The 144,179-nt window shown below is 46.4% G+C and overlaps 2 protein-coding genes across 5 annotated transcripts; both read left to right on the top strand.

Annotated features, from left to right (window-relative positions):
• Positions 1–25,398: 25,398 nt before the first annotated feature.
• noc (zinc finger protein no ocelli) lies at positions 25,399–42,686 on the top strand. Its single transcript, XM_037435872.2, has 2 exons — positions 25,399–25,743; positions 38,125–42,686. Exons 1-2 carry the CDS (start codon positions 25,684–25,686, stop codon positions 39,532–39,534), a joined length of 1,470 nt encoding a protein of 489 aa, XP_037291769.1. The 5' UTR covers positions 25,399–25,683; the 3' UTR covers positions 39,535–42,686.
• Positions 42,687–64,579: 21,893 nt separating this feature from the next.
• Positions 64,580–125,912, top strand: LOC142776025 (uncharacterized). Of its 4 annotated transcripts, XR_012887241.1 has the most exons (5): positions 64,581–66,089; positions 87,605–87,776; positions 101,115–101,206; positions 124,326–124,390; positions 125,291–125,912. XR_012887241.1 is itself a non-coding variant. In XM_075878843.1 (4 exons), exons 1-3 carry the CDS (start codon positions 66,004–66,006, stop codon positions 101,157–101,159), a joined length of 303 nt encoding a protein of 100 aa, XP_075734958.1. In that variant the 5' UTR covers positions 64,580–66,003; the 3' UTR covers positions 101,160–101,206; positions 115,303–120,987. The 4 variants fall into 4 exon arrangements, 2 of the variants coding, with proteins under 2 accessions (XP_075734958.1, XP_075734956.1); XM_075878843.1 differs by lacking the exons at positions 124,326–124,390; positions 125,291–125,912 and adding an exon at positions 115,303–120,987 and having other exon boundaries at positions 64,580–66,089; XM_075878841.1 differs by lacking the exon at positions 101,115–101,206 and having other exon boundaries at positions 64,586–66,089; positions 125,291–125,468.
• Positions 125,913–144,179: the final 18,267 nt, after the last annotated feature.

Here is a 144,179-nt window from a genome sequence, read left to right as displayed (position 1 = left end):
CCGTTGGAAACACCCACCTTTTCGTGCAAGCGTTGCATGGTCAGCGCAGCATGATAAACACTACGGTCTTTAGAATTATTTATGTATGCCTTTTCTTGTAAAAGACGCACATACAGAATATAAACGTGTTCTTATCGTGCCTCAGATATGCCCAATAATTGCTGTTAAAGACGATAGTCTTTCTTAGGGACCTTCGACCCAAAAATTTTGGTCTATCTGTACATTCGTCTGATTGTTCACTCTTAACGGCATCGGGTACTTCAAACGGCCGACCTCAGCCGCTATGCCCGCCAATGTTGCGGAAGATTGAGCATTCATGCTTGTGCAATTGTCAATTGAAAAGCAGTTATTGGGCATGTCTGGAGCACCATAACAACACGTATATATTCTGCATGTACGTCTTTTACTAGAAAAGGCATACATAGGTAATTTTAAGCACCGTAACGCTTATCACGCTGCGCTGACCATGCAACGCTTGCACAGAACGGGGAGTGCTTCCAACGCTTTGCTAAGACGAGACGGTGGTGGCACCTACCCGTCCCCTTGCGTTCTACACCTTATCGCCTTTGAGATGGGTGCGCACACCCGTCTCAGAGCCACGCGCTTTGTTTTCTAAGAGAACTGCCAGATAGCGCTCATGTCTCACGTGTGACGTCACTCGATGCGCTCGTTCATTTCCGCTGCACGCTCGAGGCACTCTAACGCAGCGCCTCCACAATACCACTCACCCATTTTCTTGCGCAGTACATCAAATAAATGTCTTCTTCACTCTCTCCACACACAAGACTATCATCTTTCGACGACATTTGCAGAAGCATGCAGGTACGGCGCCAATTTTTAAATTGACAATCACACAATTATGAACGCTAAATCTTGAGCAACATTGGTGGGCGCTGCGGATGGGGTCAGCCGTTTGGAATATCGGCTGGTGCCGTTCAGAGTACCCAGTACCGTTAAGAGTGGACAAACAGACAAATGTACTGACAAAGCAAAATTTTTGCGTCGAAGGTCCCCCCAAAAAGACTATCATCTTTAAAAAAACATGATCACGCTGGGATCTCGTGCTCTCTGCTGCAGCCATTGTCTCAGACGTGGCCGGAACCCTTACTCAATGCGCCCTCTCGCGGTAGCCAGGCGCGCGAGCCGATACTCGTTGGTTTTGCTGCGAAGCACGGTGATTAGAACGGCCGGAGAGAAACACCCCGCGCACCCGCCCTCTCGAAGGCTATGCGTGAAGACGCAAAGGATACGTTTGTGTCATCTGCATATATGAGATACTTAGCTATATTTTATATTAGGGGAACGTCATTATATATAAATAAATAGCAGGGGACTTACAATACTACCTTGTGGAACACCTCTTTTGTATTCCCAGCTGATGATTTAAAGTGATGTATTTATACATAATGACTTCTTTGCAGTAAATATGACCTAATCAACTGTAATGAAATGCCCCTGATGCCATAGGTATCAAGCTTTCCTAATAATATATCATGAGTGATATGATCAAATTCCTGAGTATAATCGACAAAATATACTTATTTTCAACAGCTTCTTTTCCATGTTGCTGAGTATGTGATATTTATAATCTAAAAGTGCAAATTATGCGGACTTGTTTTTTTTAGTCTGTATTGAGTTATCGTGATGATATGATGCTTTTTCACAAAAGGATGAAATTTTAGCTCAAATGACTTTTTCAAGACCCTTCGAGACCGCTTTCAACATCATCTCTCCAGCAGCCCTCCATTTGCCTGCTGAATGCACCCGTGGCACTATTAGCCGAGCGCGCCAAGCACTAAATGGTATCCGTAAGTGCCTTTTAGCATCGGAAGACTACCGGAGGCAGCGTCACGACGCACCTCATCACGACGTTTCCTCACCCCGGATTCTCTTGTGCAATTATTTTGTACCCCGAGTCGGCGTGTTGGACTCTCTGAAAAACTGCTTTGCCGGTACTCAGGGCCCTACCGAGTATTGCGCCACGTGACTGACGTCACCTAAGAGATCACCCCGCTGCAGTCTTCATTTCCCTATTTTTCAATGTTTACAGACATTGTTCGTGCCTCCCGCTTTAAACTTTACCGCTATGCAACATGAAACACAGAGACGGTGCTTGAGCATCTTGGGGTCATGTTATAAGACTACTAACGCGATAGTGGGAAATAGCTCGTTTCAGAGAAATTCCGGCGTCGGCATTGGTGTCGGCGTTGTTGATTGTGAGCAAAAAATCATCTTATGCGTGACCAAAGAGTCGTGAACGATGCGAATGAAATAAGTGAATGAAAAATTTTAGAGCAGAATGTGACCTAAACAAGAGAGTTTGAGTTTAAGTGGGGATCGAACCCGGGTCGTTCGCATAGCAAGCTCTTGTTCTACTACATGGCCACGTATCTGTTTGTGAAAACAGTGAAAAGAACTTCCTGTGCTTGGAAATGCAGTGAAAGTAGCTTTCATGCTTCACAAACACACACGTCCTGTATACATGCTTCACAATTCAACACGAAATATAGCTGTAACATTGCGTGAAGCAAGCGTTCATTGTTAATGGGCGTCAGAGTATGTGATTATCATAATAGCTTCGTGGTTCAAAGCCGGTATGCCACTATAAAAGGCACACACTCTACTGCACCCATTCGCTTAAGGTAGCGTAGTAGGTGCATAGTAAATTCAAAAAGGTTTCGTGCACTAAGTGTTTGAAGTATACGCTCTATGAACAGGATGTAGCTTTTGCGTTGAACTCCTAAAGGCGAAGCTTTATGGTACCCTAATTTTTTTCATGCTGAAAAAGCAAGAGAGGCGCCAAGGAAGACGACGTGAATTCAGTGTGGGTTCTCTTTCCTCCATCTTGGCTTACGTTTGGGCGTAGAGTCAATATACTGCAAAATTGCCTTGCGTCTACGTGTCCCTTCACATAACTGTGTTCTTCACACTTAGGCCTTGGAATCGAATCCGCACTTTACTCTTCCTATCTGATTCCTTTAAGATGCAGTTATATTGTTTCTTCGAAAGTGGCGTCTCGAAATATTGCATAACTCAAATGTGTCTGGTATTTTTAGAGTAATGCTAAGAGAAACATCAACACGCAGAGAAGCCATAGCCAGTGAATTTTACCGGAGCAGTAGTCGTGGCTATCCATAGCCTTGAAGTCAGGGTACAGCTTCTATCAAGAAGACACGTCTACATTTTCAGTATTGCCTATACCCTTCAAGCGACTATATGACAGCTATATAGGGAGCCCATTGAAGACGCAATATTAACCGCTCAATAATATTGTACTCACACATTGTCAACGAGGCGAAGCGTGCTGCACTACTGGTTTGCAGATCCACAAAATATGAGTGTGGCCAGTAATGGATATTATCCGTTCACTTTTAACCAACCTGCACGCACGACTGCAAGAAACGCTACGTAAGTTTACCGCATGAATTAATGAGTGCAATGCTGGTGGCATTTCTTCGAAGTGTATATATATCAACGAATGCTGCGCAAACGGTCTTCATTTCATGGGAAGAAAACTTTGGAGAACCACTTATACGAACGACTACATACTTTAGCTAGTCTTTGACTTCTCTCAAATGCTTTTTGTAGACTTTTGGAGGTCTTGTTTACTCATTTTCTCCCACTTCGTTCTTTATCCTCCCTTGCTATCTCTCAATGCAGGATATCGAGCCAAGTTCAGCCTATCTCTCTGCATTTACAGCCTTGCATCTACAACTATTCCAGGAAACATTGCTTCTAATGTTGTTATGCGCAACACTTATGTGCGACAAAGCTGTATAAGCCGGATGGCTTACTCTTTTGTTTTTCAATTTAATGTGTGAGCCCAAATAAATCGTATCGCCTGCTTTTACCTTCTAAACACATTCTGTGGCTCACATAATACTTGTTTACGTTCCAGTTATGCCTAAAAAACACAAACTTTCGTGCCCTCATGACACGTTCATGCTGCATATTCTTCAAGGCTTGCATACAGTTTAACTGCTTTTGCGGACATTCGAGAGGAACGAGTAACCAAAATCCTTGGATAACAAAATTTCTAAAGTGGATATTTGTATCGCAATTAGGGTAGATTTTTGAAAAGAATATTTCAGACGTCAAGAACAATCATAAAGACAGCTTTGCTTTGATTCTTCTGCAGTGATTCTGCTTCTAGAGATGCATCCTCTGGCAAGCACTGAGTCTGTCCAATTGACATTCAAAAGCATGAATATGGATACAGCTTCAGTCGGGGAATAACGTCCACTAGAGGTCAATGGGAAAAAAGGTCATTGTTGTTTATTTCTACGAGCTGGTATATCAAGATCGCCGCTATTATCAGCTCCGCCCCGCATGGGAGAAGATGTGTCATTCACGTCAAGTAACGTAGTTTCTACGTCATAACAAAAGCGTTAAAAGAGCTGCATGCTCGGTGCATATTCGTAACAACGTTTCCGCGCAAACAATATGATACGGGCCAGATGTTTTTCTTGTGTCGTCATGTTAGGACCCAAAAACAATCATCCAGAAACTACGTCACAAGAGGGATTAACTTACATGCCAAGATCCATGCTCCTGCATATAAAATTGTGGCTGAACAAAAAAGAAAAAGTCAAATCTCATGAGTCAAATCTCTCGGAACAGAAACACTGCGTAAAAGAGCAAAAGTGAAGTAAGGATAATGAACTGGGCGCGTTTTATAGACTATGGGAGTGGCAGCTCCGAGCACGCCGATGGTACAAGAGACCGATAGACAAGAAACCGCTCGCGGCTCTCGCTCAGCAGTCACTCGCTGCAGGAGTCAGTATCGAGAGCTCGAAAGTTGGATTGATAAAGACGTATGTTGCTCGGTGCCTCGGGCTCGTCTCTGAAGGGTTCTCAGTGGTGGTTGGCCCAGGCCTCTATACAAGGTATAGGGAGATGTAGAACTTAATATTTTCAAGTTATATGTCTATTCTCATCTTTTTTTAAAGAATGGGCAGGCATTGTACTCGTATCACTGGTCCTTGCCCACCTTTTACGTATACACTTCCCATTCTGTCCATTGTATATACCCAATTTATACGCTTGCAGTGCGACTACGAATGTAGCGCATAGGAGAACTAAACAACAACAACAACCAAAAGAAATAACCCAAGAATTATGTCATTTGGGAGTGGTACAATTAATGCTCAAGCGTAGATTTTTTCCCGTTGCAATGTCTATAGCAGCGGGAAACTTTCTTGGAACACCGTTTATCAGTAGGAATCGGCATAGCGCCTTTCTTGTTTCGTTGTCTTAGCGTCTGAATTGGCCAGATGAAAAGCCCATCCCTAGGTTTAAAATCCAACACCACCGAAAAAGTTGATTTGCTTTTATACATCTATTTCTTATTACTAGTTTTGTTTACTGCCGCTGCTGAATATTATTATTATTATTATTATTATTATTATTATTATTATTATTATTATTATTCACAGTCATTGTTTTTCCCACTTATTTCATAATTATCGTGTCGCATTTTTATTCTTCCCCATTTGCGTTGATTTCTTTTTGTATGTGCGTTCTGCCTGTTATTTTTTTTTCTGAAGACCGTGTGCATTGTATAGTGATTTTTTTTCTAATTTTGCGTGCGCCTGCACAAAGACTTTGTTGCTCCTGGGTATATTTCATAAATGATTTATTTATTTATTTATTTATTTATTTATTTATTTATTTATTTATTTATTTATTTATTATGCACTCGTGAATTGCACACTGGAATAAAAAATTAAGGTTTCACTCAGTTGTGCTCCCTAAATCTCTCATTGCTAGGGCTCTTTACCAAACAACATAGAGTTTAATATCGTTACCCATGTATTACACCATTTGCGATGTAACTTGTGTGAGTGGCGGCCACAATGATGAGTAATATAGTCATGTGAAATTTGCCTCATAAATATGTCGAGTAATTGATTGATATGTGAGGTTTAACGTCCCAAAACCACCATTTGATTATGAGAGACGCCGTAGTGGAGGGCTCCGGAAATTTTGACCACCTGGGGTTCTTTACCGTGCACCCAAATCTGAGCAAACGGGCCTACAACATTTCCGCCTCCATCGGAAATGCAGCCGCCGCAGCTGGGATTCAATCCCGTGACCTGTGGGTCAGCAGCCGAGTACCTTAGCCACTAGACCACCACGGCGGGGCAAATATGTCAAGCAGGCATGCTCGTCTAGGAATTCTAGAACTCCAAGCTTCTTCTGTACTTTTCCACAAACTCCAGTGTAATTCAATCAGCAGGATATTCAGAAAAAAAAGAGAAATGCTACAGATAATCCAAATTTTCGTGACGTCGAAATTTCTCCAGTGTAGTGCTGTCGTACAGACAAAAACATTGATATAATTGAAGGAGCTTCTCAACATTTTTTTAACATGGTCAGAAAATGCCGTTGATTGGTAGTCGAGGCTCTTTAGATTTAGCACAGCATTCAGCCTGGAATTTACAGTTAATTTTCCAATTCGGGTAGAACTCGGTCACTCTTCTCTAAACAAACGATGCCATGAACGCAAATGTACGTCCTGTCATAAAGACAAAGTCCGCGGCCGTTGGCTGGTTTGAGCATCGTGAGCTTAATAGTTACGGCGGCCGCCACGAGGATAGATAGATAGATAGATAGATAGATAGATAGATAGATAGATAGATAGATAGATAGATAGATAGATAGATAGATAGATAGATAGATAGATAGATAGATAGATAGATAGATAGATAGATAGATAGATAGATAGATAGATAGATAGATAGATAGATAGATAGATAGATAGATAGATGCCCCAGGTAACTGGCAGTTATGTATGCAACATACCAAAGAAAGGTGATAACAGATATTTACGATTTTAACGCGAGTGTACGTTGAAGCTGACGACTATAGTATTAAAGCTTATAGTATTAAGCTATTTGAGCTTCTAGGCAGTTAATTTTGTTCGGTTCCAATTCATTGTTAAATGTTGTGTGTGTGTGTTTGTGTGTGTGTGTGTGTGTGTGTGTGTGTGTGTGTGTGTGTGTGTGTGTGTGTGTGTGTGTGTGTGTGTGTGTGTGTGTGTGTGTGTGTGTGTGTGTGTGTGTGTGTGTGTGTGTGTGTGTGTGTGTGTGTGTGTGTGTGTGTGTGTGTGTGTGTGTGTGTGTGTGTGTGTGTGTGTGTGTGTGTGTGTGTGTGTGTGTGTGTGTGTGTGTGTGTGTGTGTGTGTGTGTGTGTGTGTGTGTGTGTGTGTGTGTGTGTGTGTGTGTGTGTGTGTGTGTGTGTGTGTGTGTGTGTGTGTGTGTGTGTGTGTGTGTGTGTGTGTGTGTGTGTGTGTGTGTGTGTGTGTGTGTGTGTGTGTGTGTGTGTGTGTGTGTGTGTGTGTGTGTGTGTGTGTGTGTGTGTGTGTGTGTGTGTGTGTGTGTGTGTGTGTGTGTGTGTGTGTGTGTGTGTGTGTGTGTGTGTGTGTGTGTGTGTGTGTGTGTGTGTGTGTGTGTGTGTGTGTGTGTGTGTGTGTGTGTGTGTGTGTGTGTGTGTGTGTGTGTGTGTGTGTGTGTGTGTGTGTGTGTGTGTGTGTGTGTGTGTGTGTGTGTGTGTGTGTCATCCACAAATTTACCAGTGACGGGCACCGCGGACGGACAAATCTCGGCCCAGAAGAGCTTAACCCCTAAATGTATGAAAAAGTTCAGCCCAAAGGAGCTTCACCCTTAAAAGGATGAAAGCGCTTTAATTCATGACGTGCACCGACGAGCGAACTTAGCTTCTTGCCCTTCTGTCATCACCTCCATCTCCTGCGTCTTTCAGTGCGCTTGGATAGGGAGATAAAGATCGCTTGAGTGGGTGACAAATCCAGGTAGGTAGCCAAAGGTCTGCATAGCCCGCCCCCTCCTAAAGTTCTTAAGGAGGTGCCGAAAATATATAATAAAAATAGAACAATTTCGAAAATAGCCAAGGCCATTAGAAAGTGGGCACGCCCCGAAAAGAAAAATACTGGCTACGGGCCTGAACAACAGAATCCCCACTACTTAGCTTGTATTTCCCGGATTTATTATTTTTCTCTGGCAGTCCATTCGCAGTGTTGTGGTGCCCCTTTAAGAAATAGTTTTATGGCAAAGTATGGTAAAAGTGCATTTTGTGGAAAAGGAGTGCCTGTTACCAATTGTGTAGAAGACGAGCAGTGACGTTATCATCATCGGGGAATTAGATCACTCTTAACAATTAAGCAAATATTTTGAGGTACAGCACTAACAAACTCTACCGAATATCGCCATTTATTATATCACTGGCGAAGAGACTTTTGCCGCACTCGTAAAGAAGAAGTATATAGCTATACCAAGGCTGCGTTGCCGGGAACCAAATCTAAATTTATATAAACGCAGGTCTGCTCAGGCACCTTCGCCACTGTGCGCGTTCTGTGATGAACTTGAAACAATAGATCATTTCTTTTTGACCTGCAGGCGGTTTAACACATTACGAAAAACCTTTTTAGAAATACCGTTACGTGGTATTGGTATGGATTTATCTGTGCCTGTAATTTTGTTTTTTGGAGCTTCCATTTCTGTGTTCTCTAATGCGACAGTATGCGTGGCCATCCTGGACTATATTGATGAAACTAATAGGTTGACTAATTATTCTCTTCTATTATCCTAATGTGTCTACAAAATAATATACGTATAAAAATCAGATTATTGGTCTATATTCTAAAAATAAATTCGTTTCTTTATTTAAATAACTATATGCATTAGATCAAGCACCACAATTTCCTTGGTCATCAGTAATCTTTCTAATATATCTTCATTATTCTAAATCTTAATAGTAATTTTTAAAACCACTATGTTCTTGGCCAATTTTCCATAGTGGGTATAGGCCATAGACAATAGGTAAACAAGAACAAGGACTAGAACAATAAAGACGTCGACGGGTAAACACCGCGATGGGGACGGTGGCTTGTCCTTTCTTCAACATTTTGGTGTCGTGAAACCCGGGAAAAAAAGGCCTTCAAAGGTGAAATAGAGCGGGTTTCACGACTTTTCGACCGCATATGCAGCCTGGACGATTTTGTGAAGCCGGCATCACATGAAGCTTGCGAACGAGGCCTAACCACCGCCACGACCCGGGAGCACGACTCCAGCTGGAACTAAGACCACTAGGAGCACCCATAGACTAACGTGATCACAGGCATCGTCTGGAGGCTCGGGAGACGGGAGTCCTCATGTCTACTTCGGCTCCGTCCTGACTAGTCCATGATGATGGCCGGAGGTTCGCCAGGTGTCATGGGTCCCGTTAATTAGGGAGGCGATCGCCGGGCTAATTCCAAGGGTCGAAGTATCGGCCCCCCGAACCGCACCACGAAAGCGTGGACAATTTAGAAGTGGTCCTTTTTGGCGCGCCAGCGGACGCAGGCTGTGGCCCAAAGAACAAGTCAGAGCCGAGAGTTGATAAACAACACAAAATTATATTCTCAATAATGGCAGATCACAAAACAATACACAAGTATGCACACTCCACAATAGTTGCATACAATATGTCACCAATCAAACAACGTACTACCCAGTACAATTAGCCACACTCGAAACAACGGACACAGACAACAATACGCACTACATTGCAGTCGCATGCATTGAACAACCAAGACACTTAAAGACTAAAGAGATATAAAACCTATTCAGTCCAAAATTCTTGGAACAAAAGTCTGGATGATACTCTTCCGAGAATCACTCACTCAAAGTCCAGCGTTGTTGTCGTTCCGCTGCCCCCGAAGTTTCTCTTCCAGGAAACCTCGCCGAAGTTTCTCTTCCAGGAAACCTCGCGTCTTCAATTGGCCACTCCCCAAGCTTCAAACTTCTTCGCCGGAAACACGCCGGCTTCACACACGCAGCTGTCGCCACGCGTCTTCGCTCAATAGCGGTAAACACACACTCTTGCCTGTAGCTCGAGTCGTCACCCCTCAGGTAGAAATCATCTTCTTCTCCTGCTTTGTCTCCACGGACAAAACCTTCGCCGACTACACGGCGAAATCCCTACGCGCTCTGGCGCTAACTTCCGTCTTCTCCTGATCTCTCATCTCGGCTGCTCGATTAAATACCTTCCGCGCAAGATTCCAGAAAGTTCTCTTCATTTCATCGGCGCGATGCGCAGCGAAGGCTTGGGAAGGGTGAGACGGCTCGAAGGCCGTCCGCGACGGATGACTCAACCCGGCATCACCACGCCCCTTTCCATGTAGAAATTTCCAGTGTTTGCTCGGTCGCCGATGTGGGGTGAGGAGGTTCGTCGGTGAACCTGCGCTTCCGAGAGGGGAGGGACGCACGCCCGAAGAGTCTTTGCATGCTTGTTTTCTTTTTCTTTTTTCCGTTGACCTCGCGGCGTCTCTCCCGCGCGTTATCGCGAGAATTTGGCGGCGCGCCCTTTTTGAGCGCTCGTTTTGTGACACTGCCCCCTACTTTAAGAATATTATCTCATAATATTCAAAACCACACAAACGAGCGCGAACAATCCCCACACTCTAAGAGACTGTAACATAGTCCGTCGCTCATGACACGTCACATTCACAATAGATCACTCGATACAATTGTACATTGCAATTCAATCTCACAACACATGAAATATAACCACAGGTGCTTGAGTACAACACTCTATCACATATTCCAGACAATACGAATGTACAGAGTTCTCTCATTACAACAATTGTACGATACTATACATCATGTCACGGCACAAACACTTCGACACTTGTGACACAGGATAACACAATAACAACACAGCCAAACCCATTCCGATTTGACCTCAGCACCTATCCTAAGTACTTCGAGCTGCGCTTGCGCCCTTTCTTGCGGTGCTCGCTCGATCTTTTCTTGTTTTTCCTCGTTTTGTTCCGGCGAGCCCTTTCCAACGACGGTATCTGAGGCGGCGTCTCAGCCAACGTTGTCACTTCCGACACCATTAACGGGTGATAACGTTCAACCGATCCTGTTCGGTCATTCACCCGCTTGTTCATGTCACGAAATTTGGCCTGGCTGGCCGACTCCGTCACCTTTACACTGTCGGTCGGTTGAGGTCGAGCCGACGTAAGTCCGGCTGCCCAGCACGTAAACTCATTCAATACGATCATGTTCTCATTCACGGTCTCTTGCACCGCGGCTTCACCTTGGGCTCGAGTGAGATCCGTCACGACATTTTTCTCCGCTGTATCTCGCGGTCCCTGTGTCGGCGGGGGCTCCATCTTCAAGTCTTCACCCAAATGTTCTGGTTTGTTGGGCCCTCACGCCCCGTCGTTGTTTCCGATGACGAGGTCGTACAGGGGGGTCATCATGCATAAAGCGGTAACCTTCCCGCTGAAGTACGGGGTTTCAACCTCAATCTCTGCTTCGGGAAGCATCCGGACCGTACTGTCAATTAGGCAAACTGGTTTCGTTTTGCCTGTTAACTCACTTTCTCGTACCAAATTTCTCCTCACGATAACAGTGGAGCTGCCGGTATCTCTTAACACCGTAACCTTCTTGCCCGCAACTTTTCCAGGCAGCGTTGGCATTCCCTTCGTAACACCGGTTGGCTGTTTTGTCAATAGAGCACCCACAATAGGAAGTTTCTCCCCATTTTCAACTCTAGAAATCCGTCGGTGATGGCTTCACCATCGGATTTCGGTGCTGCTAGCACACAGGATACCTGGCGAGTTTGACTCGCTCCGTTACGACATGCATCTGCTTTGTGCCCAGTCTGACCACATTTGAAACATTTTACAACCGTAGCGCTCGTGAAGTTAGTTCGACAGTCGTTAGCGCGGTGACACTGAAAACATCGCGGAATGCTCTCCGGTGCACGCTTCTTTTCTTCGGGAGCCGATTTCTTCGAATCTTCGGGACACTCCTTCTTGACCTTGGCCAAATTAGTGCCACCTTGCGCTTCCAAGAATCGATCAGCTAATTCAAGCATGTCTTCAAGTGACTTAGCTCTCCTGTCTTTCAAGTACAGCGACAGGCTTGGGTGGCAACTAGTAAGAAATTGTTCTCTAATTAGGAGCTCTCTAAGCTCATCGTACTCCTGCGCTGTCCTTGAAAGTTCAATCCATCTGTCGAAATAATGGCGAAGTCGGGCGACATACTGCGTAGCCGTCTCACCATCAGCTGGCTTCCCTGTCTGAAATCTGTCCCGGAATCCTTCCACAGTAAATCTGAATTGCTCCAGCAAAGCAGTTTTCACCTTTGCATAGTTGGCTGCATCGGTGGCGTCAGCCTACCGTACACACTGAGCGCTTCACCACTCAAGCAAGTACTAAAGCAGTTGCCCATTGATGTTCCGGCCAATTCTGGCTACATGCAATCGTTTCAAATCTTGAAGGTACGCGTCAAGGTCGTCCTTCTTTTCATCAAACGCTACGAGCAGCTTGCTTGGGTTCAAGTGGAAGCCGTGGTCCTCCCGTTCGCTGCTTTCGACTCTAGCTTGGACCGGAGTTTCACTTCGCTGTTGCAAACGGAGCCGCTCGAGTTCCATCTCGTGCTGTCGCTGCCATTCCCTTTCCTCTCTTTTTTCTTTCGCCCTCTCGGCTGCCAGTCTTTCTCTCTCCAGCTCCAACTTCAATTGCTGCTCCCTTTCTTCTTTCGCTCTCTCAGCTGCCAACCTCTCTCTCTCCAACTCAGCTTCTTTTCCCGCTTTGGCTCTTTCGACCGCCAACCTTTCTTTTTCCAGCCCAGCTGCCTTTTCTTCTTTGGCCCTCTCAGCTGCCAACCTCTCGTTCCAACTCAGCTGCCTTTTCTTCCTTGGCTCTCTCAGCTGCCAACCTCTCTCTCTCCACTACCTCTTTCTCCTTCTGGCTTACGCACTTCCGTAGTTCGGTGCCAGAAAGACCCATTTTCTCACCAAGAGCGACTAACTTTTCGAGATCCATTGTGTCTCGCAAATAAAACCTTGCCATCGCTGCAAAAAATATCTGCCTAAATCAGTAAATCGGAACACTCCCCTACACTCGTTAACAAGAACACTGAGCAACACACAAAATCGTTCCGATAGCAGTATCAACAACTCGAGGCTCTTTCTCACTACTTTGGACACACTGTGCACCAAAAGGTCCTGTCGCGGACGCCAGATTAATTGTCACGTGTCCCATTAAATAGGGAGGCAATCGCCTGGCTAATTCCAAGGGTCGAAGTATCGGCCCCCGAACCGCACCACGAAAGCGTGGACAATTTAGAAGTGGTCCTTTTTGGCGCGCCAGCGGACGCCGGCTGTGGCCCAAAGAACAAGTCAGAGCCGAGAGTTGATAAACAACACAAAATTATATTCTCAATAATGGCAGATCAAAAAACAATACACGAGTACGCACACTCCACAATAGTTGCATACAATATGTCACCAATCAAACAACGTACTACCCAGTACAATCAGCCACACTCGAAACAACGGACACAGACAACAATACGCACTACAATGCAGTCGCATGCATTGAACAACCAAGACACTTAAAGACTAAAGAGATATAAAACCTATTCAGTCCAAAGTTCTTGGAACAAAAGTCTGGATGATACTCTTCCGAGAATCACTCACTCAAAGTCCAGCGTTGTTGTGGTTCCGCTGCCCCCGAAGTTTCTCTTCCAGGAAACCTCGCCGAAGTTTCTCTTCCAGGAAACCTCGCGTCTTCAATTGGCCACTCCCCAAGCTTCAAACTTCTTCGCTGGAAACACGCCGGCTTCACACACGCAGCTGTTGCCACGCATCTTCGCTCGATAGCGGTAAACACACACTCTTGCCTGTAGCTCGAGTCGTCACCTCTCAGGTGGAAATCATCTTCTTCTCCTGCTTTGTCTCCACGGACAAAACCTTCGCCGACTACACGGCGGAATCCCTACGCGCTCTGGCGCTAACTTCCGTCTTCTCCTGATCTCTCATCTCAGCTTCTCGATTAAATACCTTCCGCGCGAGATTTCAGAAAGTTCTCTTCATTTCGTCGGTGCGATGCGCAGCGAAGGCTGGGGAGAGGGCGAGATGGCTCGAAGGCCGTCCGCGACGGATGACTCAACCCGGCATCACCACGCCCCTTTCCATCTAGAAATTTCCAGTGCTTGCTCGGTCGCCGATGTGGGGTGAGGAGGTTCGTCGGTGAACCTACACTTTCGAGAGGGGAGGGACGCGCGCCCGAAGAGTCTTTGCATGCTTGTTTTCTTTTTCTTTTTTCCGTTGACCTCGCGGCGTCTCTCTGGCGCGTTATCGCGAGAATTTGGTGGCACGCCCTTTTTGAGCGCTCGTTTTGTGACACCAAGCAAAGCAGTCCATGGAGGTCGTATGAACATATTGAAGGTGTAGCCACGTCATTGAAGGCATCGTCTGGAGGCTCGCGAGAAGGGAGTCTTCACGATTACTTCGGCTCCGTCCTGACTCACCCTTCATAATGATGGCCTGAAGTTCGCAAAGCAAGGCAGTCCATGGAGGTCGAGTACGTACATCTCGAAGGCGCAACCACGTGATTGCAGGCATCGTCTGGAGGCTCGCGAGAGGGTGGCCTTCACGATCACGTCGGCTCTGTCCTGACTTGCCCTTCGTGATGATGGCCTGAAGTTCGCAAAGTGAGACAGTCCATGAAGGTAGAGTACGTGCGTCTTGAAGGCGCAGCCACGTGATTACATGCATCGTCTGGAGGCTCGCGAGACGGAAGCCCTAACGATTACTTCGGCTTCTTCCTGACTCGCCCTTCGCCACGACGGCCCGATATTCGCAAGTCAAGGCCGTTTATCGAGGTACACATTGCACGGACGTGCATGTAGACAAGAAAACACCCAAAGCCCACCGACTATAGCCAACTGTATATGTCCACCCATCGCAACATTTGTTCGTCAATGACACCTTAGGGACTCGTAAGGCCAGCGGTACAAATTTTGGTTCCAACACCAGTCCTGTAGACCCAGCCCTTCGAAGGAGCAAGAGCATTAAGCGCAGGTGTTATCTACGCTACCGAAGACGGCTTCGAATATGCTGAACCCAGATCATCCAACCTATATGCCCTCAAGACCACGAGCTGTGTACTTACCTGCCTGAGGTAACTTAGTTATGAAGTTTTATAGAAAATTTGCGAGGCCAAGTTGAAACGTTTAGTTCGTAGTGTTTGCGTCGCTGGAAGATCAAGTGCAAGAAAAGATGGGGATGACACTATACTAGGACTGATATGGAACTCTTACTAATAATGAAGAAGATTTCGTACTCGAAACTCATAAGATGATGATGATGACGATGCCTCCACTATGGCTCTTGTCCACTCAGGGGGATAGGACAAGAATTCAGGATATGAAATTTAAAGTCTTTCGAATGAAACCTAATCCGAATAGGAGGAGATAAAGCATACGTAAATACAGAAAGAGTGCAATATTTTTTTTGCCATTTCGACCAGACAGAATAATATATATCTCGAATTGAAATTGCAGTAATTTCGAACACGTTTAGAATTGATGTTTAGAATTTGCTTAATAATATTATAATAACAATTATGCAAATTGAAATTTAGAGGCGCATTCGTTTTGTTTCACGTAGATAGCTGCAAACGGCAATAAAGGCAATGCTGTGGCTGTAGCCCAGAACCGAAGCACCAAAGGAGAGTATATTCTCAATGGTGAAGGGCAGCCCAAGGTTAGCAAATGGGATGGCAATGTCGGGAGAGCAAGGTTTCGCGGAGAATCTTGTTCTTTTACGGCTTACAAACGGAGCAGTCAAGGTCGCCCCCGTTCGGGATTAGAAGGGGAAAGCCTACTCGGAAAAGCGTCTAGCAAGAGGCAGGTCCGGCGCCACCGTCTGAGTCTAAGCCATTGTTAACAGGCACGCGTGTCATTGAGAATGACATGGGGACGCGACCACTTAGCCTGACCGAGACATAGTGGTGGCAGGTAAACGACCATATTCTCCCGCGCGGTTGTTAGGATGTCGAGGCGCCTCGCTGTCGCATGTACACCTGGTAAGCAATGGTGTACCCATCGCTCTTAAGGACGCTTCTAGGAAGCAACAGTTAATGAAAGAACTGACGGGGCCCGAGCGTGGGAACAGCCGCCGACGGTAGTCGGCCGAAGGAGGCAGCACGAGTAATGTCGGGTAGCACGGCCTGGTATGGGAGAGAGTGTCCCGTGCGGAGAACCTATCCCTTTGCGTGTTTCATTTGGTAGGGAGGTTTTTACAAATGTAGTGCCTTTTATGAAAGTGTTTCTGTGATTGGTTGTGATGCTGCGAGTCCCAACATGTGATTGGTTTTTGTGAAGATCTTTGTTCGACCAAGGGTTAAAAAGAGGATGTTAGAACTTGAAAAGTGAGCGGAGTCGGGGTCAACAGCGGATCTCACCACCGGAGACCAGCTATGCAGGCCGAGGGGTATGCCACCATTTTCTATGTTTTGTCTTTGTGACCCAGTTCATTTTGTGAATTGAAGTTGTGTTAGTAAATAAACCCCCAATGAGTGCTCCCCGAAATCATCGTGTTGACGTCTCTTCGATTGCCTCCGCGGAGTTTCACCTACACTTATTCGTCTCCCTGGTCGTCCGATGCGCCTAACTTGAACAACCCCGACGTTTCGCTACAGCAAGGAGACGTTTCTGAATAGACTGTAATGGCGACATGACAAAAAATAATGGTCTACTGATTCCAGATCTGTACAAAAGCTGCATAGGGGAGATATTCCCAGACCAGCCCTATGTGAATATAGATTCAAAGGTGGCACACGACATCGCAGTCTTGTTGGCATGACTTCCAGTTATCTAGTGTGACACCAGCCGGATTTTCATCGATATTTCAAATGTCTACATTAAGTGCATGGTGTTAATGATTCTATGGCATCAGCCCTGAGTGCAAATTTTCGATATATTATAGCCGTTAAACTGGGCAGTACCGGAAGCACAGAAAGTATTGGGCCATTTCATACCATTCGAGCTGAGCGTTCAGTTTTCTTTGTCGTCAGGTGCCACTGTGGGGGCGCGGAGGATATTACAAAAACGATGTCATCATCGGGAAATTAGATCACTGTTAGCAATAAAGAAGAGGTTTACGGGTGGGATTCGCCATGGGTACAGTGGCTTCTCCTTTCCTCAACAGTGCCCTTGCGACATTACTAATTCGTTCATAACCCGTTGGTTACCTAATTTATGAATGAAATATATTTTCTTAGGGCGCAGTAAACGTTTCAGAAAGGAGAGAGAAGTGTGCTATCTGTCTTCTTTATTATACACTCTAAGCCGAAATTCGGCAAAGTTGGACTAACTGCAGTCGTTAAACCAATGGACGAACGGTTCGTCCAATAGGGACTAAATGTGTGACAATGCGTGTCTTGCGCAAACGCCCGGCAATGAAGGGACCAACGGGGAGGGCAACTGCGCCGCGATCGCCTCCTGTCGATGCTGCACTGCAATGCTCGGCGTGGTCGGCGATCATGAAAACAAGTTAAATAGACTATACTCCACTGTGAAAGTGAAGCACTATGAAACGAATAGATGTTATTAGAGGAAAGTAGTACAATACGCTGTCAGTGCACACAGCAAGCGCCCTCGCGTTTCCACCATGCCGGCACGGGCGAGCCGAAGCCAAGTGAAAGTCTTCGCAAACATGGGCAATGCCGAGAACTCACTTTAATGTGCTGAATAAGTTCGAACTACGGTGAACACTGACCATGCTAATAAAGGTAAGCTGTTCATCAGCGGTCGTGTACCCACACAGTGACCACAAGTTCAAAGCGATATATAGGAAAAGTAGGCTTCGTACGTCATCGGTATCAAGTGGGCTGCCGGTGTGAGTGCACTGCCGGCACAAGCGAAGGAAACGTCGCGTACAAGTTCACAAAAATAATAGCTCAGGCAAACTTATGTCTTTTTATCCATGCGACAATCGTTATCAAAAATCCAACGTGTAGGCGATCGCGGATACGACTAATCGTGCGACCAGCGGTACACAGGTTGCGCCTTACCAGCACGATGAAAGAACCGTGCCTGCGAACGGTCTCGTCGCTGTAAATATACAGATGTCTACATCACTCCGTAAGACACAGCGAACATGGGGCACTTACCTATTGTTCATTTGTCACTATAAAATAACGACGACGAAAATTTCACGCGAGCCGCATGTTGCGATTGCCGGCAGTCGTTTAGCCGTACTCTTCGTAAGCCTAGCGACGCCGTCGGCAAGCCGACACGGTATGGCATCGGCGGGGCGCCTGCGGCTGCTTCGCCGGCTTTCCCGCACAAGCGCCGCTGCTATGTTTGTGTTTGCGGACTCGTGCGCCAGCACTGCAAAAGCTGGTTCGGCCGACATGATCGAATACCAGCTGATAATTCTATAGTCTCGGGCTGGAAGCATGTTGAATATTAGATGGATCCATATTAAAAGATCGGTGCGCATCGGTGCTACGAATTAGCCGATGTAAATTTTCGCGTTACGGTATCAATGTTTATTGTTTTTTTAAGCCGAGTAAAACTCTCCCACTGGCACTAGATGGGAGGTCAAAATACTGTGCTATATATACCCGAGAGTCTGTTCACTGTAGTACAGCGCGGGCAGTCAGTGTTTGCGGTGTTTTACTTTGAAATAATAGTGCATATGTATGTGTGTGTGTGTGCGTGTGTTGCATGAATAACATACTATGATCTTCAGTGCTGATTAAATTGGAATAAACAAAATATACTGCACAAACGCAGTGTCGCCATTTTTTTGCCATTGGTCCAGACGGTTCAACTGTTAGTCCAGCTGGAGCATTCTACTGGGGCCAACATTTAAACCAAGTGGAGCAAGTGCTTGGGGTAACAGTTGAGCCCTTGCAGTTACTCCCGCAGTTAGTCCAAAATTGGTTCAAAATCTGTGGCAGCGCATTTAGACCCCTAAAGGACCAATGGCATACCCCACTTTAGTCTTTTTCGGCTTAGAGTGTATGTTCTCTGCGCACTAAGAAAGTATATTTCTTTCAAAAGTGCAGTACCAACCAGCCCAAGTAGCCACTCTTTTGGTAACTTAACTCTTGTAAATTCAATTTCAGACGGTGAAATGGTATACTGTATGGGGAAGTAGCGCAATTAGGAAGGGGACAAAGACGACAAGGACCCGACGCTCACTTCATGCCCCCTTTGCTCCCGTGCAAAGTGCACTACTCAACCTTACGGTATAATGATCAATCACCAACTAGCCCAGCTCTCAACCTCATTGGCAGAAACATGGTCAGACACTTCGTTTTTCTGGAAATTCCATTTCTACTATGTGGTTGCCTGGCCACATTTCTTTCTCTCTAGGCCTTCGAAGCCTCTCCCGCCATTCTCAAATGCCATTGCACGCGTAAGTTCGTTATAACTTGGTCTCCACCTACGGAACACTGTCAAGTCTGTCAATTACTTCAAAATATCTTGAGCTTATTATCCTGAGCTTGTAATATGTCATCTTCGCAACAAGAAATAAAACATTCTCGACGTTTTGACCAAGCCCTTATAAAGAAAAAAACTCAGTGGTGGCAGTTGAGCTGTCGCGGTAGTCCAGTGCAAGACGTTTTCTAATAGAATGGAGGCTCAAAGTGGGCGCATTTTATTACAGAAGTAAATGTAACACGCTGGCGTGTCAAGCTTTTCAAATTCCGCCTACAACTAAACATTTGCAAGATAGGAAAATCGTCTGGCAATTCTGCGATAAAAATCTCAGAAATGCAGCCTTTGACAAATGTGGCAGAGTGAGTTCCACGAGTGCGGCCGTACACCGGCATATGTTCTGCGACTTGGCTTATACGGTGTCGTATAACGTTCGTTAAATATCGTCAAAGCGTTTTAACAATCGTTTTGCGCTTGTTAAATTTGACCTCCAAGTTTATTGGCCATCTCTTTCAAGGACTTGAGGGTTTGTTGACAGTTGTAGAGAGCGCGCCAGAAATTTTACAACCTCTGCAATCTACCACACATGCAGGGACAAAAATAATAAGAAGAACATAACGGTGGCAAGGTGCGCCGTAAACGAACGTATCCGGCCCTCGTTCGTACACCGGAAAGGCACGAGAGACAGCATTCGAGAGGAGGGGGGAAGCAAAAAGGCGTAAGCAAGGGAAATAAACCCATCCGATTTGCGAGAGCTCCTCTCACATTTCGAAGTCTGTTCATATCCGAGAGCCGCACCGGAGGGAAAAAAAAAACAACAAAAGAGTAAAAGGACGAAAAAGAGAGCGTGGCCCCACTCGAGCACCAAGAAGACCTTTACGGGGCCATTATTTTGGACGCCATAATTCCTTATCCGACAAATGTTTAAAACAGGGCCTTCTCCGCGACCGGCTCGACGCGCGTTAAAAAAACGCGCGCCGAGTGGGACGACGCGCCTTTAGTATTATGCGGCGAACGCGCGAGCCTTGAATCGCAGACAGTTCGCCGGCCGGGAGCAGACGACAACACGTCCCGGTGGAGCGCCATAACGACGGCACTTTTACGACCCGGGTTATAAAATGTCCCTCCCACCTCAGCGTATATATATCCGAGCGCACATATATATTTCATCCGCCGGTATCTATCGGCCGCAGCAGCACACGGTGCATATGTTTCCGAGTTATAAACAGGGCCGTTTGCCAAAACTCACGCTACAACCTCGGACAAACCAGTAGGCAACGCTCTCGCCGCGCACCTGGCACCGAGAGAGAAAGAGCGCCACTGTCGTTTCTAGCGGCCACCCGTAGATGGCGCGACGCGTCCTGCGCCGCGCGTGAAACGACACTCGGCGGCGCCATTACGAGCGCTCGCGGCGGCGCTGCAACAACTATACGTACTCTCCTGAGCGGCGGCGTGCGGACTCTTAATTCGAGATTTATAACCGTGTTCTCACCAATCGCGGCGGCTTTGATGCCCGCTCTGCTCCGGCAGTGCGCCCTTACTCTCTCCTCGCTCTTCATGGCGCCATAAATTACGGCATTCCCGGGCTGCAGATATGACTTACATCGAAACCCCTAAGTTGTATATATCGCTGATAATAATCCCTGCCTCGGTGCGGCAATAAAGCGCCAGATTTATGTCTCCATTATATTTCACTCTCGTTTCCTTTTCTCGCGCGCCCGTATGTGTTCCATAAAAGGGAGGAGGGCCGGCCGTGTCTGGCTTGTTTTTGAGCATCGCTGCCTGTGTGTGTCTCGGGGCGACGGACGGTGCGAGCAGCCCAAGACGTTATGTGGACGTGCCCTCTGGGTCCCCGCGGACATACGCCGTTTTCGCGCGCTCTCTCCCCTTTACGGCCGGCATAAACTGCGCCGGCAACGGGCAAGCACGCATTTACATAACAGTCGGCGGGCAAGGCATAGTGGACGAGTTTATGCTACGGCGTCGCCTTTCCGGCGAGAAAAACAGCCGCGCTCGCTGTCAGTGAGGTGGTCGTTAAAGTCTGCGCCGCCACTGCTCCTGCTATCTATCGTCGCGTTGTTGTAGCCCGTCCTTCAAATCCCGGCGCAATGTCAATAGTTTCGCCAGCGCTGCTCTCGTGATTACGCCATTGGTGCCGTATAACATTGCGCTGGACTGACACGCCTATTCAAGCAGAGAAACAGAGTGGACACGAAGATACAAAGGAACTAGTCACACAGTATTTGTAAATATACATAAGGTACACGCCTTTGTAGTGACGCAATGCGTGCTCCATAAATAATAAAGAAGAAAAGAACAAGAATGCGCCTGCCTGAGACCTTACTAGAGCCCTGCTCCCGGGAGTTGCGAAGTGTTGAAAAAAGAAAAAAACTAAACTTTTATGACAGAGGGTAGAATGCCGCGCCTGTCCCACCTGTCGTTACATAATGCATAGCTAAAAAATAAAATAAAATTTAATACTTCGGTATGGTATACCTGCACATACCGGTTCAGTTCTTGCTTACCATTCCTTTGTCGATTAAGTTTGTGTGATTAAAAATAAAACTGGTACTAAGTGTGCACATAGTTTCATAACAGCAAGAAAAATTGCAGCGCTATTTCTACGCACCAATTAACTCGGGTTGCATGAATGGTTAGCTTGATTTAAAAGGTGCACGTCAGCCACACACGTAGAACGGACTAGCCTGATTTATATTCTTCAGGCTTGCTGGGCTATCCCGTCTTTACAAATCCCGTGTACTTGTCAATATGATTGATACACTCATTCATATAGCGTATTGCAACCAGTTTGTTACTGCCGTCATTTTCAACGGTATTCGGCATGGCTTTAACTGCGACATAGATGCACGTTCAGCGAGTTTCAAACAAGAAACACAAAAACAGTTTTACATGCACGTACGTAAGCAGGATAGGAATGCGTAGACTTCAGTTTAAAAAAAGGGGAAAAGAAGCTTAGCCGCTTGACTCAGTTCTATGGAAAAAGATCTACGCATTTTAGCAGCTGACGTGCATAGTCTGACGACTCATATCGTGTGTACTATGAGCTCGCACTGCGCACCCGTGCCACGAAAACTGTGCACACTTTCCCGGTATTTCCGTGCGAAAGCGGACGCCTCAACGAATCACATAAAGCGAAATGGCACAAGGCAACCTATTCTTTGCAGCACCGCATGAGTGAATGTTTACTCGTCCTGTTATGTCTCTTAAATCTTGTGAATTCCTAATCAGCTTCGCACACTTGTCTTCATTCGCTGCCACGAATATTTTTTTTTCTTTTTTTGCTAGCACACAGTGGTGTTGAAGCAATAGTAATGTTGCTAAGCTCATTCGGAGTTGCTTCTGAGAGCACCGCCACTTAAGTATTTAACATATCCTTTTTTTTTCCCTCGGTGAATAAATCGGCTGGCACATTCGGCTGTCTTGTATTGCGACCATTGTGCTGAAGCTACTCATTCTTTTTGAATTTGTCCTGCTCACAGTTGTCTTTGTAAAGAGCCGTCGAATATACCTGTACTTCGGCATGCATACAGTGGAGATGTGGAAAGACGTGTTGAAGTACGAAATATTTCCAGAAATTACCACAAATTATTCTAGCTGCTGATTGTGTCATGCGTGATGAAGCCGATAACTGAGAAACTGCATTTCAAGCCAACAGACGTAGCATTGCCATTGCGAAAAGTGTGTGCGTGTGTGTGTGTGTGTGTGTGTGTGTGTGTGTGTGTGTGTGTGTGTGTGTTTTGCGGAATGGGGAGAGAGGGGCTACAATGAATACAAGAGGGGGAGGAAAGATATGATCGCAACGGATCTGGAAAAAAATTCAGTCATACACTAGCAGATACACGTTCGCAAAATGTCTTTTGGCGCCATCGGGCCAAAAAATCATATTATTGTTGTTATCTTATAACGCGGCCTCATGCCTTGTGTACCTCGATTAAAGACCATCGTTATGCATCTTATCGCAAAATGACCTTCGTTTTCACAATATTTTTTTTTCAACTACATTTTTCCCCTCGACCAATCCTCCAACCGTCTTTTACATATTTCTATCCTGGACCTGTTCACCTTTCCGGGGCTGTCATTATACCAGACATCATGTATAGCTAGTCCCGAAACATACACCCGGATCCAGGTGCATATATACACATTCCGTTGAAACATGCCCCGTCCTTTCCTTACCTTTCCTACAGCAAGTGCATTTCGTCTTTACTGAATTTCACTTTCTAGCTACGCGTTCTATTTTTTAACCCCACCTCGCCTCAGAGAGCAAAGCACGTCTCTTTTAGTTATCATAAGTGCTCCCGACCTTACTTTGTCTTAACCCTTTCAGTGGTTTCTCAAAGAATTTATTTTTCTCGTCTCTGTTATCGAATAAATCAATAAACCTGCTCTGCTTCTGCTCCTTTTTGTTCAGTGGTCTTTGTTGCCAGATGGCTCACACTGTTCCCTGTACTTACTGGTGAGTCTCCAAGTTCTCCCCCTTTGAGTTCATGCTCTTCCTTTACAAATACCGGGACGTTCACTCAGCCCATATCTCTCTCATATTCTTTAGTTTCTCTTCCAACGTAATTTTTCTCTCTACTGAACTCTCTCAACGCGGGGACTCGCACAACCTTTTGATTTACGTCCATACACCATTGCAGGTTTGAGTTCAGGTACACCACCGCGTTCCCAACTGTTCAAGTACTGCTAGCCTCAAGGTCGTCAAAAGTGTGGCCTCCGAAAATTTTCAGCTTTCCATTTACACGCACACATAGAAGAACATTCAAAAAGTATAGTTGATCCCCCCATCCTAAAAAAACATGTCTGCATGGCTACGCTACTGGCTCGAAGGCGGTGATGAACAATGTTCACCCCTCTTTACCACGACAAACTAAGTGCCTCTTAATAACTTGGTGCGAGAGAAAGTGCCGTAGTACATAAGAAACGTCTTCGTACTGGCATGGTATCACACAATGACTTCTTCACTGAAGCTCATATTTCGTCATAAACAATGTTTATCCCTGTCCATTGGATGTCCCCACCAAAGAAATAAATAAAAACAACTACAAAGGGCACATTTGTGTCATAGCGCCAGAAGGTGTTTCTTGTATTCAGATAAATGCTTACGATGACTCAGTGAACTTCCACAAATAATCCGCAACGTTTTAAAGTCAAGATTGAATAGTACCAGCAACTATTCTATTGTAAAGGTAGGCCTTAAACTGCACACATACTGCAACTTCATAGGGCGAAACTGCCTGGGATCGGACGCTGATCTGAACTTAAGTGCCAGTTGGGCGCGGCGGGGTGCTCGCCGACTATCCGTCACTAGGACAACGATCACACGCACCGAGGGTGATCCCCCGGATCATCAGACCGACGCAGGAAGTTCTGCTTATCCCGCTAATCCGCGACTAACCACCGCGTCCGGCGGGGCCGGAGAAGCGCGCGGTCATTAGGCGCGCGCACAAAGGACACTTTTGCCGGCGCGCGCGAGACAGCGCCGCGTGCTCAAAGGAGACGGGTGGATCGTCTCCGGTGGTCCGGCGCGTCGCGCCCAGCCAGCGAGGGTCACCCTTCGCTTCGGAGCAGCGGTACGCCTTTTCCTCCGGCCACTCGATCGTCGCCATGACAGTCGCGTCTGGTTCTTTCTTCTCCGGCGCGAATGATGCGATTCTGAAAGATTAGCGTGACCGAAGAGGAATACCCGGAGAGCGGACAACTCTCTTTCTCAATTCGACGCATTCATCCGCGAAAGAGAGGAGCAGCCGGCTGTAGACACCCTCCTTCTCGCCTACGGGGAAAGAGAGAAAGAAAAGCTCTCCCCTCCTCTGCCACAACTCGCCAAAGAAAGACCGCCCCGGCTCTGACAACAAAAGCTGACATAAATCATGCCTGATTGGCAGCTCTGACAACGGGCTGATGGATAGCGTTGTAAAAGTTGACAGCTGGCCCGACGCCAGATCATTAGCTCGACCGGGCTTCCATTGGCCGCGCCGACCGCGGAGAACCATGAAGGGAAAGGAGAAACCGGAAATTGATGGGCGTGACGTCACGCGTTGGCTCCTCCTTCGGCACACCGGATGTTGGGGCTCCGCGCGCACGTGACGTCCCCGCCCGGAGAGGCGCGATCGGCGAACGCGTCGCACGCGCAGAACTCGTCGCGACTTGCTGGTGTACGGAGCGCAGTCGACGTCGCTGTGCTGCTCCGCGATCTCGTAGCGCTCGCGCCGTCTTTTTTTTTTTTTGCTCAGCTGAGGCGGATCGTAGAGCTCGTATCTTCTGACTGAAGCACCGCTCGCCAGGACACTCACCTCTGCGGAGGCTGGATTACTTGACATTACCCCCGCGGATTACACTGTCGGCAACCGCTCATCGCGTTTGGACCGAGTTGATCATCACCTTCGTCAGGGTTCCATGACCCATCACCATGCTGACCTCAAGTAATCAGTACCTCAGGCCAGAGTTCCTGTCTCCGCTTCCGACTACGGTGAGTGACATTAAAAAATCATCAAGTTCCTTTAGTTCATATAGGGTCTTTTACGGACCTTCTTCAGTGTGGCAACATGATCGGGTCCCCCGACCCGATGACGTTGACACAATCAGTCTTGCTTGCATTGCCAATGTCAGTCAGCTAATTTTAAGCAACAAACACAGTGGCGCTTTCTCATTGTATTATCACGTTGCTTGTTATGTGTCTTAATTCGAGTTTTCCTAACGATCGCTCGAATTATGACCGTACAAATCACGACCCCAACAGGTTTCGTTCGTCGCGCTGTGCCTTCGCGTTGTTCTCTTTGATAGGCATGTGATTGTTTGTCCCTACTGCTATTACCGTTGCTGATGTCAATTCCACATTTAACGATCATAGCGTGCACATCCTTACTAAATTAGCACGGGTAAAGTGATGGCACGCCGGCATTTCTGAAGACCGCGCCGTGTCCGTCTGGTGGCGCCGTCGTGCGGTGGAAAATCGTACTAACCAACTTTATTTCGCTGCGTTCGCGTCCCTTCTGCATTTGGCTTATTTAAATGCCTGCAGTATCGCAATGCAGTTAGGTAAAGACGTGGACGGCTCTCTGCTCTGCACTGTGTGGTGATATTGTTCAGGAGTGTTTTCTACGCAGAGAGTGACAACAAATAATGTCGAACCACGAGGCAAACAATTTTCCTGCTCCATGGGACGCACTGATATTAAATGTAACAGCGACACAGTATTCTCTAGACAGTTCTGAGAATAGGATGAATGATGTCCTTTGAGGTTGTAGCCGACAAGGAAATAAAGTATGCTGGTTATGTAGTGAATCGCGATACTTGTGTAGGGAAATAACGAAGAAAAAATACATGAAGGTTGGTCCGTGCCGGACACGTTCGCCTAGTGCCTTCGAAAGTGCATTAAATATAAGGGCTGGAACTTAAAAAAACGTGGCTCATCACCCCCCCCCCCTTTTTTTTTTGTTTAAGGGAGGCCCCCGTCTGAGTTTTTTAGTTGCGCCAGCAATATGATCGCGATTATTTTCGTTAACCATCATTTAATAATGTTGTGCAACAAGAGTTGGCGCCTTGGACAGTATATTTTGCATAGTATTTCTAATGGAGATGGCATCTTGTTACACTTTTACGAGAGCTTGTGCGGCATTTGTACTTACACACTTCGGTGTGCGAATGAAGGATGTGAAAGTTCGTGTACGGTTCGGTTGCAGTCGTACGATCGTATTGTATGTAGCAGCGTGGTTATTACGCTTCCCATCAGTATAGCCATGAAGCTGAGCGTTACACGGGGTCGTTCGTACGACGTTCTAAAGTGACGGCGCAGGAATAAGACTACGCGCCATGAGCTATGCACCAGGAGCACGCTGCGGCTTGCACATCACATTCCTTTTTATTCCTACTGTTTGCGTACAGCGTAAACTATTGGGACGTTCTCGCGAGGCTCCGTGCGGCTCGCGTCGATTACTTGATCCCTAATCACGTTTTCGCTAACCGTCAGTTTGGCTAGACTAGCCACAGCTAATGCGGGTAATGTTCGTTATGCTTGAAAAACATTGCCCGTTGAGTTCGGGACTCTGCAACAGCCAAATAGAAGTACACTGTCCCGTTTACGACCGGGACTGTGGGACACAACTAAGACACTGGAGGTGTCCTATGGAGCGCAACTTCTAAAGCGTTCGAATGGCATCTCGAGCGAACCCGTTGATGGAGGTCGGGTATTTTTGATCTGTCGACGTCCGATTATGCCGCGCTCAGTCGTGGCGCACAAACCTGTCGGAGGTGAATTACTGCCGGCTGCGGCGCAGCAGGCGTGCAAGGGTGCGCAGCGCCTTTTTATGGCGCCTGTTGTGCCCCATCTCTTGCGTATGAGTGTGGGCGACGTTGTGTGGATAGCGGCCACCAGTCCACGGATTTACACACTCCATCCACGTGCGACAAAGAACTTGAAACACTAGACGGAGGGAACACTCGATCGGTTGTCAGCCACACCTCGTATTGACTCGCCCAAACGCGCTGGGAGACACATTCTGTAGACGTTCGTCGAGCACACTCAGGGTGAGCGTAAATGTCTCCCAAAAGAGCACGTGTATCTGTAAGTGTATGAGTAGAAATTTTCGCACACGCTTCAACTTTAGAGCAACCAACAACCGATATCATCGCTGGTGTGAGACAGAGTACGCTGCTGGTTTAGGAAGGAAGTGGGGTGGATCAGTAGAGACTACGTACGTACACCATCGTGATAGGTATGAATAGTGAAGCGTTCCCAAATATGCCAATTTCGTAGCTAAACGTATGCCATATTGAGCAGTCATCTACTATGTGTATGATGTTTGGAAACTCACTCCTACTTACCGCATGTAAATATGCGACAACAGTAAGTGAAGTCCCAACATCAAAGTTGCAACTATACGAGATATGAACTAAATACCATCCAATAATACTCGGGTATGTATATCCCTGCTAAGTAGGCATCTTACGTGTTGACATAGATAGCTGAACGACTACAAATGCTCCTTAAGGCATATCGCCCTTTTCGTACCGACGATGTCAGTGATGCCTGTAGTATTGAAATGATAGCTTTGTGTGGGTCACAAGCTATTTGCGTTCAATTTTTTTTGAGCGCATGTGAACTGTCAATTTACACATGCTAAATAATGTGAAAGTGGCAGCTGCTACCATGTCCGTCGGTGTCACATTTAGATTTATCCGTTCTTGGAAGTCTAAATAGCGCTTACAAATGCGCACTTCATCGAACCACATCCATCTGTATTGCTGCTCGCGTCTCGCGCAAAGCAGCTTCGTTAATGAGACTCACGGGAACACCAAATGCAGACGTTTTTGGGTGCGGCAGTCAAATCCATGGCTTCTACAAGAACGACTTTCTAAATCGATTACCTACTGTCTAAATTATAAGGATGTAATAATCTCAAGAGCACGTCACGCCGTTTTGTGAGAGAGTGGGCTAAAATGAGGCATTCATAGTTATGCAGTTTAGAAAAGTAAAACGCGACATGCTGCTCTCTGTGTTTGTGAGTATGAGGCATGTATCATATTATGCTCAGAAAGGCGAGCAGCGGTACTTCGGGCATTCCGACCGTATAGTCTATGCTGTTGTGTATTACTACTTGTTTTACTCGCTTACCTGAATTGTTTCTTCGAGTTTTTCGTGTATTAGTAGAGCACAATTTCACAATGCCGAAAACACCGTTTTTAGTGCGACACCACGTTTGGTATAAGCGGGAAAACGCGCGAAATTCCTACACAAAACACCGTGACGTCATATATTTTTAAGGAGTCTACTGCATCTTGCGCAGCTTCTAATCGACAAATGTGAAGTACATTGTCATCTGCGGGTGCCATAGACCTAGCATGTGAAGATTCAGAAAATTTCATCGAGCCAATGTTGCGGAAATAGGAAAAATACTATTTAAAAATTCTCGCTTCACGCACGGAAATTTCTGCGTGAAATTTAAAAATGAAAATTGAAGATAGTTATAGCGCGAGAACAAAACAACGACACAAAGAGAAGAAGGACACGAAAGACACGAGCGCTCGTGTCTTTGGTGACCTTCTTGTCTCTGTGTCGTCGTTTTGTTCTCGCGCTATAACTATCGTCATGCCATACCAACTACCCAAAGCTGCCACACTTCCAAATGAAACTTGAACCTTTGACTTTCTGCGCTATAATAATGAACTTATGATCGTGAAATGTATGGCATTAGAGTTCTCTCAGAGTGCAGTTTGTCAATCGAAACCGGGTCATCGTCTCTCTTTAACGCACTGTATGGGGGGGGGGGGGGGGGGGGGGCTCGTTTCCTTCATGTGTCTATCGAAAATGTGTCATTAAGCTACCTTGAACGAATACGTTGCGTAAACTGTCGCGCAAAATTATTCGACGTGCGACATAGCGAACCGCAGGAAGCCTTCTTGGTATGTATGTACAAGTGCAGGCGCGCACACTAAACTACCCTCATTTTGAGGATTGCCCAACGCGTGCTCTGGCTTGTCGGTAACCGCGAGATGCGTAACACGCAAAAACGTACATGTTCGGGGTATTCGGCAATTTGCGCGTGCGTACATGCGTTCTAGAGATCCGACGGAATTCACGTGTCTATGACGAAGTCAGTCCTGGAACTACGAGCATTGAATCGCACATTTTCCGCACGTTGGCCCGCACAACACGCACCGCAGCCCCCTATATCGGCTGATACATCACTGAGCGCTCAAGAGTTTCCATATTGGCCAATGGTCGTAGTTTCCGCTGTCCACCAAGTTTTTACTACGTGTGTTAAGAAAGCATGAAGCCTACGAGGCGTATCCCCACTTCTTATGTTGCTGGCCAATTTGCGTCGTCGCAAAAAATAGAAGGAAGGCGTTTCAGCCCAGTTTCTTTCGTGGTGGGCTCAGCCCTTATTTATTTTTATTTTTTTTTCAAATATATGCCGCGTTATTTGCATGTTATACACCGGTGATTTGGCGCCGCTTCATACGGACTCCTTCGCTCGTATATAAGTGGTTGACCGGACATCGGACGCCTTTAACGTATAGTGAACTCAGCGACGTGGACATAGAAGGGGCAGGAGAAAAGGAAGGGCGACTTGTGGTATAAAAAAAGCGAACGCATCGTCGAGCGCTCAACGATTAAGGCGCGGGGGCGTCGCGCAAATTAATCGGCGGCCCCCTCTTATTCCTGTTCTTCCCGCTGTCCGCGCTTTGAATAAATTGCCGCTGCTTGGCGCCACTCGATTTTTCTTGTCGACGCGCGGTCCGAGGAAGCCCACCGCCCGACCGCGCTCGGAGTGCCTCAGGCCGCCGCCGCTTGGTCGGGGGGCAAAAGAAAGAGGGCAAACCGCGTGTTACCAGGCCACTCAATGGGGACATCCGTGCGTGTTAATTCTTTTAGCGTAGAAGCTCCCCTCTTCGGAGTTGACGCCCAGATACTCCGGGACTACCTCATTCCTGATGGAGTTGCTGTGCGTCCGATCTCCGAGCATTCAAGGCACCGGTGTTCTATTTGTTCCTTGGTTCATTTCCTTTTCTCCGTTTATACTCGCCTCTGGCTGTTTCAAAAACTGCGTTTTTTTTTTTCGTACTGAAACAGTATAAAGAACGCCGTTCCGCGTTTCTTCAGTACAGATGTCCGTAAAATATCGAAAGGGACAACGGCGACGCATTCGGCTTTGCTTACAAAAAACACCAGCTAAAAGAGCATTGATGCCTGTTGCCGAACCACCCTCGTGAGCACGGCGTTTGCAGAGAGTTTATAGTGTACGCTAGTGAGCATAGGGTGCATGGGCCAAAAGATCGCTGACAATGGCTGAACCTATTCGTAATTATGGCGCGCGAACCGAAATCATCCCTTGCAATGAAAAGTTGGCGTTGCAAATATTGGCTGTCAGTACTAAGCGTTCTTAGACGAACTGTAAAATCTTCTTTGATCGTCGAATACCTCTTCCGTAGACTCGGGTGAGTTGGTGCCTTGTAAAATAATAATGAGCTAGAACTTCACTATGTAGCAGCGCAACTATACATTTTTGGTAAGAGGACCGCGCGTGCCTCTGAAAGGGGAGACTTCACCGCAGTGCGGCTCCTTCGCCGTTGCCCGCAGAGCCACGTCCTTCCTATGTAAACGCGCGCTTCCGGAATGCGGTTGTTTTCTTTCACTCTCTCCTTCCGCTCTTCGAAGATCAGTTCGAAGCCTGCCATAACTCCGAAATCGGTTTCCCGTCATTGCGACGATCGACGCAAAAGTGGCGGTCCCGTTTCCGGTAGGCCTTGAATGGACGCTACCTACGAGGGGTTTGTATGCTCGCCCATTTACAGCTACATTTGGTCACTGTGTAAGATACCATTATAAATATCTTCAACCGCACGTCATGTGCTCGAAATCGCATTGTCGTTGAGGCACCGGTATTAGTGAGCGTGGACGAGACGTGTAGCGGCAATACGAGTACTGTGTGGCGAAGCTGTCTGTCGAATGGCTCAAAATCATTCACAAATAGCATCCCGGTACTGCGAATCAGCAAATTGTCGCAAGTCACCGTTGAGCGCCCACGCACCGCTCGTGCCATCTCAACGCCTGCCTAGAGATGGCGCTCGCGCCCCAAGGTGAGCGAAGCCGTCTGCTCTTGGCGGGACCAAGTCGCTCACACTGCTAGCCTTAATTGTACGCCGTTTCGATGCTAACTATCGATGGGACACTTCGCACGTGGTTCATGGCGTTCCTCTTGAACTTACGGATCAAGTTTTCTTTTCTTTCAGTTTTAACAAGTATTTCATGCGCGTGTGCTGCATGCGTCTTTCGCGTAAAGTTTTGTTGTTGTAATCCCGTATACTTTGTTTATTCTATTTCAACTAAAATAATCATTTAGTCAATGACAAAGGCCCGTGAGCCCATAATTTCATGTTGTCGTATGTGACAGCGTCGGCTGAAAAAAGTAGAGCAAGGGAAATTATTACGTGCGTTCTCTCTCAGTTGACTGAAATGCTCACGCGCTGTCATCGCATGTTGTCTCTACTTACGAAAGATCTCACCGGTCACCCTTTTGTTTTATTACGCTCGCTGTGCACTACTGATTTCCTGCAGCCCGGGAAAATATATTGGGCCCTCTTCTTTCCTTTTTGAACTCTTCGAGCCGCTGAAGCTTCGGCGACAGCCCGTCATTACACACGAAGCTTGCGAACAGAAGCTGTATTCAGCGCACGCAGAAATATATCCGCTATTTCAATTCCTTTCTTTTTTTTTTTCGCTAGTATCGCTAAATATGTGCGTTAGAAGCTTGCACCTGGTGCTTTGTTCCCGATAAAAATGGAAGAGACGTCACGCATGTCACCTTCTCCCACTACACAACCGACGTGTGAGCGATCGAGCGAAACTAAAAAAAAGTTGAGAGAGAGAGAGAAAACAGCAGGGCATATTTTTTTTTTTATGCAGCTCATGGAATCCGCTGGTGTTCTGTCGCGGTCACCTGTCGGCGTGAACTAATTATGCTCATTTGGTTTTGCTATAGTGTTAAATTCATCATAGAGCGATGTGGCGGTATCTCGCCGGGAAGATGGCGGCACTCGAACCCCTCTGGGCGCTGAAAAGTTGTATTGGGACAGAATTCAATAATGTTCACGTGATATCTCTTCAGGTGGGAAGGGAATAACTTCGGACCGAGCATAACTATTTCTTTTGTATTCTGCAATATGTCACACTGGTGGCAGCTATTGAAATCCGTCCCAAAACTATTTTTCGAAATGTATTTGTGCTGAGTTATAGCGAATAAACGTGAAACGCAACTGACGCGTTCTCGCGAAACACGCGATGATAAATGACGGACTCATTATCCTTTGTTGTATGATGAAAGGGGTTGTCATGGAACGTCACACCGTACGAAAAATATACCTCGAGCTGCCGCTTCGTTGTCAAGTTTCGATGTGTTATGCGGTAAATATAGCGTATTATAGCCTCTTTCACCCGATGAGATGCTTTATTCAATCGCATTTCGTGTTCTTTCTTTTGCGGGTGCGTTTCCATTCATTATCACGCTTAACATACTTTTAGATCTTTCGTTGTACGGAAGAAGATGATTAACTGTCCCGTCTACGCTTTGTCGTTGTAACTAGCTCGTGGTTTTGACAAGCTTTATTTCTTCCGAAATCTCTCTGGGCGCGTTCGGCAGGATTTCGAAGATTGCTGCAATAACGCGCAGAGAGGCGTGGATACAACAATGATCGCGTGCGTTACCATGCGACCAGAAAGGCGCACAACCATATTTTTCTATTCAGTCTGTGTGCTCATACATACATACATACATACATACATACATACATACACACACACACACACACACACACACATACATACATACATACATACATACATACATACATACATACATACATACATACATACATACATACATACATACATACATACATACATACATACATAGCTTATGAGCCTATCAGTACGCGCGCCCACGTATTGATAGACTCGGCATAGACTTCCGGTGCTACTTCTCGAGAGCGTTCACGTGTTTGATACGTCATGGATTTGATAGCACTGCTGCAGACAAATCGCGATATCAGACCTAAATACCACATATGCGTGGCAACCGAGTGGTCTGCTGCCGATTCATATGGTTGTGAAAGTAAGGTATGCAGCTAGATGTTCTTGCGGCGCTTGCTCTCGTCCCATTCTCTCTCTCTCTCTCTCTCTCTCTATATATATATATATATATATATATATATATATATATATATATATATATATATATATATATATATATATATATATATATATATATATATATATATAATAGAACTGGTGACGTCATTTGTACTGATCAATGTCTATACAAGTACGCTCTGAAGGGCGGTGACAGTTTCGCGTTCTTTTCTGCGAATTCCGTTATCCGTAATCAATTGCGTCGCATTCAGTTAGCGCTTCATATAGTAGTGAACCCTTTCCAGCAAGGAGATATTATAACCCTCTTTTTTTTTTTATTTCCAATCATAGCAAGCCACTATATGTATGATTCTGTTTTTTTATTGAGCCGTTGCCTCAGCATACGCAAATAGTGCGTAACGCATCGGTGCAATATAAGGGTACACTCCCAGGGCCATCAGACGGTGCCGCCATCTAGTGCCTGCGCCATAAGCTTTAAATGCCTGTACATTTACGGACTCCGGAGAAAAAGTCAACAACTTTGTTTGTTGTTGTTTTTTTCGACAACTCCGCTGAGGAATGGTTCCCTCTGCTGAAATAGGTCCTTGAAGCGACTGAAGCTGGGAAGCATATGTTGGCGCTCGTGCTGTCGCGCTCTTAGTTCTCCCATCCCCTGTGAGATGATGAGGAGGCATGCGAACAGAGCGTATTCAGAGATGCACCATTACGTATCGAGGTAAGCTGCTATTGGTTCGCATCCATAATATCAAACACCTTTCGTATCACTGGCAGATTGTCTCCCCGCTTTATGTGGCGCTTGTCGAGAAGCTGGGTCCAGGTAGCTGTTACTTACGAGGCTGGAGAATCCGATCGGGCAAAGCCCACGGTCCCTTTTCATGCGGGATCGCCACGATGCATTCAACAATGAAACAGTTCAACATAGCGTGCTTAATAACTGGACCAGAACATGCTTGAGGGAAATACAGAGTAGGTGCGTTCTTTCTGCGGTCGGATATTGTAATCGAGCCTTATTCTAGATTCATGAGCAAAATAATAAAAATACATCAAGATCAAGCGAGGAAACCGGTGATGACACCGATAAATTAGCTTCTCGGCTGTCGTGAACAAGAACACTGCTCCATAGGGGTAATATATATGCGCAGTAATATGCATAGGGCGCAAGGGTGCGAATTTACAGTGTGTATGAAAAATTAACGCATAAAGAATGGGCTGCGTAATGTGATGTGTCAACGCTACCCTGTTCCTCGACATTATACTAGGTGATCTTCGTAGTCTGTGTTTTATTATTAGTAATATATCATCTATTCCAACCGCATAAGATGCATTTCGCTTTGGAAATTGTTCCGCTTTGACAGACGTTCAAGGCATTCGGTGTGGTGGTTGAAGTGCGGGCACTAAAATTTATCGACGGTATTCGCGCAGTTATGACCTCAACTGTGCACTTTTGCTGTCTGTTTATGTTGTATCCGTTTCCAACGGCCGACCAGCTGTCATGTCTTTAAACAGACGGGGTGATCGCATTTCTAAGCATCGCCTCTCATTAAACGACAGGAATATCGCTTAAATCACTTCGCTTATAGTTCGTTGTATCTTTTGTGGCTGCACAGTCGCTTGCAGCCGTTAAGTGCACCTCTGTGGCCATATGCGCTGTGCAGACTGCATCGTTATACGTGGCGCGTGCATTGTGCGATGAAGTAGCACGCTGACTGCTCGACGGAGGCGCGCGCGGTGTTATATTGTTCTCCATATATCACGACCATGCGTCATGAATCGCGAGCGCTGTCTATTCAGGTCTATTTTGCGATCTAAAATTCCAAGAACTGAAGCTGCGCGCCACTTCGCGCAATGGAAATCGTGCGTCTTTTGTGGGCGGCGGAGCGGGTCTTTTTTGTCGCATTGCGCGCTGTAATTCGGAACTGCGAATGGCGCCGCGCCGTTAACAGTTTAATGATCTGTCCGTTGCTGTCGCGTGCAAGGTTGAAGGGACAAAAGCGGCGCAGTATGACGGATGGCTTCCGAGAATCGAACCCAGGCTACTTGTTCGCGCTTCGGGTGATGGAGTGTCTTTTCTGTTTTCTCTTGCCCTTCGAGACCGTGGTGCGCATCTTGCGCGATTGCTGCTTGTTGCAATCGAAAAAAAAAATGCTCGAATTTCTTACTGCGTTCTCTGATTGCCTCATCTCCCGGTCAGTCCGTAACAAGGCGCCAAATACAGTGCTGCGCTACTTGTGGGTGGGTTCTCATTGAAGCTGCCCCCTGCGTGGGCTGTCTCATCCGAGCTTTCTTCGCTGTGTGACTGCCCATTATTTTCTTCTCTGCCATAAATTGACGTTCCGATGTCTGCGCCTTTTTTTTTTGTCTGACGTCCCTTCCTGGTGTAGTTGTAATCACTCGTTGATAGTCGCAGGCACAGTGTCCTAGGCATGCATGAGGTACTCTCCTTACGTCTCACGGGCTTTCAGTTGACGTACGCCTACTAGAATTCATGGGGACGAACAAATGGGGAAAAAGAGCAACAGAAAAGCAATAGTCATTGTTAATCGGGTAATATGATTATTGTTGCATTCTAATTCCTCATCGTCCACCGTTCAATGCGTGCTGCTCCGTAGGATAATATACCCGGAGCGTCGCGCTGGCACCACAGACCAATTACGAAAACAAAGAGGTTAGCATAATCGCTAGATAATCTCGGCCCATACATCCGGCTTGCGAGCCGCCACGTAATCACAAAATGGCTTTGACTCTAACCAAGCCCGGTAACATGTCGTCGTAGTCGACGGAACATTCAGCCTGGGCTGTGCGGCTTGTTTCATCTACCGATGTAAGGCTTATTTATTGCCTTCCTTCTTAGTAATTTGTGAAGCTTACATGATCAAGATTTAGCTAGGCAGCCAGCTTACATCAATGTATGCGCAGTTAGTCAGTCTCTTTTAAAATTACATTCTGCGGATGGAGGTGAGTGTCTTTTGCCAGACAAATATTCTGTGAGATGACGGTGCTTCGCCCAAGTCTATGAAGCTATTGGCCTTGTAATATCATTGAGCGAACAGTTAATGGGGGTAAGTTTGCATGAAGTTTCCACCGCACCCACTATAAAACAGCCACTGCTTTCGATCTGAGTCTGCTAACGTGTACGTAAGTGCAAATGACATTGGAAAGGCAAATAACCAAGGATTCATGGCTGAAAACTGTAAAGTATCTTTTCCCATATTTTGACAACGGGCATGCGCGCCATTGTCTCGAGCACTATTTTTCGCGCCGTTCGAACGCAGCGACCGAACAGGCCTGACTTTTAAAGGGTGTCTCGGTGGATACGCAGTAAGGCTCCCGACGTGTCGACTGACAGGAGTGGAACATTTATGCGACATATACGCAAAACGTTCTGCCCCAAGGCGGCGCTCGTGTATTACAAAGTGGGCGAAAATATTCGCCGCTTCCGAGAAGCCAATGATAGTCCGGAATAGTTCGCGCTTTTCTTATTCGCGCCTTGAAAAGGGCAAGCCTGTGGAGGCACTAAACGCCTCCACATTTGCGCCCCTTGCTGACGCTCAGATGATTGCAACACACTGTATTATCGTTTGTCGCTCGCCGCCTCTACTCATAGCAGTTTCTTCCTAGGCCTGAAGCGCCTTCGTGTGGCTTTCGCAGTACTTTGAAGGCAGGACTATGTGAAGCTTATTAGCGTTCAAGGGAAGGAGAAACTGATTCACTCATCTGGAAAGCCGTGTCGCATTTTGGTATTCTGCTTCATTGTCTGGCGCGCTCGTACGTGTTCGTCGGTTCTGACTGGCTATCTTTATTAAACATGTCGAGGCGAGCGTGCCAACTACTCAGCATGACTTTTATCTCGTTCAACCATAGAAGCAGTCGTTTTTATTCCACAGTTATAGAATCTTTGGCTCCTCGTCGCTCTATAATATCCGTTCGTGGCCTAGCAACAAAGCAAGAAATTGGGAGGATATTTAGCGGGAACGGAAGCTGTGCCGCAAGACTTGTTGTTTTGTCCACCTTGCTTAGACACGTTGCAGCTAATTTGATGCTAACACCACATGTCCGATTTATATCTCGTTATCCTGTGTGAGGCGCCGACTAAGTAGCGTTGGTTAGTTTTATTATGCTGCATCTGTGAGACATGGGCGAGGCATTGGCGTCATTATTTATGTTTTCTTTTCTTTTTTTTCTTTTCCTTTCACCTTCTCGCAGCTCGACGCCAAGAAGAGCCCTCTGGCATTGCTGGCGCAGACATGCAGCAACATTGGTGCCGACAACCCCAACATCAAGCCTATAATTCCGCCGCTGGAGAAGCCCAAGGACCAAGACAAGAGCAAGGGCAAGTCATCGTCGCTCTCTTCTTCTTCGACGTCCTCATCGAGCCAGCTGGACGACAAGCCGTCCTTCAAGCCCTACGAGTCGGCGAAGAAGGAGGACTCCACATCCAATGGTGACGTGGGCGGCGGCAAGAAGTCCCCTTCCTCATCGTCTAAATCCCCGCCGCGGGTTGCAAGCTCGTCTCCCGCGGCGTCCATTGCATCCAGCGGCAAGGCATCGCCCGCGGCTTCCGAAGGCGGTCACTCCAAGTCAGACACTTCATCGGGCTCGGCGACGGCCATAACGACTACCACGTCCTCCTCCTCTTCATCCTCGACGCCGTCGTCGCAGAACACTCTGAGCGGCCTTGGCTACGGTGGTGCAGCGGCTCTCGGCTTGGACCTGGCGCGCGACAAGGACGCGCTGTCGCAGTTGACCTCTCTGAGTGCGGCCTACAAGGGTCTGAACCCGCTGGCCAACTGCTGCTCGCCGCTACTGGCTGGCCATCTACCGGGATCTATGGATGGCGCGTTCCCCGGCGCGGCGCTAGCGAGCCAAGCACTCAAACTGGGTGGCTACCCCGTGGGCTCGCCCTTGTCGCCATACGTGGGTTACGCTCGTGTGAAGACAGCCGGCGGTGGCACTTCGCTGGTGCCCGTTTGCCGAGACCCGTTCTGCACCAACTGTCAGATGAGCATGCAGAGTGCGCAGCTAGGTGTCTGTCCTAGCGGCTGCACACAATGCTCACACGACCGGCTGGGACAGGGACTGGGCCTGAATCCGGCACTGATGCCTCCTGGGCTGGGTTCAGCAGCTGGCGGTCTCGGTTCCCCTCTGTACCCAGGTGCGGCTGCCGCGCACTCAATGCTGACGCGGCCGAACGTCTGTAGCTGGATGGTGGGTGACACATACTGCGGCAAGCGGTTTTCCACTTCTGAGGAGCTGCTACAGCACTTGCGTACCCACACCAATCTCTCGGTGACGGACTCTAGTGCGCTTCCACTGTTGTCGCCCAGTCTGTCGGTGCCATCGGCGGCGCCCAGCGGCCTCAGTGCAGCAGCCGCTGCCTGCCACCTGCACTACAGCACGGCGCCATCGCTGACTACGCCGGCGGGACTGCGCAGGACCTATCCAACAAGCCTGAGCCCCGTCGGCTCGCTCTCGGCGCGGTACCACCCATACAAGCCGCCAATACCGACCTTTCCTGGTACGCCATTCGCTCCGCTACCTCATCCTTCACTCGGCATGTACTACTCGCCTTACGGACTCTATGGACAGAGGCTAGGCCCCCCTGTGCACCCCTGAACGAACTGTCTTACCTTTGCGTGGCCTGTGGACACTCGCTAGTGCAGTGCCATTGTCTCTCCCACCTACCCTCTCTCTCTACGGCTGCTCACTTGTAAGAAAGTTCTTCACGTGGACTCTTGTGTGCGCGCATGCGTTGAAGCTCACTTGGACTCTGAGTGGCTATCCTCTCATCCCGAGCGTAGTTTGTAACTATATTTGCCGAGCCTTTCATGGCTTTGTGCACCGCGTTGCTCGGCAGTGTTTGTCTTTCGTTGGTCTCCCTGTTCATTATTACTTTTTTAACGTGTTGTTTAGGCCCCAATAGAAGTATCTTCGAAACACATCGCAACGGAAATACTTACCAGTAGGCCTTGTTGTGCCGGAAACATATGCAAGCAGTATGCAGTTCTTCCTCTTTGGTGAATTTGCTGCGCTAGAGTGAACCGGAAAAGCACGGGCATGCATCTGACGGGCTGTTTTGGCTCTATTTAAAGCACGGTCGTTCGCAATAACGTAATGCCTGTAGGCATTTATGCACTCAAAAGCGTCGTGTGATTTTCGAATGTATTCCGCGTCACTTGCACGTTGTCACAGTTTCTGACCTTTGTTTTCTTTCGAGGCTGTACTTTGCGCACATTTACAACTCCACACGCGTCACTTGTGTGGCTGGACTTCACCGCAATGGCTCAACTAAAGAATTAACTGATGTGTGAAGCACCTCATGTCTTTGGCGTGCGCCTGTCAGTGCGTCAGTGGACGTTCATTTTATTGGATATTGTTTGCACATGCTGTCTCCGCTTGCCGTTTTCTCCCTTGTCAACATTTCTTTGTCGGTGGCGTGCTTTCACTGCATGATGGCCCACCGGTTCTCTCTCACTCGGTGATGTGTTTGTGGGGTGGGGGATACCAGGTCAATTTGAATGAATGTTCTGAATTCGCCCTATTTGGGTTTACTTCGGTGGGGCAATCAGGACGGGAGTGGTCAAAGAGCACCACTTACTGTTTGAAAGCTACGTCACAAAATGATCGCCAAGATTATTCTCAAGAAAGGCTCGAACTATACTCACCTGTACGTCGTCCACGGCTTATTTCCACCTCGGTCGGGTACCGATTTTCACACATCGGCTCTAGCTTATTGAAGTTCGCGCTACGCCTTCCGCTTGCGTTTTATTTTCTCCATTTTTTTTTCAACGTATTCGTTTTCACAATGAGGCTCTTGTAATTTCTCCGTAGCTGGGTGTTTTGCCTGTCGGGCTTCACTTTCGTACGTGTTCCGTTGAATTGCGGACAAACATCGTGATTCGCGTTGGGAGCCGCTGCCACAACGCATCTTCAATTTTAAACAGGCTGCACAAAATTTCTACAAATTTATGTCGACGCTAAGTAAAATATTTCAGCCGCTCAATTTATGTGCGCACTTTTCCACTGCCATCGATGGCGTCCCTTCTAAACGTGTCGCGTTTTGTCTCGTATTGCCAGCGCTACAATGTTATACTCCGGTCACCAACTCAGCCCAACGTGGCGGAGATTTCGTGCACGTTCCGAACGGTGCGTATGTAGGACTGTGGAATACAAACTTCAGAGGGAGTACGTGTTGTGGAAGATAAAGGTAAAAAAAAAATGAAACAGAAGCAATGCTTTCAGTTTGCCACATGTCTCGGCAAAGAAAACAAAGAAAGAAGCAGCGAGGGGCATCTTCGTGATTGCCCCATCGATCAGGGTGACGAATGGTGCCTAGCTCGGCGCGACGCCACGGCCTTGCTAATCTAAATGTAGCGTTTCTTTGGAAGGGAGGAGAGGGGGATTAGCATTCGCGAGGGGATCGCGTGATCCGAATGGCAGATTGTGGGCCAACCGAGTGCTGCAGGCGCGCGATTTATAAATATTCGTCGCGCCGCCGCGTTTTACCACTCGCTGGGAGTTCGGCCTCTTTTCTCCGTGTTACCGCTCTCGATGCTTATCTTGAGCAATGAGCCCGCGGCTGTGACGGCGCGCCCCCTTGCGGCGCTCACCGTTACGACAAAACAGCGAGGATCCTACATTGGTTGACCGGTCCTTGATCCGGTGTGTTTAGTTCGGTGAAAAAAAATCTAAAGATATTTCTGGTGGTAGTACAGCCTTACTGATGAGCTCTTATTCAGGACGAAGTCGAAGCGCAACTTTTGTGACATGCAAAGAAAGAGAAAAAAAAAACAGTCACTGCTTATGTTTGTTAAATATCGAAACTTTCGAATGGCCCACAAGGTTCCTCTGCTCTTGCAATGCGTAATAGTCGAGCGGAGGATATTTCCGACTTGGCATCTTGAAAGAATAGGTACATATTCACCGAAAAATATGGTGACCTAATCTAATAAGGTGACATAAAAGTATGGAGTGAGTACACCGTGAAACCCACAAGAAACTTGAGTAGAGCGTTTTTATAACTGAGCAGTTGCCTTAGTAGTTTTCCCGGATCACGAGCCTTTTGCTTCTGTTTCGGCTACGCTTGTGACCAAAACCGCGCCTATAGACTCCTACCGGGATAGATGTCCGCCTGTTCGAGAGGAAAACTTTGAAAGCTGTAGTAGCGTGCAACCGCGACCGGTGTACAATGCCGTACATCATACAAGCACACGAAAATATACCTGTTAGTTCTTGTTACTTGAGAGTGTCGTAATTGGAGCGTAATCTTTCACCTTCCATCTGGGGCTTAAACGGGGAAGCGTTTTCCAAGGGAGAATACTTGCTCGACGTGCACTAAAGCATCTCAAAACGCGGTGTGATCTCTCCTGGCGTCAAATGCTAAGTCAAGGGTGTCCAAAGCGTGTTGCCAAAATGACACTCAGCTTTCTTTATATATATATTAATTTTTTCGTTTGAGACGTGTTTCAATTGAGCTGTCTCTTGTCTTTATTCTTGTGGGAGGATTGTAACATAAAGCACTGTACAGAAATATGTCTGTTCGCGTTTTTCGTCTTGTGTGTTGCGTAATTTCTTGGAAAGTTCGTGGTTACATTTCATTGTTTTCGCTTGCGTGTGATGATCGAGTCGTGTACATTAATAATATATTTGAAGTCGGCGCGTGTGAAATGCGCACGCGATAGTCTCTGTTTGTATTATTTTGTTTATTGTTGTACATACTACTTGATGCCGATGATCATGCAAATACATGACACTGATGAAATCTGGAATATTGTCGTCTCTCTCTCTTCTCGGCCGTAAGCGAGAAATGAACGGTGCACCACTCGCACGCGCCTGCACGTGGCGACGTGGAGCATCGATCACCTCAGACCTTTTCGATGCTCACAATAACAGGTCCCGGACGGCTTCCGGTTTTGTGCTCCCACACAGAATCGGCGGGGACGAGAAGCCTTAGTGAGTAGCCCGCTCATGTTCAACAGTTTTCTCACGGTGACTGGCCAAATATTTCTAATATATTTTCTTCTAGGCTGCACACATTATGGTAAGACATAGCCCTTCCCTTCAGGTGCTTTATTTTACCTGAAAGTGGTAAAAAAAGGTTTTCCTTACTCTACCACAACATCAAAAACAAGCTTTCTTCTTCGGTGTTGGTAGTAATTGAAGTTACCAGAAGTTTCTGTGAAAGCAGCGCGTGTTCCTGCTATTGCAATTTCGAAACCAAGCGAAAAGCCGAGTCGTTTTTACAAAACATAAGATTTCTTCGAAGGGATGCTATAGGCGAATATTAAGTCGATGTTGATTGCTGAAATAGCAGTCCAGAAACATTGTAGTGCTACTTTGGTACCAAGAAAGCTTATTTTGTAAATAACATCACGTTTTAGTCGTCGGCATTGCGCTAACACACTTCAGATTACCCAAATCAAAGTGGGCACTTTCATGTTACTATTGTCATCTACAACGTTGCCCGGCTTTACTGCATGGCCGCCGACACTAGTAGCAGCAGAGCGACAGTAGCGGGAGCCACATTAGCAACAACGGCCATTGAACAATTTTCCGCCGTGACCTCCGAAATCACAGGCGTGTTTGGTTCCACTGGGCCCCGGTAAATGGCACAAACTTTCCAGTTTAGCCAGGCAAAAATGGATCTATTCAACTACTCACGCCATTCATCATAGTAACGTCCGGCTGTTTTTTTTTTTTTCGATGAATGAAACAGAAACAGACAAGGAGGTTTTTATTACGTCTTTTCATGCACGGAAAATTCTTTTTTATTGCAGCTAGTTTGATTACTAGTGAATTATTGTAGTTGGTTGCCCTGACGTCATCGGAATAATTTCTAAACTATTCTACTCATGGAACCGTCGGTATATTTAGCTTTGTTTCTTGGTAAGTAGGGCACTGCTGCTGATAATATTGCCGTTTTAGACGTTGTCATATATTGAGCTTTCACTCTGACATAAATTGTTATTTGCCTTTAGTGCCCCTTTAATGGAAGGGCTTACAACAAGAGGTCCGGCACCAATCTACAACATTGCTGGAACCAAAGACCTTTACAGCAAAGGCCCAAGTACAAGCAGCTAATGACCACGAACCGTGTCTTTCGCCTTACTCTTCATCTACGGATCATGAAATAAAGCCACAGTGGCTCACAAAACGACAGCATTTCCCTTTGAAAGGAACTCTCTTAGTCTGCTAAAGGAAATAAAGTGTCTTATAGCTTGATGAGGTAGTCAGGCTCAGTATAAGTCGGAAGTCATTAGCCGGGGCGACGGCTAGTTCCAGGACAACGGGATGGAAAGTTATGCACGCCTTCAACCCATGCCGTTACATTTTAGACTGATTGACATTGCTCAGCTCGTATTTGACACGGAAAGAGTTGTTCTAAACGTGCAACGCTGAAGCATGATCATCATCATCATCATCAGCCTGACTACGTCCACTGCAGGACAAAGGCTTCTCCCATGTTCCGCCAGTTAACCCGGTCTTGTGCGTGCTGCTGCCAATTTATACCCGCAAACTTCTTAATCTCATCTGGTCACCTAACCTTCTGTCTCCTCCTGACTCGCTTGCCTTCTCTGGGAATCCAGTTAGTTACCCTTATTGATCAGCGGTTATCCTGTCTATGCGCCACATGACCGGCCCATGTCCATTTTCTCTTCTTGATTTCAACTGTGATATCCTTAACCCCTGTTTGTTCGCTAATCCACTCTGCTCTCTTTTTGTCTCTTAAGGTTACACCTATCACTTTTCTTTCCATTACTCGCTGCGTCGTCCTCAATTTAGGTGGAACTCTCTTTGTAAGTCTCCAGGTTTCTGCTCCGTAGCTAAGTACCGGCAAGATACAGCTGTTATATACCTTCCTCTTGAGGGATATTGGCAATCTACCAGTCATAATTTGAGAGGGCTTGCCAAACGTTCTCCACCCCATTCTTATTCTTCTAGTTACTTCAATGTCGTGGTTCGGCTCCGCGGTTATTACCTGCCCTAAGTAGACATAGTCTTTTACAAGTTGAAGTGCGGTATTACCTATCTCGAAGCGCTGCTCTCTTCCGAGGTTGTTGTACATTACTTTCGTTTTCTGCAGATTAATTTTAAAACCCACCTTTCTGCTCTCCCTGTCTAACTCCGTAATCATGAGTTGCAATTCGTCCCCTGAGTTACTCAGCATTGCAATGTCATGATTGCAGTGTTAATGCAATGAAGCATGATACAGCTCTCAAATCTCGTGGCTTTACGCGCCTTCGGCGTGGCGCCCCTTGCGATGACTAATAACGTGACCTGCCAGCACTGCTGCACCGTACGATGCGGCCTTGTTAACGCGGCGCATCAACTGTCACTGACTGAGGCAATTTCGATACGCACGAAAAGTAAGTCACTGTTATTTAATGAAATATAATATGCTTACACCGTACCAAAATCAAGAACAGTCAAGCAACAGTTAGACTATGGTTTGAACACGCATACTTTGTGTTTTTAGTAAATGAAAATACTTTCCTACAGTTGAAAGCGGCGATCGAGGGATGCAATAAAGGCAAATAGAAGGAAGAAAACTGTACAGCTTTTTCCAGTCGATCGTCTGAACATGAGGTGGAAGTGGGAAAAAAATGGATGCGATCATGAGAACTTACATTTTTATTGCCCAAGAAAAAAATACGTAGACTTAATTAAAAGGCTGAACACGGCTGCATGATTAATGGTAGCGCATGACATTCTAGGTGCTAATAGCATACGCTGCTATCACTTGCTGCGGATGTGCTGAGGTGGCTTGTGGGCTATATATGGTGGGCAGTTGGTGGAAGGGGGGAGGGTCATCTTCACAAAAATATAGCCTCGGCGAATTGCTGACCGCAGCGTCTGATCAAGACACACCGAAGAGCCTCGCATCGTTCGCTGGATTTCAAATGGCAGCCTATGGGGCGTTCCGAGGTGTTTTCGCATCTGTATTGAGCGCACGTAGGAACGAGCCATTCCAAAGCAATAGTATGAATCCATCGGTGGAGGCAATATGACCCACATCACTATGGCGTCATACTGAGAAAGATTAGAGTTTGCAGTTTTAATCGTAAAGATTGATCGAGGATGTGTAAGTGCCAGTATAATGGATATTCCAGCGAGCCGACGCCATAAAAAACCGTCATGGCTAATCTCTATTCTGCAGCGCACTCAGTGCACGTCAGCGCTTGGACGCGAGCGAATCAGCCGGCGTTATCGGCTAAGCGGTTAATATCGATGCTGCAGTGACTTTGCAGAGATAGTGCAAGTGAATAAAGAAAAAAAACTTCGATGTTACCTGGCCTCAATGCAATGAATCAAGTGGTCTAAGTGAATAAAAAAAAGGTGATACGAGAAAGATAGCAAAAAAGCAACTACTTAAGGAAAACGTGGTTAATCTCCCTTTTTAGGAATCGGTATAACACGAAACTGAAACGTGTCCTCACAGAGATTGTTGAGCATTCATTGTGCATTGTTTCACCGCAAGGGTGAAGGAATAAATGCTGCAGTAACAAATCGCAAAGTCACGTTAGGAACACCAAGCAACTCGAAACTTGCCGCGTACACCTCAAGCAGAAACACGCAGGAAATCAGCATACATAGGATGAACGCGGTCTAGCAACTGTCACAGCTCGATACTTTAAGCGTGCTGCTCAAACAGAAAGACGTACGAAACGAACGCACAAGTATACACCTCGAGGAGAGCGAACAGCGGTCACAATTCTTCCTTCATCGTGTGGGAGCAGCGCGCTCCTTTCGTAAACTCAGCCGTGGCAGCGAGTGAAACGACGCTCGTGCTTTCCTTAACTACTGTAAGTTCAAAGCAAACTAGCGGTGCAAGCACAGGGGGTACATTGTGCCCAAATTCCGAGACAAGCGCGCGCGCGAGCGAGCCACCATGCTAGATAACATCTATGCGCACTTTGACCACGCCATGTGGAGGTACACGAGCACATCAACGCGCGGAGTGCGCGGCACGACGAGCGTCTAGAACCTGGTCGTCACAACGACCTTTAGAACGCTCGTCGTGCCATCTAGCTACTGATGACAAAGCTGCGCTGAAGTGCCCAGCTCGGAGGGCCGCCAGCAGAACATTTTGTATATAAATGGCTTGCCGTTACCATACTGAAGAAGGATCGTTTGGTTGCTTGGTGGTTAGCGTCGAGTGCTGAGGAGCGCGAGGTCGCTGGTACGACGCCGCGATGTGCAACTTTTCCTTCTCGTGTTTTTTTTTTCTTTGCGGTCTGTTAGTAAGTCTGTAATTGTTAGACCTGTCGTGGTGGACCCCGGCATAATACACTTTCGTGTTAAAAGAAGCCATGCAAATGTGAGATATGGTGCACGACAATTCTCAAACGCCGAGAGTGAACCTTTCGACGGATTGTACCATGGAGTAAGAAATAAACTGAGGAGAGGCCGTTACGTCCCATATTGCGAAGTCGGACGTAGGAAAGAGTAGAGGACTCTTCGTGATGTTGGGCTCGCTATGGCAGCTCGCGTATGTGCAATGGGCGCCACCAAGAGGGAGGTGAGCCCCGTGAGCCGATTTCGGATGCGTCGGGTGGCACCGCCGCCGCTATCTGATAGTCTAGCGGGAAAAGGGAAACTTTTTTGCGGATTATTAGCAAACGTGCTGCAATACTCGCTTTCGGGGTGCCAGTGTGCCATTCGCAGCCGCATTACGGCTCATTTTGTGAATCTACAATAAACTTGCAGCTTTACAGTTCGTGAATGCCAGAAAGCACAGTCTCGAACCGTGCGAATAAATGATACGGTAGGCTGCTTTATTCTGAAGGTAGGGTAAGTTCGGGGTACGGAACATGATGTAACAGTGAACTGTTATTTAATTTGTTTTGCTATTTAGCCAGATGAAGAACTTACGAATCATTATTTGCCATTTGTGTCACGTGACGATACGTGTGAACGAATATCATTCGCAGCAGCGCGTGAATCGGCTGACTGTGACCATATAGAAAAAAATGGCCAAAGAGGAGGGTGCCGTGGCCAAAAAGTAAACAGGAGGCGATAATTCAAACAATAAATCACCTTAATGTGTCAGGCATGTCTGATGTTGGACTCGGCAAGCTCCGGTGAGAACAGTGGACCACGTAGTGCTTTCTGATAGTTGTGACCGTCGTACACGAGAACAGCCACCTCTCACACCAAGAGCCGTAGATGCTCCCGTCCTCGTCCTGAAGTTATATATGCTTCCTTCGCTCAGGCACGCGATAGCACAGTGCAGAAGGGAAACAGCGAAGCTGTGGCGCCAAACATTTACGGAGAACTGGTCACGAGCTTCGACCGCTTTCGACGTCAAGCGACATAAAATAAACTCGCAACCGCGAAGACCAATGCTCACTGTATACTTCTGACACATTGCATCATCTTCGAAGGGCAACCGCTGCATAAAAATGCACACTACACACACCAGCCAGCTATTAACAATGCGGTCATGCGAGTGGTCATGCGGCGTGCACTCCTCATGCCACAACTCCCTGCAAAAGTACGTGACTTCCGCCACACGTTTCGCTCTGCAGCTCGTATTGCGATCGCCTGTCCTCAGCTTTTCTTCCGCCATGGATTGTGCAATCACCCTTTATCAGAGGACAATCCCCATCGAATGATCTAGACCACACTCAGCGGAAATGTGCGTTCTTGCGCTTTTTGAGACATGCTGAGTGGCGTTGCAGCATTTGGAAAATTATAGCCTTCATCATCATGTTCACATTAGCAATTCCATATGCGTATATGTATACGTGATTACAAGCACGTTGCTTTGGGAAGCGTGAACTCGTCAATGGTGTACGACCACGCAGGCTTGGTGGTATGCTGGACACCAACACGTTTGTTGGAATCTTGGCAGGGGCATGCACAACATCCATTTCGCACAAGAGTGCAGCTGTTTTTACAACAGAGAAAGAAGGGGGCTGGGGGCATTATTCCTTCCCGCATTCTAAGTTTTTAAACTTTGCATGTATAATATACACGCACACATATAAACACAGACGTAAACATATATACATAAAGTATGGCCAGATTTGCCCCCTACGAAAATTGGGCTAAAATTTTTATGACACTCTCAAGTGCACGTTTTCCGACGTGCACTTCGTCTGTACACAGAGCGCTGGACCAACCGAGGTGCCCTGCGCATACACCATGCATCAGCAACATATATTAAAAGTAATATTTTCATTACTTATTTTTACTACTTGGTGCTGATACGCCAACTCGAAACTCTATAGAACGCTACGTGTGCTGGCAACACAGGCCGAAAAACAAAGATGGCTACGCTCAACAGAGTCAACGTGGCACTTTCGCTTGGCGCTGTGCTGAAGTTTCTTGATTGTGGTGTCCATTGCTTCGTTGAAGGCGAAAGGGTGTTAGCCGTGGACCACCTCATTCGCATCGGCACGAAGGATGTCACTGGCGAAACAGCGGAAATAGTTGCGCTGTGCGCGCAAACATCTCACCTCTTCGGTGAACCGCATCAGATTCACTTCAAGTTGAAGAACATCGAGCCCGATGTTGAAGAAGGTAACTGCTCATGCGTAGCGGGCCTCTCCGAATGGTGCTAGCACTTTTGCGCTGCGTTTCTACACTGCTACAGACAAAACCTTAGCAGTTTTCGAGGTAACTATACGCGGTGACTCGTGCTGCCGATTGCATGTATCCCGTCTATATACCTCCGTTGTCGCCTAAAGCCGAATACGCATGCCACTCACTTGATTACAGAATGCAGCTATGCCTGCGCTAGTGTATCTTGAGATAAGGCAAATCGTAGTTTCTATTGTAATAGGAGTGCTCCTTTATTTTCGTTCGCCGATTCACTGTTCTTAGGTTTCTAATGATAAGGTCGTGTGGTTCTGAATTCTCGCTTGCGCGTGTTGGCAGTAGTTGATATTCAAAGCAGATATATGCATGTACGCTACTAATGTACAGACGTGATATATATACGCACAAATATACACACAAAAATGCTACGCATTAAAACACGCGCGCGACCTCGGCGCGCGCTTGTGTGCGTGTGTATACACACATGCGAAATCAAAAATGTTCGGGGAAAGGATACAAAAGCTTAATTTGCAAATGGGTGGAACTACGACATGCGCAGAAAAGAAGCATATGCGAAAAATATTCACACACGTAACGCAGCAAACTTCCTAAAGCGCTCGCCTAAATAAACGAAACTATACTCCTCTCTTAGAGAAGCCCCAACATTGTTAAGAATGCACACACGCTAAATAATGGAGTACTCAGCGAGGAGATTCAAGTCGCCGCTAGCGAATGGATTAGAACAAACTACCGTCGTGTTCGTCACCTCCTTTCCAATGCATAAGATTCTAATTTGCTGCTTTCTCCGTCGCGCGTCGTCTGCATCCGTCAGGAAGTGATAGGACGAATACGTTCCCATCTATCCATCGCGATGCCACTCATTGTGGCACACTCCAATGGTCTTTGGACATCGCTTTCTTTCATTACGCGCAACGTGATAACGCATCTTTTTTCGAGGTTGACCCGGTTAGCGCCGGTTTCAGGCGCAGCCGATAGGCGGTGAGTGCTCAATAGGAGGGGAGAATAATTTTGCCTTGAAAAAGGTTATATGAATATTTAACAATTCGATTACGTGCGATCGTCGTTATTGCTGCGATTCGTACACTCGAAACCAGAAGCTTTTTTTTTTCTTTTTGCTTCGACTGCACCGTAGCCCAAGCCGTCTTGCTATCTTTTTGTCGGGCTTCTTTGTCGTTACAGTCGTTTTCCACCCAAAGTCGGTGGACGTTAAAACCACCACAGTGTTGCATTGTCATTTAGCTTTAGTTCTTCGCGCTTTTTTGTTCCGCATAATTTCCTTCATTTTGCCGATGGAGTAAATTGTCCCATCTTTTTAAGCTCTCGTATCTACTCAGTGTGTGGCCATAAAGTGCAACGTCCGCGACCCCATACCATTCTCACCGAGAGCTTACTCCGTGTTTGTCAAGAGCTTACTGCCGCACCAAACGTCAGCACAAATATGCACCACGGGCGGTGAAATACGACCGCCGTCGCTGTCTGTAGGGCACCGAGCCGGCGACAATGGTGAGGACAGTGATGCGGCGCTCCGAGTGGCTGCGGCAAGATGAGCGGCAAAACAGCGGTACAGCCACTGGCGGCGCCTACAGACTCCCCGGCACAAGAGAAGCAGAACATAGCTGGAGAGACACGCCTGTCAAAGCGTGGACGGGCTCAAACGGGGGAAAAATGACACCGGGAAGCGATCAGCGGACGCGCGCGCGCGCTCAGCCAGGGGACATACGGTCGCCGGAGGAGACCTGACAGCCGGGGCCAGGACTCCCGCGAACATCTCTCGGTCGTCGCCGTAACGACAGGGCTCGCCGCGACCAGACAATGGGCCTTTTGCGCCGCGTGACTGACAGGCCCGGGTCTGCTGGCCGACGCAGCGCTTCCAGGTGCCTTTTGTTTGACCCGGAGACGAGAGCGATAGAGAGAGAGAAAAAGAGCGGGTGCCCGACAGACAGCGACGGGCGGTACAAGAGAGGAAGAAAATAAGAAGTGGAATACACGACGCGCACAGTTTGCCGTCGAACACAGGAGCAATGTGCGCGCAGCGATCCTCGTCGCATGGTCGGCACTGCGCGAGTGCGCGCGCGCGGTTCTCGTTGTTACACTCGCTGGATGTCCTTCCTCCTCTTGTTGCTGTCTTCCCGTCGCCTACCCGCCGCCGCTCTTGTGTGTATACGCCGCCGAGCAAAAGCCGTGTTTGCGAATGACAACAAGCGGAAAGTAATTCCGCCCTGAATGGCCGCGGCCATATTGAGAGCGCTTCCGCCGCGTTCGCGTTCTTCCTTTTTTTTCTCTCTCTCTCTCTCTCGTGAAGGGATGGCCGTCGCTTTCCAATTCCAGCTTGTCTCGCTTTTTTTTCTGCCCCCCTTCATGTTCCTTTTTTTTACCAACAGTGGCAGTAGGGAGAGCGGCTTGTCTATGGCTCACCGCCGTCGCAACAGGGCGACTTGCGCGCACGATACGGTCACGCAATGTGGACTTAACGAGGCTGACGTGGGAGCGACTCCTTGGCCGCTCTTTCTCTGCCTTGTCTGCGGTCCTCTTCGCACCAGTGTGCGTGCACTGCCGGCGCGGGAAAAACTCCGTTGTTCGGCCCGACGAGACCAGCGCCGCGAGCCAGATTGACAAGTGGCGCCCACAGTTCTTTCTCCACCCCCCCAACCCCTCCCTTGACGCTTTGTAGCGTCATTTTCGGCAGCGCGCGGGCGTTTTTCGTTCCGCCAACTGGCCTTGATTGTCAGCTGAAGAGCCGCTCGACTGCGACCGCGACGTGCTGTACGCGTACAAAGATCACTCGTCGAACCATCCAAACCCTGGTGCCCCTCTGCCGCTTCCCATTCCTCGCTATCCGGAACCAGGAGGCGACGACAGCGGTACGACTTTGACGTGTTTCTGAAACGAGCATCACCGCCAACTGCCTCCGAGTGACAATCGCCTGTCTGGAGTGAATTTCCTGCCCGTCACGTTATCAACGTTCTCGAGTGACTCGCTCCACCGGGAACGGGCCTGGAGCGGTCGAAAAGCAGCAGGGTCTATCACAAAAAAAACTAGGTTTGAGACATTGTCTGTGGTGTACGCACGGCTCAGAACAAGCGGAGCTTATGAAATGCGGTGCTACAGATGTTCCAAGTGAGCTTGAAGAGTTCTGTAGTACAGAGGAGCATAATGGTACTGGCAGTCGAAGTGCCACAGCATGCAGCACATTTTTTTAAAAAGGTTTTTCGGTTCACTTTTCCCTGAGATCAAATTTACTACCTTAATTATGTTTCCGCGTTTCTTTCTTCGCCCGCTGTTGAGAAGGCATGCCACTTCGGACTAAAGGTGCACGTTTTAGTGTGCGTTTCTTTCTTGCAAGTATTTTTTTATAATTTGCTCAGTTACTACATACCTTCGCACATAATTATACCCTTTGATGTGATGAGAAGGTAAAGTGATCCCGAACATTTCTCCACCTAAGAGTCGCCCGTAAAGGAATGTCCTTACTATTGTTCTAACTTTCAAGCGTGCGTTGCCTCTTCACAAATTACTCCTTCGAGTTATTTGTGCTTTTCTGAAACGAAATTTACCGTATAAATCTCGAGCGATCTTACAGGTGTGTAATGGCTAACGTGAGCTGTGCGACGTTCAGCAGTGTTCAGGGGTTTCGTATAACGTTTATAATTTTCTAACGAAGCATATCTCGCTGGTAAGTGATCTTTATCATTCAGTACCTGTATTCGCTAAGTTATGTCTGATATCAACGTTAGCTAAAATTTTCTAAAAAAGATTTTAGCGTAATCATTTCTTCCTAGGGCTCATGTAAGTTGATATCGACGTACGATCGACGAAGTAGGCGCGTTTAACTCTGTGTGAGGTAGCCCATACACTAAATGTGATCTTGTTTAGGCTTAAGGTAACTGCTTCTTAAAGCAAGAATGCCCCAGCCGGATTTTACCATATACCGCCAGTGAATCCTTAATCACGACTTTCCGGAGCCCTCCACTACGGCGTCTCTCATAATCACATGGTGGTTTTGGGACGTTAAACCCCACATATCAATCAATCCTTAATCACGATTTCAGAAGATAGTGTAGGAGCGATGATGTCCGCATCTGCATTGTCGCATAGTATTGTCAAGTCGAACGATGGTACCAGCAGGTCATATAAATCTAAATAGTGCTTCCTAGTTGACAGTTTGCGCATCCACACAGATCAGCTGACTGCGAGTGCTTCGGTGCTATAGTTTCCAGCATCCACTGGTTCCACATGGTTCCAGCATCCACATGGTTCCAGCATCCACTGTCCCGGCTGCTACTACACGTTCAGCTACCAGAACCGTGATGTTTCGTATGAAGAAAGTTTGTGAAATCGAAATACCCACGTGGACCTCGCCGCGGTGGTCTAGTGGCTAAGGTACTCGGCTGCTGACCCACAGGTTGCGGGATCGAATCCCGGCTGTGGCGGCTGCATTTCCGATGGAGCCGGAAATATTGTAGGCGCGTGTGCTCAAATTTGGGTGCACGTTAAAGAACCCCAGGTGGTCAAAATTTCCGGAGCCCTCCACTACGGCGTCTCTCATAATCATATGGTGGTTTTGGGACGTTAAACCCTACACATCAATCAATCAATCAGTCACTCAATCAAACTGCCCGTGTCTTCAATGTATGATACGAAACACCCGCTTTTGAAAGTTGATTGAACATATCTACGTGCTACAATCATGGTTCTCAGTTTCATTAGTGATACCTGTCCGACTGTGAGAGCACTGAGAGCCCTGAACTTAGCTCACTGTGCCTATTTTTTGCACTGAAGTAATCACAACATCCTTTCAAGTGGCCGTCATGATATCATTATCAGACTGACTGATTCGTAGCCTCATCCTTTCGTAGCCATATGGTAAGCCGCAAGAAATCAGCCCAACTACCTCGTAGGATATTGAACTCATGTTGATGCGGCAGTGTATTGTATTACAGAGCTGGGGGGGGGGGGGGGGGAGGAGGTAGCCAAGATATTATCTCAAGGCCGGGAGTTGGGCAATACGTCGTGATATATATATATATATATATATATATATATATATATATATATATATATATATATATATATATATATATATATATATATATATATATATATATATATATATATATATGTTCTCTAACCCTCTATTTTACATCACGTGACAATACCATAATAACCCGCCCGCTTCCGGAGGCTTTCTGTCTTTGAACATCATCATCAAACCAAATGTCGCTGTCACTTCCTTCGTTTGTACTTTCTCTCTGATCTTCCTTTCATTTTATTTTTCTCCATTTTATGTGTTTCTGTGGCTTTAAAACTAGGTGGACGGCCGTCTGCAATAGGCTCTGCCATATCACTTACTTTACCTCTGAAGAAGGCTAGACCGCCAGCCGGCACTATTAAGTTAAAATAAATATTTGTTTTGTTTCCTATATGCACGAATAAAAAATGTGCGCTGTGTTTTTTTGTTGCTGTTTCCCAGTGGCTCTTTCCCCTTGAAAACTGTCGCTGAGAAACAGCAAAGCAGCACGAAATAGAGACCTGAAAACACATTCAAAGAAGGATAGCAAAGAGGACAGACGCGTTCAAACGTTCACGCCCATCTCTGTGAGTCGGAAGTTGTGTGTCATGTCAAATATCCTGCCATAGAGCGTTCAATGACCGGGACAAAAATGCTGCTCAATTATTCATGCTGAGTTGGGACCGTTTCTGCGACCCTTGCGCTCCAGCATATGTGAACGGAAAGAGAAATGAAAAATTGTTCATGTTGCAGATGGGTTGCGCTTGTGGAGTACCTTACTTTGGCTTTTCGGAAGACAAGCACCTATATATGTGCGTGTCAGGATCTGGCTAGCGATGATATTTTTTTTTTTTCAAATCTTTCTCACAATTGCGGTCTTCATCGAACGCTTCTTGCTTTCATGCATAGTTGCATAGTTTACTTGCGGCAGTTCAGAAGACAGACCACCAAACGTACTCAAGCTAACTACTGCCTTCTTTCTCAATGTATATATAACCTTCAACCACAACAGTCTTTTTCGACGTGCTGCGTGACGAAAATGCCTCTGATGTTAGTTAACTATCACAGCGGGCTTCTCCACACAGTTGTGGGAACATTACCATAAAGCACATTTCTTAGATTCCCTCAAAGGATTTCTACAGGGGGATCTGACAGTGTGTGCGTTGTTAACAAACGTTGAATGAATTGGTACGAGAGGTAAGTTATTCCACTCGTTATACCACTACGTTTGCTTGCCCGTGAGCGGTGAAAAGAAGCGCGTACTTGCTACTGCATGTACAGAAATGAGGTAGTATTCAGATTTACTACCTCAGAATACTACCTCAGAAATGAGGTAGTATTCAGATTAAAAAAAAAAGCGGTGTTGCCTGTGCCCCAGTGGTACAAATTTTGTCACATGACCACACGATAGCGTGACATGATGCAACGTTATGATGCCATCATGTCGTCGTCATAAATTACGTAACATTATGACAGCATCTGATGAAGTCGTCGTTTTATCAAAGGTGAGTCGATAGCAGTGGTATAGGGCAAGGCTGTATGAAGTGCAGAAAGCTTGATAGATGGGGGCGACTCTGAACAACAATAAAGTTTAATAAGCAGCTCGTTTTCGCCTTTGTCCCCGAAGCGTTAAAGGGGGACTGTCACTTTTGCCTTTTTCTTAGCACATGTTTCAATCGGTCCATCGTAATATACTACGTGAATTTTGTGCCAAACAGCCTTCAATATCATTGGTATTGAGCTGTCAGCAGCACGTTTACAAACCATTGCCACTAAATAAGGCAGTTCAGAGTGACAGGCTGGTGTGGTGGAATAAGGCCTGTTTTATAGAACCACGTCAGATTTTTGTTCTGTGTAATCAAACAAGTGACAAATTCAACAAGTGGTTCGTAGGTGAGGATAATTGTTGTTGTCACGGGAGAAAGTATCTGTTTCATTTGCACTAGATTACTAGAGCACTAGAACATACATTTTGTGCCCCGCCTTCTCTGTTTTTGAAAGGGTGGTTCAAGTCTATGGTAAATTTTGTGTAACGAAGTAAACTTTTTAGAATATCCGTCGTCTTTGTAATTTGCGCTACCCAACATCGAACAAACGAGACCATCAATCTGAACAGTCAACATTAGAAATAATTGCCTTTGAGGTTCGCCGCAGCTTAGCACACTGCAGCAAATGACACCAGCAGGAACGGCCAAGTCCTTCAGAATCACCAACTTATATGCTTAATATTTTCCGGCATTTTTTAGCAGCTAACGATGCTTCATATAACCTAATGCCGTGACTGGTTTTCTGCAGATAAGCGGGGGTCGCTGTCTCGATTATTTTTCACTTACTCGCATTTAGGTGCTCATCAAAGAAACGAGGTTCACGAAATTAATTTCGATTTGTCTGCTATAGCTCATGGCCAAAGTTTTTCTTTGGTACAACTTCATGAATTCATTCTATGATACCTCACCATTTTATGCTACCTATTTTAGCTACGCCACGTACATACATTCAGGACTGCACCTGCTCCTAAACTCGCAGCCTATCGCCGAGGGGGGGTTCTGCGTGACTCTCATTGCTACAGCGAGAGGATTGCACGCACCTCGCTAGCTATAGCGCTTGCCACAGACCATCGTCACGAGGAGACCACAGTTACACGTTCCGCTAAATGGGAAAGCAGCAGCAGCGCTGCTGGCGAAAACTCGGTTAACGTTAAATAAACAGAGAGAGTACAGAGGGGCTACAAGAGCGTGCATGCGCTATAGAAAGAACATAACGATTGGGAGAACAGCCACCATGACTATGGCTTTCAGACGTAGAACGAATAATGCCCGATGCGTGACATGTGTGTGCCATATAGGCCGGTGCGGGCTTCCGTTTCGGTCGGACACTCTCGGGCTCTGTGGTCGACTGCGCGAGTATACGCTCGATGGGAGGGCGGAGGAGGAGGAGGAGGAGGGGGGGGGGTTGAAGAACTGTGCGCCCTCACGCTCTCATCGAGCTTGAGTCGTCGACAGGCGGCTGACAAGGGAACGACAGGGGCTGGCCGAGTTCCGCTTCACGTGCGGCCCGCCGGACACCGGCGGCGACAAGCGCTTCGAATCGCTTTGTTCCGGGGCTCCGCCGACAGGCCACCGATGGCGGAGCTACGCTGACGGCCGGCGGTACGGTACGGGTAGCGCAGATTTGTGGCGACCCGTTCACCATGAAGCAGACCGCACGTGCAGTTTTTCGTGAGATGCAGTTTGGCCTATTAGTTGAACCACAAGTGGCTGGTCGTTTAACACCATACTTGTAGGCCTAGTGCTGTCCATGAACGGGACAAAACTGATATAATGAACTTTCAGCCGACGTGCTGCGTTAAAGCTACACATATTTGTACTTTCAGACGACATGCAGAGCGCGCGTTGGTGCAGTGGACGCAGTGACATAATAGAGGGCTGTAATGTTTCCAACTTCCCACAAAGAAGGCTACAAGTGTTCTTGAAGATTTGGCGAAACACTAAAGCTGTTAAAGCATCTAAAAAATATATTCGGCAGATTCCACGGACCTTGGGAATGAACGTTATGCGAAACATCCGGACGAGAGATGACCATGTCGCAATTCTTTTAATGAGCGATACGCTATGAAATGACGCTAAATATATGTATTTTTCACGCACAGACATGTGTATAAGAGTTGCAGATGGTTATATAACCAGTTGTGTGCACTTGCGTAATGATTCCACACAGAGATATGAGTATTAGCAGAAGCTATAAGCTGATATGAAGCACTGGCGTTCGCCAGAATGGTCGTCCTGGACACTGCTACATAAATGTGCTTCAGTCCATGACATGTAACTACAATTGACGATAAGCCGGCATGGCGGCTGTATCACAGGAGTACAAAAGTAGTGCTTATAAAATTCGACAGCCTACAATACGACCACAGTTGACGTTTCACGATCATTAGAATCTGTTTGAAAGGTAGTTCTGAGGTCTGAGGTCTGGTGGGGTCCTGTGGTAGAATGCTTGATTGCCACGCAGAATACTTGGGTTCGATTCCTGCTGGAACCCTGACATGTATTCTTTGCATTCGTTGCGTCAACGCTGCCGATGTCAGGCTTTTTTCTTAACGCTCATGCGTTAGAAATTGTCCACATGTGTTCTCGTCAATATTGATTGATTGATTGATTGACATGTGGGGTTTAACGTCCCGAAACCACCATATGATTATGAGAGACGCCGTAGTGGAGGGCTCCAAAAATTTCGACCACCTGGAGTTCTTTAACGTGCACCCAAATCTGAGCACACGGGCCTACAGCACTTCCGCTTCCATCGAAAATGCAGCCACCGCACTTGGGATTCGACCCCGCGACCTGCGGGTCAGCAGCCGAGTACCTTAGCCACTAGACCACCAAGGCGGGGCGCTATCGTCAATATTGAATAGATACTAAGTGTCAGTCACCTGCGGCACATACCCGAATACAAGTGGCACATACCTGCCCGTGGGTATGTGCCACTGTTTGCCGGAAAGTGTTAGACGACGTGCTTGACGGGATTACGACATAATTGATCTCTTAATGACCAGCACGTCATATTCGTCAAACTATCTTACCCGCCCTACTAATTTTGGCTCAAACCAAGTTAAGCGTGTGATCACGAGGGCACTCAAACGTAAGCGGCTAGATTGATATATACGCAAATAGACGGCCAAAGGTATTACAGTACGCAAAAAAAAAAAACGCTTCGCATTTGAAAAGCATTTGATTATACACTATGAAGCACCGCTGCTAACGAAAGGACTTGCGAAGCAGGCGCCAGCGCATGTATAGTCTCTTGAACGTGCATAAGCTACGCCAACAGGCAATGAAACAAGGAAAGCATTATTGGTAGTACTTAACCGTGGAGTAATAATTATGACTTCGATGGAAGGGAATAAAAATTGAATGAAGACAGCATCACGTCGGTGGAGGCTGCAAGTCGTTTCTTCGTCCACTTCACTTACTTTCCGATTATTTTGCAATTTCCATTTATGTTGCCATTTACGCAGTCATCAAAGATTTCTTGCACGCGAGAATTTTGCGACGTTGTGTCGCGACACTGTCTCGCATTTCTTCGCCACTTGGTGTAACGGTTGAAGGTTGCACTCATCGCAGTAGTCCACTCTTCGGCTCTTGTCGAGATGAGCCGTTTCATCTTTCTCTTGGATAACTTTAAATTGTCGAAGGAGAACATCCATGGTCTCTGGAGTAAACGCGCGGAAAGGTAAGCGCACAGTTGTCGTATCACTACGGCAACTCATATAGAAGCGGTAACTCATATAGAATACCGATCTTCACATACGTTAAAGCTACACTCGTAATCGAGCCCCGCCTAAAGTGCTTGATGCAGACCAGCTACCGGAAATTTGCCATATGGTTTTCTTAATATAACCAGCAGAACGCGATTAAGTGTCTCTATAAAGCATCTGATCTAGCATAGGCGCCGATCGCGGTGGTTTGATAGATATCCATGGGGTATAAGTTGCTTGTAGCATACTAGAAAAATTACTGAGCTTCTACTTGAGATTATATGTCGAGTCACGCTTCCCTCCTTTCTTATATGACTTCTAGCTGTCCCATCAACTTGAGCTGACTTCGATCCAAATAGAGTAGTCTCATGCGATATGGAATCAAACATCCAGGCTCAAATGGGCTGATATTTGATTAACGACGTAGTATACCGTCTCCTGGTGTTATTTGGCATTAGCTGTGAGATCGCTACTTCACGTGTCTGTGGCGATAATAGGCTACATTGCTTTCTCGCTTATTACACTGCAGCTAACACTCATCATGAGATGGGATTCGCGGAATTCTTTTTCATTCTGTGAGAAACTGAGGCCCTGGATTCCTCGAGACATACGAGGTAGCCTGGAGATCGGCCCATATAATCGTTCACATTAAAGTGTGACTGTAAGTCATGGAATAACTTTATCTACATATTCAAGCGTGGAATATACTTGGAGAGAAAGAAAAGTCGCCAGCCCGACAATGAGCACTCCACTCATCAAGGCTGCGCTGACACTTGTATGCATACAAAAAAAGGTGACGACGCATGCGTGTTCCAGGGCTGACATGCTTTCTTGAAGCCACAAGATTGAAGGCAAATGTAATTCGATGACCTTTCTTGTCAAATACCAATTTCTGTACGCTCATCACTTCTCAGTTGCCTCTGTTACCTCTTGATGGATGATTTCTAGGGCAATGCACGGCAGATAATGATTACTTTAAAGACATTGTTATGCCCTGAAAACAAAGAAATTTCAACGGTGAGCGAAAGGCGTGCACAATCAGAGCAGAGTGCTGGAAAGATTTCTTACGTGTACACGGCAGTTAGATGTTGTAGGAATATGCTGCGTTGCCGAACTACAGACGGTGTTGTAGGAACGTGCGCTGCGAGATAACGATATTCATTACGAATTAAACGTACACGGGTATTTATTTGTTGGTATTATTACAGCGTCAATAAGCTATTGTATTAGGAGATTGCAATGATTGCTCACAAATGTCTCTACTGGCTTGTGATAGATATGTGGGGTTTAACGTCTCAAAACCACCATATTATTATGAGAGACGCCGTATAGTGGGGGCTCAGGAAATTTTGAACATCTGGGGTTCTTTAACGTTCACCCATATCTGAGCACACGGGCCAACAACATTTCCGTCTCCATCAAAAATGGAGCCGTCGCGCGAATAAATACAAAAGAAATATCATAGCTACATATGCCTCACATTCTGAAAAAAAAAAATCCGGCATCGGTATTGTTTCTGAAACCTTCAATTGTTCATTCTCATTAAGACTTTCCGATTGCTTATCAGTTTATTCAGCGGAATGGCATTAGGAAAGCTCAGCCCATCAGCCTCAAGGGTGGCCGCACTTTCAGATACATTAGTTGTGTGTACGGCACTCGCTAAAAACGGCGGTTCTCAATTATCACGTGGCTTTGGGACGTAAAACTCTACACATTGTTATTAATATTATTCTCAACTATATCACGAACTGTTAATTTCCTTTTAATTTTAATTTTCTCCACCTCGCCCGTGCATGGCTACATGTGCTTCACCCGCTGTTGTGGTGACCATAGTCTAACATTAGTAGTATTGGCTGTTGGCCATCCACGTATAATGTAATAAACATTATGAGCACTCCTCTGACTGAGCAAGCTATACTTGTAGTAAATCGTTGGTTTTCCCGACAGGGATACGCCGTGGAGCGCTGCTTACGATATACACATCAGTGCACCGCGGCGTGCGCTTCGTTTCGATAAAAGTGGCGTCTGCGCTGCAACGTGAGTATAACGATGTTACAAGCTCCCTTTGAGGCGCCACTAAAGTCGTCGTTCCTGGTGAGCCCACAAGATACACACAAATATACTCAGTTTACACAATTACGTAGGATCGATGCAGCTCGTAACGCTTGGCTCAAACCATTAAATAAAGCGTCATAGACAGAGCAACTCGTTAACTTCTTCACGTGAAATCGATTTCCACAATGCGCAGGATCTGCTGGAATTGGTTGAGTAAAAATGATGATTGATTTGTGGGGTTTAACGTCCCAAAACCACCATTTGATTATGAGAGACACCATAGTGAAGGGTCACGGAAATTTCGACCAGCTCGGGTTCTTTACATGCGCCCAAATCTCAGCACACGGGCCTACAACATTTTAGCCTCCATCGAAAATGCAGTCGTTGAGTAAAAATGAAGATCATTACCTGTATAAACGTAATAAACAGCAGTGGGGGGGGGGGGGGGCACCTTGCTTGTACTGGCTTCTGGGCGTTTACCCTTTCACCGGTCTCTTTTCCACACCCTCCTACACGATACCATATATACTGCTAGGCTTGCTCTCGTGTCTTTTTTGTCCCTTTTTGCATGTATATATCTCTCTTTCTGTGTGTCTTTTTTTTCTCCCTTCTTTATCTCTATTTCTCTCTTTATTTCTGTGCTACGATCTTTCACATCCACCCTTCCCTCCTTCGCACCTTCACATCCCCTTCCCACCCGCTTGCTGTACTATAGTGCACAAGGCTACGTTATACTCTGCTGGCGTGTCTGGTGTAGCCCAGTGGTTATGATGCTTGCCTTCGGATTGTGGGTACGTGGGTTGGAACCTCACCTAGCTAAGAAATTTTTTCGCCAAAAATGTCTCCCATTTTCTTCGTTTCTCATTATCTCTCTCTCTCTTTCTGTTTGTGTTCGTCCTTTCGCCCATCAAAGTTATTGCATCCCACGCCGGACAAATTGGCGCATGGCTCTCAGAGGGAAGAGAAAGATGAATAGAGCACGTGCTGGCAAAGGGTTATAAATTTCTATCAACGACACGCACCAAACCTCTATCGTAATAGGTCGGCCCTAAAACACGGTACACATTCTATAGTGGCGTCTAGAAAACCTTTGGAAAAGGGCCTCAAAGGCGTGCAATATTTGCAAGCCGTAGTTTGTGCAACTTGCAAATATTATTTAGGCAGGGAGAAATACCTAGCGATATAATAACATACGTGGTTTCACGTTTCAAACTTATCATATGATCATGAGGGACACCGTAGTGGAGGGCTCCGGAAGTTTTGATCACCTGGTGTTTTTAAACGTACGCTCACATTGCACAGTACCCGGGGCTCCGTACCATTTCGCCTCCATTGAAATGCGATCGCCGCGGCCGAGATTGATCCAAGGGCCTTTGGGTGGGCAGCCGAGCACCGTATAACCATTGTTGAACCGAGGCGGACAATCCACACCTAGCGATGATTGATAGGTAACGGGGAAGGTAACTCGTTCTATTGTCTTGTGGCAAACGGGGAAAAAATAATTGAAAGAATTAACTTGAAAAATACGTTATTTTATAGCATATGAACCTTTCAGTTGAGTTATTCTTCTACCTGTATTGCCAGTCGAGTTATAACTACCAGTGACATTTAAATAAAGTTGATTATTGTAGTAAACATACCATGAGTTTGGACGGCAATTATTCCGGCTGGTCGCAACGATGAAAGAGCTTGGGTAGTCTGTTAGTCGATGTTTGTTCAAGTTAGATCTTATCGTTTTTCTTTGCAGTGCTTTTGAATATTAATGACTGATCTGAGGAGTGCATTGTAATTGATTAATTTAGTTTCGCTAGACTCTTGACGTAGGCGTCACTTGTATAATCAAATGGTTGATTCAAGGACTTTGAAATAATATCTTTAACGTAGCAGTCCCATTTGATAGATATCGTTAATGTTAGGGTAAGTAACCTGCACATTATTACACTGTTATGGGGTGATAATTTATGACGTTAGTGAGTACCTGTACATGACGTTTTTTTTAGTATAGAAAAAACCATGCTATTGCTTATCCATAATAAGGGCCATTTCACAGTTCTGGTATTTTTTACATTCTACAGTTCCGGCTCTGGTATTTACCATGCACCTAAATGTGTGTGCACGGGCTTCAAGCATTCTCGCCTCCATCAAAATTGCAGCTGACACGGCCGGGATTCGATCCCACGACCTTCGGTTTATCTGTCGAGCAAAATAACTGCTAGACTTCCGTAGCCGTTATCAATGAAAATAAGGGCTGTTTGGTTTCGGTTGTTGATGGGTTTGTGAGTGGTATACAAGTCATCTCCCGATGTCTTTCCGCTGCACAGCAGGCAGTGTACTGCAGTGCGTTCTCTGTGCAGTATGTTCGAGCCTGATGTCACAGTGGAAGAATAACAAGACTAAATTGACGAAGTCGGTTAGATTTTCAAATTAAGCAACAACTATCTCTAACAAAACACAAAAATCGACCCTGTCTGTCAATATGAATGATGTTTGGCATATCTGCAGTATTTGTGAACATAAGCGTTCAGGGGTCAACAGTTCCGCAAAGCTTACTTTTACTTCTCTTTATTTACATACCTATTTCTTTAAGAAAACCACTACCACCACCAACTATATATACAAGCTTTCCTACCGAGCCTTTCAGCGCACTTTGGTAGAAAAATTGATCCGCAGGCTCCGCGCAATCTCATTGAATGCACGATGCATGCAGCATTTTTCAGCTAAAGCTTCCACGTCATCGAGCTCTTCAACGGCGATAACTTCACATTGTGCATTCGTTTTGGCGACACGCATGTGTGGCTTCGATGCATGCGCACATTTGAGAGCTAGTAACTGGAAATACTCTGACACGTAAATAAATCCGTTATTACCAGTCCGTCATTTGCTTCATGCTCCATTTCATCAGCACTCGTCGCCGCCGATCATGCATGTTGTATAAGACTGTAGGAATCTCAGGCTCGGAGCAACTTATGGACGTTTAGCACGAAGTTTTGGGTTGCATATCGTGATGAGAAACTATGACGCTGGCGTTGCAAACAAGAATAATTAGCCTTGGGAGATCAAGCTAGGGCTGCAGTAACAAAATACGTACGCTTTTTGTGAAAACGGGTCGTCGTCGTCACCTGAAACTTGACAAAAGTGACAGGTGCTGCGCGTTTCACACGAGCAATTCATCACGTGCCCCCCTGTCAGTAGCTGTTGCGGATACACATTGGAAAGCTTCCTTCAACAGTGTAGCACAAAGGTGGACCAAAATTAGCCCAGCTAAACAAGTCCCGACACATGCGCACTTCCTACTGTCGTTGTGCAAGCCTCAGAAAAACCACCACAGCAACAACAACACGCACAAAAAAAAAAAACGTAGATGCGTCACGTGAACGCAATCGACCTTCTGTGGAAAACAACAAATAATGAAGGAAAAGCTGAAACCAAGGATGACTTCAACGCCACATTCTTTTTGTTGACTATGTATACCTTTTTTCTTTGTAAGTTTGCTGAGGGAGAGAAAACCAAGTGAGAGAAAGGGAAGTTGACAAGAGCAGAAAGTTGCCATGCTAAATTACATTATATCTATAGGAGGAGTGCATGATGTTGTGCCTCGCCCAAGTTCCACGTGGTCTTCGCGGCCTGCTGGCACCTGGCAGCTGTTGATGAGTCAACCCTGCACCGGGACGGCGACGGACGCGGACAATCGGGAAAAACCACGTCGCCGGCTCCTCTTGACACAAAAGTCGTTGGCCAAGCTTTTGTCAGCCGCCGAGAGCAACACTCCGAAGCAGCGTCGACCCAGCAGCTGTACGGGGTATTCTGCCTTGCTTGAGTCAACCTGGCTGCATCAGGGAGCGACTTTGCGCATGGGATTCCACGTCATCTCACTGTGGTGCCACGCTGGCGCGTGGGGTCTCCCTCACCAAACAGCGAACTGGGCATGCCTTGCCCCCTTTCCTAGGTTCAGAGGGAGGCGGTGTTTGGCTTTCCCTCTTCGGGGCCGGAGAGGAAGACGACGATCTCATTGGAGTATCCTGCGCATAAATTATCTTTGCAAGGGATCTTGGGAAGACGGACGATGTATAAAAACGCTAGCGCAGAGGCGCTCGTGGGTGATTCTCTTTTCATGTTGTACCACGCTACCATGTAAATACTGTATATAAACATTTTTTTTCTCCTTCTCCGGCTTCTCTACTCGTCCTCTCCGGGGACTCGGATGGCCCGAGTCCGCACCACGCTACCCAAAGGCGCAACAGTGGCTGGCAGCTTATGGGATTCGCCTGCGTCGGCTGCATCGAAGTGGTGAGTGCCGCGTGTTTGCTCTTCTTTTCGCCAGACTCGTTAGCGCAGATGGTCGGTAACGTGGTAGGGTGATTGTGGTAAATTTTGATTCGCAGTCCAAGAATTGGGTCGCTCGTGGGCAAAATTACCTTAAAAGAGAAACGGTGTGCATATCTGAGATGGAGAAGTTTAAGGTCCAAGAACTCCTCGAAATTTGTCAGGAGCTGAATATTTCGGTCGGCTCGGTTAAAAGAAAACAACAAATTTTGGAGCACTTGGGAAAAGAGGAAGTGAGTTTAGAAGAGGCCATTGAGGCCAGAGAAACCATTTTGGCAAAGAAAGAGGAGCGTGAGCGCTTAGCCCGTGAACAGAGAGAGGAGGAAATAAGGAGGGATCGCGAGGATAAAGAACATGAAATCCGTCTGAAAGAACTGGAGCTTCGTATGTCCGTGGGAAATCGAAATTCAGGGGGTGGAGAATCAAAGATAAAGGATCTAATCCACACCTTCAAGGCGGGTGACGACATTGCATTATACCTCGTGCATTTTGAGCGAGCATGCGAAAATGCAGGGTTTAGTAGGGAGACTTGGCCACAAAAACTGATATGCGTACTACCAGGCGAAGTGTCCGATGTTATCGCAAGAATGAATAAAGAGGACTCCGAGGTGTATGACAGGGTAAAGGCTGCATTGCTACGAAAATGTCGCCTATCGACAGAGGCTTTCCGCCTGCGGTTCAGGCACTCTAAGAGGGGCAATGAATCTCAAGCTTCGAACTTCCCGTTTTTAATTTGCATTTTATTTTCATTCGTACATTTTTTAATATCTACAGCACACATAGAAAACGAAAGTAAGGGCGCTGGGGTTCTAGCGCTGCTACTGCAATTATTTTGACACTGCAGAGCCAACTGTTGAGACTTTTCCTACGTAACCAATGGTGGAATGTACGGCTCAGTGGTATTACACGTGCACTGTTGCTACTTAGCGGTTCATTATACACACATCAAAGGGTTCAAAGCATAGGGGGTCTGTCAAAAATGGTGGACAGTAAAATTAAGCAGTGTAGTTGAGACATGTAAATCTGGCTCAGAAGGTTTGGTTATGCCAACATGCCTGTTTTAGTTTGGCTAAAAGGAACCGTTTATGTGGATGTTTCTTGACTGTCACAATGGATTTGTTAGATTACACGGCTATGCATTACAAAGTAGTTGCACGTGATGGGCATTTCGTAAGCAGGCTTATTCCTTATTTTTAGGGCGGTTCTCCAATGTCACCTAACTTACGTCAACTTGAAGCCATGTCTTGAGCACACCAGCATTATTCACCGCACCGTGCGCCACAAGTCACTACCACAAGCATCACAATGTTTTCGAGTCACCACGCCAGGTGCATGTGCCCTGTAACACCTCACGACTTTGCGTTAATACCTGCATGGATGCCAAATTTTGCAAAGCACTTTGAGTATAATACAAGAGCTGCTTGTACTGTATGCCACTGTCACGGACACCATCCTCCACGAAGTGAATTTGATCGCTCGCTGATGTGTTGCTACCATAATTGGAAGTAGTTATGCTGTAGTAAAGCAGATGCCAGAAAAAAAAAAAGGCGTCACCGTCATTAGATGCGATGAGTGATTCGCAACTGCTTGGCAGTTTTTATACCTTTCATTATTGTGTGCTCCGATGTGATATTTTAGTATGTTTCCTTTTAATACGAAGCGCACCACTCTTGCTTGAAAATGTGGGCAATGTTGCTGTATTTTAGTAACAATGCACTGCAAGTAGGGAAAAAGAGTACAAGCAAGACCGCGCAGCAGCGTACGGGAAATATGAAAATGGAGTACAAGTCTCACGAGAATGTAAGGCCATTGTCTGACAGCCTGTCCTCATTCAGAGCGCCGTGTGTGACAAAAAGTTTTTTAAGCCAGTGGTGATGTTTCCGTCTAACTGCAGCTTTCGATGCCTAGATGTGCTGCACAAAGCAACAGAAGTCGTGACTTCTCTGACCCCAAAATTTCAGTGCAGGCACAACATTTAGTGCAGCTGTTTTTGTGCGGCTGATGGTCGCATCAGGCATCATTCTTTAAAGAATGAAGTCTATGTCCAAGTCGCAGTGGTGCTGGAGTTAGTTTTTGTAGTGTGCGGAGAGGAACTTGAAGTTGGGCTTGTGGTTTACAGGGCAGTGCTGTGACAAGCAGGTTATGGTTGCAGTCTAGCATGAGTGGTTTCCGCAACACTTTTCTTGGCATTGACGTGCAGTGTGTTGAATTCATGGCAGCGATGAGCTGGCGCTTGTGTCTAGAGGTCTAGAGCTGTGTTGTATATCTGTCGAAAGCATTTAACTAATGCATATTGCAATGGAAAGCGGGTGCTTGGGAGAAGCACACATGCTCACCTATAGTTGATACATTTTTTTTGTAGACACAGGGAACACCCTAAGTAAGGCTCAAGAGGAAGATTTAGAGCTTTTAGTACAGGAATTCGCTACCGTTTTCTCCGAGAAGCCAGGCAAAACGGATGTGATTAAGCACGACATTGAGCTGACGGTTAACAAGCCGATCAGCTGTAAGCCGTATCGGGTGTCACCTAGACAGAGAGAGATACTAGAGGCCGAAATTCGCCGCATGATCGACCTAGGTGTTATCATCGAAGCAGACAGTGATTTCACCTCGCCTTTGATTTTGGTTGAGATTCCGGGCCGTGATCCAAGGCCATGCGTGGACTATCGCCGCCTGAACTCTGTAACAATCGACCAGACTTACCCTATTCCTAACATTGAAGAGAGGGTAGAGACAGTGTCTAAGGCGAAATACATTTCTACGCTAGACCTTGTTAGGGGGTATTGGCAGGTCCCTTTGACAGAGCGCGCGAGTCGATACGCTGCTTTTATCTCACCCCTGGGCACTTTTCGTCCTTTGATGATGAGCTTTGGGCTCAAGAACGCGCCGTATTGTTTCAGCCGCCTGATGGATAAGGTTCTCCACGGGCTCGAGAAATTTGCGCTGCCTTACCTAGACGATGTGGCGATATTTTCGGACAAATGGGAAGACCATGTTGAACACCTTCGGATGGTTTTGGAACGGATCAAAAATGCAGGTCTTACGGTAAAGAGAGAGAAATGTCATTTGGGCTGTGCTGAAGTAAGCTATTTAGGGCACATTGTAGGAAATGGGCGTCGTCGACCGTCCGAACTCAAGGTAGCCGCGGTGGTCGGTTATCGTCGTCCCAGCACTAAGACCGAGATGAGAGCATTCCTCGGCCTCACAGGTTACTATCAGCATTACGTCCCGAATTACTCCGAGATTGCCAGCCCTTTGACAGATAGTTTACGCAAGACCGAACCTGTGAACATTCAATGGGACTCTAAAAAGGAAGACGCTTTTCAGAAGCTGAAGCACGCATTGAGTGAGAAACCCGTCTTGAGGGCACCGGATTTTGCAAAACCTTTCACTATTCAGTGTGATGCAAGCGAACGCGGTTTAGGAGCAGTGCTATGTCAGACGGACCAGAGTGGAGAGGAGCGGCCGGTTTTGTATTTGAGTCGCAAATTGAGCAGCAGGGAAGAGGCTTATAGCACTTCGGAAAAAGAATGTGCTTGCATTGTTTGGGCCGTACAAAAACTAGGCTGCTATGTTGCTGGCTCTAAGTTTATTATAGAAACTGATCACTCTCCACTAACCTGGTTACACCAAATGTCACCTAAGAATGGTCGTTTGCTCAGATGGAGCATAGCACTGCAGCAGCACAATTTCGAGGTGCGCTACAAGAGAGGTGGCCTTCATACAAATGCAGACGCCCTAAGTCGAGCGTTTTGACTCGTCAAAAGACGCGGAAGGTTTGTTTGATTTTTTTGTTTACCTTTACCTAGTTTATGTGTACTTTTTTTTTTTCAATGTGTTACAGTGAGGGCATAGAGAAATTTTTTACTGACTCCCTCGTTGTCCCGAGCTCTACAGTTTGCTTGTTTAGCTTGATTATAATGTTATCTCGATTCCAAATGGAATTACGTATGAAAGAGTTACTGGACACTTGTCCCGATTGGTATGCACATTGTTTCCTTGAGCTTAAGTTATTAAGATAAGATGTTTGCTTTGTAAAATCTGAGGCCTGGCGATGAGAGTGGCGTGCACGCGGTGCTTGTCGCATTGTGTGTGGCTGACAAAGGTCGTTTCTTGGAGCTTGTCACCCACTTTTCACCGAAGCGGGGCGCAGAGGCCAGCTCTTGGAGCATTCCAGTTTGACCAGGCCCTTCGAGAAAGCAAGAGCCTTGCCGGAACGTCGCCGACATCGACCCGGCCGAGCTGCATGGAACAACTCGACCTCCCGATGTATCATCTGGCGGCGGGGGTGCTGTTGTGCCTCGCCCAAGTTCCACGTGGTCTTCGCGGCCTGCTGGCACCTGGCAGCTGTTGATGAGTCAACCCTGCACCGGGACGGCGACGGACGCGGACAATCGGGAAAAACCACGTCGCCGGCTCCTCTTGACACAAAAGTCGTTGGCCAAGCTTTTGTCAGCCGCCGAGAGCAACACTCCGAAGCAGCGTCGACCCAGCAGCTGTACGGGGTATTCTGCCTTGCTTGAGTCAACCTGGCTGCATCAGGGAGCGACTTTGCGCATGGGATTCCACGTCATCTCACTGTGGTGCCACGCTGGCGCGTGGGGTCTCCCTCACCGAACAGCGAACTGGGCATGCCTTGCCCCCTTTCCTAGGTTCAGAGGGAGGCGGTGTTTGGCTTTCCCTCTTCGGGGCCGGAGAGGAAGACGACGATCTCATTGGAGTATCCTGCGCATAAATTATCTTTGCAAGGGATCTTGGGAAGACGGACGATGTATAAAAACGCTAGCGCAGAGGCGCTCGTGGGTGATTCTCTTTTCATGTTGTACCACGCTACCATGTAAATACTGTATATAAACATTTTTTTTCTCCTTCTCCGGCTTCTCTACTCGTCCTCTCCGGGGACTCGGATGGCCCGAGTCCGCACCACGCTACCCAAAGGCGCAACAATGATGAAGGTGTGCAATAGATCGTCCCGCTCTCACCAATGGATGAGCAGTGAAGCTAACTGCGCTTGCAAACGACGCCTTATTTCCTCATGGAAAACAAATATCGGCTGCACGCGACTCTACCCAAAGTCTTCGTATTTTATCTGGACGTTTTCCTTACTCAAGACACCTACGTTTTATTGACTGTGGTTTGGTGTTGGCCTCACGAAATCTCACGCATTTCACATCGGAAGCCTTTGAGCACAGTTAAAACCGAAGTGAGTGGACAGTTAGTAAATGCTTGCATTTACAGTAGTCTTGGGCGTATTTTTGTGCCTTCGTAGCACATTTTTATTAAAACTAAAGTGTTTTATACTGGGGTTCACCGAGATTTCTGTGACGCATTTTCGTCACGGAAATGACGCCGAAAAAGTGCACACAATGTGATCGCCAAAAAAAAAAAGTTTCATCATTGTGAGTCGAACCCACGACCTCTCGGTGCGTGACAGTACTTATAGCGTGCACGCTAACCACTGCGACACAGTCGCATTTCGGGGGAGGGCGTTGAAAATGCGCCATTTATATCTCAAACCTTCTTCTCCCCGTGCTTTTGGTCGACGGTAAAATAATTAATCAAGACCGGGGCCACTACCATTCCTACAGCGCGGCGTTGCTACGCGTCCGTCCATTTCGGCACGTTTTCAATAGAAAACTGCGATTTTGTGAACGCCGACTGAGGCAGCGTCTGCTAGCTTGCGTTCGCTCCCCCTCCCTCTCATCTAGACAACCCCCCCCCCTCCCCTGGTGGCGTTCGCACCCACATTGGGCCAGCGTGTCTCCTCCCACACTTTCTCTTATCCTACACTTCCCCTCTCTCGCCTCGCAACGACGACGCAGGCATCACCTGTTAGCAAGTTCCTTGATTGAAAAACATTGGCCCCGTATCTGCATGTTTCAGTGCAAATATCGTCGAATGACCATATTTGCAGTCTGGAGAGAGTGAATAAAACATTAATTTAGTGTTCTGCATGAGAAAGTCGGCGAATGGGATTTTGGAGGCGCTGCGTTAATGTGCCTCGATGCGCGCAAGGTGCCACCACCATATCATCTTATTGATATGTGGGGTTTAGCGTCCCAAAACCACCATATGATTATGAGAGACGCCATAGTGGAGGAATCCGGAAATTTCGACCACCTGGGTTTTTTAACGTGTACCCAAATCTGAGTACACGGGCCTACAGCATCTTCGCCTCCATCGAAAATGCAGCCACCGCAGCCGGGAATCGAACCCGCGACCTGCGGGTCAGCAGCCGAGTACGTACCTTAGCCACTAGACCACCGCGGCGGGGCTCCATCTCTGCTTGCTTTGATTGATTGATTGATTTGTGGGGTTTAACGTCCCAAAACCACCATATGATTATGAGAGACGCCGTAGTGGAGGGCTCCGGAAATTTCGACCACCTGGGGTTCTTTAACGTGCACCCAAATCTGAGCACACGGGCCTACAGCATCTTCGCCTCCATCGAAAATGCAGCCACCGCAGCCGGGAATCGAACCCGCGACCTGCGGGTCAGCAGCCGAGTACGTACCTTAGCCACTAGACCACCGCGGCGGGGCTCCATCTCTGCTTGCTTTGATTGATTGATTGATTTGTGGGGTTTAACGTCCCAAAACCACCATATGATTATGAGAGACGCCGTAGTGGAGGGCTCCGGAAATTTTGACCACCTGGGGTTCTTTAACGTGCACCCAAATCTGAGCACACGGGCCTCGACATTTCCGCCTCCATCGGAAATGCAGCCGCCGCAGCCGGGATTTGAACCCGCGACCTGCGGGTCAGCAGCCGAGTACCTTAGCCACTAGACCACCGCGGCGGGGCACTCTGCTTGCTTTGCGCCTCCCCAGGTTTGTCTCTTGAGCAACGCCGCGCCGGTGTAAGTGTCGCGGCCACTGCTTCGCATCTACACATGGTACCCTTTAGTAGAAAATGGTGCAGTTTTTTTTCTTTTTTATTTCATTTTACAAGTCATCAGATATAAGTGCTAATAAATTTGACTGTTACTATGCAGGGAGGCTGCTTTAGTGTTTTCAACTAGGTAACTACTAAGTTTCCTATGTTACCAGATCCTTCGTAGACACCTTGGTGTATTACGCCATAATTATAACAGTCCTATAAAAATAGAAAAAACTTCATTATCTTGAACATGTTGGAATAGCTGTTTCGTGCTACGTGATGGTAGATATACATGCAAACAGTAGGGCACAAAATACACACTGGAAAATATACGCCACTAAAGTATATGCCTGCTAACCGGTATACTGTGTACGTTCTCAAAGTAGGAGCATATATAGCACTTAAGCTCTTGTTAATATAATATTCGAGCATGTAGATACTTTGATATACTCTGTGCGTGCGTGTCCTCGTTTTTAGTCCGTATGTGCTTCTATGTACGCTGTTGGGATGCGTACTTACCATGGTAATTGGCAAGTACGCATCACAACGGCGTAATTGATGGTTATTAGTGTCTGTAAAAGGGCAATGCCGTTTCATTTCATGATTTCGTCATGCTTTTTCATAAGAACGAATTTGATATGGCAATAAAGTTGGCATACATATACCGAAATAGGCGTATACCTCAAATTATATAATTGCAGTTTATCAGTGTTAGTGTGGTTAATAGGTTACTTGGGCCGTTACTAACAGCTTAGTAATAAATTTGCAGTTTAGTAGGTTTGATTCATCACCTCGTGAGGTAGTCAGTTTTATTAACCTTGATTTTACGATGCAAACTTACTAAGAGGTTTGTGCTTCGTGTGACTAGAAAATAATTTGTACATAGTATTCCGACGTTTTCTTCTTTTCTTTCGTCCTTTTTTTTTTTAATAGTGAACTGCTTCCGATCTCTTCAGCAATAAAAAAGCTATCGATCACGTTCTTTGCTGCTCGTCGCTGCATCGCTCTGGCTGCTTCTAGCTGTGGTGTTCACCCGTATTGACGACAGGGTATTTTTCGTTTTCCGAGCACACACTTGACGAATGCCGTCCTGAACAGTATAGTCGCACAAGAAGCCGTCAAATGCATTAAGCAAACTTTTACGTGGTAGTGACCAATCAGGAAGGCAATAATTCTCCTGTTTCTCACCCCTCTTAATATATATATATATTTCAGCAGGCCTGCTATTTGCTTCTTCTTACCTTTTCGTTATGTTGGCGCCAGCTACTAAATACTGATAGCAGTAACACGAGGCCAAAATAACCTATTTTCGTGTTTAACCTTTTAAATGTTTATCACTTGTTTTCGTTATCAAAGTTACCCTTATTATTACTATAAAGTATTGATGGCAACCTCGGACATTGACAACGGCGCTGTAGCTGCAGGATCAAAGAGCGCCGTGTACTTCCTGTTCTCCCAGAGCACCAGTCCTGCCGCATGAATTGCGGCGCGCTTTTGCACGACGCGGAAGACGAAAGAGACAAGCGTATCGACATATACGTACACGTCTTCGAACATTTGCGCTCGACAGTGTTCTTCCGACTCAAGGCTCGCTTGTAGCGGATAACGGAACCACACGGCCCGTTTCGCCTCCTCCGTCGGCGTATCACAGGCCGGCGAGGCCGTGGACATGTCGTGGGCCGCTAAGTGACGGCGGCGCGTGATTCTCTTGATTCTCTATCCTCGGGGACCTCGCGTTCGCTCTGTCAAGAACGACAGCTACAGGCGTTGATATCGTTGGCCGAGTCGCTCGGTATCGCGTTGTATCTCGCTGCCTGTCGCGCTTCGGACGCGCGAATGGATGGTTCCCCCAGAGCGGAGGAAGGTCTGTGCCACAGGGAGCGAGGCCTGGCGCCGATAAAGCGTCGTCGCCAGTCGACATAGCCACGCGGCCGAACGGAGTCGCCTTTCGACGGTCGTCGGCGCGATAAAAAAGTATCAAGCGCAAGTGAGAATCGCCCCAGGCTGGCTTATGTTTCGGGCCGCTCTGAGGGACGGAGAAGGGGGGCAGCTATCGCCGCGCGGACCGCAGCCTGCAGCAGCGTGACAGCGGGCGAACACTGTCCAGAGCTGCGCCCAAACGGGGTCGACTGGTGAGCAACAGTCCTTTCGGCGGCTTGTCACAGCCGGCCATCTCTCAGCGAGTGACGCCAGGGCCCCGCGAGAAATAAGGCGCCTTCGTCCGGGTGGTGGGTGCCGACGCTTTGCGGGCGAAGAAGAGGCGTGACCGCTAGCGCGGAGAGAAGCGCGTTCGTATAGGAAGCGCGTTTCTCGGCGACGATAGCGGCGCCTTTTTCATCATGTGGCAATATTTGGTTACACCTTACACCCGCCATTGGATCCGTGTCGCCTGGCCAAGTACCGCGAGGAAAAATCTGACGACGAGTCGGCCTTGCAGAAGCGATTATGCGAATCCGGAAAGAGGAGAGAGAGAGGAGAACATTGCGTGGCTACTACAGCGAGATCTTGCGCACGCAGTAGGAATTCAAGCGTTGCCGTTTTTCACTCCAGAAGAAGACGATAACAAGAGAAAATAAAGCAGATATATTTAACAGTACCATCTCTTACCGAATTTACCGGTGAACGTGCTCATCTGACCCGTGATGAAGTTAACTGCAGGCTGCACCGCAATATCTGCATGTGACTCAATGAACACACACGCTTCTAGAACTAACTATAATGTAGTTTTTCAAAGCGCTACATAAAAAGGGCCAATGTTCTCGATGGGAATGTGATATGAAATTTAATTAGGACCTGAAAGACGACTGAATATGCAATTTTTCAATTTTGTGGCACAATAGTCAAGAATAACTGACAAGTGCTTCCACGAAGTGGCAAGTCTTTGAGCGCAGTGGAAAGAGTTTAAAAATGGGCCCAAACGCTCCCGATCCTTTGTCTGCATTGCGGCAATTGGAACTTCAAATGATATTTTCTCCGAACACGACGTTTTGTCAAGGAAGGAACATTTTCTCTGTAATCACTGCAGCTGTCAAATGCAAACTTTTATGACCTTTTTGTTATTACCAGGTGCTGTTTCTGTCGCAAAAAAGCATTGTTGCCACCAGAATTGAATTTTCACAGATTTTTACTAAGGTTCTGCTTCAAGAAAACAGCCCGAAAACTCTGGTCATAAAACATTTATATGTTTAACTAAAAATTGTCATCTCTACATTTGTTATTTTGGTTCAGAAGGATACCTTCGGCACACCTTATAACTGGACTGGATTTCACCATTTTACACGCAATATAATTTTCACAAGTGTTTCTTCAAAAATAAGAACAAACAAACAATTCGATTTTTATTATATTTAGAACGAATTTACATTTTCTTGCCAAATTCACAAAAATATAGAAAAAGCCCCAATCAATCGACTTGTAAAGTTTTGTAAAGTTTGCTTTTAAAGGTAAGAGAGCAAGGGGCAATATATAGTAGTTGCACACCTGTCTGTGCAATCCATCCCCCCTTAATTTATTATAAGCTCCATGAAAGCAATGAATTTCCATTACGTCAGACGTTTCCGGGTAGTGTCTTTCGTGCTTACGTTTCCACTGCATAACTGAAGGTGTGACTCACTCACGTATCGAACCTTCATTAAAATCGCCCACGAATAAAACCGCCCCGACAGACAAACCGAGGCATTTTTACAGTCCTGACTCCTTAGATCACGACTAGTGTTTTCTTACGTAGTTTTTTTTTCAGCCGTATCAACTTCTTGCGATGGCTACAATGAAGATACGCAGCAAGTGGATAATGTTATTACTTACACAGAATTGGCCTTTTACTTCTAAAATAACTCCCCGACGGAATGGTCTAGCGGGTAAGGTACTCGTCCTCTGGGTGAGGAAAGTAAAATAAAATTATAGCCGTAATTTAGTGTGGGTGTCTAGTGCATTACGCTTTTGCAAGTGCAAAACGCTTTTTAAGAACGAGTAAAATGCACCTCCCGCATCACCATTGCTTTCTATAATTTCTACAATGCCAGCTACCACTTTTAGTGTAAATGTAATTTGTGCTGTAATGAACAAAATGAAGTGTTCATCTTTCTCAGGTATAGACAAAATTTACGCAAAATCTTGAAAAACACAAAGTGCATAATCGCAACCTATTTATCTTTGTTGTTCACCCGGTCTCCTTCTTTACGCCTCATTCTACATGACTGGAGAGTTTGGGAAGTAGTTCCAGTCCACAAAACTAGTAACAAAACATTTTCGCGAAACTAAAATTTGATTTCATTAACAAGCATTCCTTGGAAAAATCATGGCGCACCGCGGTGGTCTTGTGACTAAGGCACTCCGCTGCTGACTCGCAGATCACGGTATTAAATCCCGGTTGCGGCGGCTGCATTTCCGATGGAGGCGGAAATGTTGTAGGCCCGTGTGCTCAGATTTGGGCGCACGTTAAATATCCTCAGGTGGTCGAAATTTCCGGAGCCCTGCACTACGGCATCTCATAATCACATGGTAATCAAATGCTGTGCATTGCGCAGCATGTGCAATGGTTGGGAACACTGTCGCAGGGATGCCTACATCAGAGCGAGAGAGGGGCGAGCGGGTGTAGGTTAGCAGACGCTGCCTGCGTCGGCGTTGCGAGGCGAGAGAGAGCAAGGGAGCCTAGGAGAGGAGAGAGGCAAAGGGGCACGCTGGCACGGTAGGAGTGGTCACGCCTCACACCGGATCGAGCTCGACCGAAAGACGCTTGGCTCCTAAAAGGATTGAGAATGACTAGCGCGCTTCCGAATGTCGTTTATTACGAAGGATCACAAATACAAACTTCCGCACACGCGACCACAACCGTACATACCTGTGCAAGTTAACGAAACAAACCCAGATGTTAAAGAAAAACAAAGGGAGATTGAAGGGACACTGATACCAAATTTTCAGTGCTTTTTCTCTTTTTTAGGTTAAGTGAAATACCAAGAGCTCAAGAGCCTAAAAAATGTACTGGTTCTGATGCAAAATTTCCAGTATATTTCTTTTTATTTTGATGCGTTTATTTTCTTTTGTGTTATATTTTGGGCTTATCTACTCTCTTGCGCTCTTTGGTGTTGTTCTCGTATGACTATGTCACATTCACTATTATTGCCTGTTGTTTTCTGGTGATTACCCTTTTTGTTTTGCGATTATCTATTTTCTGTTCCATAGTCTATTTTCTACTGTTTTCTGCTATTCGCTACTATACTACAGCGCGGTGCGTCTGACACATGACATTTCCTTTTTGCCTCCGTCCCTTTCTTTCGTAGATTTGTGTCTAACTCACTGACGCTGGCGTTTCTCTGTCGCTGTCGCTGACTGGAACAGATGTCTTAGCCTTTCGGCGACTCTGGCGTTCCAAACATACAAGCTGCTAGGTTGCGTGACGCCATCAAAAGACTTGAGACGATGAGAGGAGTCCGTTCAACCGCCTCACAGCTAGAAACTAGCTTCGGCGCGCCATCGTACAGCGCATGGTTACGGTGCTCAGCTCCTGACCCGATGGTTGCGAGTTCGATTCCTGTGGTGGGGGCCGCATTTTGATGTAAGCAAAATGGTAGATATCTGTGTGGTTATACTTTGTGGGAACGTTAAAAAACCCCAGGTGGTCTAAATTTCCGGAAACCTCCACTACGCTGTGCCTCTCAAACATGTTGTGGTTTTGGCACGTAAAATACGAGAAGCAACTAGAAGCTAATTTCTGCTCCAACTGTACCCTGACGTCGCCACCCTGAATAAGCTTCTGGTCACTTGCTCGTGCGAGATATTATGACGTTTCCATGGCCGCTCAGCAGTCTTTCGCACTCCGTGGTGGTGGCAAGCAAGTGTGCAGCTAACAATGGACGAAATTTAGTCTAGCGGCTACGACTAGCAAGTTAGGCAGAGAGCAAGGTGTCTAAATTGCCGACCCTGCGGAGAGTTACGCATCCGACACCGTCACAAGTGGGTTAGAAGGTGGCTCACGTGGCTGCGACAACGCCATGCAAGAGGGCTTGCGCATCGGATACGTTGACTGTGTGTTCACTTGCATGTACGACGATTGAGCGCAAGTGCGACTTCGCTCGTTCGCTCACGGGTCAGCTGAACTGCGGGGACCGCAAAAGACGGGCACAGGATTGAGTAAGTAACGCGCGAGTGGTCATTTTAGGGGTGAAGCTCCTTAGGGCGTGGCTTGTGCGTCGCGTTGTCGTATGCAACCACTGGTGGCACATACATGAGAGAGTAATGAATACACGATGAAAAGATGTGAGGTAGCGGTACTTGGAGTGTTCACTAGATAGACGGATGGACAGACAGACAGAGGGGAGGGCGGACGGACAGATAGACAGACGAACGAACGGATGGACGGATGGACGCACCGACGGTCACACGGATGGACTGACATATAGACGGATGCACGGATGGAAGCAAGAACGAATGGATGGATGGAAGCACGGACGGACAGTGGAACGCTTCGCCCCACCAATCATCATTCACTCCATGGATATGCTGGGATTTTTTTGTGCTTCTCTACCTGACATCATCACAACTAGCCATAATGCTGCGTGAAGTCCCCAGAATTATCGTACTGTAGCGCAACGTCACGCTGGTGTCGATATCAGTAGGTAAGCCATGGGAAAATTGACTTTAACACTGAGGCAAAATATCTTGGGAGTTGATGAGTTTTCGACTTAGTCAGAGTCGTCTCTTTGTACGGGTGAATATTTACCGCATGGTAAACTCAGCTTTGTAATTTTTGTCAGTGCCCTTTCTAGGATGGTGCTACAGATGAAGATGTTTTGCGTTTCTGGCGCTGGTTCCGTCAAAAAGAAACACCTAAGCCTGCTCTCACGCCATACTTCAGACTGCGTTGAGTTTTGCAGAGCGTGTATATTTTAGCTGCCCTCTTTGTAATCTGTTCCATCAGCCACAGAGTCTTGTCAGCATCATTACATTAATGAGGAGAACAAATTCGTTAAAAGACGACACAAAGGTCGGCCTGAAGTGGATTCCTCAGACCATCGACTTAGCATTGATGAAATCGGGATAACGGAAACAATTGGCATTGAACAAAGAGAGGGAAGTGCCGGATGACATGACGGCTGAGTCTAGCGGCAAATGCGAAGTACTTGGTTAGAAGCCTTTCTGAGAAGTCTGGCAACCTTAAAAAATGTCTGTTGTAGTCGTATCGGCAGCATTTTGATTAGTGACTTTCCTTTGTTTCCACATATCACCGCGTTGAACAGCTTTTACACAACAGGTCAGAGCTGGGGTGCCATGATAGCAATCGAAGCAATAGCGATACAATCCCTGTGCCCACTCGTTGACGACACATATATAAAAGCATCTTTTTGAGTGCGGCCACTGACGCCCGACTACGTTGACCTTCCTGAGAATAGGATATTACTCTGCGTAAATCTCTAGAGAACTACTGCAGCAACATTGATTTATGGGGTGTTGGTACTAACCGACATCCTCAGTGAATAGCCTCGTTCTTATAATTATATGTGGCTTAACCTTCGGCCCGTAGCTAAAGTCAATTCGCAGTTCTCCACTGTGACGTTACCAGATTTCATCCTCACAAGGCACATCAAAGCTGAATATGTCTGATTTTGCCTGTTAGCTCAGTAATTGGAAAATTTGATAAATTTCTTGCGTGTATAGGGCTAGTTCTTCCAGTTTTATTTCCAAACGCGACTTGTGTTTTTTTTTTGGGAGGGGGGGGTGGAATCGTTCCACAAGAAGGGGTCCCAAGCCGATAAATTGGAAGCCCCTAGAAGATATTGATATGAGACTAAACACGGCAACAGGACAGAAAATTTTGAGGGTTGCCTTCATCCAGGTTTTAGGCATTATAACCGAAGCCGATTGACACAACGGTCGCACAATCAACTGATTCATGTCGCATGTGGAGAGGGTGCTCAGACTAATCTCCAGGGTACCCAACAATAGAAGATGTCTTGAAGACGACAACCTCCTCAGCGTTTATCACGTGTTCCTAATGATTGATCTAAACTACGTCGCACCTATGCACAAAAGGAAAGTTTATGAGAGAACCAAATTAAACAAGCTCATTCGAAGGAGTATGAAGCGGATCCTTGGGCCCCGATGCGTATTAGCACTGAGATCCTCGCGAGCCTAAGTGTTCACAACACCGACGAAAACATAGAAGCGCCGCAGACCGCGCAGCTTGCAGGACTCTCGTCCATCATCGTGAGGATGGCTTCTTCGGGACCTCAATAAAGTTTAGTACCTACCTACCTATCTTGCATTTTCCCTCTCTCTTTTCCAAAGCACCAAGCGCTTCAGAGAGGCGTTAAGGTTTTTATTCATAAACGTGGATCTGATTCAAATCCCATGCAAGGCGTACAAAAATTTATTTTACTGTTGTTCGTGGGAAAACACCGGATGCGCCAGAAAACCTGGTCACTAGAAGGAAGCTTTTTGTTAAACTATATAAACGAAAGCAAAAATTCATTTTCTTTTTCTGTAAATGATGAAGTCTGTGGGTACCTTGTCGGAAGTTGTACGAACTATGCACTGCTTGAGATTTTGGGCTATGTTCTCGCTAACGTCAAGTTGTCTTGACACTGTGTGAACGAGAACGGCTTATTGGGGTGCATCTTATCGAGCCTTTTCATTAAACTTCATTAACCATAAGCAGATGTTGACTCTTTAAATACGACCATATTATATGCATGTTTCGCTGGCTACAATACTCAGGTTAGGGGCTCTCAGCTTATAACAAATAATACAGTCCTACCCAATTTCGCAGAGTGTAAAACTAGGATATCATACGGGCCCACGCCTTTCCCGTGCCTCTAATATACCAGCATGCACGCTTATGTAAGATACCCCTGGGAAGTCGCGGTGATACACAGGCGTCGCGCTATGGAATCCGAAAGCGACGACTTGCTGCAGTGCGCCGAGAGCTCCCGGCGCAGCCCCAGGGAATGGCGCGAGCCCTTGAAGTCGTTAGTGCCAGTTGACGAAGCGTGCATGTATGTAGAGCGCGGCAAGCGCATCCAGGCGAAGCCTCGTCTCGGAACAGTGGCAGGATGTTTTGGTAACCTCTGCGTGTGTTTTCGAACACTCGTGTAAGTAAATCCTATGGGTCGTGATTGGTAATAGAAGCATAAAAACAACAACAAAGGTAGTCTTCCCCTCGTCACATGTTGGCAACGCAGTGCTGTCACCGGTGGTTGGAAATGCACTCGTGACAAGAACACCGGGGCCAGGACGACACGGCACGGACCACGGAACTTTGCAGCGCCAGCTGTTGGCACGAGATAGAAGGTGTTGAGGAAGAAAAAAGTCTTACTGCGTATACCACACGCCTCATGGTGCATTTATGTCAGTCGTGCATTTAGTATACAGTCTGAAGCATCTGTTCATAGAGCCTATTACGAACAAAAATTGGAGTGCATTATAAGTGAGTGCTAAACGGATGTATACCGAACCTTGTCTGGACGTCGTTGCTCTACAATTCTAAACTGGCGCTGCTGCAAATCTTACGTACGCAAGCGAGGAGAGCCATAATGCACACTCTAACCACGCTGAACTGCATGCAGCAATAAAAGAACACTGATGCCAGAGCCCTGATTGTGCACGCTGACATAAGACCTCACAACATTCTTGAAGAAAAATATGAAAGAAAGGGAATAAAGAGAGCGTTGCAACCTCACTATCCGGTGACGTATACTGCATGCAGCCTTCCATATTCACCCATACTGGATTCGTATGTGAGTGCGATATGCGATGTCTATGTTGTTTCATGCATGGCTGGTGGTGCGATGGCTCGTTGGCGTGTTTTCGACATAACTTCCCATATAGGATAGCCAGCATGCTAATACGATGCCTGCCTTTCTTCTCACGTATACCCACGCTGTTTTTACTATGGAATCACCAGTATGATTTATCCACCGGGCAGCTAAGCTTTGAAAACAAAATTCGTTATTAGAAACGTTTAAAAACTGCTATTCATGTGAACGTACCGAACACAATCAATCGTTGATATTTGGGACTTGTGTACATCCAGCGTATACTACACAGTCACGCATCACTCAAGACGGAACGCACGCAAGCAACATTAGCCAAAGTGTGCTAACTAAGTTTTGCATATTGGCTGCCAAAATCCGCTAAAATCAGTCTAGCAACTGTAGCTGTAACTATGTAGTATTCGATTTCACAGCAGTCAAACTCTGGAGTTAAGACATTTGACCTAAAAGGTTTTTGCAGCCGTGGGGTTTTGGAAGTATAGGGCCATGGCGTTTTATTGCCTCTCAGGGAAAGCTCGCGCAGAGTACGCGTAGAACCTTGCTTTGAGAATGGGGCTTGACGATTGCTAATAGCAGAGATTAAGGACAGACACCACATTAGCAGGTGTCTGGTTTGCGATGTCACCGTTTCTGACATAATTCGGGGCCTTTCATTATTATATGGAGATTTCAATTTGTCTTCACTAATTTTGTCCACAAAAAATTCGCCAATAGAATTTTCGCCATCTACGTGATAAAGTTCGCGCCAAGTGGTCTGAGCCGTATTTTATAAGTGGCTACTTGTTCGATGAATGGCTTTAGCGTATGGACGATTTAAAGGTCACGTTTGCGGCGGGTATATCCATACTTACCGCCTGCGTTTGCGCATTATTTTATAACAGAAAAAACTCTGGCTATGTCTGCAAAAAGCGTTCAGAAACGTAATCATACCGGTTTTCATAAAGAGAAACGCCTTTAAAAACAGCATACAGAAGCACTAGCGGTGTAAACGAATTCGAATATAGCCGCGACATCAACAAAGGCTTTCTTGCATGCTGAAGACTGCGCAGCACACGTTGCAAACCTGCACCGTTATAAGAGCCCTGCAACACTTTCTCAAGTAATCATCGAATGGCTTCATTAAAGGAGTACATTGCCTGACGAATCAATTGCCGGAAAAACTTTTAGAATGCGTCTAGTCCGAGCGGAGTTGCATGGTTTTGTCGCACGCCCTAAGTGCTTTATTTCCCCTTTCTTACCAGCGAGTGTGCTGAAACTTACGCAGGGGGGGGGGGTGACAAGGGGGTAATAAAGGACAGTCTTGGTCAAAACTTTGCAGGCTATACTTCCATTGAAGTACATGGAAAAGTAACGTGGAAAATTTTGACACCCCCCCCCCCTTCCTTGTACGTTCGTTCGGCAGCGCGCATCATGACCTTGGGCCCTTTCTTTGCCTTTTTTTTTTCCCTTCAAACTCGCGGCTGGCCGTCAGCATCAAATAGGCCCGGGGCGGCATCCCGTGGTGACCGCAGTAAATATGCAGCTCACGTTTCTCAAATAAGCCAATGGCCGTAAATTTGTGTAAGTCTATATGGTGTGGTAATTTGGATATACGACATTTATAACAAGAAAATGATTTGAAGCTGAATTTCATAAGTATAAGTTCCAGGCCACGTGCGGCGCTATATTGTTCGACCCACGCGTTCTCCGGAACTTCGACGACCAATCGGTGGCGTTTTCGGGCCATGCTGAAGGAGTGTTGCGGGGTTTAATATAATCGCCTTCTATAGAAAATAGCCGAGAACTTCCGCCTCCACGTTCGTAAGTGCTTGCAATGTTTTATGGAAATGGGCTACGTCTGGAAACAGGTAAATTCTTTAGCGAAGCGAAATCGTACGTTTGGTAGGGACTTTAACAGCGGAGCTGTTGAAGCCTTAATTCAGTCTGCAAATGGCAGCTGCTCAAAAATCAGCGTTGCTGCGCGAATCATAGTGGAAGCGTACCGTATCTATGTTTTAGTACGATTTAGCAAGATGTAGCAAATGGAAGCGAGCATGAAGAGCATTCAGGCGATAGTGAAAAGAAGGGAAAGGCCACCAGTTCCAGGTTCTCGGAGGGTTTCAAATTCAACGGTTTTGCTGCCCGCGATCTCCGGTGCCAGCGTAGCTCTCGCCGACTGGTTCGCCCTTCGTGATCTTCTGATGCCGTGCAGCTCTCGCCGTTTGGTGCCCCGTCCTCGGACTTCTTGAATCGGCTCTCATCTTTCTTTTTCTGTCGCTTACCTTTTCTTATTTCGTGATCTGTATCTTTCCACCATGCGTTGTTTCCCTCTTCCCATACAAGGCACTGCGCCGTCTCGCCCAAGAGGCATACAGAAATTAGGTGCCTTCGTTCTCTTTTCAAGAATCACTCAATCAATCTTGTTTCCGTGCCGTACGAACGTAGCAGCCTCACTTTTTTGTATCACTTTTGCGTGTACGATAAATCTTCGCATTTTAATAATCAATAAGAACGTTCACATTTGGAAGTCTTGATTGGAGTCGTTTAGTTTAAATCACAGTCGTTCCTGTCTTTTCACTCACGTTACGTAAAAAAACAAAGAAAAGAACGTTGCGAAGTCATCACTGCAATTCCAGTAGTGACGCCGGCAGTATGACCAAACCAGTTGCCCCCGGGTGGAGCGCATTGCAAGAAGCACCATCGGTAAGTCGAGAAGACGTGACTCGTGCTCATCTCGGAGAGTGCTGCATGCGGAGCTCTCTAACGCCGCGCGACAGCCCACATGTGTTCCGACGACGTAGCGCCTCACGCAAATGCTGGCTGGTAACATTCGTGCAAGTGCCGTGTGGCGGTAACGAGCGAAGCCTGCTACTAGCGGGAGCTGCAGCGATGCCTCCAGCGGCTGAACGCGATGCGCGCACTGGTCAGGCGGCCAGTTGTCCACGGGGCGCGGTTGACAAATGCGACACCCCGCCACTTACGCGAGAAAGAACCTGGCGCTCGGACACTGGCGAAGAAAGGAGGGAGACGGCGATCATTTAAATTTCATCGCTCAGGTCCCGGGCAATTAGGGCCGGCGCGTTGGCGCCAGCGCCATTTATCATCCGCGCTCGGCTGCAGCCTCGGGGCGTCGGCTGCCGCCGTCGGGCCGACAACCAGCGCGGCCTTCAGCTCCGTCATCCGTCTTGGCCGCGGGCGTCATTACGGCGCTCATCAGGGGCCCCCGCGCTGGGGCCGGAAGCGCGACTCCCCTTCCTCCGGGAGCAAGGGTTATTTTGGAAGGCGCCTCCTCCGAGACCCCCGCCACGAGGAGACAACGCCAGCGCCTTCTCTTTCCCTGCCGGACAAGCCGGCTCACTTTCAAAGTCTTTGGGCGACTGCATGCGCCCAAATCATGGACGAAACAAGGGCGCTTGAGCTCCCTCGTCCCACTACACATCGTAGAGTGGGAACAGCACGTTCATCAGGCGATGATAGGCCCTATCCACAACCCCAGAAACGTGGAAGCGAACTGGGTCCCAAACCCGAGGTGCAGTGTAGAAAGACAGAAATGCAACAAGTACCACTAGGCTCGCCCAGGAGTTACAAGCGTCGTTGAGAACGTGCCCATGTCATTCAGGTCGGGGAAGGCAGGGTACAAGCGTGTTCAAGGCGTTCATCACACACACACACACACACACACACACACACACACACACACACACACACACACACACACACACACACACACACACACACACACACACACACACACACACACACACACACACACACACATCAGGGCACATTTGCACTGCTGGTGCCAAGCGCGAAGGAAGTGCGGGGTTGGGCGGACCTGTTCGTTACCATTTCTTTGTTCCTTTCTACCAGATATGGGATGGGGCTGCCGAAGCAACCACAGTATCCCACGAATGCATGAAAAAAGGGGGCAAGTAACTCTAGAAGACGAGTTGGGGTGTTGCTAACGTTGGTAAACCCTGAGGACCAGTTCCGGCTGGTGGAAAGGGCTAGGGCATCGGCAGCTAGCCATGGTTATACCTGGAATGAGGAAGTCACCCATCTCTGGGCGAACAGAATCCGCGCCCAGTCGCAAAATAAAGTTTATTAGCTTATTTCTCTCTCTTCAGCTGTTTCATTCTTTGTCTCTCCTCTTGCTTTCTATGTCCTGTTTCTTTCATGCTCTTTCTGGTTTTCCTCGCTTTCTATGTAATTCTTTACTCTCCCCTCACGCCCTCTCCTCCTCACTTCACTTTGCCATATATATATATATATATATATATATATATATATATATATATATATATATATATATATATATATATATATATATATATATATATATTGTGATTTCTTCTTAGCTTGCGTGCCTGCATAGCCGAGGGGCTACGATGCTCGCCTTTTCAGATAATGTTTTATCGAGAACTTTTTTTTTCCAAGAAGATCTCTTTTTCTCCTTCTTTTCATCTTCGTTTCTGCACTCGTTCTTTCACCCATGATAGTTATTGCAGGCCACGCTGGGCAAATCGCTACACGTGTTCCGGGACAGAAGAGGACGATGATGACAGCACATGACTGTTCATGATGGGCAATTATGATCGTGCGTCATGGACCAATGCTCGGCCTAAATAGGTCCACTGTTAACGAAAATCGAGCTGCAACCGCACATCGCTATACGGAGATTGTATTGTGCGTGCTGCTGAGGGTGTCAATGCTCTAGGTACTTAAATTACGTAACGGAATAAATAAGTTGCATTTAACTCTTCACGCCCTAGAAATCTTATATGCTTTACTTGTGGTGCACTTAGTGAACTTCGATGGCCTAATCTTTAAGTATTTGTCGCTTCCTATGTGCAGGACAACCTTGCTGGAAAGGACTTTGGTGAACTGGCCGCATAAGCTTTGGTCGGTATGCTACAGTTTCCATGCCATTGCTGGAGCCTTCCTGCTGAGCATGGAGGTGTCTAACCGTGGAAGCGTGCAACAGTTGTACACTCGTATGGACTGCATGCTGGTGATGAACACAGGTGTTAGTATGATGGATTCTATAGCTAAAATGACTGTTTAAGCCCTTTTAGACATGACAGATACCGTAGGCACAGGCACACGTACTGTAAAGCTATATTGGCGCCATGACTTGAGCTGGACCCTCCATGATGTTGTAGATGGTGCTCAGCCGCTGACCTGCAGATCATGGGATCAAATCCTGGCCGCCGCGACAACATTTTCGATGGAGGCTAAAACGCTTGAGGCCCACGTACTTATATTGAGGCGCATGTTAGAAGGCCCCAGATTGTCGAGATTTCCGGAGCCCTCCCCTACTGCGTCTTTCCATATGACGTCGTGCTTTTGGGACGTTAACCTCCACCAATTCTTATTATTATTATGAATAAAGCGCGTTTTTAACGAACAAACAGTGCTACAACATGACGGAGACCGAAGGACGCAAACACAGTGCTGTCGAGCCGCGCCTATATCTCAATGCTGAGCGGGAGAATAAATATGGCGGCGTTTGCTTGTTTGGCATGAATATGGAGCCGTTTGCGCGCGCAATCCACGCATGATCAAGCACCGAGTTTGTCTATTTAGATGTGAAAGACGCATCTTAGTAATTCGCTTTCAACTCATCACAATTATTGCCGCTTTTATTGCTAAATGAAGCGCTAAGCAAAGAGTCATTCAACATGACGTTATGGTTGAACCAATATCAAAAATGACTTACACACACACACACACACACACACACACACACACACACATATATATATATATATATATATATATATATATATATATATATATATATATATATATATATATATATATATATATATATATATATATAGGTAATAACAATCGAAAGTGCATTGTTGTCGCCTCGGGGCAGCGCATTAGTAGTCAAAGAGAGGCTGCTCGCCTCGCCAAGGAAATCCCTGATGTATTGCGTATGGTCATATACATGTAATTTGCAACGCAGGGTGGCTCCTTAAGTAGCCTATAAGGACGAGTGGTAACAGTTAAAAAACAGTGCGCTTATATGGCCCAAGCTCTCACTTTCTTTTCTTTATTGCGAATATGAGGCGCATAATCAAACATCTATGTCGGTGCGAAAGTTCTCCCATGCAGCATGACCAGTGTTGGAAGAGAGCAGCCTTTGCCAGACACGACCATCACGTCGGGGGGGGGGGGGATGTCGGACACAGCCTCCACCCGCGAGTGGTGCAGTGCTCGCACTGCGTTCTCTTCTGCTATGGGCGTCGCGGTGATTGGAGGCAAGATCGTAACTTTTCATTGCCTCGACAGCTTTTGCCAGAGACGCCGAGATTGACACAATGATACGTCGAAACGGATAACCTCTCATCGCGACTGAGGAAGGATATAGGCACCATCAAAGCTACAGCTCTCCGCGTGGCTGGCCTTAGCCGACGGAGCCCTAGAAAACTTTGGATCTGAGAGCTGCGCTAGCCGCCGTTGGGAAAGCGGCAGCAACCCAGGCATTATACAATCGATCATCCCGCAAGTCGAGCTTTCGCTTCGAGCGGGCGAAAATGACTCAGTTCAGTCACCACATCCAGCAGAGGCGGCGGGAGCGCACAGCAGTGGCGTGTAGTGTGCCGCTGAGGGAACTCCCGCGTTTATGGCTGCAGCTATGGCAAGAAGTGAGCTTCGCGCCCCCCTCTCTCTCGCTGGGAGTAGGCGAGTGGGCGAAAGCCGTCGCGCCGTCGTCACGGCACGGACAGACCAAGAAGAAAGGAGAGAAGGTGGCGAAGACGACTTCCAAGCTGAGCGCGAGGACGAAACCAAGAGAATGAAATGGTGGTGGGAAGAGGGCGAGTAAAATGCGAGAAAGCAAAGTCCGCGAAGAAGCATATAAAAGGGACGGGGACTAATCTAGAAGAATGATTTCGTGACAGCATCTCCCGGAGCTCATTAAACTGACCATCCGTCTCTGTCAGCGGCAGATTCAGACGATAGCGATATATCATCGAATGTGTCGCCGCTGCCCCTCTCAAGTCGGCGCGGCCGCTCTCTCCCCACCCTGCGAGCAGCGCCCACTCGGCCGAAGCTGCGTTGCTCCAGTCGCGACTCGCCGAGATGCTTCAGCTCCCGCAACCACGCTGCGGCCATCGCCGTGTATATAACGACGTGCGAGAAACTGTCGCATCGAAGACAGGAAAGCGAAAAAGCAAGCGAATATTTTCGGGAAAGAAAGCGAGGATAGCGACGGAAAGCGAAGTCGCTGTGGGCGAAGAAGGCCCTGTCAATTTCCAGTCTTTCGCGTGATCAACGATGGATGACTGAAGGGGCCGCGCGAGCTTGAAGCCATCAAGGGCGCGCATCACTGAGTGACATGCGGAAGACTTGAAAACTGGAAGATGAAAGATGAGCGAAGTAGGCAGCCAAGAAATGAAGTATGGCGTTACATACAGGCCAAGATGTAAAAGCGGAAATCACTCTCTCGCTCTGTCTTCAGCTTGACTTGCTCTCACTCCTTTCATCGAACTGGCCTTCGCTGCAAAGAAGACCGATCACCCGAGGCTTCACATATTAGAGCATTATTTTTGTCCACACATTACTGATGCCGGTACCCTTAAGGAGACAGCAAAACTAAGTGACGCCCTGCGTTGCCGCCCGATGCGCCTTCTAAGGAACAGGCGCAGAGGGACACGAACAGTACGACAGGCGAAAGCTAACGGAAAAGCTTTTCATCGAATGCAATTGTGCCTAATATTTCCTTCACGTGCGCAGCTTCTATACATAATCTTTGTGCTTCTGGTTGTGACATGCATTAATTTATATGTTTTCTCATTCATGTGTTTATTTCATCTAAACAAGCTTATTCTTTGGTAGCATGTATATGTGTTGTAGGCCATACTACTCCTAAAAATGAAAGCCACAACGATAGTTTAGAAACAGAAGAGTGAAGAGAATTGAAAACAGGGCGCTTAAGCCACGAAGGTATCATTAAAAGAACTGTCCACCACTCGGATATCCTTTTTTTTTATTGGTAATCTGTTGGAAATAGGAAGATTCTTTGTCACATCGGCGGTATCGAGAATACTTTTGTCTAATTAAAAAGGAACCATATTTTAAAATGGCTCTAAAAGTCGTCAAAGTATGACAACTAGCGCCGCCTCACGGTCATGTGGGTCAAGCTATTATTGACAGGGAACAAATACCCCACGTAGGGGCTTATTTTGCTTGAAAAAGAAATGTGTAGCTAAAAATTTCATGTTACACCCTTTCGGTGGTTTTCCTTGGCGTGAAAAAGTAATTTTGCGGTTTTTCTTTTTTTTTTTTCTCGTGCGTTGAAAGAGGTATACCCGGTGGCGCTGCCGGGGCCACTCTCACCAGCCTGCCTACGGCACAGCATACAGAAAGGCGAGCATGGCGTTTGACGTCGCTCAGGAAAAAAAGTGTAACACATCTAAAAACAACTGAAAAACAGCAAGGATATTCTATTCGGTGAAGCACGTCTCATTTTCGTTTTTATTCGCGCATTTAGCATCAGTGGAACCATTAGTTTGTTTCACAACGCCGGCTACTAATGTTCCTGGAGCGCACCAACTTTGCCTCTCGATTGCTGTGCTTTTTCAGGCTAACGAAACAAAACATGGAAGAACGCGGTAATCATACTTCATTTGAAGATTCACGAGATCTAAACTATCAATACGGCAATCGCTTCATTACTAAACAAAACCAAATTTGGCGCGCGATTGCTACGTGCGTCTGGTTACCCTGTCTGCCTTTCCGTTGTTCCAGCTCTCTGTCATTTAAGAACAGTCTGAGCTTAGAACATGCGCCCGGTGCCTTCACGAGCACCTGTCTATACACTCTAAAAAATATCGAGTAAAAAGGGTGTCTTTTTGTCCCACAACAATAATCGTCATCAGGCTTGCGTGCGCTTCCTTTCTTGAAAACTCGGCGCTGGCCACTTTCCTATCGAGAATGCAATGTAACCCTGATAATGGGCATGTCGATCGTGACCGGATTGTACCGGGTGCGGGGCGATAGCGCAAGGATGAAACGCAATATAGATGACGATTATTGTTGTGGGACAAAAAGACAACCTTTTCACTCGGTCTCTTTTTAGAGTGTAGGGGAAGTGCAAACAGAAAGTGAGGCGCACGTTTTCACATCTGAAAAAAAACCACAAGAAAACTATTGCGTGTACTACTACACTTACTTGCACCGACTGAGAAGTGCGCCATGACGCTTAATACCCGAAGCAGCAAATGTCACATCAATTTCTCTTAATTGTTGGTATGCGCAACAGAGATATTGGAATTTATTACAAACGTGATTCGTTATTGTTGTCACTATTGAAAAAGTCTGCCGCAATCATAAATGTGAGTAGAGTGAACCCTTCAATATTAGCGACAATTTAATACAAATTATGATCCTTCAACTGTTGTGTTAAAGAAAAAAACGAAATGTGCGCTGCCCTATAAACGGATCTTGTCGAGCGCAACAACATAGTGGTTACGGCGTACTGTTTGTTCAGCTTTTCTTCTTGTGATCATGATTGCAGATTTAGACGCGACGCTCGTCAGTCTGCTCGACCAGCGTCGGCAGAAAAATGTCAAGCAACGACACTACCTTGAGAATGCCGAGACCAAGGAAAACAAATGACGAAATCCCCTGAATGTGTTTATTATAGGAGGTTCGGAAATGACATGACTCTTGACAAATACGGGGTTATCCATTAGAGCTTATGTTTAGCTAAAGGAGACATTAACAGATTCTGTCATTCACCGCCGAACGCGTCCGCGGAGACAGAAACGAATGCACTGGATAGAATAAACAGAAATAATGAAATAAAGTCCCGTGAAAACGAGCAGGCACAAATCGCCACTCTGTCACTGTCAAGAGGCGCTCGCAGCGTCAAATATACAAAAACATTGATGACACTTCTTGAAAACATGTAAGAATGCTCATCGTCTATGCAAGTGGCAGACCTCCGGCGCTAAATGCGCAGCAAGATGTGCGCAGCATTCTCGGCGTATCGCACCTTTAGTATAAGGTGACATGCCTGCATGACTTGCTGAAACGTTTCACTATTTGTTCTCAGGTTGAGCCATTGCTTGCATTCTATAGAACCATTTATTACTCGTAAAATAACGATTAAAAAATCAAGCCAGCTTCGCATTAGGTAGTACGGAACTGGACGGTTTTTGTTGTTTCTTTTTTTCTACTTTCTTTTTTCTTCATCTTTTGGATGAAAGCCGCTCTTCGACTCACACGTGTAACGCCGTGTGCACGTTCGTCTGTTCGAACGCTCCGCAACACGTTCCCCTCGCCGGAGGTGTTGGAGCGATGCCAAGTAGGTCACGCCGCAGCTGGGCGCTGATGTCATGCTCCCCTCGCACGCTTCCCTCACAGGTGCACGCTGACGTCACTCTCTCACTTACCCACAGCACGCTCACCTCAGCGCTTGCAGCTGCCAGCTCCTCCAACCGCTGGCAACACACTTCTCTCTCTCTTCACCCTCTCCACCACCAGCAACGCTCGACCGCACGTCGAGTGGAAACGCTCTTTCGTCTCGTTTATCGGCGATGAAACTTATACGAAACCCAACCCACCTACCACGTCTTTGCGTTGCGAACAATCGTTTACTCAATTAAACGCTACACCAAGTACAAACCGTTTTTCTAGCATTCGCGTCGCCACTCGTTTTGACCGGGTCAACGCTGTGCGTAGGCTGCTGCTAGCATGCCATCAGGGCTTCCTTCGGGGAGATGGTTCATAATTTATATTTATATTCATTTCATTCTCTCTAGTATTTAAATTCATTTTTATCTATGGTTATTCCTCTTTCTGTCTTTGTTTCTTTCTTCTATTTTGTGTACTTGTTCTCCTGTTCGTGAGAATCATTGCATCTCAATCCGGAAAAATCGGCGCTCTTGAACTAGGAGGGAAGGATTAGACGAAAGAGAGGATGAAGTATACGAGAAGAGCATCTGCGGTTTTGCGTGCCATAAGTCTAATATCATTGTAAAGCAAGTTTTTGTGTCAGAAATTTCGACCAGCTGGTGTTCAAAACCATGCAAATACACCCAAGCAACGGCAAGATACATCTGTTGTGTACCTTGCTCTTTAGGGATAGTGACAATCTACTAGTCATCATTTCCACTAGTCATGATTCACTTGCCTACGGAGAAGAAGCCTGGAGGCTTACAAAGAGGGTTCAGCTTAAACTGAGGACGACGCCGCGAGCGATGGAAAAGTGATAGGCGTAACCTTAAGAGACAAGAAGAGAGCAGAGTGGGTCAGCGAGTAAACCGAGGTTAATGATATCATAGTTAAAATCACGAACAAAATCACAAAATGTTAAAGTTAAAATCACGAAATGGACAATGGCCGGGCACGTAGCACGTAGGCAGGACAAACACTGGTCATTAAAGGCAACTGACTGGATTCCCAGAGAAGGCAGGGGATGAGGGGGAGACAGAAAGTTTGGTGGGCAGATTAGATTAGGAAGTTTGCAGGTAAAATGTGGCAGCAGCAAGCACAGGACCGAGTTGACTAGTGGAACATGAGAGAGGCCTTTGTCGTGCAGTGGGCGTTATCAGGCTGATGATGATGAAATCTAAGCACACAGGTCTCTAGCACAAGTGTATGAGAGGTATGTTGTAAGTATATGGACTCACATAGAAGTACAGTATATGAAGCCATTAGATTGATACAGTACAAATCATACATAGCCTAAGACATTGGTGGAAGTAAAAAATACTGCTGCAAAAACAAAGAAAAAGAGGGTTGACAGAGGGTTTTTTCTCACGATGTGCCACCTCTTGCCTTGGAAAAAGAGCGTGAAGAAAGCGAGTAACCGCATGAGATTTTTAAGTTGGTTAAAATACTAGGGGTAAGGTGGCAGAAAGGTTCAGAAACGCACTCAAAAGACAGTGATACATGTAAAAAAAAAGGATCAAGAAGACGTTCACAACTATCTACGGCTTACGCTAAGGAGACTTGCTTGCATTGTCTTCTCTGGCGATTATTGAATATCGCAGAGAGCGAATTAGTTCTGTCTTCTAAATAATTCCGGTCGCAAAATTAGTTAAGCACAATTGCTCTCGTCATGAACCGATGAAGAAATAGGCATTCGATGCGAAATTGCAATAGATTGTGGCCGCGCCAATTCAAAACTGTGATAAAGAGTGCTTACCAGCGCAAACGACAGGGCAGGAGAGGAAAGGAGAAGAGACGAGACAAAGCGTCTCGTCTCTTAACTGTAGCCAGGCTTATTCATGATTGTAGCCGTGCTTGTTTATGAACTCTCAGCACTGAAAGTTAGTAGCCGCTTGATCATGTTTTGGTCGGTCAGCCAATGACATCTGAGCCGGAAAGGCTCATATTAACGCGATAGCGTTTGAAAGCTCGTTGATCAGGAATTCCGGCGTCAGCGTCGGCGTCGATGTCGGCGTCGGCGTAGGTGAATGTGAGCGAAACATCATCATCTTATGCGTGACCGAAAAACCGAGAACGATGCAAATAAAATTAATGATAAAAATCCTCGGTTAGAGTGAGGAACCAACCGGAGTCGTTCGGGTGCGAGTGGGGATGGAATCCGGGTAGTTGGTGTGCCAAGTGGATGTGTACCATGAGGCCACGTGTCTGATTGTGAATGCAGTGAAAAGAACTTCCTCTCCCTGGAAATGCAGTACAAGCATCTTTCATGCTTTACACACACACACGCCTCCTGTATACGTGCTTAACAATGCAACATGAAATATTGCAGTAACAATGCATGGCACAAACGCCCATTGCCAGCGGCTGTCACGCATGTGATTATCCTTTCGCCTTCAGGGTTTGAAGCCGGTCACTCGTTACAAAAGGGGCACACGCTACTGTGCCTATTCCCTGATTGATTGATATGTGGGGTTTAACGTTCCAAAACCACCATATGATTATGAGGGACGCCGTAGTGGAGGGCTCTGGAAATTTCAACCACGTGGGGTTCTTTAACGTGGACCCAAATCTGAGCACATGCGCCTCAGCATTTTCACCTCCATCGTGGGTGCATAAGAAGTTCACACTGGTTTTATCCACTAAAAATATGCACTAAGAATGAAAAACTCCGGGTCCGAGTGATAATAGTAGCCAGGTCGTATGCGTGGCACGCAAATGTTCTACCACTCGCTCACATCTCTGCTTGAAAACACAGATGAAATAACTTCATCTGCTCGCAAAAGCCGCCTTTTATGCGCACTACACCAACTGCAGGCACATGCGCATTTAGGAACGTCACATAGCTATCGCGTTCAACTCTGAAAGGTGAAGCTTTAGGGTCCCTCAATTTTTTTTACATGAGGTGACCACAGTGACACAAGTAGTGTCAGGGACACTACCGCCCCGCCACGGTTGTCTAGTGGCTAAGGTGCTCGGCTGCTGACCCGCAGGTCGCGGGATCAAATCCCGACTGTGGCGGCTGCATTTCCGATGGAGGTGGAAATGTTGTAGGCCCGTGTACTCAGATTTGGGTGAAAGTTAAAGAACCCCAGGTTGTCGAAATTTCCAGAGCCCCCCACTATGGCGTCTCTCATAATCATATGGTGGTTTTGGGACGTTAAATCCCACAAGTAAATCAGTCAAGGACACTACTAAGCTTATTATTCAAAGCGTTGATTGATTTTTAGAACCTAGGTTACACTACAGTGTTTTCGTTCATTTAGGTACGACCCCCCCCCCCCCTGTTTATCTGAATCATACATTAAAGCCGTAAGTGGTAACGATAATGATAGAAGGCGTAACTTTAATATTTTGTTCTGTTACCCTTGGACAAAAAGTCCATAATAATTTGGGAGTTTCCGAACCGTGAACTAGACTATTTGGTTTTTGTTCATCACGCGGCACGATGGGACCAGAACCCCGGAAGATGAAGCAGCGTCATGCGTTTCTTTGTTGCCTTCATATTCCCACTACTCTCACCCAAACGGCATTGGTCTTCAAGTGGCTAGAGCGGACGCCTCCAATGCGGAAAGTACTGTGTTCGATTCCTTGAGCCAACAGGCACCCAACGGTTATCATAACTGCGACCCTGCATTCTAAGGCAAAATTACCCGAAAAAGGAGTAACGGAGTCCAATAGGCGCACGCGATGAACGGATAGACCGTTGCGGAGCAACCACAGAGGGAAGCGTGCGGCGCGAAAGCACTTAGTCTCCACTAGGGATGAACCGCCCGGGAATTGCAGGCAGCGCGAAAAGCGTTGCCAAGGTGACCAGCCCTCATTCTCCACAGAACACAAGTCCTGCTCCTCCTCTGCTGGCTCAGTCTTTCCCCGTATTTTGCCGTCGGCGGTTGCGCAGAGGCGTGCTCGGAGTGATCGACCACGGCCGCCTAGATTGGACGATCTAAGAACTACGACGTGGTGCTTATGTGTACGCCTGGATGAGAGTGGGCTGCTGCTTTAGCGTTTCGCTGCACTCATGAGCTCTGGAGCAAGCCTCGACAGGTCACCACGCCGCGCTGTATATCTCTGGCTTCAAGACAGTCACGACCAACACACCACAGCAACAGTTGGGAAGGCCGATATGGCGGCCGAGAAGAACAGGCCTATCGGATATATACTTCAGTCCCACTCAGGGCAGAAAACAGCGCTGGATTCTAAGGCAAGTAGGTTATCATTCTTTATTCTACTCTACTTGTCGCGTGTGCGATACGGATCGCGCTTGCCGGCAACGTGTTCGGTCGTGTTGTATATCGCACGCACGAAATGCATCGCGAAGGTCAGCTTCGGCGTCTGCAGTTTGCCTGTGCTTTGCGACCGCCTGGGAATCGGCCGCCATTGCCGTCGGCCTCCCGTACGCTCGCTCCTCGAGTGCTCGCCTGTCTTCGCTGCCGCGAAGAGCCCCATGCTGACGATATTGGGCTGAGACCTCGTCACAGTGTTGGGAGTCGTCGAAAACACGTTGCGGGTTCTCGTAAAGAGCTTGGTTGTAGTATGTCGCGCGCTGTAAGTACACCAGCACGGGCTGGCGGGGCTTTCGCTAGCGTCGGAACTCGCTGAAAATTGGTCGTCATTACAGTTGGCTTTCCCGTCAGTCGGTCGCAAGCAGCTCGGCGCCGTCCGTTGGCCGCGGCGGCGGACTCGCGTTTGCGCACTGCACTCGCTCGAATTTGTGGAAAAGGGTCGCATTACCGTCAATTTCTTCGGTGCTGTTCGTCCAAGCATACGCTCATTCAAGCTTCGGCCAAGCATACGCTCGTTCTCCTGTTCGAAGTTCGCGGGCGGCAGACACTCCGCGTGCAGTGCCGTGTTCGGTCTCGCGTTCGCTTGCTCGAGCTGAACGACGTCACTCGCTTAGGACTCGCCGACTTGTTACCGGCATGGTGGTTCGCGGAGTTGTGACTGCGGCCGCCGCTCCTAAGCTGTTGCGTTACGGGGATCAAAATGAGTCTTTGACATGTGTGACATCACGGTGAAATTATTAGCATGTCATATCTCACAAATGTTTTCATTTCACCTTGCACGTATTTCTCATATGCATTTGTATTCATCCTCTGTCACGTGTGGTTCACTATTTTCCCTACTTATTGTGCAGCCGTGGGCGCACACCGTGCTGAAGACTGTGCGCTGGCGTTTGCGATGCCCGTCATCCATCAAGCTTGTTTTTATATTAACGTGCACGTACTTGTTATATGCGTGCATCTTCATCTTCTGTGACGTGTGCCTAACTATTTTTACTATATTATTGTACGTGCAGTCGTGGGAACACAACAGGCAGAAGGCTACATGCGCTGTCGTCTGCAATGCCTGTCATCTATCGCTTCAGTTGGAGGAGCTCCCCAAGGAGTGAACAAGATTTGACGAGACTGGATTTGTACACTTCACCATGAATTCACTAAAAAGAATGGGGAAACTTCATGTGTATGTAGAAAAATAAAAGATTTCGATGTCTCACTTTTGTCTTGCGTTGTTGCCGTGACTTTAAAAGCAGTTACACATAGTTGGCTAACTACTTTTTCGCGTGTTCTTTTCTGCGGAATTTGTTGGTCACTGCGCAGAAAAACAGGCGAAAAAAGTATTCGGCCTGGCGGAAAATAAACAAAAAACAATGTTTGAACTGGGGACAAAAAGTTCATACGATTGGAGTATTTCAGTGGATCAAGTGTTTGTCCGGCAAGGTGCAACTGTGAGGACTAATGGTTGCCCTGTAAGGTGTAAATGTGGGGATTAACAGTTGCTCTATAAGGTGCAAGTATGAGGACTAAATGTTAGTCCTTTGGGGTGAGCTGTAGGACTAACGGTTACTCATTAAGCTGTAAATGGGAGGACTAAATGTTGGTCCCTTCTGAGGACTAACTGTTAGACCCGGTGCCGTTAGTCCTTAAAGAGAATAATGGTTGTGGCAGCCCCATTAGTCCCCAAAAGGACGAACCACCCACCCTTTTAGCACCATTTTGCTATAGAGTGTGGCATGACGCTCGGTGTTTGGATACACATTTCTCTAGTAAGTGGTCTCTGCTTTCTGTTCGCTTTTTTCACTTCACTTTCCGAATGACGCTGCACCATGCTCACTCATGGGTAGCACGAATACACGTCTTCTCTTTGGTCAAACCACTACTGCTATAATATTCACCATGTTCAAGTCATAGACTTCGACTAAGACACTGCCATTTCCACCTGAAGATTTCCAATGATAGATCGCTTGGTTTAACCGACAGTGCTTCCTGCTGGGTTAGACAGTTTTTACGACCTTTATATATCCACTCTCCGGGTGTTGTTTTGGCTTAACCCTAGCAGTATCTGCACTTTATACCGTAGATACCACGCCTTTAACATAGAAAGAACGCTTTCAGAAATAGTGTGCATAGGACAGCGAGTGGATACAGAAAGTATGTGCGCGTTCACAGAAGGTCGCGCAGAGCTGACGTATCGTGCTCGAAGCCCTGTCACCCGCTGACCACGCGCGCGCGCGTTAGTCGTAAACAATGTCGAAAAGGTGCGATGAAGACACCGCGCTCTCGTGTCGTCTCCCCTTGCCCGCTATACCTTGAGCACTACGCGACGAGGCCGATGCAAGTGCAGTTCAAACACCTCTTTTATGCGTCAGGCTCGGTAGGCTGCGCACAACAGCTGGATGACGCAGTTGTTGACAATTTTTTTTAAGCTTGCCCGCCCATTTCCTCTTTCTTTTGCGCGTTCATTTTTACTTCGCTTCTGTCTTCGTCTTTCTGCAGCTCTCCGGTGACAAACCAGTGCGCATGCACAACAGCGACGCTCTAACGAACAACGTACGCGCGCGGACGGCCACCGCCGTGCCCTGCGCACACGGAGGAAGTTTGTAAACGGACTGGTGACAAACGATGTTGCCGAGATAAACGTGGCGTGACTGACGATCTGTTGCGCGACAGAAGCAGGCCAGCGCAGGAGGTCGAACCCCAGCAGGAAGCTATTTTGGCCCCCGGGGCGCTTACGCTGCTGTGCGGCAGCGCGCGCACCACCATCCCGAGGGCCTTGGATCCGCAGCCAACGGGTTCGCTGGTGCAAGACGCTCCGCGGACGTTGACGGATCGACGCGGCGGTGCGTCGAACTGGGGCCAGGAGTGCGCCACGGCGCCGCCGGTACACCGACAACCTAGGCCGACTTACTGAGCTACCCGAGAAAATGGCCATCGGTGGCAGTTGTGGTATGGTATTCTGGTTACCGTAGAGTGGCGGTGGCAGTGAGCAGACAACAGAGCGCTTGATGGATCATGAACTTCGGTTTCATATGCCAAACTCGCACGAATGCACCTGTTGCCTCTGATTCATGAACACTAAAGGAGCATTTTCGTCGCACGTGTACGTTGATTCTAGTTCTCTTGATAAAGCCTATAGGATAACAAGTTGCCATAACGAAACAAAGGAATAAAGCAAGAAACCTTTGTTAGCAGGGCAGGGGACTGCTAAGGCCCGAAGAAAAGTATACTAAACAATGGGTTACGGACGCACGCTTGCAGAATATTAATATATCTGAATCAAATGAATGCGCTGAACCCGCGGTGCAAAACAAATGAGAAAAGACCTCGCTTTCTCTTAAGGCTCATTTGCATATCGGGGTAGTGGAATAAAATAAGAGACCTCTTTAAGGGTAACATTTGAAGCCGTACACATCAACAAAATTTAGACCGCATAATCGCCTTTTAGTGGTCTAGGAATGTGCTTTGAGAGGGTGCCATTTCAAGCACTGACGAACACGGGGTGGAAGATGAAAGGCGCCATGAGGATGGCGCCCGAGAACAGTGTTTTCGGGAAGGCTGCAACGAACAATAAAACTTCACGCTTACGCTTCACCTAGACCTCTCTTAAAAGCTGATTCTAAGTGGATTTTCGCTTCTTGTTGATTTTGTGCACATTTTTGTCTTCTTTTTTTTTCCAGGTGGCGTTTGCTCAAGCATGCACTTCTGTTTTTCTGTGCTTGTGACCTAAACCAAACAGCACAACCAGAGTTTTGTGATTGAGAACTTTCTCGTGAGTATAATTTTCGTAACTCAGGATAGCTGCCATACTGGCTAAAAATGGAGGCACTATTTTACGGCGCTCACATTTCTCATTTATTTTTAAGCGGTTCGCAAAATGTAATTTGCACTTACACACCGCCAAGTTCTTTGGAATAGGTTGCTTCTCAAAAATTTTAAATATTCGAGATTTACGCTATCGCTGCTGAGTGTTGCGACTTCTCAATGTGAGGAATATATAGTTGATTTAACCCATGACGGTGGCAGTTGTCTGCCCATGATAGCACTTAATAACAATAAAACCGTCTGCGTATACTACCGAAACAATAACAAAGGGTTGGCACTCTCACCAACTGAATACTAACCCTTCGCTTGTCACAAAAAACAATAACCTCATAGTAGGTGGAGTAAGTAAAATGCAGGTGGTTAAACTCATTATACCTGGACGTTTATTGAACAGTAATCGTGATGCTAGTAACGTCGCTATGGTAGTAAGATTACTAAAACTATGCGACTACTGTTTCCGAACAATTAGTTTACGCTATTTTCGTTTAGATTTGCCGTGTGCATTGCCATATAAAGTTGATTAACTTTGAAAAACAGCATATAAAATGAAAAAAAAAAGGGAAACCATTATCCTGTTACACCTATTAAAAACTCTAGGGTTCCCATATGCACTAATCCAAGACGACTGGAAGGCGAAAGCCATCTTCGTTTTTTCCTCAGCCGATGTATTGTTCCTGCCCCGACTCCCTCCGAAAGCTTTCTGCACCTAACGTGGTTTTGCACTGCCTCCAAGATGGCAGGCACCTCACGTGGCTTTACATTGCCTCCGTGATCGGCCCGTGGTTGACCAAGCTACGTGTTCAGAAGATGACGTAATATGGTGGCGTCGCCACGTGTTGCTGCTACAAAAACTGCACGGAAAATAGACAAGAAACAAAGAAGGCACACACACACAAGCGCAGACCAGCAACTGAAAGTTTATTGAAGGAAAGACAAATATATATAGCAAAAAAGGGGGCGTAAAAGATTAGAGGTTGGCAGTTAGATAATCGATCTCTATTTGGTGTAGTGCGACCGAAGGCCTCACGACACACGTGTCACCATACTTGATGATATACAAAGCCTCAGCAACTTCGCTCGCTGTCCTATCTCGGCGCCGGAACAACACCTTTGTTTCGAAAAGTAGTGGGTGACACTTGCAATCTCTGCAATGTAGGCACAGATTTGACGAAACATGGGCTTTCAGCGACGCCCTGTGATCCATGAGTCAGTTATTCAAACACCTCCCGGTTTGCCGAATGTAGCACATGCCACACGACAAGGAGATGAGATACACCTCACCCTTTCCACATTAGATTAACATTTCCCGGTGATGGCCTTCACTTACACTGCACTTTTTTTTTTGTTTGCCTTCAATTTTTTTTATTCAGTGCTGCGAAGACCTGCCCAACTCATTCCGGGACAAAAAAACCACGTTAACACCAAATCTGTTTCTGATCTTTTTCATACGGTGGGAGAAGGCATGAAGATATGGAATGGACGTGTGTGCCTCCTCTGTTTATTGCCTTCTTTTCGCGCAGTTCTTGCAGTTATGAAATACCAACTCGCCCAGATTTCAGTCCTCTTAAGTTATTTTGCTGAGCAGTTATCCCTTCTTAAAGGCGCTGCAAGGAAGCTTCCCTGTTCAGTAGCTGCAGTATTTACTAGCTGTAGTAGCTGCTGCTGTGTAGTAAATAGAGGCCATGAAGGTTTTAAAGTACACGAAATTTAATAAATATTCTGTAACCTTTACGAAGTTTTTTAAGAGTATAAAGTGTGTACACTTTAAAGTTGTCACTCAAGTGCCTCTGGTGGATGAATTAATTTGATAATCGTTAACTACAATGACCCTAAAAAAGAAAGACAAAAATGAAGAAAGAAACGGCTTTCTTTGTGTTGGGACACTTTAGTCTCGCTCTGATCGAGCTACCGTAAATAGTCCACACATTTTTCCAAAACAGAGGAACGCCTTCTGTTACCTGGATAAGTGATTTATTTCATACGACGTCTATGCAGTCTTCAAAGGCGAAAACGTTTACCACAGTCTATATATAAACTTTTAATTTTTTAATGCGAATCTACGTGCACACTGTAATCAATTACAAGATTTTGTTACTTTTTCAATAATAACACACTCTACCTCTGAGTTCATGAAGGTACAAGAGGCAGCGCGTATCTAATCGCTAACAGAAGACCAGTGGAAGGCACAGCTGACAAGCACAAATCCCTAGCTATAACCAGCTACACCTGGTAAACATTCATGGATATCAGCTCAAACCATGGCTAAAGCTCACGACTGCTTGACCGAGGTGGCTGCCCACCTTCGGGTGTGAACCGCTTGGTCTACGAAACAAGGTTTCATTCGCTCTAACGTTTTACTTTTGTCAGACCTTGAAAGATATCTGCAGATAACTATTTAGTCTGTCCATATTTCTAGTCGTTTCCAGTTGGGAAAGGCCACGAACACAATCTTAATGTTTCCAGGCATGCTGAGAATATACGAATCGTAGCTGTCTTTTGCACCTCAGAAAAAAAAAAAGACAGGTGACAGTTCACCCCACAAAGCACGCATCATTCATGGTTGTCGGTTGAGCGTGCAGCATTCAATTTCTGAGACTCGGCTACACGACTTCGGACGGAGAAATATGTGACCCGAGAAACGTCGGAGCAAGAAGTTAGGGACAAATTGTCTTCGCGAAAGGCGTGAAGAGAGAAGGATGGTTTGAACGAGGCGTTTGTCAGTGTGTGAGGGACACAGGACAGCTTGAAGAAGAGGGTGACGCCACCTCTATGGAAGCCGGAAAAAGGGTTCACATTTCATCCCCCGGTGAAAGCGGCAGGGAAACTAAAAATATCCGTCCGAAAGGCCACCTCGTTCGATCCCGTCACTTCTTCGCATGCGAGAAAGCGAGAGCACGAAACAGGGGGAGAAAAAAAAAAGACTCTATAACGAGCTCGTTGAACGGACCGCTAGCACGCGCGCTAAAAATGATCCACAGTGCCGGCTACGCCAGCGCATGTCTGGGAAGCCCGGCCGTGGTATATGAAGACAGCCGACAAATCTGCCAGCAATGGTCTCTGGCAGGGCGACGAGTCTCCAAAAGAGTGAGTACGACGTCGGCGGCGCTAAATTTAAACCTCGCCCTCGCGTGGCGTGCGCGGCATGCGCGCCACAGTCGTCGTGGACGCGGGTCCGTGCGTTCCTTTCGGCCCTGGTCGCCTTCCTGCATAACAAGTAGCTCGAGGCACCGTCGCTGACCCAGCAGTCGTCACGTAAGCGCCAGGTTACGCGCGATCAGCGTGTGATCCGCGCTCTGCACTTTCGTTTTGTTCCCAGCGGGTTCTCGTATACTGCATCCTCTCAGATCCGCTTTGTGTGAACGCGACGAAAGTACTAAACGCGTAACCGTGACGCACATCGGCCACGCTGCAAAGGTGTGCGAGGCACTAAATAATCGCGGGTTTGTGAACGCGTTATATGGAAGCCGACTAGAAGCCGACTAGATACTGGGCTATACTTACAATTTTGTACAATTTTGCAAATAATCATGCATGTTCTAGAACTTCTGAAGTCAAAGACATTGTGTGGAACTTGATAGCCCTGAAGGTGTTCTGAGATGGACAGATTCACATGCTGCTCGGAGTAAAAAAAAACTTTCTCTACATTGTTTTATTTTATATGACTAATGGTGTAATGAGAATAACGTCTTTGCCACTGCTCCATGGAACCAGTGTGTTTCAATGAACACATGCGCACATGCAAGAATTGTATACGTGAGAGCTATACGCAACCATGTACAGCTCTGATGCGCAATTCATGATTACCGGACTTGTAGTGTGATCCACCACGTAGATAAAAAACATTTGAATGTGTATCCCTCGTGAGAAATAAAATGCATGGCGTGCCAACTGTCCTATTATCGTATGCATAAAATGAGGGAATCATCTTCTGCACTTTGCCTCTTGCGTAAAACAAGGAGGCAAAAGGGAATGATAGCACGTGCACGGCACAGAAAAAGCCCTACATGAAACTCAAAGTCCCAAGCTACGATTGCTGATTTCATTACTAGCTATGCCCCATGAAAACTGCATGGCAGCGTTATCAGAGAAAAACAGAGTACCAATAAATTCACAATTTGGTTGTCATTCTCACGACCTACTACTTACCTGAAGTTAAGACTGTAGTTGTTAGTCTTGTTTAAATAGCCAAATAACAGAAAATTGTAGTCAAGGACGTGCCCAAAACTCGTGAACAGTGTGATGCGTTTGTGGTTCTCGTAGTCGCTCCTTGTCTAATACAACTATATATTTGCTTATACGCGCAACCCATCTAGGGCCACAATATGAAATTAACGGTTGTAAACATTCGTATATATAGCGCTTAACATATTTCAAAGCATTGTGTCTTATGACATGGTTTTCGTGCGGGAGGCCAAGTCGGCACACTGAGAAAGCAGAATGAAAGGTTTACACTGCAGCGTGCAAGAATGTTGACTATGCACAATTTTATCTTTTTATATTGTTTCTTTTCTTCAGAAAACGTTACTCAGCGATACAGTGGGTGGTGGGGTGGCAAATGCGCTTTCCTGCTTCCCCAGACGAGCTGTCGGCAACATCATTCGTAGATTGTCGAAGGGCTCCTGTCCTCAAGTTTGCCGGCCACCGACCAATCTTCCTCGCGTCATCACACCTTTACGGCCACGCTTTTTGATACGCAGGAACCACGAGGCTGCGGAGCGCAGAGCGGCCGACACCACGATTTCTTCTTCGCGATGATAAGCGTGGATAATGCTTTCATTTTTGTTTTCGGCGAGTGTGGAGGTCCTCAAAGAAAACGCACGTCCATGGAGCCATTATTATCGTGATTACGAGCCAAATGACTCCTTGATCTGCGCCAGCGATAGCGGCTTTCGGCTCTAATGATTCCGAATGATTCGAAGCGGAGCGCATGCACGGCCATTCCGGCGGCGGGCGCCGTCGCATACACGCAGTAAGTAGCTGGGAACCACCCGGCAGGACGAACCCGGCGGAGTGTGTCCCGAAACCACGAGGACCCTTCTTCCATTACAACGGGGAAAGCGGTGGTGGCAGGGGCAGCGAGGGCCATTCACGAAGGTGAGGCTATAGAGGCAGCCTTCTCGAGGTAGTACGCAAAAGGGACTGCGTAATGATAACAATGACAGCAGGCGGAAACATAACGAAGTGAACATCTTACCGCGCAGAGAGAGAGAGAGTGGTTGTGGTAACGACTCTTCTTCCTCCAGCTAGCGCCATTTAGTTCCATTCAGCAGAGTGAATCAGTTGCAGAATGGAAAAAAGGCCGTAGGAATTGGGTGAGCTAAGACTTAAAGCTGTACTTGCGTTTCTTGGTCGAAACGGCTTGCGCACTCTTCACACGATCGCTGTACAAAATGCCCCCGAACGTAGCCCCCATGCGACTCCGCTAGGAAGATACGCACACTGTAGCCACTAGAGATGTTGGGATTGTGCGGCTCGCCGAATTTATAGCTTGAAGATGAAGCTCTTGCAACGTCCGAGGCTCCGAGCGAACGCATCCAGCGCAAATGCTGGTGCACGGTAGTAGTTGGGCGACCATGGGCCGAGAACACGGGGAGGGCACGACTGTCGCCATTGAGGCTACGCCGCCGCCATCGGTCGCTGCTTTCGAGAACCGCAGCGCGGGCACTGCAATTTGGCCTCTGGGTGACGCCGGCCATAATGAAGGGTCCTGCGCAGCGGGTAATCGAACACGCCTCCGGCCCATAAAGGAAACGGAGCGGACTTGGAGGCGACAGAGAGCACGCCGCGCAGACTGCGCATGTGGAGGCCGGACGTGTGTACATGGCGCGATCGCCGATTTCGCGGCGCCGCCGCTGACGCTGCAGATGCTGAGGAATGACAAATGGCCCTCGGCATCTTCGGCACCGTCCGAGGTTGTCTACGTCCACAGACTCTGCATGCGGCCGATCGCGATCGCTTCACGTACCACTGTGCATGTCCTTTTGAACCAATGTACGAACTCGCCCAACATTCAACTTTTACACCCACTTTTTTTACACCATGGTGGGACACCTGTGACTCTAAACCTATAGGTAACTACAGTTGCGCTTGCTCGCGGGCGTAGATTGTAGCTCCGTGTGGTGATGAGTAGATGCGAACTCATTAAATATACATAATATACAAATATACTAGGGCCTCGGTATAAGATGAAACAATTTATTCTTTGAAGAATGAAACAACTATTTTGTATATGAGTGGCAGTTTCCCCAAGCGCCTTCGTTACACTATCGTACCCCGTATTTGAAACCACTGCAGCAAGTATATCATCATAATAATAATAATAATAATCATCAACAGCAGCAGCAGCAGCAGCAGCATCAGCTTGACGGCGTCCACTTCAGGACAAAGGCCTCTCCCATGTTCCGACAGTCAACTCGGTCCTGTGCTTGCTGCTGCCAATTTATACCCGCAAACTTCGTAATGCGAGTCAGTTATATATATATATATATATATATATATATATATATATATATTCTTACAGGAGGTTTTCAGAGGCCTAGAATGGGAAGAGTTAGGGATAAGAGTTGATAGAGAGTATAGTAACCTGCGATTCACCGATCACATTACATTGCTGAGTGACTCAGGGGACGAATTGCAGCTCATTATTACTGAATTAGACAAGGAGAGCAGCAAGGTAGGTTTTAAAATTAATCTGCAGGGAACGAAACTAATGTACAACAACCTCGAAAGAGAACAGTGCTTCGAGATAGGTAATAGTGCACTTGAAGTTGTAAAATAATATATACGTATACTTAGGACAGGTGATATCCATGGAGCCGAACCACGAGATTGAAGTAAATAGAAGAATAAATATGGGGTTGAGCACATTCGGCAACCACTCTGGAATCATGACTGGTAGATTGCCATTATCCCTCAAGAGGACGGTATAGAGCAGCTGCATCTTGCCGGTACTTACCTGTGGAGCAGAAACCTGGAGGCTTGCAAAAAGGGTTCAGCTTAAATTGAGGACGACGCAGCAAGCGATGGAAAGGAAAATGATAGGTGTACGCCTAATAGACAATAAGAGAGCAGAGTGGATAAGGGAACCAACCGGGGTTAAGGATATCAGAATTGAAATCAAGAAGAAGAAATGAACATAGGCCGGGCATGTGGCGCGTAGGCAGGATAACCGCTGATCATTAAGCACGTATATGTTGCCCGTCAAACACGTATAGTAGAATTAATATTATCCTGATAAAAACTGCGTAAGTTAGGGAGACACGATCTCTCCAGTGTCGTTCGCTGCGCCTTTACTGGAGTTTTGCACAAACCGGGTGTGGCAACAGAAGAATGAACACCTTGACTTATAACCTGCGATTCGTTGATGACATTGACAAGCTGATTACTCTGTGCACAAAATGAAAAGATTAAGTACTTAATCAAACAGACAAAGCCAGAAGCTGGATCTTATATTATTTGTTGAAAGCTAAAGTCATGTTCAAAAGTCTCGGAAGACAACAGCGGTTAGAGATATGAAGCGAGGCACTGGAAGTAAGTGATAGATAAGGCACGTATGACGCAGAACCGAACAGTGAGATGAAAGTTATTATTTATTAATTATTTAGGAATACTACCAATCCAAAACGAAATTAAGGCCGTAAAAAAAGGAGGGGGGGGCGGGTTTGCAGCAGAATGCATAGAAACAGTAAATAAATTACACTAAGTTGTACAACAATGCGCTAAAAATACATAAATGCAAACATAGCTTAACTATAGGTTATACAACACAAATATCATTCCAACAGAAAGAATAGTAACAGAAAGAACGTGCCTAAAATAGTTTTGTTCACAAATAAATCAGGTAATAACACAACTCAACCGAGCTGTGCTTGTAAAACTTCCTCGATTGTCGTAGTGAACCTGTCTAGTGAGTGAGTATTAGCTGTTGATGGGTCTAATTCATTTCAGTCTGTTATGGCTGTTATGGCTGTTATGACCTATGTACTGGAATCATTTTCGCGATTTCCTAGTTTTGTGGAGGACGATAATTATTTATTAAAAGCTTAGTACAGGCACATGGCTATTCATTCAGCATATATTTTTAGGTACTGTTAGGTATATTGCCTGGTCCGAGTCTCTTCTTAGCGTCGATATTAAGTAATAGTCTAAACAGCCTACATAAATACAAAAAAGTGTAATCTATTTGGCAGGTATTGTCAAGTATTCAATGTCAGTTTACCACTATTCCTAAAAAAAAGCATATAACAGAGGCATCTTACCTGTATGCCTACGTACGCTGTAGAAACCTAGGGCATTACAAGTAAAAAAGTATATAAGAGAGGCATCTTACCTGTAAACCCACATACCGATTAGAAACCTAAAGCCTTACGAAAAGTGTTCAACTTGAAATGAAGAATACGCATTTAACACGCGTAAAAAAGAATGACACGTATAACATTAGGCGAAAAGAAGAGAGCAGAGTGGGTCAGGGAACAAATGGGTGTTAAAGACATGTTAGCTGAAATCAAGGAGAGAAGAAGTTTACTCCAAGAAAAATCTTGATCATGGCTGATCTTAGCGGCATCACGTGGCGCTCTTGGCTTATGCTTGGCACTTCCTAGGCGCAAACAAACTAGAGTCGAACCATCACATGCCACAGACCATGCAAGGATGTCCGAACTCAAGCGCCAGAGCCAATGTGCAAAGCTGGCTGTGACATCCCTGGTGGAAGCCGCAACCACCGCGGACAGTGTATAATATACGTCGGGGGGCACGGGTGATGAGCAACTGTACGTGATAAGCAACTACGCGGAGGGTTTCTTGCGGACACCATACGTTTTAACGCGATAGCGTTAGAGAGCTCGTATCGCAGAAATTCCGCCGTCGGCGTTGGCACCGTTGGTTGTGAGCCAAAAATCGTCTGTGAGGAAAAAATCGAGAAAGAAGCAAATGAAATAAAGAATGAAATTTTCAGTCCCATTAAGGATCGAACCCGTTCGCTTGGCAAGAGTGTGTCCTACCACAAAGCCACGATGTCACTTACAGCTGCGGCGGGAAACACGCTACATAAATGCAACGTAGTAGAAGAAGTCTCCTTAACGCATATTGTTCGACAGGTGTCACGACGAAAACGAGCCCATTCGGCGATTTCTAGGCGCATTTGGGAGGCCGTCAAACTACGTCGAAAAGGCTGCGATAGTGCAGCCATCGCCGCTAAAACACACAGGAACTTTCAAACAGCTCTAAAAGTAGACAACTATGTCCATCTAGCGAAAAACATATCTTGCTTTTCCAGTGGCGTTGATCAAGCAAACAGCAAACGCTAGATAACGTGCTGCCATCTGTGAGGCATTGTGAAATTTTTTATGCCCCTTCAAGGAAATGTCATTTCAACAAACCACAACACTTGCATAGATTTAGCTTATCATTCTCACGAGTGCATTAAAGTGAAGTGCTGCAGTTGCCATTTCACAGATCATAAGGTGATGCATGTTGCGGTTGGCCGGAAGTGGTCTCCAGAAGAACAAGTCAAACAATTGCCAGATAACTAATGCAAGACGAGCTACAGAATTCGACCATTTATATACAAACACAAGTGCCGCGCCTACGCGCAATTCATAACACAGGACCATGTGACTATATCACTGTACAATGTATTCATGAAGTTATTATAAAGTGCTGTTAAATACATCGAAAACCTCTACCATTACTAAAGATATAAGTCGCGCTTGCGCGCGTGTGCATGTGTGTGCGTGTGTGTGTAACAAAATATATTAATACGTATTCACTTAGCGGTTGAAGGGCGCACTAGAGGTCGGATTTTTCTATCGCGTTCAACTCTTAAAGGCGAAGCTTAAGGGTCCCCCACTTTTTTACAACGATCTTCAGGAGCCTCGCTTTTTAAAAAAATGGGCATAGACATGGCATGGCGTAGGAGGCGAAAATGCTTGAAGCTGGTGTATACTAAGATTTAGGCGCACGTTAAACAACCCCAGGTGGTCGAAATCAACGGAGCCTTCCACTACGACGTCTCTCAGACTCGCATAGTGGGCTTGGGATGTTAAACCCCCCAAAATTATCCTACCGATTCTCATGAAGTCTATTACCGCAATGCGCGGGAGCTACAGAATGTTTTTTTTTTCTCTTTACGATACGTGAAAACACCTTCGCGGTTCCATTGCACATGCGAATGACATGTTTGCGTGTTTTTGCGTGGAAATTTAAACCCATGTACTGTTCTAGACGGTCTCAGAGCCAAGAAATACGCCCTCAATTCATAGATATACGTGAGATGCATTATCATCAAAAAGCAGTAAATTCATAGATAGTATGGCGATTAAGAAGCGCCAGCATGATGCACCGGCTGTGTTGACGAAGGCAAAGTATTTGGTAAACATCGATGTTCTTAGGACTCATGATTTCTTCCCTGTACTCTCAACCACACATTGACGGCTTCAGGCAGAGATGGTCTGCATTGCTGTGAGACCATATGTAGATACTATAATTGTGAGCGCTTGTTAAAGCGTGCGTAATGGAATAAAATGTGGCATACTAATAACGGAACGAGCGTTTAATTTATCAATCCCAGCTGTGACCCGAGCTGTCGTGGTGGGAAACATAGCTGCGTGGATTCACTGTAACTTTACTGCCAGTGCAGACATATATTCTTATAAAGCTCGAGCTGGACCCCAGGAGACGTATCCCGTAATTGTATGCACGGTTAAGATTATTGACGACAAATGAATATGATTTTACGGCAATAATGAGACATTGTGTCTTAATCAAGTCTGCCTTTAGGTCATCTCGATGACGAATTCAGCGCAGGCGACTTAATTTAGGCAATTAGACAATATGAACTGAAGTACATAATTATTCATGAACAGCTTCTACGAATTACTTCTAGTTAAGCATATTCATGGTTTTAGCCGAAACGTGGTAGCATCAGCTGCGGCGACCAACGTATTACCGAAAGCAAAGCCCACCAAAGCAACACAGCAAAAAACAAAAACAAAAAAATGATTAATTGGTCTTGTTAGAAGCATATACATATGTACACTCTTTATACATATGCATGTGCTACTGGCGCAGTTAAGAGTGTTATTAAAGGCAATGGCATTAAATTTGACACTTCGTAGTACTTGTTACTGCAAGACTGGATAATATAACCAGTGAAACCGGCAATTCGATTTCTTCAATGAAGGAGATGGTCTCACAGTAAAGCAGCCGCACCGCATTCAGCAGCCTCTAGATTATGTTTCCCGCTGGCTCAGAGAAGCAAGGTCATCTCCGTGGCTGTACTCAATCAATCACGTAATTAGTGGCGTTTGGTTACCGATGAGGCCCTATTAGAGTAAACTACCACATGAAGTATGTGAATACGTTGCGGAGGATCCAGTTTGTTCTAAAGCTGCACCATTTGCGAGGCAAATCCTGCGAACTCTGACCTGACACACCATGCGCTGGTCTGGTATATATATATAGAAGACACCGAACATGTGTAAATATTATTATGCCTTGAAAAAGACGGGGCTCCCGTCGTAACGTCGGCTGAATAAATGGTTATTATGTGAAAGCGCATCTACTTTCACACACACACACACACACACACACACACACACATATATATATATATATATATATATATATATATATATATATATATATATATATATACATATATATATATATATATATATAGTCCAGTAGATCCTCCGTGAGCGGTCACAACGTGGTTTATTTCGACGTTTCGGCCTAGAGTCTGGCCTTCATCAGGATTATATATATATATATATATATGAGATATAACAGAGAGTAATGTCAAGGAAAGTATCGGGCAAGTTATTACACTGAATCGTAATGTAAATGTGAAGAAAGAAAAGTGGGACAAAAGATAACTTGCCGCGGGCAGGAACCAAACCAGCGACCTTCGAATAACGCATTCGATGCTCTACCACTGAGCTACCACGGCAGCCATCCTCCTAGCCACTTTATTGGGTATATAAGTGAATTTTAACGTGGGAGTGTCAGTCAGCGCCATCTGTAGCCATGGCGGCGAGTGTGGCACACTCTTTATGAGCTTGTATGGCGTCACGTAGCACATGAACCTATTAGGAGCTGGTAGCTAACCAGTAGTCCCTCGTATGCAAGTTATCTTTTCACCCACTTTTCTTTCTTCCCATTTACATTACAATTCAGTCTAATAACTTCCCTTATACTTTCTTTGGCATAATTGTCTGTTAGATCCCATTAATATTTTGTCAAAACACGAAAAAATGAGCCCGTAAGTATACACCTCTTTTCCATATATATATATATATATATATATATATATATATATATATATATATATATATATATATATATATAATGTGTGTGTGTGTGTGTGTGTGTGTGTGTGTGTGTGTGTGTGTGTGGCTGCCGCCAAGATGACTCTTCAGATTTCACCTGGAAGCTCGCTCAATTAACATTTGATAAGGCGACCATACTATCGACAAGATTTAGTGCTGGGAATCACACCGAGACCGTGACACTTAAAGAGGTACGAAAGATCTCCTCTCCCGTTTATCTACAAGCCAACATAATTGCAAGTCAACAAGGAGTAGCTGATAATTGGAGTCTCATAGCACAACACCGACTGCGGCAGGTATTCTTCGCACATTCTGTGGCGCGTCACATCTTTATTTATTTTGTCGAGGAAGGAGAATCTATATGATATACAGTCGGCTGGCTGCGAAATTCGAAGTCGAAAGAAGGGTTCTAGATGGGGCAAGAAGGGGAAAACTGCCGTTATGAGTACCTGGGCCGCGTAGCCAGGTCAGCGATAAGGCTGCCAACATGAATTCATGACATGTCAGTATAAATTACTCCCCTGACACTCCCTTATCTGTTCCCGTGCGCCGCCAAAGTTGAAACCAATCCAACGCCTCCGCGCCCTGAGTATGTGAACAGAGTCGGAGGCGCACACACAGACGCGGAGCTAGCACGCCCTCTAACTATTGCACATGACAGCAGGATAGGAAACCGCGTGCGTTGCTTAAATGATTTCGTTATATCTTTTTTTCATCCCCTCGACGCGGAGAAAAACAGCCCAGGGCATTAATTATCGCTCTCACACGTGCGTGCGTGTGTGCAGAACGGAGAGCCGGAAAGCCCCAAGACCATGAGCGCAAAGCGGCCGCGGCTCGCGCGGCGTTATTCTGCGCGGCCGCACACGGAACGGAGGTATGTGGCTTCGTTCGCTCCACGTGACATGCATAATTGGGCGCCTGCAAGGAGTTCGCTATGGACTTCGCGGCCGTAGCAAGGCTGCCAAGACTGCTAGGTAGCCTAGTTACAATACTGGTCATCTAGTGTACCTTTCCTTGCATTATCACCCCGCGCCTGGTACTTTCAGGTCACGAATGACGGGCGCGTTATCTGCGTGAGATAGCAGTCTTGACAGGAAAGAGGCCAGCGCTGCGTTCTCAAGAAAGGAAAAGCGAATGACGATTATTCTTGGGGGGCAGGAGGAGTTTTATTTATTGACGATTTTTTCGAGTATACTACGGAGTTGAGGGCTTGGTGTATGACGTGTGCATTTTTTTTTTAATATTGTGAATAGGCGGGTGGCCATCCTAAGAAAAGGGTGTTAGAGCAGTACTTATGCTCAAACCACAGTAGCAATGAATGCGCATTCCACGACGCTCTAAATGGGTAAGAAGGTTTCTACCACAACTATATAACGCGAATACTTACTAGAAAAACTATGCAGAAGCGGCCTTGAAAGCGTTTTCAACGGGTCATTGAAGCATGTTCTACCCACACAAAAGCGCACATGCGAAAAGTGTGACAGCTGGATCGCGGGAGTCGCTTGTCCTGCCATTTTTCTGTTGCATTTTTCTCTCAGGTTGTAATTACCTACAATTAAACAATTATCAGCAGTGTCTTTTTTCCCATATTTTTCGAGTTTCGGGATGGTGTAACAGAGCCTTAATTGTGGCTTGTTGGCACATTGTCAGAAACAGAGATGCACTGTGCTATGAAAGTAACCTTTTTAAATATTTTTGTCTTGATTTTTTTTTGCAGCCTGTTTTCGCGGATCCTGAGAGTGCGACACACGCGTGTGGACCACCTACAACATCGAACAGTCCTTACAGGACCCACCGAGGCATTCATAGGGGCATAACGTAGTGCATGGTGCGGCTTCTTCAGCGTTTTCACCTTTAAGCTCTTGCGATTCTGCGGGCGTATACAGTCTGAAAGCCGCCACTTATGCCATGTGCGAATGCGAGATGCCCCACTCCGCGCCACGTAGTGCTCCTTCGTGAGAAGTGGAAGAGGGGCATAGCCCGGGAAGACTGCACGATGAAGCGAGAAATGGTGAGAGAGAGTAGAGGAGGGAGCCAAGTCTGACCTGTTGCCGCCCGTGCACCCGCGAAGCCTACAAATTCCGTTCACGGCGCCCATAAACGCCGAGGCAACAGGCGTCCACGATTCATTACAACCGCCGCGAAAAGATCTCCCATAAATCCAAAGGCTCATGCAGCGATCGCAATCCACCCGAGTATGGAGTCCCCGTGTGTCGACGCCGCGAAGAGCACCGTGAAACGCGGGGACTCCGCGCGAGCTCACACACTGTTTCCGATGCTGGCCTCAGTTACGTGTTGCCTGCACCTCCGCCGCAGCAACGTTTTCTTCAATCGCATTCTCTAGCTTAAAATCTTTCTTTTTCTCGCGCGTGTCCGTCCGCGTGGTGCTAAGGGGGCATCGATGCCGGAGCACGCTCGAGGCAGCTACAGCGCTCAAGACGGGGCGGCGCGCGGCGATTGGGATAGCCGGCCGTTTTCAGTGGAAATTTATTAATCCAATTAACCTTCACATGCCGGAGGGCTCCGATGGCTCGCACGCAGCTCACCCAACGGCGGTGGTTAATGACTGCGCCATAAAGAGGAAAATGGCCGATCGTCCCCACTGATCCGGATCCAGAGAAGATTTATAGCGCGCGAGGGGATAGCATTTCTTCGCCCCTCACCACCCGTGGGTGCCGCCACCATGGATGTGTGGACAACATCGAACGAGGAGATATTCGCAGCACGCGCTACAACGCACAGCGGAGGCCTCGCCCAGAAACCCCTCTTCGCGCACGCACCTCGATTATTCATTCCCGACGCCTTCTCCTTGGAAAGGACGGCGCGATTAATGCGGTGCACTGAAAGCATTGCGAACGCCTGATTTTCGTTCCGCGGTGGTCCTTTCGAGTGGACCCATCGAAAATACTCCACTGTGGTTGGCGCATGCATGGGCGGAAAGCACTTATTTACATTCACTGCGGTCGGATCGGGTTCATAAAAGCCATGCAGCGAATTTCTTGCGGAAAAGCGCGCGCATTTCCTCAGCATTGATTGGAGGAACGCTTAGTTTAGGTACGCGTTCAGTCAGCGATAATCTTCACCTTTAAAATATTCCTGCGTAAGAAGAGCTTCGTTGCAATGTCTTCTTGCCCTCAGTTTTCAATGAAACAATTGGCATAGATCAAACAAAGGTGTAACGTTCACGGAACTTGCGCTCGCGGAGCCAATGGATTTTGACCAGCGCTTCGAATGCGAACTGACCTGCTACGACCAATGTAAAGGACTAATTAAAAAAGTGGAATGTTGGGCGAGTATAGGTGCTTTGACATAGAAACCATCCTGATAGCACAGCTGAACAGAACATACAGGAAGGAACAGACAACACAAGCATGCGCTCTCTGGTCCTCTCTGTTCCTCGTTGTCTTTGTTCCTTTCTATGCGCCCTGTTTAACTGCTCTATTCGCGATGGTTTCTGAGTCAAAAGCTTCAAGGAATCAGCTACATTGTGAAGATTTACAGAGTTCGCAGCAGCTCCTATACTTATTGTTGACTACAAAACTTAAACAGGGCTGTTTTTCGACATCTTGCTACATTGGTAGCCCTTTTGAAGGCGTTGTTACGAACGCGCATTTTAAATGTAATATCTCAGGAGGTCCTACGTTTACGAAAATACCGAAAAAAAATTTTTGTATGGCGTTATGCCTTCATAATCAAGTGCCTTCGAGTTCAGTACTGCAGCATAAGTATACTATGGTCAAGAAAGAGAGAAAGAGAGAGAAAAAACGTCTTTTTAGGCATCGGTATAACATGAAAGTGAAACATGTCCTCGAAGAGGCAGTTGAGCAAGCATTCGAATGCTGCTGTAACAAATCACAACGTCACACGAAAAACGGCAAGCAGTTCGAAGCTTGCAGCGCACCCCTTGCGCAAAAGCCCACGCGAAATGAGCATGCACAGAAGAAGCGCGGACAAACAACTGTCACAATGCTCACTTCGCGTGTAAGCAGTTGGTGTCTTTCGTAAACGCGGCTGCGGCAGCGAGTAAGTTGACTTTGGTGCGAAATACTGTAATTTCAAAGCAAACTTACACGGTGTAAGTACAAGTTGTACAAAGCACCCGAATCCCGAGCTACGCGCACTCGCGAGTGAGCCACCACGCTAGAGAACATCTGTACGCACTTTGACCACGCCATGTGGAGGCGCGCGCGCAGAGCGACGGGTGGGGATGGCGCGGCTCGACGACCTTAAAGGCCTGCCCACACAAAGTCGTTGCAGCGTGTAAGCGCGTTACTTTTGGGCGTGACGCCCTCTCTTTACGAAGAGTAAGGACGCGAAGCTGCTCGCCCTCTCTCTTCGGAAGAGGGTGCGGAGGCGCGTCAAGAAAGCCACGTGCTGCAGCGGGTGCGTGTGTTCAGGCGTGTGGAGCGCGAACGCCCAACACGAGCTCGTCGTGCCATCTCGCTACTGATTGTTAAAACGCGCTGAATTTTCCGAGCTGTAAGCACCAAATGCGGTACATGGTGAATATAAATGGCTCGCCATTAACATGTTAGAGAACTGTCGCTCTGTGGTATATTGGCTGGCGTCGCGCGCTCAGAATTGCAAAGCCGATGGTTGAACACCCTGCTGCGTAACTTTTTCTTCTCGTTTTTTTTCTCGTTCTTGTAATTTGTTGGTACATATTTCGCAACATTATATACGTGAAGGAAATACGTCACGGAACCATGGTCAACCCCGGCATAAAACATTTTCGCGTTAAAAATCAAAATAAGCCTCACAAAATACATCAGTGAGATTGACTTATATCTACGCTACATATCTGCAACACCAAAGAACAAATTATCCAGACGGGAGAGACAAATGGCAATAGCACTAGACAAACAATCTAGGAATCAATTTATCACGTTTTTCCTTCGTAGTACAGGGCCACCAACCGAGAACTCCTTGTCATGACTGCCATGGCTGAGAGAAGTGCCAGCCCCCTCCCCCTTCCAAGTGCATGTGGTCAAAGTCTTCTAACTCTGCCGCGCAATGACCTGCAATGCTGCCTTCAAGTATAGGCACCAGTGGATGATGTCTTAGATCCACAGCCTACGAACCCATCCTTGTCACGACGACTCTCTGGCGCTAAGACGGCGCAACTTCGTGAAATAGCCGTTTTTCGAGGCTTTATCATGAAGTATGCCAGACCTGCGTCCACAAGTTCTCCACACATTCGCAGAAGCATTGAGCGTCCTTGCGTGGCCTCGCTGGCGTCATTCTAGATGTACTTAAGCCACCTTCTGCGTTCACTTCAAAAAACGCGAGGTAAGCGGCGAAAAAAAAAAAGCGAAACAAAGACAACCATGATTACGTGGTAGATAAACCACAAGATAAAAGGTCAGGAGCTTTTGTAGCCAAAAAGCTACAATGGATAAGACAGGGGAAACATATCGAAGCAAGAGAAACCGAGAGAGAAGAAATGGGAAGGCGAGAAGAACAGGCGGAATGAAAATGTTACCGCTCAGATCGTGCTCGCCGGTACGGCCGACCATCCATGCGAGCTGTCACGGCACGTTTAAATTACAAACCTCGGCGAAGACAAACCGCCGTGAAACGCGCACCTCGTTTCTTTTCGGCCGTCTGCCCCTTTAACGGTCGGTGTATTTTTGTGTTTGTTTCATGTTCTCCGCTTTGGCTGGACGCCGTTCTCTCCAGCACTCACCGGCTTTCGTGGCCTGGTTATCGACGAGGCTTGCGTGAGTTCGAGGCGATCAATCATACCAGGATTGTTCTTAGCGTTTTGCCCACCCTTCCGGAGTTCGCAATGGCCAGAAAAGGGCGCCCTCTGAAACGGGAAGTGCCTCTGCGTTAATAATGTATCCTGGTCGGACGAGCCGCACGTAGTATAGTGTATACACTAGCTGCCACGGTATGGGCGCCGGCGACCACTTCCTTCGTGGAGTGTTCAATCCCCCCTCCCCTAGTTTCTTTTTTATTGCTATTAAATCTTCAGTGTCCTCGTGCTCAACCACAGCGCGTGCTGCGTATGTGTCATGAATACACATTTGCTTTCGGACTCTCCGCTTCGCTATGGATCGAATGGTTAAGTGCAAAACGGGAATGTCCGAGATGTTCCGCAAGCTGATATTAATGTGAACACGTGGAAGGCTGCTGTCCATTTCGTTGGATAAAATCGCGAGCGTAGTTTGCTGCAATAACGTTACAAAGACAAATTAGAGGTCTAGAGAAGCATAATAGTCGGGCCCTCTGTTCACAGTAAAGGCCACATTATTGAAGATGACTTACTTCTACGAATTTCATTGCAACAACGAAGTAAATGGCAGAAGTGGGGACATTGTGTATGTCGGCGCAATACAACATGAATGAAAATGTACGGATATGAATGAGGAAATATGCCACAAAAAACACAGTATATGCACATTATGAAGAATCCGATGACATCGCCTCAATTTCTGTCGCATATAACAGCCCAATTCCGTGCGAAATCATTTAAACATGGCATTTTAAACCTCGTTTGACCATGTCCGAAACAAACCGAGTATAAGTAAAAAACGAGCGCTCAACAAAGCGCGCGCCTCCGCATTCTAACCGTTACGTGAAATTGAGGCACCAGATAGTTGCGGTAGACGCCAGCGTAAAATAGAAAACAAGTATCAAACGACTCCTCAGGGGCGCCACCCCTCCTGCTTGAGTGCTCCGTGCTACGCTGACCAACCTCCTCGCATCCATCGCCGAGCCGACAAAGCTTCCAGAACCCAGGGTGACGTATTAAGTGAGCAGCGAATGGTGGCGAGCAAAAGATGAAGAGGGTTCGCACCAGTGTGCGTAGGGCTGGAGATGAAGAAAGTTTTCCGCCGTGAGTCAGGCGAACTGCTGGTTCTACAGTGACAAGGCAGATGAGATCAAGAGATTTTCCACCTGAGGGGGAAGGCTTGTATTACAAGCAGGGGAAGAGTCTGTGTTTACCGCTGGTGGGCGAACACGCGTTCTGCAATCGGAGCGCGTGAGTGGCCGAAGTGTTACCGATGAAGAAGTTTTCTTATCGGAGTGTGGACATTTGACGAGGGGAAGATTCCTGGAAGAGAAACTTTGGAAGCAGCGGAATGACAACAGCGCTGGACTTCGAGTGAGTGTTTCCTTGGAGAGAAACATTCAATTTTTATTGCAAGAACTTTGGACCCAATTTTTTTGACGAACATTTTAGTCTATGAGTGTCTTCGTAGGCTCATGCATGAGATTGCATTGTAGCGCGTGTTGTTTGTGCCGTTGATTTGAGCGTATGTGGCTGCGTTGAATAGCCCGTGGTTTGAGTACCTTGTGATTGGTGAGGTATTGTATTTTGATTATTGCCGAGTGTACATGCTTGTGTGGTATTGGTTAAGACGTATTTGAGAATAAATTTTCGTTTTGTTATCAACTCTGGGCTCTGACTTATTCTTTGGACCGCAGCCGGCGTTCGCCGCCGTGCCAAGTAGGACCAAGTCTAAATTTCATGGTGCATTTTGGGGGGGCTGATACGTCGGCCTTCAGAATTAGCTCAGCAATTGCCTCTCTAACAGGACCAGTGACAGTATACTTTAATGAACGGCACGCCTCTTTCTTTCTTGGTTCACGGCGCACTAACTGTTCCAATGCATTTGTTTATACATTTCTCATGGTTACCCACTTAGACATAGGAAGAGAGACTTATTAAGGTCTATATACCACACACACACACACACACACACACACACACACACACACACACACACACACACACACACACACACACACACACACACACACACACACACACACACGCACGCACGCACGCACGCACACACACGCACACACACACACACCACACACACACACACACACACACATATATATATATATATATATATATATATACATATATATATATATATATATATATATATATATATATATATATATATATATATATAGATATAGATATATATATATATATATAATTATAAGAAATGACACTGTAGAAAAGTCAATCAAGAGCTTTCTAACATTTTTTTCCAGTGCTTAATGTAGTGAGTGCCGTTTTCAAACAAACAAATCAATACGCCGAAAACTTTATTTCGTCTTTATTTTTCTTCTCTTTACGAGTGAATAAACGAATAACTACTGTGCCAGCAGTGAATCCGGACCCCAAAACAAGCCTGTTATTAAACAGCGGCATCAATTACACATCTGAAATTTCCTAGAGATCACGCTGCTATTCAATGGCTCATGTTACGCACTAACTTATACGCCTGTCACACGTGGTAACTTGAGCGCACTTTGAACGCGTGCACTTCTCCGCGAGTGTCATTTGTATGCTGTTACACGAGAAAGTTTAGTGTCGCTGCAAAGTACACTTGCTGGCAAGTGTACTTTGCAGCGACACTAAACTCCCTTCGCTGCGACGAAGTGTGCAGCCTCCATTGCAGAGGGTTGCGTAGAAATACGCTGTTGCCTAAAGCGGCTCTCATAGTAAAAATGAAGCATTGTTTCCGTTATTAGGAATGCTGCTATGTATCAAAACAAGTCATAATACAACAAAAAAACTATGCATCATCTCCCCGAAGGGTACCATGAAGGGATGCGAAGCAGCAGTGGTGCACACGGCGTGGACCCGGTTGAAACGGGCGTCGATGCGTGTGCTGGAAGAACGGTTTGAAGCAAAATTTGGTGTAGCGTTTACTCGAGTAAACGTTTCTTTGAAACAAAAAGACGTGGGAGGCGGGACGCGTTGAGGACGCTTGCACTCGGCTTCCTTGGCTCGTGTCTCGTCGGTGTTACCCGCGCGCCGACTGTATTTCCGAACGTGATCGGTGTTCTTGACTCGAACCTCGTTGGTGTCGCTGGTCTTCCACAGCCGACGCATGCGATCGGCTTCCCTGGCTCGCACCTCGTCGGTGTGACGTCACCATTCGCGAACGCCATCGGCTTCGCTAACCCTCCCCACTGCGGCGACAGCCGTGAAAGGTAAGCGCACACAATCAAGAAGCATGCCTCGAAGGCGTTCCGTCCCGCTCGCTGGCGCGATCGCACGGCCAACAGCGCGCTGTCCACATTGTCGGTGCCTCAAAATTCTCGAGGCGCGCGCAACACGCGCACCCGCCGGCTCGCGGCTTCTTCTTGCCGACAGATGGAGAGAGGTGGCATGGATGAGATTATGCCCACGTGAGGAGTGGGCTCGAGCATTGCGAGTGGTGGAGAGAGTGAAGAGAGAGAGAGCTGTTCAGGGCCGAGCGCACGGCAGGCGAATGAGAGAGACGTCACCGTGCACTGCTAGGAGGGCGTGACCTACTTGGCACCGCTCTAACAGCTGCTGTGAGGGAAGTGGTGTGGAGGGAGAGAAAGCGTTACACAGGCTTGTTAGTGAAAAAGCTGCTTCGCATCGTGTTCGCATCTAAAAACCTCGCTACTCACGTCATCGAGCAGTTTTGGCCACCTCTGCTAGGGGGTTGTGGCAGCACATGCCGTGGAATGGCTGCGTCCATGGCGTTGTTTACTTCCTTGCACAGTTTATTTTCACATGTGTAGGTGAGTTGTTCTCAAGTCATTTGCACTGCCATGTGCCATCGGTGTAACTGGTGCTATTTCCACGAAGGCAATGAAGTCCGACAATGAGACACGGGCGCAAAATAACAAATATATGTTGCGCTACAAATCCGCCAATTGCCACTGTTACCATTTGCAAGGTGCACTTCGCTTTCTAGTGTAGCAGCGCACACCCAAATTTATAGTTTGTGAGCGTAATTGCACTCGCTCAAAGAGCACTAAGTTGTCACGTGTGACAGGGGCATTATCCTTCGCAGCCAGAGAGAAGCAGTGGGTCATTTACGTACACCACGGCATATCATCTTTAGTGTACAGAATGTTAAAAGGCAGAACTTGTTTCTTTCTTGCTTTTTTTTTGCAGGTGGTCGTATGATTTATAAGCACCACTTTGTACTGCCAGACACCATTCACAACTACACTCTTTAAAAAAAAGCAGTGCTACATACTAACTGAGGTACATACGTTTACTACCTCAAAATCAACCAGAGGTAGTAAATGCCTGTGGTCTACTACCTACAGTTACTACTTATGTAGTCAATGTTGTCACAACAATTTACTACCTCCAAGTTAATAAGTAGCACTGCGTTTTTTTAGAGTGTACCTTACGGGCCAGAATCGCCCAATATTTTAGATTCCGTGCATCAGTAATCGGCAACAAAATTATTTAGGAGATTCTGCCTCTCATCACTCGACGTCCTGCACAGCAATACCACACTCACACTAATTGCAGTTTTTAATATGTTTATATATAACAGGAGCCGCATGAAGTGTCTATGAAAGAACTCTTGGCGGAAAACTTCACACAAATCAAATAGGTTAACCATATTGTATTACAGAAGCAACAAGTAGTGTAATAAAAGAGGGTGTGGTGGACGAACTCCAGTCAGACTAGATAGGTTAACATATTCAACGAATATGAGAAAACTGACGAGTAAATAGTCTGTGTATTAAGTACCACATTATCTACCAATTTTGTGGTACTGCATTAATGCAAGTAGCGCTTGGATCTAAATCTTGAAAAAAAGTGCTATTAGCTCTGCGCGGACAGCCTACCATTTTCAATTACTATTTTCTGCAAAGCATTGTTTCTCTTGTCTGACAGTCTTCTTAGCTTGTATAAGGCATGCCAAACCGTTTTTGTGTTTCTGTTTCTATCATATTTATTATCCACAATCCCAAATTATCTTTGCGCAGATCAAATTCACGGTGGAAGAAGCGCTACATCTAGACCGTGGAATCCTTAACCACAGCACACATTGGTATGTGGACACTCATGCCGTACACCGTAAAACTTGTTTACATCGGGTACAGGCTATGTGAAAAGCATTGAAATGTGTCGCTGTGAGCTTCACATACTCTCCAAGTTGAGAATGCAATGGAAAAAGGTACTGCTGGCGAGAACAAAAGCAGCAGACACATGTTAAGAAATGGTTTGTGTTACATCTGACATGATTTTGCGACAAGCAAATTATCAGATTACCTGTATAGAACTGTAACATCTGGTCTGCTTTCTTATTTTTATCTTGTTCCTATTTTATTTGGCACATAAGTGGACTCTTTACATGTCAACGTAACCACTGTTGTTTTGAGCTAATAAGCTAACTACTCAGCTTTCAACGCATTAAACTTCCGCTATTGAAGCTTCTACTTACTTATTTATGCAATAAATTTTCGCCACTAAAACTGACAAAAAGCATTTCACATAACTTTAGCTATGAAGTAGACTGAAGCCTGGGCCTGCATTCTTTGTCGGAAATCGGACGAGGTCAAGGTCATAATTCCTGCTGCCTTCGTTTATGATAGCAATGGTGTGTCAGCACTTGCGAAGCGTTTATTGTTGTGCTAATCGCCTTGTAAGCTCGCTATCAAGCTTACAGAACTTACTATTGTCTAAGGGAGATCCAGAGAGCCTGCATAATTTAACATATGAAAAGTACTGTGGAGATCCACGTGGAAGTACGTGTCACGTTGGTATTTTCTAGAGATACCGTGAGTGTTATATTTTATTATGTCATAGTTGATAAATTTTCATTAAGAGATAGGCACTACCTATACTAGCAATATGTACAAATATATTGAAACAGACCTGTATTGTCGATTTCGTTTTCTTCGTTCTCTCGTTCCCTTGCTTATTTTGTTTTTGTGACTCTTGCTTTCAGGAGGCACGGACCCACCAAAATACTAGCTTGGGTGTATGCGGAAGGTAGCGCAAAGAATAAGCGGACATAAATGCTCGTCTTGTGTAAGACAGGCAACACTTCACTGACACCAGTATTACGGTTTCTACATACAGTTAAAATGGCTGCAATAAAGTTTTGAGCCCTTTTTTTGTCCGTATTGATGGCAGATACAGTTTCTCTAAAATTACTGTATATCATTTCGCAATAGGTACCTTGTAATTAAATCATCTGACAGGAATAAACACGTGTACACGTTCGGAGGGTGTATTTTTAGTTTTCATTATGGGTGGGATGTCTATAAATCGATAACATTAACGTACCAAGATAATATCAGCGAAATGGTCAGCACTTTTTTGTAAACCGCAGGATTTTGTCTATCAGGCCCGCACTCCGTAAGCGGACAGTTTCAAGGCGGAAATCGCACGTGTTGTATTCTTAGACTTTGTTGGCACGTATAAACCGTTCTACAAAAAAGGGTATTACGGCTTCTACGATTCACCCGTTGAGGGGCTGTTTTCCCACGCAGATATTTTATTGAAGACCTAGAAGTGTCCTGTATATAGAGTAAAGCGTTCCTAATAAAATATGACAAGTTCTTGAATGATTTTTTTCTGGAGTACTGCACAGCTCATCGGATTCCAAAACAGTGACAGATAAAAATTTTAATTGTCGCGCACTAAACAATGCAACAAAAATGAGTTGAAGAAACAATAGAATCGGCGAAGTTTACAAAGTCTCATGGCGACACTTGTAACAGCGCTAGCTTCCACCCGTCGCAGCGGAGAAGTGATCATACGCACGATCGTGCTCTGAGTAATTTAATACCACGCAGCTTTCATTTTGTCGCCGTCAAATCCGCAATGTCTGTCAGCAGGGGAAAATAACACATATCTTCCACGACTGAAGCCATATATGAGCAACGTCTGCGAGGTTACGTGAGCTTTTAAACGAATCGCAGCAACCAATGCATGTGTTTTTTTTATTAAATTTCGTGAACGTGTGCTCGCACATGGTGATGTACTTGAGTCCCCAGGCCGCCTTTCAAGGCTGCGAAAGTTTGAAATGGTTGGGACCCGACTGACGTACCGATCTTTTTATGTGAAGAATGAACTTTTTATGATAGCGACAAGTCTAGAAAATGGGAGCTACATTTCATTTTTCAACTCTAAAGGATAAGAATAACAGAAAAGGAAGGACAGAAAGCTTAGCCAGTTTTCAGAGAAGCTGGCTACCCTGTGCATGGGATGCGGGTAAGGCGAGTAAAAGATAACATAAGATGCTACAAGAAAATGGCTTAAATTTAAAAGTAGAGTAAAAAACCTTGTAGGTGCCTGCTATTAATCATCATAGTTCAAGAGGGAGTTTCTTTTAAGCATGTAGAACGGAGCATGTGCCACAGTTGGCGAAGCTTCTAAAATTAATGCCTATACTCACGTAAGGGCGCTGATCATTTGACGGGAGTTGCACCAAACCATGACCAACACGTATGTGCCAACTCGAACTGCGTTTAGCCTTTTTTTTTTACTTTGTCTTGGCACCATCAGAAGATTGGTGCAAAGAGAGCACGTTTAGATTGAAAGCTTGTAGCAGCTTCGTGGGGTTACCAGTGAAAAAGAAAGACGGTGTCACAAAGAACAAAGGGAAACGAGAAGTGAGTGTTGTTTGCTACGAGGATGCCACTACGGGTGAGGTGAAGCGCGATTGGCTAGCGCCCGTACACCCTGGGAACGAAGCGGTTGGCGGATCTGAGCGAGCAGTGCCAATATTTACAGGCGTTCACCGATCCGGAGGCTGACCCGAGGTTATTGGTTGCTGCTGCGGATGTTTGCAGGGTGTGAGCTCGGGTCCGAGCAATAAGATGCTCTTAGCAGCGGGGACAGTGTGCTGCCGCCCAACGCCTCTAGGTTTTTTTCTCTTCATCCGACTCAGCGCGCGCGCTGGGTCGGGATCGGCCCCGGATTTCCCGGTCGAACGACCCGCCCTGACGAGACCGAGTGGACAAGGAAGCCTATTGTGCGCTGCTTGAGGACGACTGCCACTGGGATTCGGACACGCGTCGGGAAATCGGGTGCAGCGTGTTTGCTGCCAATGTCAGGCCGAAGGAGTGTGTGTCAGCGTATTTATATACTCCGAAGCTTAGGAAATTACCTGGAGCGGAAAGAGAGTTCAACAGCGCAACAGAGGTATCGGAGGATTCAACAACCAATGTCGTCGAGGTTTTACTGGCGAACGGAGTCCGAGTGTCTCGCAGTGTGTCTTTGAAACACACGGAGGTCAGGAGACCCTGTGTATGAGTCAAACAAGAACGTGCTAACAAAACCCTGGGGAACAAACATGGGAACGGGTAGCAGTGGAAGACTGTTACTCAAACAAAAACTATCATTGTCATCTTCGACTAGCATTTAATCGTTTAACAGAGTTAGCTGGAGCTCATTAGCAGGCATGCTTATCATAATGACGAAATGATGTTAGAGGCAACTCGCGTGTATCTGTTGTTCCTAATACACGCCTGTAGTATACGGGAGGTGCTTAGCAGTAATAACGTATTCGATTTCTGGTGCTGATCACCCTGGTAATAATTTCGACATGTATAACCATTTGGGACCTGTTATATCATGAAGGAGCGTCTCACCAATCGAGAGCATTTTCCAGGTTTGCTTGCTGGCGAATCGCAGCACATGTGTACTGTCACGATTCTTTTCATAAGCGACAATGCCTATCACTGATAGCATAAAGAAAACTGCTGAGTCGTGAAGGCTCAAACATTCATCATTAGCCCTTCAGCATAAGCACAAGGCAAGATGCATAGCCTTGACCAGTCAATATTGTTGGTTTCAGTGCTTCCTTCTCAGAAGGAACTCAGGTTAGAGTTACATATATCCGACTGTCAGGACTAAAGTGTTTACCCACGCTCATCTACTTTTTGAGCCAGTATGCTATAGCCACACATGGTTATATCCACGTAGAAAGACGTGAAGAATTAAGCGAATGCAGTTGCCAACCACTGGCGTCTAAAAGTGCTTAATCACGGCGACCGTGTTGCGCGTGACTTTCCATTTCTTTCCACTATCCCACTTAGAGCCAGCGTACAGTTTTTTTGTTTTCGACCAAAATAAGTTTCCAGACCATGAGCGACAGGATGAAAAACGGCGACTGCCCTAGCTGCAGCCGTCAAAGAACCCGTATAGCAGCAGGCGCGCGCTGCTCGAACCTGAGGAGAGGGGAAGGCGCGCTTTGCGGGTCCACTCGGTGTTCTGCGACGCCGCGGCGCTCAAAGGAGCCCGGGGAACGAGCGGCAGGCCGCGTGCCCTATTGCGGCCGATCCATCATGTGCCACCGGCTCATGTAGCCCCGAGATCTGTTGCGGAGGCAAGGGCAGTCGGGCTGTGACTCGGGCATCGAAAGCTGTCACTGTAGCAAGCAACCACTCTCGGCGTCGCCCGGCTGGCTTCACGGGAGGCACAGAGCTGAAGTGCGGTCTTGCGCACAATTCGGAGCGCTCGATATCGGGACAAGCGGTTCCGAACCGTCAAGCTGGCCCGGCATTGTCTCTCCTGGTCGTTGCGTGTTCACTTTATGTTCGCTGCTGCAATGTTTCAACTCTTCATGAATCCGGTGCGCTCCATGCTTGAACGCGATTTGTAATTTTTCACGCATTTAAAACCGTTATGAAGGTTCAATACGTCAAGAATGATATTAAAAGTGTACATATAAGCATGATCACTATGTTGAAATCTCCATGTTTGCTTGATGCATGTGCCTTATCATTGTCACCAAGTCGACCATTCTTACACTCTCGCTTACAATTTGCCATTGCATTAAACCGCTCATTTCATGCTCTAGTATTCTGATCATACCCCTGTTGCCTCCTTCGCATAGATAGGTAGTGTTCTTAAAACTTGGACAGCAAATATCTGCGCGCCGCATAGACCCGAATAAAACGCCAGGGGCTATGGAGATCTCATGATGAGCCGGACGGCTGAGACATGTAGCGCGTGATCGATATCATGGTCTATAGCATGCAGGCGATGAGCGTCATCAAACTTTTCGCACGTGTTTGACATTTTATAGGCATTTGAGAACATCTACCACTGCCTTGTGTCAAGTTCTGAGAATGCGCGAATGCAGTTCTAAGAAGCTGTAGAATGAATGTGGTCATCCCGTTTCCTGGAAATGCATGTTAAAGTGTCTCTGCCGCATTTAATTCCAGTCCTAATGAGCGTCAGTATCGTTAGCTTCCACAGGTAGACCTTAAGCTGCCGTCTCACTTTTGCCCTTCACTCTCATGCTGTAGTTAAATGCATGCGACGGTATACGAATGCCAACTTGCTCTGAAGTTGATCCACATAGGCTACATTTGAGCACTTGGCAGTAGAACGTGGCAAAAAAAATCTGCTTTAGGGCGATGTGTATGGTGAAGGAGTTTTCATAAAAGAGAAAATTGTCAAGAGAGATAGAGAGAGAGAGAGAAAGTTTAGGTGAAAGGCAGGAAGGTTAACCTGTATAATACTTTCGGTGTGCTACCCTGCACTGGGGAAGGAACAAAGGGGACAAGAGAAATAAAGAAGAAAAAAGTGAAAAAAATGAAGGAAAATTATTGAAAAATGAAAGAGGCAGAAAAAGAAAAAGACATGCACATGCAAGCACAGGAGTGTCATAGTCGTTTAGCGAGTCTGGTTGACCAGAAAAACTTAAGCAACGCCATCGTCCGTTCTTGGTTGGAAGCTCGAACGCACCTACACTAGAAAATGGATTGTTCGGAAAGCTGCTGGTCATCGAGACATGCTAAGGTCACGGAGAGCACTGTCTGCCATTATGATTCGGTGCGCAAAACTGTTTGTGAACGACTGTCGAAACCACAGGTCGCACTGGACTCGTTTCGGATCGGGATAGTCCGGAAAGAACTGGAAGTTGAAATGACGGATGCAGACGGTGAACAGACGGTCAAGGTGAGTACGCAGGAAACCGGACGTATTCCACATTTAATGTGTTACATCACGCGCAAGCAAGCGACCATTGTTTGCTGCAGGAGTTATTGATAGCAGAATGTCTTCTTTCATGCCACTTTCATAAGTATTGATTTTATAGAATTATCGGCATGTTCGTCAGCGTCGATGCCACAGTCATCTGGAAGCCACTGAAATGTTATGTCATGCCTTTTGTCTTTTAGCTCCTGATAGGCTTTTCTTATTGCGGGTAAATCTTTCGTCTTGTAAAAAACGACGCAAAGCTCATAGCAGAAACTGTAGGGCTCACATTGAGCCTTTACATATGCTCCATTTTTAAGGTGTCTCCAGTTTAATCCTTTGAAGTACACTGCAGAGCGCCGCAACCTCCACAGCATTGTTAATTGTCCTATGAGACGCTGTAAAATTATTGCTTTCGGATGTAGCTGGGAAAATGACAGTTCCTGCAGATTCCTTAACGATTGTCGATCCATGCGGGTAGAGGTTAACGTTGTGTGTGTATTCCTCGAGTAGCACCAACAGAGGCAGCTGCTTCAAAGGAATACTAAACAGAAACAATGGCAGTTTAAACGGACAAAATGCACTCTGAAAACACTAATGCCATGTGTGTCACTATCATAAGTTCATTATAAGCGGAGAAAATCAAGGTTGAAGCTTGATTTTCAAATTTCGTGCCAGGATCTCCACGCGTGACGTCAAAAATTTCGAAACGTGTTTTTCGTATTTTCTGAGCATTGGCTTGAGGACATTTTCTGAAACTTCACATTCTAGGTCTATGTGCCCACATATGTATTTGTACCGCACTGTATTGATTAGACGCTACGTAGGTTCCAGTAGACGCCGTCAAAATCTATGACGTCATGGCATTTGGTACGGGAATCTCACGGTGGCGTCTCCACCCACACTTTCTTTTTGCGCGTTTTCGTGCTCACCAAGCGTCGTGTCACGCTAAGAGTGGTGTTTTACGGAATATAGAACTGCACTTTACTAATACGCGAACAAATCGCTTTGATCTTTAGTGTCTCTTTGAAGCTGGCGAGGACTGCTCCGCTTTCCTACAAATTCCTGGCACAGTCCAACAAAGTTTAGGTTGATACGGGCACCAAGGAGGTGTCAGCATCCTTTCAGGAGGCGTGTAGGCTGTTTGAAGGCAGTCTTGGTAAGCGAAAATCTCATTGCAAAAGCAGGCACCAGGCCGGTCGAGTAAAAACGAGGCTTGGTAGTGGGGAGGAACGCGAGCAAGGTGTCTGATGTGTGCTTTAAGCACCTCCAAGGTTATGTGAAGGCTAGTAACATGGTCGTGTATAATAGCAATGCTCTCTGCTGTTGACGTGCACAGTGGCATTCCGAAACAAACTTTGAGAGCTGGTGACTGAGCACTTATCATGGTGCATACATCTTGCTTTTGAAGGTGTCCATGAGTACGGGTAGACTGCACCGCAAGTATAACCGAGAAATATAGTCCGGTATAATTGCAGCATAACGTGCATCGATGTACCCCACGTTTTTCTCCGAAAATATTGAAGAGAGGTAAACCGTTGTTAGGGGATTCTAAGAACGGCCACATGAAGACTCCAGCGAAAGCCTTTATTGATATTTACGTCCAAAAATCTGTGCGTATTTTTCCCGTTGATGGATATGGCTTATGTCGCCACTTGCTTTCGTGTAAACACGACCAACTCAGATTTCTCAGGTGAAATCGTGAGGCCTTGTTTACTATATAACGTATCCCGATATTGAATTCGCGACATTTTGGAGCCTCGCGCCTTCATTGATGACGTGTTACGCCTGACATTCAAATGCAGATGTCATTGACATAAATGGATATATAAACCAAATTAGGCACATGTTCCACGAGGCTGATTAACGCAAGGTTGAATGAAGTGTGGCTTAAAACTACACTTTAATGAACAATATGATATGTGTAGTGCTGAGGAGTTGGCCCATCATCGGTCTTCAGGAACACTGATCTCGGGTCAGGTAACAGCATATGTATCAGAATCGGCACACTCGACCAGAAAGGCCGACCGATTCAAAGACGTCAATTATGGCCTCATAAAAAAAAACGCTGTCCTAGGCTTTTTTTACATCCAGAATGAATAGAGCGTTTATCCGTGAGAAGCAGGCAGAATGTAAACCAATAGCGATTGTCACTAAAAACAACTGCGCGAGCAATGAAAGTTTTGTCTTACTTTCGTTTCTGACTTCGGTTCTACTCAACTATATATATATATATATATATATATATATATATATATATATATATATATATATATATATATATATATATATATATATATATATTTAATGAGAGGCAATAATCCTTACAACAGTAGTGTCCCTACATGTACACACTACTTTTGGTCAAGAAAGAGCATGGAAAAATAAAGTGAGACGTAGTACTGAATGTGAAATAAACATTTTCAAATTCAAAATAATCAACCAAGAGGCTTTAATAGGGCCATAATACAACAATATTTTAATAGCTGTAGGCTGTGCTATTATGTTTTACAAGAAGCTGCATACGTCGTAATAGATGTTCTCGCGTCAGGTGACCCTTGACTCAATATGCTCAGCTCAATTGGCTTCCAAAATGAACACTTTGTACTTAAAACAATTTATATTATCGCCTATAGGATGGATATACGCATAACAAATCAATTGCCGTATCATTAACGACAAGTCAGATGCAATTTGAAGGTGCGCAGACACCAATTTGCTAGGATAAATTAACAGTGACATAAGCTTGACGTGATTACATGGGAGTCGGTCACGAACTATGACAGCAGGCAGATGTATAAAATATTTTTCAAAAGATATATAGGAACCGTGTCACTTTGAGAGTTTAAAACGGCTCTTGTCTTATTATTGTATCTCGTGAAGCAAACTGTTGAGGCCAGGAAACGTGGGGTGTATCCACCAAACCGTTTTCATGCGCGCACGTCAATCGTAACACTGTTTGTTTAGTTGCTCAATACTCAAAACGGCAAGGTATTGGAATCGAGCAACCGACGCATCTACTCGTTCCCTTCAGTGCTTTCGTAGATCACGTGATCACCGAACTTTGAATATGCATCAATGAAGACCTGTCCACCCTGATGGCGGGTGAAACCAGGAAAATGTCACTGATGATAAGAAACAATGTAAATCGACGAATCGGTGTTTTCATTTCTTTAAATACGGTGCTATATCTCAAAACATATTCCTGCGAATTTCACGTGCTTAATTATTCTTTGTTTATAGGCCTTATAAATACGCTCGAGACTAAAGGGCGTAGCTATTGCATGCATATGTAATTACTGTAAGCCCATTTATTACAGCTTCACCCGAATTGAGAACGCCATCAGCTGGAAGTCCACTCAAAGTTCTGGATACCTTGCAGCTGTAGTACTTGCAAGCCTTCCATAACACCATGGATTGTAGTTTAGTTTATATAAGACAGTTGCAGTCGAAGCCTATGCTCTGTATACCAGTTCACTGAACCTGCATCGTGTGGCCAGAAAAAAAATAATAACCACGCGCCCTTACTGCAGTCTCCGACAAGAACCGCGTTGCTCAAACGGGTGTGGACGTCTATGTCGAACTAAGGATGTATAACACATAGAGGCTGAAAGCAAATGCAGACTGAATTTTTTTATTGAACTGCGAATTTCAGGGCCGCCTGATTCGATCGGCCAGCGGGCTGTAACGCGGAACACATGTGATCTGACATCGTCGATCAGTGACGGTGGTTCGTGTTCGTTGCACTCTGCAGCTACCGGAGTGACTGACCCAATTATTGGACCCCGCCGTGTGGGATGTACTACCCGGAAATGAAAGTTTGGCAGAACACCAAAGCCTACGGAAGCCAAAAGGCTTACGAAAGAGCGTACGCTTTTCTAATGTTCGCCTTAATTATGGCTTTTCTTGCTATTCTATTCATGAAAACGGTGGCGCTGAAGCTGGCATGGCTAAACGTGCGTTGTGAATTATAGTCGCATCTATACAGTAGTTCAATGGCGCGAGTATAGTCGAGGAAAGACAAAAGAGAACCACCGAAGTTCACGAAAATGAAGAGAAACGCATGAGGAGGCAAGCCGAAAAAACCAGGATTGCCTTGGACATCACCAGCAAGCGTGGAGAGTAAAAAACAAAAAAAAAACAACAACAAAAAATGATGGCGCAATCCACATTCTCCTCCTCATCGTTCCTTGCCCCGACAGATCTAATGCCTTAGGTTAGCATGCCAGCCAATACTGGTCAGCTGTCGCCTCGTGCAAAGGACATGTGTCACATGTGGCCATATGTCAAAAAGAGTGTTCCCACTCGCCATCTTAGCTACAAGTGGCGCTGGCGCATACTCCCAGGTATTACACACACAGGAATACCGAGCAAAGCGCAATGGGGGAAGCTACTTCCGTTGTAGCTCAGTTTGTAGAATATCCGACGCGTAATTCGAAGGATGTTGGTTCGGATCCCGGTGATGCGTAATGGAGGTTTTTCGTCGTTTCGTTACAATTTACGTCATTATTACTACTCTGCTATTAAAAACAACAAAAACGATGATGTTTCATATGCTTTCTATAGCTTAACTGTCCGACGGATTCACTTGCGTTTCCTTTGTGTGTGCCAAAGTGCCCATCGGTATTGATTTAGTAGATTTGCCCAAACGACACCCAATTGTTTAAATTTCTTGAACTCGCGAAGAAATTTCTATTCCCGGCAGGTACATATAGGCGATTTTCTGTGGTTGTTTTGCTCATTCACATTTAGATATCGCTACAACACCGTGGACGTCTCCCTAACAAGGCCGTGGCCTTCTGCAGCACTGCTCAATGAAGCAGTGCTGCAGCAAATAGTCTATAGGATTCAGTGTTGTCATCATCTCGAACTAACGAAGATTTAAGGCATTGAACTCCATTTCACAATGCTTTAACATGAAAGTGTTTTATGCCGGGCCGCGAGCGCATCATGAGAATGGCATGAAGTCATATAAGCATAATCATGACACGCGTGCCATGATTATCATGTGTGAACCAGTCATATACCTTCGGCATCCATTCACGTCATGTAATACCAAACTTGGTATATGTGAAGCTGTTGAAACGGCCGTGAGCGCACTATAATCTAGCATGTAGTCATGTTTTACATGACAAGCATGTCATGATTATCATGTTAGGACATGTCATTTAGCTTCGTCATACATTCACATCCCGTAATATCAAACTTTGTTAATGTGTAGCTAGCGGAACCACCAAGAGCGCACCATAAGCGTCATGATTTCCACGTTAGGGTCCATCACTTATGTTCGCCATGCAGTCATGTCATACCAGTTTTGCAATATACCATCTGAACGAGACCACAGCAAGAGCAGCAGTGTAAATCATGACATGTATGACATACATGTCATGATTTTTGTGTTATGACAACCCACTTACGCTCGTCATACCATCATGTTATTCCACTTCTATTTTGGTATCAATATTACCGAAACGGCCAGTAGAGCTAAAAGGCGTAGGCAGCTAGATAGATAAATTGACTGATAAATAGATACGCTCAAATTGGCCGCAATTCACTAAGAAATGCTTAGCATTTAAAACCAGAAGGCAAACATTCATGCCGCGGAATCGAACCCGCAACCTTCCGATTCTAAGCGTGCGGCGCTCACCATGCACTACGCCACAGAGCGTACGTTATCTGGAGTGCTAGCGGCAAACCATTTATATAGACCATACGCCGGTTGGTAGTACCTGGAGCTTCAAAACTGCAGTGCGTTTTCCTTATCAGTGGCGAGATGGCGCGACAGTCTCGCCTTGGGCGCGCTCTACTGGTCATTGCCTCTCCACGCAGCGCCGCCTCCACGGAGCGTGGTCTCTCCTGCGCGCACGTTTATCAGACTTGTAATTCGGGAGAGGACGAAGGTCCCCTCACATGCTGCCGCGGCCACGTTATGAAAGGAGCGTACTGCTGACACATGACGCAGGAATAATTGTGACGGTTTTTCGTGCTTGTCTTGCGTAGACTACTAGTGCGCTCGTTTCTTGCATCTTTATGAATAGCGCGCTTTAAATGTCGAGATGTGACAGCTGGTCATTCGCGCTCTTCCTGTGTATGCTTATTTCATGCGTGCTTTCTGCTTGAGGTGTGCCCTACAAGTTTCGAGCTGCTTGCCGTCCTTAACGTGACTTTGCAATTTGTTGCTGTTGCTGAAACAATGGACAATAAATGCTGCACTAACTATATAAAGACATATTTCACTGTACGTCAGTGAAACATGAATAGATCTTTTTTCAAGCACACCAGCGCCGCCAATGGGTGCGCAAACGCTTATGGGAAAAGTTGGTACGCCGCAGCAGCCACCGCGACGAGCGCGCGGTTCTCACGCTTCACCTTGCAGTTTGCACCATGTCAGTGCTTCTAAGAACAAGTAAACTCGGCAAGGTGTGATATATTATAGCGTGATAAACTCACGAATACATTGTTTGGGTGCGATGGCCAGTCTACGATTTGCACTTGTCCTCATGTTCAACCAGTTGAGCGGCTCAGAAGCGTCAGTAAATTATCATTATTCTTTAGGATCAGTCTGCCTTTGGCATAAATAAACAGTACAACTTGGTTGCCAAAAAAGTGCAAGAACTGTGCACAAATTCCCGAACGCATTACAAATCAATGTCCTTTGACGCTGTTTACGAGTAAACTGTATGATTCTCGTATATTTAATGAGTACTTTATAAATAAGCGCAGCTTTGTAAAATAATATACATTCACTGGACCACTGCACAGTTCGCAGCATATGACCAACTTCCTTTGGCGCTGTAACTGCAGGTTGGAATAAAGTCTTCGAGAAAAAAGAAAGAAATTTAGGACAAGGAAATAAATATGCACATCGGAAACGCTCACTCACGACTGAAAGGTTATCACACGTGTCAACAAACATATATAATAAAAAGGGTGTGCATCGCCCATGTCACAAAGAAGTACAAACAGAATTAACAACCGAGGCGCGTGTTTACGGTTGATTAGTAAAGTTAAGTTTCTTGTGTGTTGTAGCGATAGCGAAGGTTAATTGACTTAAACAAGGTGCGGTGTTCTTTTATGATACGCCTCTGAGATTTCTCGCGTGGTCTGGTTAGAGTGACCGTGCAAGACCACCAGGCCTTCAAAGATGAAATTTCATCTGCATGACTGAAAATGCGAGGTGCGATGAGATAACTGATTTGTGGGGTTTAACGTCCCAAAACCACGATATGATTATGAGAGACGCCGTAGTGGAGGGCTCCGGAAATTTTGACCACCTGGGGTTCTTTAACGTGCACCCAAATCTGAGCACACGGGCCTACAACATTTCCGCCTCCATCGGAAATGCAGCCGCCGCAGCCGGGATTCGAACCCGCGCCCTGCGGGTCAGCAGCCGAGTACCTTAGCCACTAGACCACCACGGCGGGGCGCGATGAGATAACTTCGTTCAGTAAATTTTGATGCTCTCTGAGGCGCGTGTTGATACATCAACGAGTCTGACCGATGTATATATGTGAACGCAATAGGAATTTGGTTAGCCCTCCACTATGGCGTCTCTCATATACGTATGGTGTTTTTGTGACGTTAAACCCCACATATCATCAACATCAAGCTTATGGTGTGGAAAACGTAAGCCTTACCTCGTATCGCTTCCCAACTTCTTAGGACTGTGCGGAATGTAAGCATAGAATAACAGCAATATTCCTAGTCTCTTCGGGGGTGAAAGTCGTCAAAAACTTTTTTGTTTGCAGTGGGAATAAGCTCTTCACAAACCGATGCAATCTGATATGAGCAGAACACGGAGACCTCTTGCAAAGCACGTAATGTGCCCAAGTTTTTTTTTCTCTGTGTCGAGCGTAAGTATACGGCATTATTACTCCCCATTGAACAATATTTGAATGCACCGACAGGAAATTCAATAGTGGTCTCACTCACTGTGAAATATACCGCCAGCAAATATGTTCCGCAGAGACACCTAAGAACTATAAGAAACGCAACCCCCATAAGAAACCGCATAAAAAAACCGCAAATTATCAGAGCAAGGTATTTCGCACGCAAGCTCTAGTTGCATCCCTTCATGTTTAAACACGTTTATAATGTGTTTACTTTTCCTTCTTTCAGCGCGTGACTTGCCCATTAAAATTAAAAAGATTTTAAAGCTGTAACTTTTCTCTGCAGTGTTGTGTCAACAACACAATCAAACTGCGATGGTAATAAAAGCCATAGCACTTTATGAGCAGTTCATAATTGATTAACTATGAACTCATTGTTCTAGCTCACATTCCTCACGACAGTATGTTTTGACCACATATATCGGTACGCAACAACTACCATACCGCTCATCTTCTACGTTCGATGTACACTCTTCCAGTGATACCCACACTGACTGCGCCATTCAATTCACATTTCATGCGTAGATATACGTGCAAGTACGTTCAGACCCTATACTCAACAAGCGGCGGTGATGTTCTTTCCGGTTTGTCTTCGCACGGCGCCAACGAGCGGAGAACGGAGGAAGAGCCAGTTCTCTCGGCATACCAACTTTTCCTATAGTGCTCTGCGCACCCGCGGGGTGTTGTGGGATTACTTTAAAAAGATCTTTTGTGGTTACATGGATGGCTGTCCACTTTTATAAATATTACATATCCTGTGATCCTATGATGCAGCCGTCTCGTCGGGTTAACGTCAGTTGTAGTTAACTGCGATTTACTGAAGCCACTTTATGTAGCAGTGTCCAGGGCTATTTACCATTCTCGCGAGTACAAGCGTTTTATATCAATTTACCACTTCTCGTGTCACTAATACTTATATTTCTGTTGGGATTGTTGCGCAAGTGTAAACAACTGATTGTGTAAAACATGCGTGACTCTTCAACCTATGTCTCTGCGTATATCGTACATTTTTTGCATATATTTAGCGTCATTTTGTAACATGTTGCTGAATTAAAAATTAAAACATGGTCACCTTTCCTGCGCATGGTTCGCATAACGTCGATTCCCAAGGTACGTGAGACATGCCGAATTTTTTCGAACAGGCTCTTTGTACTTCAGCCCAAAGGTGGGTGCCCTCATCAGCTCAGGTATATAGCCATGGCTCGCTGCCGCCACCCGAGCCCTGTTCACCAATTGTAGCTGTTTGTCAGGCTCTTGCGTCACCAGCAGAGCCCCCCTCCGATCTTCGAATTCTTCCTCTGGATCTGTTTCTTCCTCTTCAATTTCACTTGGCGCTGACGATGGTGGCAACTCCATATTGTTGCTACACTCCGGCAGCATGTGACGCAGAGTGTTCCGCGTGTCTGGAGGGCAGAACTTGCAGTCCCGCCCGAAGGTGCCTGGATACATCGCGTGCATCAATGTTCCATGCGGGTAAGATTCGGTTTGGAGTCTTCTCTAGATCACCGCTTGCTCTCTATTTAGACTCTTGTGTGCCGGGGCATACTGCTTCCTCTGCTTTTTGTAATGTGTCAAAATGTCTGAGTACTTCCTCGGTATGCTCGACGTGACAGCCATTTGGTACTGCAGCGTGTCGGAAATGACTCGGCGTGCATGATCTTGAGCCGCGGTGTGCGCCACCTGGTTCCCCGCGAGAGACTCATGCCCCGGTGTCCACGGGATGGTCGTTTTGTCTAGATTGATGTTCTATGAGACATCTAGTGCTGCCTTTCCGATCCTTTCATTCATGCATCTTCTGCATGCCTCTTCCGAATCCGTTATTTAACATGTGAGCTTTAAGAAAAAGCTCACATCGGCAGCGTTGACCCGACTAATGCAAAGAATAAATGTCAGGGTCCCAGCAGGAATGGAACCCCAGCATTAATTCTGCGTGGCAATGAACTATTCTATCACAGAGCCACGCCAGGTCTCCCAACTACTTTTCAAATAGACCCTATAATGTTGATGAAACGTCAGTTGTAGTTGCAGTGCTGGCTATCCAATTTTCTAATTATTAGATATGTACTCCAATGAGACAGCAGTCACATCAGCTTAACGTCAATTGTAGTTAGGTGCCACCCGCTGAAGTTGATTTGTGTAGCAATGTCCAGGGCTACCATCTTCGTATCGGCTTACAGATTCTGGTGTTGCTACTATCCATGCTGCTGATGGCATCGTTATGCGACTGTAAACAAGTGGTTTTATACAACATACGCGGCTGTACGTGGCGACGTTCATTTGTACCTATTTTTAGCGCCCCTTCACAACGTTTCGCCTAGTGAAAACAAATTACAGCACAGTCACCTTCCATTCACATCTTCGCATAACAACGATTCTCAAGGTACGTGGAATCTGCTGAATTTTTATTTTGACGAGGTTACAGGCCTCAATCTATAAGGCTTTTACATATAAAATGGCGCTGAGCGGTGCTGGTTTGTTGTCTCGGTAAATACTCCCATAAGAAAATAGTAGTTGTTTTTTATTATTTAGAAGTTTACGCGACCGATATCCCTTATCGCCTCCTTGGAAATTGTTAGCTCTGCCTGTTCACACATTAACGGCATCTGCTCTGACTGACTTTGAATCCCAACAGCTAGTCGTAGCTTCAGATAATCATCTACCACGTGGAATTCATCTACTACGGGGACTGTCTACCACATGGATCATCTACCACGAGGAGGAATCGATGCTCGGGTGGCCCTTGCGGACTTTTCACAAGCGTAGCCAGGTATTAGCAGCAAATGAAATCCCGCACCATCTTCCGGGTGATGCCGCTATACAATTTTCGATTTCAAGGGACCCCAAAATTTCGTCATCGATTTTACGAGCTTTGCGGTTGAACAAAATAATTCTAGTGCATATCTGCGTCTTCGTTTAGTGGTGTTTGGTTTGGAAAAACTTTATTGACAAGTCCGAAGGCGTGCGCCCTAGCACACGGCGGGCCGCTCCCACGATGGGACAGTAAGGCCGAGCCCTAGCGCCGCATCGTGGGCCCTCTGGACAGCCCAAAGTTGCGATGTTATGTCTGGACTCCGGAGAGCGGAGTCCCACTTTCTGGACGATGCTGTATCGGTGCCACGTACCGAAGGGCACTCCCAGAGCATATGTGGAATGCATCATTTGATGCAAAGCGATCATCAGCATTGCACAGCGACAAACATTTCTAGACGTTTAAGCGTCAGAACTCCAATGGAATGGTAAATGAGAAAACCCCCACGCTTGCATGGGCAGGATTGTGGCTTTCTGACTAGCATTAAGTCAATTACCTTTCGCACTCCGCGTTCTGTCACGCTGCGATGCGTGCTGTAATTTACCCGTTGACGTAATTAACAATGTACTGACACCTAATAAAGTGCACGAAGCTTTTACCCATGCCCGAGCGGTGGCCACAAAAAATGTAGGCACTCATAGAAGTAATGACCTACACGAGAGGAAAATGAAATGCCCTACCCGAATTAATGAACAAGAATAAAAAGGCGAGAATGATTGAGTCAACCGAACCGTATATAAATATATAAGCGAGAGGGTAATTTGTCTTACCTGCTCCATTAGGAGATAGAGATCGGAGACAATTTTTTCCTTGCGTGCGTTTTCCCACCCACACCATTCAGAGAGAGAGAGGCAGTTGGGGGAAAACAAGGACGAAGTTTTTTTTTTTCGAAGGCGTACGTTTGTAGACTGCCAAGCAGACTGCGACTTGCGTCAGCTCATACGATGCGAGGCTCGATGCGGTGGTGCCACTACGTGCGTGTATGCGTCAGTTCAATCCTGAAGGATGATCGAAGTAATCCGGCTGGCGAGCGAAAATAACAAGAACCTCGAGCGTGGGCACGCGTGGAGTGAAGGAAAGAGGGAGGATAGGAGGAAAATATCGAGAAAGAAAGACCAAAGTGCCCGGGGAACTGTGTTAGCATACGAGTACAGTGTACGGTATGTATACATTGTGCTGTCGTTGGATACTGGTGCAGTGCTGCCTCAACAGCTAGAGCAAACGAAGAAGAATGAGGGGAAAAAAACGAATCTGTCGTGGAAGCAAATCTCTGGTCTTCAGGGTAGTCATCGCGACACGGTGAATCAGTACAGCAGCTCGCACTGGCCCACACACGGTCAAGACAATGTTCTTAATCTGTAAAGCATGTTGTTATGCATCCACGTTGAAGATAATTTGCTTAGTTTGGAGTCTCATCAATACGATGCCGTATAGGCATAATATTCTCAGTAGAGTGGATAGCATGGCTGCAGTTGTGTTCGAGCTTCTAAAGACTCCGAAGGGCTTCCAAAGAGTATAATGTGGCCCTCTGCAGCGTGATATCGTCCAACCGTGCGTGGTCCAACAACAGGCTTTGATAACCCGAGCTTGACACTGTCCCACAAAGGCTGAATGCTACTTACTATACAGAATGCTCCTCGCCTGGCCGTTTTCGAAGAATATGAATGACACGGGCGCATTGATGTGTCAACCTTGCACAGTGACGTAAATAATTTGCTTCTATGACAACAAAGACGCTTAAAACAGCCTGTAGCGCATTTATTACTTCACCTACATTGACAACAGTAACGAACGAAAGAAAAGAAAAAAATAGGGCAGCTTTGCCCTCTGTTGGTGCCAAGATCAAAACAGCTCATCATCAGAATGTTTCCTCCGCAACCGGGGTTCGAATGTGCAAACTAATGCTCAGCAGCACAGCAGTATCAGCTGTTTTGTTCACAATGTGTCTATTTAGGACAGGTAGTAACCACGGAGCCGAACCATGACAGTAAATAACTGGAAAAATAAGGATGTGAGGTATCACATTCGGCAAGCATTCTGAAATAATGAATGGTAAACTGCCCCTAACCCTCAAGAAGAAGGTATATACCAGCTGCATCTTGTCGGTACTCAACTACGGAGCAGAAACGTGGATGCTTACAAAGAGGGTTCAGCTTAAATATAGGATGACGCAGTGAGCAAATATTTGATTGATTGATATGTGGGTTGAACGTCACAAAACCACCATGTGATCATGAAAGACGCCGTGGTAAAGGACTTGAGATATTTTGACCATCTGGGGTTCTTTCACGTGCACCCAAACATAAGCACACGGGCCTAGAGCATTTTCGTCTCCATCAAAAATGCAGCCGCCGCAGCCAGGATTTGAGGAGACGAGTACCTTAGCGATTACATCACCGCGGCGGCGCAGGGCAGCGAGCGATGGAAAGGAAAATGATAGGTAAGAGATAAGATAAGAGACAAGAAGAGAGCAGAGAGCAGAGTTAGTCAGGGAACAAACCGGGGTAAAGGATATCTTAGTTGAAATCAAGAAGTGGACATGGGCGGGGCATGTAGCACGTAGGCAGGATGACCACTGGTCATGAATGGTAACTGACAGAGAAGTCCTTCAAGATACATTTCTTCAATTCACAATGTAATGCTGGCTTATATACTTATAACGAGGGAGTCATTCTAGCATCAGTGGTGCTGAATGACTTCATCGTCATGTCGAAAACAATATGAGACGTGAATGCCAACGGAGTGACAACCTAGGGGTACTTGCCATTCTTTGGTCTATGGAGCTGGGTGATAGAATTACAGCGCGACAAACAACCTGCATATTTTTAATTAGAACTTGCTATGTTATGATGGTTGAGCGTGCTAACTAAGGCGCTTCCATCAGTTTTAAAGACGTCGAACTTTCACATAATAATATTTTTAATCTGAGCCTTACGTACGGACACAAACCTACGCATGCGCGCACATGCCGACTATCATCAAGGTAGCAGCAACAGTGTCTGAAAAAAAAATAAAAAAATGCACGTTAGAAATTGGGGGGGGGTCTTCAGAGCACTATATATATATATATATATATATATATATATATATATATATATATATATATATATATATATACCTGTTGATCCGTCAATGGACACAAAAGTTTTGTGAACAAAAATCACCCTATTAAGATGGACAAATCATTATCCCGCACACCTTTG

The sequence above is a fragment of the Rhipicephalus microplus genome, chromosome X, assembly GCF_043290135.1.
Source record: "Rhipicephalus microplus isolate Deutch F79 chromosome X, USDA_Rmic, whole genome shotgun sequence".
Lineage (NCBI taxonomy): Eukaryota > Metazoa > Arthropoda > Arachnida > Ixodida > Ixodidae > Rhipicephalus > Rhipicephalus microplus.
This window is presented reverse-complemented; position numbering and strand designations above follow the sequence as displayed.

What these genes read in the sequence shown, in the direction of transcription:
- noc (XM_037435872.2), top strand. Translation starts at nt 25,684, where the DNA reads ATGCTGACCTCAAGTAATCAGTACCTCAGGCCAGAGTTCCTGTCTCCG. An exon ending in TGTCTCCGCTTCCGACTACG is followed by an intron (nt 25,744 to 38,124) that starts GTGAGTGACATT and finishes ACCTTCTCGCAG; the next exon opens with CTCGACGCCAAGAAGAGCCC.
- LOC142776025 (XM_075878841.1), top strand. Translation starts at nt 66,004, where the DNA reads ATGGCCCGAGTCCGCACCACGCTACCCAAAGGCGCAACAGTGGCTGGC. An exon ending in TGCTGGTGATGAACACAGGT is followed by an intron (nt 87,777 to 124,325) that starts GTTAGTATGATG and finishes ATCTTTGCGCAG; the next exon opens with ATCAAATTCACGGTGGAAGA. An exon ending in CTTAACCACAGCACACATTG is followed by an intron (nt 124,391 to 125,290) that starts GTATGTGGACAC and finishes TCTTGCTTTCAG; the next exon opens with GAGGCACGGACCCACCAAAA.